Source organism: Martes martes, assembly GCF_963455335.1.
Source record: "Martes martes genome assembly, chromosome: 4".
NCBI lineage: Eukaryota > Metazoa > Chordata > Mammalia > Carnivora > Mustelidae > Martes > Martes martes.
Genome location: NC_137891.1, coordinates 56,359 through 189,030, shown reverse-complemented (window position 1 = coordinate 189,030; position 132,672 = coordinate 56,359). Strand labels below are relative to the sequence as shown.

Below are 132,672 nucleotides of genomic sequence, written 5' to 3'. Positions count from 1 at the left end.
TGGCATGTTTCTGTCAATCAAATCTACCTCTGGAAAGCTTCCGGGGAAACATGATGCCTAATCTGGGCCTTGAGGGCTGAGCAGGGCCTGCTGGTGACAAAGGTGCACACAGGCAAGCACGTAACCCAGGTCCTAGGCCAGGACAGCCCCTGCTGTCCTCGCCTAGGGTAGGGCTAGAAATGCCTGGGGACACATGGTGTTGGTCAGGACCAAATCCTGCACAGGGAGCCATCAGGAGCGGGGGGGGGGGTTCCCCAGGAGGAGACACTGTGGGAAGTTCCTCGTGTCAGTTTAAGGGGTCTTTGAGTCTGCCATGCCCCTTGGGACCCATGGAGCAGGTGATGGCCTGAGGGAGGGGGCTGTGCAGCCTCAGTGTGGTGACCAGGAGGCAGGGGGCCTTGGGCCCAGGGCAGCTCATTCATGCTGCTTTGCCTGCCTCCAGCTTGGGCTGCTCCCCAGGTCCCACCCACCCTAGATTCCCGCACAGACTTCAGGGTCTCCGTGCCCATCCCCAGGCTGTCCCCCTCCTGGCCCACAGAGAGCTGCGAGCTCTGGGTCACTGATAAGCGGCTATCTCTGGGCCTCAGGGCAGAGGGGCAGCTCCCGAGCAGCCAGCCCCAAGCTGACCAGGGTGGGAGGGCTCAGGGAGGCTGTGGTGCATCATCAGTGGGCCATGAGCTCTGCAGGCTGGCTGCGTGTTGGGTCGCTGCCTGGGCCCTACCCGCAGAGGCTGCATTCACGTATGGGGTACAGCCTGGACATCGCATCGAGACTTTTAAAGGGTTCCTGGGTGACCCTAACATGCAGTGAAGTTTGAGAACCGCTGGCCAAAGGAACCACAAAATCACCCGGCCACTTCTGATGCTTCCTCAGCCGCAGGGTGAGACTCCCCATGTCCTGGCTGAGGGTGCTGGGGCCACGAAGGGCCGTCAGCCTGGCGTCCTCCCTCCCAGCACCCTGTCCTTATGGTCTACAGCTCGCAGTCTCTCGGCTGTCGGACAGGAGTTAGGGGAGGGACGGCTGTGAGCCCTCCAGGGCAGGGGCCTGGTTGCCTGGTACAAGGCGGCTCTGCAGACTTCCTACTTGGGCTGCGTCCACAGGTGGGTCCAATGGGAACCAGAGGATTCGGGGATCCAGTGTGGAGGGTTTTATACAGAAATGAAGACTCTGAAGATCCTTCCTGGGGCCGGGCTAGTCCTGGCTGTGCTTTAGGGTGCCGTCCTCAGTGTCCAGTGGGCTCGGGGCCCTCTGGAGGATGGGCTGTGCTGAGGTCAAGGTTGGGGTATGGGCATGGGGGAGGGGGCAGCTCTGCCCACAGCCCTCATCCTGTAGGACCCTGCAGCACAATGTAAAGGGATGGGGGACTACTTTGGACTCTGGGGGACAGTGCTCTCCTGCTGCCAGAGATTTCGATTCCCCAAACCCGTGAGAAGTCACTGTAGGACAGTGCCGTCTGCAGGGGCAGGAGCCCCATCAAATACGAACCGTGAGGCCCGCAGTCACCTGGGGCCCGGACAGATTCTGGTACTGGGCCTGAGAGGGGGCCGTCCTGGGATGGGGTCTTTGCCTGCTGGAAGGGCAGCTCCCCACAGCCCAGAGGGAACAGATCACTCGCACCGGCCAAGCAGGGGGGCAGACAAAGGTACCGGGAAGGGCTGGGCTGGTGGCTTGACTTTGATTACAGATGTGGAAACCGTTCAAAGGGCACCTCTGTGACTCGGTTGGTTGAGCGTCTGACGCCTGATTTCAGCTCAGGTCTTGATCTCAGCCTGAGTCGTCAGATCGAGCCCCAGATTGGGCTCCACGCTGGGCATGGAGCTTACTTTAAAAAAAAATTCAAGAAGAGACAAATTATATGTAGAAACTGTCAACCACGCACTTCCCGCCTGATTCCAGACAGCTCATTGGTCATTAAATGCGCCGTCTAGTTTGTGGTTTGCTGCCTGGGAGGGCTGCCTCCACACTCCCGTGTCACACCATCGCAAGGGGATGCGTTCTCTGGTTTTAGAAGAGGGAGGAGAAAAGACGCCAGTCTCCAAGTGGCCGAACTTCGATTGCCCGAAGTCTGTAAGAGTGAGAGACATGCTCTGCGAGCCCACGGTCACACCTCGGAGCACCTGTACTTAGAAAGGCTCTTTCTGTGACAAGGAACCTGGGTACTGAGTAGAAAGAGGGCGTCTTCTGAGAAGTCGGAGCCTCTCAGACATTTTCCTCCTGCCGTTCTTTGGCTGAAATGAGAGCATTCGTCCCTCCTGCTCCCGAGGCCCGGCGCCGCCTCGGGCAGCCTGCTGAGTCGGCTGGCACGTCCGCACACCACGGCCTCACTGTGACGGGGAAGGCCTCCGCTCTTTCGGTTTCTCCCAGTTTAGTGCTTTGTAAGCAGAAGCTACAAACATTTAGAAAACATGCGTTGACTGTGGGGAAGAGCATGGAGGCTCACCAGCGCTGCCTGAGACTAGAATAGGAAACAGAAAGTCAAAGAGCTGGGGTCACCGGAGAGCACAGAGCAGAGGGAGGGACGTCACACACAACGTCCGTCTCAGCCTTCAGTGCCATCCAGTGAGGGCTTAGCTGGCCTTGCCGAGGGGACTTCAGGTCCCTCCATTCGATACGTGCCAAGTCCCTACAACAGGCAGGCGCTAGGTCCTCCAGGGAGGGTCCAGGCATCTGACGGGGGAGTCGGCCCCACATGCCTCCTTGGGAGCGTCTGACACGGAGACCCAGGTCCTGTGATTGTAGGTTGGTCTAGAGTTGTGGTGGGTTGTGGAGCTGGGGAAGGTGACCTGCACACACGGGGACGGCAGGAAGGGCAAGGTGTCACCCAGGGTGGCGACTTCAGATTCTAGATGTGACAGAGCTCGAGAGACTTCAGCAGGTGGAATGACTGAGCTGGGTTCAGTTGTGTTCTGGCAGCAAGTGCTTCTTCCCAGGACAGCCCGTAGACAGAGTGTCCAGGGCTGAGGAAGAGCAGCAACCCCCAAAGGGAGGCCCCAGCAGGTGACACAGGCTCCTAGGCCCTAGGCCCCAGCAGGTGACACAGGCTCCTAGGCCCTAGGCCCCAGCAGGTGACACAGGCTCCTAGGCCCTAGGCCCCAGCAGGTGACACAGGCTCCTAGGCCCTAGGCCCCAGCAGGTGACACAGGCTCCTAGGCCCTAGGCCCCAGCAGGTGACACAGGCTCCTAGGCCCTAGGCCCCAGCAGGTGACACAGGCTCCTAGGCCCTAGGCCCTAGGCCCCAGCAGGTGACACAGACTCCTAGTCCCTAGGCCCTAGGCCCCAGCAGGTGACACAGGCTCCTAGGCCCTAGGCCCTAGGCCCCAGCAGGTGACACAGGCTCCTAGGCCCCAGGCCCCAGCAGGTGACACAGGCTCCTAGGCCCTAGGCCCCAGCAGGTGACACAGGCTCCTAGGCCCTAGGCCCCAGCAGGTGACACAGGCTCCTAGGCCCTAGGCCCTAGGCCCCAGCAGGTGACACAGACTCCTAGTCCCTAGGCCCTAGGCCCCAGCAGGTGACACAGGCTCCTAGGCCCTAGGCCCTAGGCCCCAGCAGGTGACACAGGCTCCTAGGCCCTAGGCCCCAGCAGGTGACACAGGCTCCTAGGCCCTAGGCCCCAGCAGGTGACACAGGCTCCTAGGCCCTAGGCCCCAGCAGGTGACACAGGCTCCTAGTCCTTCACTGTCTTCTGCAGGAGGTTGGACATGCGTACTGGGGAGGTGGAGTGTGGGAGGCCCAAATGCAGATGCCCCCAGAGGCAGGCACCTAGCCCCTGATGTGCCAGCCCGGCTGTGGTGGGCCAGAGGCAGGTGTGGGATGAGGGGTGAGCACCTGCTGGCTGTCGTTGTTCCCTCGACAGCTGAGAGTAAGGACTACAGGGCAGCAGCTGTGCGGGTGTGTTTCCCACCCCTAGCAGGGGCCACAGGAGCAAACCTGGGCTCAGGGTCCACAGATGGTCTGCGGTAGGGGACGAAAGCTGAGACCTGGGCGTTACAGCACCTGTGCCTTGTGTCCCGCCTGCCGGATGAGGAGACACATGGCCTGGGATGGAAGCGCAGCCCACAGGCTTTGCAGAGCCGGGCTCGTGGCCCTGTTTCTTTTCTTTCCTTCTCAAGATTTTATCTGTCTGTCTATCTATTACTTATCTATTTATTTATGGGAGCGTGGGTGATGCTCATGTAAGCCCGGGGAGGGGCAGAGAGGAAGGGAGGAGAAGGGAGAGAGAATCTCATCCAGACGCCTCGCTGAGTGGGGAGCCTGACCCAGGGCTCGATCTCCCGACCCCGAGATCATGACCTGAGCCCAAACTGAGAGCTGGACTCTCAAGTGACTGAACCACCAGGCACCCCCATTTCTTCTCGGAAAGTGGGGCTGTCCCTCCTGAGCAAACTTGTCTTGGGACGAAGCTGGGTATTTTGGGGGGTGGGCAGGCACAGCACCTCGCTCCCACTGTCCGCCTCGGGGGGCTGTGGTGTGGTCGGGGTACGCCCCGGCCGGACCAGGAACATCAGACCGGTGGAGCAGCAGGACAAGCCAAAGGGCGCGGGGGGGGGGCGGGGGTATGTGCAGACTCGGCCGGCCCTGCCAGACCCCCCAGAACCCCCCAGTGGGGCCTCAAGAGCTTCCGCGGCCTGCACGCGAGACCCGCCAAGAGCTGGTGTCCAGGCAGAGCAGAGGAGGCTCAAACCCAAGGGCTGGCTATGGCCGTGGAGGGGCAGGGCTGGTGGGAGGGTGGGAGGAGTGTCGGGGGACGACAGGGGTGAGGCTGAGCCAGGGCGAGATGGCTTGCCTGTGGTGAGACCCCCTCCATCGGCACCAGCGAGTGAATGCAGGGCATCGCGAGCAGCTGTGCTGGGCCGCAGGGCAGGGTAAGAGGGCTCCCCGTGAACCAGCCTTGGTCAACCCCCAGCCACCTCCAGGGACCTGTGGGCCTCTCTCCATGGGGGGGCATCAAGCCGGCCCCCCCAGACGTGAGGAGCTCATTCTCTGGGCCTGCAGGAGACGCCTCTTCTGAGGTCAGGGCCACAGCCCCGTGGGTGCATTGGCTCTTTGGCTCTTTCTGGTTCCCCACCGTCAGAAGCTTTGTCCCAGCCTTGTGTGGCCCACAGAGTCCCAATGTTTCAGGACCCCATGACCTTCAGGAGGTGGCTGTGTATGTCACCAGCGGGGGGTGGCGGTGTTGGGCTCCATCAGAGGCAGCTTCCTGGGACGTGAGGCTGGAGGGCTGTGGGTATGTGGCCTCACTGGGGGAGGACGGCAGGCAACCCAGGTTTCCAGAAGTCCCAAGGCAGGGAGGGTTGGATGAGTTCCCAAGTTCCTGAGGCTGAGATCTGGGAAGCCCCTTCTTATCCCGTGAGTGTCCTACAGGCAGCCCCGGCTGGGTGTAAGAGTGCAGACTCCCTAGGTCTGCCCCAGTCCTGGCTCTGCTCACGAGGCCGGCCACCCTGGGTGTGCCCAGACCAGCCCTTGTGTCTCTCAAGCAGGACTCCTGGCCGCCGAACCCCAGCCGAACCCCCTGCTGAAGCCAGGGGGTGAAACAGAGCCTCACTTGGCCAGAAACAGGGGAGAGAGTACTTCTGAGAGACACTTGCTGAGGGGACGAGAACAAGCATGCTGACCAGAGTCCCTTCCAGGTCACAGCTTTGAGGACGGGGCGATGTGGGGCAGACAGAGGGCTGGGAGCAGCCGTGCCCCCGCCTCACGGACTGCGGGCTGTAACCCACAGGAGTGACAGAGTGGTCGTGGGGATCCGGGATTGCACGACCATCGTGATGTCCACTGGGCGTGCATCCTGGGCCAGGCGAGGCATGCCGACCACCATGCCGTGCAGGGAGCCCAGCGCTCAGGCTCCGGGCACAAAGTGTGGGCCACACAGCAGTGCCACCTCACCCGAGAGCAGCTCAGCCTCTGGTTTCCAAACAACGGTGTGGTGTTTGGCCTCCGGAGCCACGGCTGGCTTACGGAGGGATCCGCTAATGTGGCCTTGGAGGCTCTTCTCAAGTGGGCATCAGGGAGCCCGAGAAGAGGGCGGCGTGGCTGACAGCAAAACCGTGTCATCCAGGCAGGGCAGCTGCAGCGGGCAGGGGGGCGCCGGCAGGGACAGGGACGGGGACGCTGGGTCTTGCGAGCTGTCCGTGGCACGGGAAGTGGATTTCGTGAGCGGTAGGTCCTTCCCAGGTTTCCAGCGGGGAAGGGCTTAGGTCCATCAACAGCCTGTAACTGGTGAGAGCAGAGACCCTGTCTGTCCTGCTCCTGGGAGCAGCTGCTCTGTGAACACCGACCGACCAAACACAGCAGCCTTGCTGGCTGGGCGCTGGGATGCGAGCACGGAGGGGAGCGGAGCTGTGTGTTCACTGTTGAGGCTGGGGTGACGCCTGACCGGGGATGCAGGATGGCCTGGTGGGAGCCTGGCGGGCCTGCTGAGGCGGCCCGGAAGGGCCAGAAGGGCTCGGCGCAGGAGGACTGAGGGGTGGGGGTGCAGGTTGCCCGTGGAGCTTGTGGGTGAGGACGGCTGAGATTCACCTGCTGTTTCCTGACCCTCTTTGGATTTGGGAGGAGACTGTGGATCCGAGCATGCCCAGGAACGGGTAGTGTTCCGAGGTGTCATGGAAAATGGAATCAGGGCTCACTTGCCAACGTCTGAGCAGAGACCCTCAGCCAGTAGCTCAGACCTCGAGACACATCATGGCTGCTGTCGCTTCAATCAGGGAGGAGAAGCCTGAGGAGGGTCCAGTATTGTCAGTGGAGGTCAGAGCCAGAAGTCGCAGGTCCTGGAGGGGTGCGAGCGGGTGAGAACAGCGGAGAGCGCAGGAGCCGGCCGCCGGAACCAGACGCAAGTCCAGGGCTTCCCACCTATCTCCCGGGTTCATTCGCCTTCACGGAAGCCTCCTCAGCACCTTGTCCTGTTCACGAGGTTGTGAGTACACACGCCAGCCTTGCATGCGAGAGCCCAGGGTCCCCCTCACTGCAGCGTCCTGGGGGCTGCCGCATGAGCCATGTCCCTGGGATGCAGCCAGCCAGGCAGCCGGTGGGGCCCGGGGCTTGGGGGCTCTCTGGCTGTTGTTGATTCCCAACCCTCTCAGGAACTTCTCGAGCATAATCTGAAACCAGCCCTGTGTGCAGAGGACAGGGAGAGACCAAAGAAATAGGGAAGGCCACTCCAGGTGGGGAGGGGCAGTTTTAATAAGCAAAGGGAACTTACCTACGAAACTTGTCTTTGGAGGCAGCAAGATGAATGGATCCCTGCACCCACCCACCCAGTCCTGAAAGCTTATAAAGAGGCCCTAACCACGGGGCGCCGCAGTGGCTCAGTTCCGCATACAACTCTCGGTTCCGGCTCAGGTCATGATCTCAGCTCCACATCGGCTCCATGCTGGGCCAGGAGCCTGCCTGGGATTCTCTCTCTCCCTCTCCTGCTAGCCCCCGGCCCAAAATGAAAAATAAATTGATAAATAAAAATAACAATCTGTAAAAAGAGGCCCTAACTGGGTCCAGTCACACACACCGTGCAGGTGTTTTCAACATCACCCTCTCAAAGGTCTGGCCTTGGGGCAGCCTCTGGGAGCAGGGGAGGCAAGGGGAGCCCACACCCCAAGGACAGGCGAGCAGGGCAGAGCCTTCTGAACGCCCAGGTCCCGCCCAGGGTCCGCTGGTGGTCCCATCATTTTGACGACATTCCCCAGCATCTGTTGGGGTGACTGTTTTGACGCAAACTTGGCTCCAAAGCTTTGAGTTTGGCCTTGACCTCAGGGGCGCAGGGAGAGGGAAACGTGAGGTGTGTGCTTCCCGCAGGTGGGGCGCGGGTGCTGTGTTCTCGGTGGGTGAGGTCAGGGGGGACAAGGCCCATAACCGCAGCGACTCTGGAGCGCGAGTGTCTGTCCTCAGAGAACGTCCCCCCGGCCCCTGCCTCCCGACCGGCTTCCCTCAAAGCAGGCTCGGCCCCCCAGTGAGGAGGCTGGTCACAGACACGGGCAGCCGGTGGCCGGCGGCAGGGTCCAGAGTGCACCTCTCCCTGGCTGTCCTCCGTGACCCCATTCTATCTCCCCAAAGACCCTCTTCCCTCGGGCGGGGAGAGGGATGCCGGTGGTGCAGGGAAGCACGAGGGGCCCGCCGACGCCTCCCCGACTTTCCGGGCAACTGCTCCCTCCACACGCTCCGGCCCCCACCAGGCTGAGCCTCCCGAACTCGAGAGGCCCGGTTCTGCCCGGCTCCGCTCCTTCCTTCCCTGCGTTTCCCCGGGTCGCTCCCGCCTCCGCCCCGACCGGGGAGGGCCGGGCCTCCCCCCAGCAGGCAGCCAGGCGCGCTCTTACCCGCTCTTGGATGTCGGCCGCAGGCACGGAGGAGGAGCGGGCGGTGTGCGCGCCCAGACGCGGGAGGCCCTCAGGGCCCGGCGCAGGGCGGCACGTCCGCCAAGGGCTGGTTCGGGCGCCGAGAGCGGCGCGGCCCTGGGAGGCCGGGTCTGCGAGGAGGGGGCTGCGGGCTGCCGGGGAGACGCCGCGGGGCCGCCGAGCCTCCGCGCGCACCGGGGCGGCCCCCACGGCCCCTAGAGCGCGCGGACCGCCGCCCCCGACCCCCGAGCCCCCCAGGCCCCCGCCGCGCCGAGGGTCTCGGTGCAGACGCGCGGCCCGGCCTCCGGGGAAGCGGTCCTTCGCGTGGCGCGGCCGTGGGAAGGCCTTCGGCCCGAGTCCCTGCTGACCCGGCCCCGCGGACGCGCGGGGGAGAAGCCAGAGCGCCGCTCCGTGTGCGCCGAGGGCCCCGCCGGCGGGGAGGCGGCGGCCGCGGTGTAGGCGGTCACCCAGGGCGCACGGCGTCCCCCTGCGGGCCGGGCAGCGCTGCGCCCCCGAGCCCTGGGCTTCTGCAGGGACCGCGTGTCCAGTTCACTGTGGCTCCTGCAGGGTCCGGAACAGCTCCGGGCCCGTCGCAGCGCGTCCCTGTGCGGGGGCTGTTCGCACGCTTCACCCACATCCCTCAGCTCACCCGGACCACCACCCGGCGACCAGCCGTTGCGGACTCTCTGGGCTGGGTCAGGGTACCGCTGGGGCAGCCTGGCCTGCGCCTCTCACCCGCAGCCCTTCTGCCTCCCATCACGGCGGCTGCGGGTGGGGGCTGGGATGGGGTGTGCTGGGGGGAGTGTATCGGTTCTGGCTGAGCACAGGCCCAGGTGTGACATTGGGGGGGAGGGGAGGATGGGGACAGGCGGTCAGTGTCCCACAGGCTGACAGACTCCTTGTTTTTAAGGCTCAGAGGGAGGGTGAGAGACGCCTGGGAGGCTCCGTGGGCGCAGTGTTGGACTCTCGGTTTTGGCTCAGGTCATGATCTCAGGGCTGCGGCGTCAAGCCCGGCGTCAGGCTCCGCACTCAGTGAGCGGTCTTTCCCTCCCGTGCTCACTCTCTCTCTCAAGTAAATAAATAAAGTCCAGAGTGAGGGAGTAATGCCACGTGATCTGCCACGTGATCTCCCACGACACCGATTTCGGGCCCCAGGTGAGATGTTAACCAGACTCCTCAGCTCACGGCAAGTTTTTTCTTGAACCAGAGCAGGCACCTTAGAAAACTTCCAAAAGGGGCTCGTGCCGCTCTCAATCTCAGGGTTGTAGGCTCAAGGCGCGCACTGGGTGTAGAGACCACTTAAAATCGTAAAAACCTCGAAAAGAATTCAGACTTCAGACAATGAGTGAATCCCTTCCTAGAGCTCTCCAGGATGTGGTCTGGATTCAGGTCTGAGTCCCGCCTGGAAACCTCATCCCCCCGGTGGCCTCAGGAGGCTGCTGTAGGCCCAGCCCGAGGGGCTTCACCACCCTCAACACCGAGGGCCACCCGCACGGTGTCTGGTCCGAGTCAGAGGCAGGGGCTGCCCCCAGAGGGAACCGACACTTTGCCCGTTGTGTGGGAATCCAGGTTAACTGGCACCAGTCGCGCTGAAGTCTCCAGCAGGAGACCTGATGGCCAGAAGCCTGCTGGCTTGCCCTTGATTTAACCCCCGAGGGACGAAGGGTATGCTGGCCCCCTGCCCGCATCAGTCCGGAGCCGAGAGTGGAGGCAGCAGCAGCCCCCAGGGAAGAGGGCTGCGGGGAAGGCTTGTGCCAGGGCCGGGCCGGGGAGGCCTGTAGTCTGATCCACACTGCCCAGCGCTTTGGCCGCGAACCCTGAGCCGCTGTCAAGCGCGTGAACCGGGCCTGGTCCGGACTGAGACGGGCTGTGAGAGCCAAGCGCGCACCGGGTTTCAACGGCCCGAGATGAACAAGCACCGACGATGTCTCCCAAGAAGCGTTATGTCGGTTCCGTGTTCAAACGGTGTTTTAGATGCGTCAGCTTAAATATGTTGCTAAATTTAGTCCCGTTTCTTTTCATTGTTGTGTGTGTGTGACTAGTAAGTTTAAAACGACTGTGGTGGCTGGTGCTCCACTTCTGCCGGACCGTGCGGGTGGGGCCTGGGGCCGCGCGCGCCGCTTGGGAGGCCGTCGGGGAAGAGGCTGATGGCTTGAGAGGAGCAGCGCTGGGAGGCGGCTCCGGAGAGCGGACTGGGCTGTCCAGGGGCCTCAGGGCTTCCCACAAGGAGGACTGTGAAGAGTGACGTGCTGTTGGGACTCTCGGGGGGCAGCGTCACTTTGTTTTAAATTAGGATATCTCCTGGTAGTGATGATTTTCTTTTTCTTCCTTAAATGTCTCATTGCAAAAGGACTGGGTGCCTATTTTTAAAAAGACAACACTTTCAACTAAGAACAGAAGCTATCATCTCTCCTTCTGCAACTCACCCTCCAGGTAAACCAGTGAATGAGTGAGTAGAAGCCTCCCGTGTTTCTTTCCACACGTTATGTGCTACATGCATAAATGTGCAGAGAAAGATGTTTTCCTTCTTGTTTGGGGCTTGCTGTGGGGGTGGAGGAGGTGTTCATTTAAAAAACTTTTAAGTGCCCTATTACCCTTTATACAAAAGTACAGAGAACAGCAGACCCCCTCCCTCGCTCACAGCCTAACCCCAACAGCTGCTACCATGTGGCTACCCTTTGTCAACTATCCCCCCACATTTTTGCTGGAATTTTTTTAAAAAGATTTTTATTTATTTATTTGACAGACAGAGATCACAAGTGGGCAGAGAGGCAGACAGAGAGAGAGAGGAGGAAGCAGGCTCTCCACCGAGCAGAGAGCCCGATGCGGGGCTCGATCCCAGGACGCTGAGACCATGACCCGAGCCGAAGACAGAGGCTTTAACCCACTGAGCCACCCAGGCGCCCCTTTGCTGGAATATTTGAAAGCGGATTGTAGACATCGTGATTCAAGGCAGCAATGTGGAGGGCCACCTTCACGGGCTGTCTCTGCTGTGGTGCTGTGACTTCCCTAAGCTGGTGGCTGACCAGCATTCACCCTCCCCAGGCGATCCCGTGGGTGAGGGCCAGCTCCCGCCCTTGGATAGGGTCCCTGAGCCTGGAACTCAGCACCTCAGACCACGTTCTCCACGTTCCCGCCGGCATGTTATGCAGTGGCCCTGGGTTAGCCTTGGAGGCAGAGTGGGGGATCTGGGGCCCAGTGCTTGGCTCTGCCACCAGGCTGAAGCTCTGTGGAGTCATTCATGTGACGGCTGTGCCAGCACGCGTTTTCCCGAGAAAGGGAGGACAGAATGGTCTCTGCCTGGGAGACTCGGGCCCCCGTGACTCCCCGTGTGGTCTGCACCGGGCAAGGCTGGGCGTTGGAGCTGGGTCTCTAGCTTCTGGGACGGAGGCTGTGGCACACGTCTCCCAGGAGCCTGTGGCCTGGGTGTTGGGTAGAGCCTGCACCGTCGCCCTGAAGTCCTAGAGACCCTGGGCCAGGCCGCGACCCGCCCCTCCTTGATGTTTCTGTTCTGTGAGGCTGCAGAGGCTCCGGGCCCTGAATTGATCCTGCTCTGGGGCTCCAGGTTGCCACAGCGACTTGGCCCTGCTAAGGGCCCGTCCTCTATCAGCTTCGAGATACGCTGCTGGCAGATGCAGAGGTTAGGGTTAGGGTTAGGGTTAGGCTTCGACATCATTCCTGGAAGGGGACATGCCCCAAATACCTCGTTTTCCTAGTATCCGTCGGCATTTTGAATGTATGTTTTAATAGAAATGTTCGAACAAAAAGTAGAATCGGGGCGGCTGGTGGGCTCAGTCATAAGAGCGTCTGATCTTGGAGTTGTGAGTTGAGCCCCACATTGGGTATAGAAGATTACAAAAATAGAAATAAATAAATAAACTTGAAAAAAAAGTAGAGGCGCCTGGGTGGCTCAGTCAGTTGAACGTCTGCCTTCAGCTCCGTTTATGATCCCAGGGTCCTGGGATCGAGCCCTACATCGGGCTCCCTGCTCAGTGGGGAGCCTGCCTCTCCCACTGACCCTCTGCCCCCCCATCCTGGTTGTGTGCGCTTTCTCTCTCAAATAAATAAAATCTTAAAAAAAAATAAAAGAAGACACAGAATGGCATAAGGAATAGCTACTTACTGGCCACTCAGCGTGCACAAGCTTCCACATAGTGGTTTCATGTCCTCGTTGCCTGGGATTCCAAACACTAAGAGAACAAGCAGCATCTTGCTACGTCTCTGTCACATAACCGCTTCCTTTCCTGACAGCAACTCTAGGGTTTAACTCACAGCCTGAAGATCTGCTCACACCTCACTCTGTTTCACCTCATCCCGTCCTGCAGAGCACACGCTTCTGCTCTGTCCCGAAGGAGGACAAATTCCTTCACCCTCCCTGGCCCTCAGTGACCGGAGAAACCACCCTACTCCTCTCCCAGCCTTGGCAGCTCAGTTGCCTCTAGCTTTTTTTTGATCAGTGCAGTTACTCTGCCTTCTTGGAGAATTCTCAAGTTTGAATGGCTTGCTCAAAAGAAAAAAAAATTTTCTTAAGAGAGCGTGCACAAGTACGGGGCGGGGGAGGAGACGGGGAGAGGGAGAACCTTAAGCAGGCTCCCTGCCCAGCACAATGCAAGAGTTGATCCCAAGACTTTGAGGTCATAACCTGAGCTGAAATCAAGAATCAGGGGCTCAACCAACTGAGCCTCCCAGGTGCCCCAGCTTTTTAAAATTTGTAAGCAGCTCTCCTGATCCACAATTCACCTACCATACAATTCACCCACTTCATGTGTACGATTCAATGTTTTTTAATACATTCAGAGAGCAGTGCACCCATCACTGTGACCAATTCTAGAGAATTTTTATTAACCCCAAAAGAGACCCTGTACCCCCTTCCCATCACTTTGCAGTGTTACTATCTGCCCCAACCCTAGGGAAACAACAACCTACTTTCTCTCTGTATGTATTTACCTATTCTGGACAGTCACATTAATGAAATCATATATGATTTTATACATCATTTGTGCCTGGCTTCTTTTTTCAAAAAATATTTAATTTATGTATTTGAGAGTGAGAGAGGGAGAGAGAGAGCGAGTGCGCAGGGGGAGGAGCAGAGGGAGCGGGACCAGCAGACTCTGTGCTGAGTGCAGAGCCCAACTCGGGACTTGAACTCACAACCCTGAGATCGTGACCAGAGCTGAAACCAAGTTGGCGCTCAACCGTCCGCGCCGCAGGTGCCCGTGTGCTTGGCTTCTTTCACTTGGCATAATGTCTTCAAGGCTTATCTATGTGGTCTCACGGATCAGTACGCCGTTTCTTTTCCTTGTTGTCCGAGTCTGGTTGACCCAGGATGTTACGCTGCTGTCAGGGGTACACCATAGTGACTCCACACTGTTACGTGCCACTCACTAGTGCGGCTGCCGTCTGTCACCACACTGTGTGCCTTGTGATGCTGAGCAGTAGTCCACTGTATGACTCACCCACCTTTTTTTTTTTTTAAGATTTTATTTATTTATTTGACAGACAGAGATCACAGGTAGGCAGAGAGGCAGGTAGAGAGAGGAGGAAGCAGGCTCCCCGCCGAGCAGAGAGCCCGACACGGGGCTCGATCCCAGGACCCTGAGACCATGACCTGAGCCAAAGGCAGAGGCTTAACTCACTGAGCCACCCAGGTGCCCCTGACTCACCCACCTTTTCATCCACTCCTGAGAGGTGGAGGACACGGTCTGTGTGTCCCATGAAGTCAGGGCCGTGCTTCCTTCTTCATCATCATACACCGGTGCGCAGCACGCACGAGGACTTCCCGGGTGGATGAAGCCGCGGGGTACAGTGACTGAGGGGTGGGCACATCTGGGAGGGCAGGGAGGGGAGCAGTTGTGGGTCAGGAGCAGAAAGGAAGGAGAGGTGGCTGGTATAATTCAGCTTGGATCCCTCTTTACTGGTATGTTTTCTGTTGATATCTTAGGCTCTTGCAAATGGCTTGTAGTCTTCTGACAATTTCGCTTTTCAGGAGTCCAAACCCCTCTGCCCACCCCCACAGGCTAGGCTCTGGTGCTCACCCCAAATAATGGAAGGTAGCAGAATGTTTAAGTTTCAGTTCCAGAATCAAAGAAGTCTGAAACCAGTAGCTTTAGGTGAGGGATTTGGGTTGAGGCCAGACACTTACGTTCAGTGGGATCCTTTTACTTCTACAAGGTAGACAGCGCGGCCACCTCGGGGCCATCGGTGTCAGAGGTCCTTCTACAGTGGGTTTACAGCTGGGGTCTCTTCTCCAGCCCAGGGTCTCCGTCCCTGTCAGGGAAGTTCATAGTGTCTTCTGTAACGTCCCCAGCGTATTTAACAAATGTATTTGAGGCCTTGCTGTGTGCCCTAGGTAACCGCCACACAACGGGGAACAAGATGTTGGGAGGAGAGGAGCTCGACTTTAAACCCATTCTGAGGCACCAGAGGCGTCCTGTGGGCAGTCGCACAGAGATAAGAAACTGAGGAGATGGGGGTCAGAAGATAATTTAAGCCACTGAAGTGTATGGAAGTGCTCAATGAGAGTGCCAAAGAGAAAGACAGATGCCCCGAGGGCAGAAAATAATATTAATCTTTAAGGAAGAGACAGGGGTAGGCAGAAAACTGGGAGTGTAGTGTGAAGACTGGCTGGTTCTCTCCGCACTGACCGTAAGGGGACCGATCCGGCACTCTAGCGGGAGATGCCCACAGGCTTGCATGTGTCTGGTTAGGGCAGCCCACTCACTTTGGGGTGCCAAGTTATCTGAGCAGCACCCATGGGGGCGGTTGGCAAGCTCAGCATTAAAGACAAAGCACCAACCTGGAAGCAGATTTCGGCAGAGTTCTACGAAGCAGTGTTGTGCTAAGAGCTCAGCCGGAAGATCGCCCTCCACGGTGCCCCTCGCAAGAGCAAGCCGCGAGGAGACGTGCTTTACCAGCCTTGGTTTGGTTTTGACCTTCCCGGGCCACGGGCTGTGTCCCTCTCTAGACTTTCCACTTCCTTTGTCCGGGCTCGTGACCTTGAGTCATTCTTTCATCCAGCATTAACTGAGCCCTGGATATCCATCAGGCTTGTGTGAATGCTTCTCAGAAACTCCGTCATCTGGGGACGCAGACATCCGCTGAACCGGTGGCAATATAGGGACACCTGTGACATCGTCTGCTCTCTTGCCTTCTGTGGGTGTCCCCCTCACTCCAAACCAGCAGCTGCACCTCATCCTTTCCCTCCCACCTCCGCCCTGTTTCTTACCACTGCCTCCTTCCAGACTTTTTAAAACCTACACCCTCTTCATCAGCCTCCCTTCCCCAGCTCCGTAGCAGAAGAACAGCTTTAGTATCGAATTCTTGGCTGTGTGGCACGTTTGTCCTCAACAATGCCGTGAGGTGAGGGTCACATCACCGAGCTGGCAGGATGGGAGGGCTAGGGTCCTTCCGCCTGGGTCTGACCTCAAGTCACTGTGCCCTTACCTGTCCCCCAGGCAATGCTCAGTCTCCAGGTCATTCTTATTCCTTTTGGGAAGGCTGGTTAAAATGCAGAGCCCCTGGGGCGCCTGAGTGGCTCAGCCATTAGGCATCTGCATTTAGCTCAGGTCATGATTCCTGGGGTCCCGAGGTGGAGCCCCGCATCGGGCTCCCTGCTCACCGGGGAGTCTGCTTCTCCCTCTGCCCCTCACCCCATTCATGCTCTCTCTCTTTCTCTCCCGCTCTCAAATAAATAAAATCTTTTTAAAAAAGTGTACTGCCCTTGCGGAGCTCGGCTTTCCTGTGGGTCATATTACCACCATTAATTCCCTAATTTATCTTCTTGCTCCCCACCCCACCATTTCCTCAAATTGAGGACAACCTGAGAACTGTCCAATTCACAGACATCGATGTAAAACTGAATACTCCCTTATTACTTCAGTATTTCCTTTAATTCAGAAGAGAGAGGGGGAAAAACAACAGAGATGGGATCTGCCCTTCCCGGTTCTATTTCGTTTTTCCCAGCGGGGACGGATGTGGAGAAAGCAGCTCCACATGGCCCTGAACCTGGGCGGCTGGGTGGGGCAGGTCTACAGGGAGCAGCTCTGGAGCCTCTGTCCGCTCGAGGGCAGGACAGGTCCGACCCCACGTGTGGAGCCTCCTACGGCCAAGCTGGAGCCCTTCCTGAGGAGGAAGAGGGATGCAGTAGAGACGCGGTGACAGGAAGAAGGTCTGGGACTTGGGACATTGGGGACAGTGGAGATGGGTAAAGTTCTTCGTCACACACTCAGTCAAGCTTCAGGAGACACCTAGGACTATGGTTGGGGGGGCAGCAGTTTCCAGGACCGTCGGACGGAGTGAACCTTAAGAGCGGGACGACTGCGCAGATTCTCTGAGTTTCCAATTTCACGGGTTCCGCGAGGAACAGACGCCCCCGTCCATTCCTGGGACCCTTTCTCTAAGCTTGTGAGCGGCAGCTCCCGACAGGGATCCAGTATTGCGAGCAGCACCAGGCAGGTGGGGTCCAGCCCCAGTGGGAGGACACAGGTCTGGAGGGGACGCGGGGGCTCCACCCAAGGTGAAGGTCCCACTCAGGCTCCCTGGGGAGTGAAGACCTTGGGGGACGCGGGGAAACCTCAGGCTACAGGATCTTTCGTGTGGCACCCTGCAAAACTGGACTTTTCTCTTCTGTCTGTGTCTTAGCCTGAGGACAGCTGCCAGGCCAAGAGCTAGTCGCCAGACGCGTCGTGTGCGAGGAGCACTGTGCAGTGAGTATGGCCTGACGGGTTCCCCATTAATGCACGTGAAACAGAGCAGCGTGAGGAAGAATCCACTGGTTAGACAAGGGAACGCCTCCTGCTCACACCTGTTCCTCCAGGTTCACCCCTCTCCAACCTCTGCACCCTACCGCTGCCCGGGTCACCCGTGTGGGCCATCAGTGGGCTTTCCCGACTGCCAGCTTCCGGTCGGTTTTGCTAATGGGAGCCTCGGGCAGAGATTGGAGGGTGGGAAGAGAGCGAGGCCAGGGTCCTAGAACCACGTGGACATAAGCCACGCAAAACCGCCAGTTCTGTTCACACCAGTGTCTCAACCTTTGGGGAGCCCGCGCTCGAGCTCGTGGGAAACGCCGACAGCCAGGTTTCATGGAAGGGCTCTTGCCACAGTGTTGTGCGCGTTATGGGATGGACAGCAGTGCGGTACCTACTTACAGGCCACGACTGGTCACCAGTGGCTCATCTACTGCACAGGGAACGAAGTCGCTCTGGTCTCGGTGCACAAAACGATGCTGCCAGGTACTTGTGGAAAAGCCAAGTTGCAGAAAATAGTGGACCGGTCAGGGTCCATCCAAGAAGCAGAATCAGTAGGAGAGAAGTGGCCAGCAGTCATGGGAGCTGTGAAGCAAGCGCCAAGTCCGCAGAGCAAAGACTCAGGAGGACGAGATCGCCAGCTGATGCTTTTCCACAGGCTGGAGACCAGGGAAGCCTAAGCTTTTAAAGGCCTTATGACTGATTACGTCAGGCCCACCAGGCTACCTTTGTTTGATTGATTTAAAGTCACTTGATTAGCTGCTTTAACCGCATCTGCAAAATCATTTCACAGCAGCATTGGGGTTAGCATCTAAGCATTAGGTAGGTGTGAGCTACGGTTGGCCACCACTTCCTTCCTTCCTCATAGCCCACCTGTCAGGAATCTACCTGGAAAGTAATTCTGGGAGCAGCTCAGCCCAGCAAGTGGACACATCAAAAGCACTAGTAGGATAATCCTGTTTGTAAAAACACGGACACACACTGAACATTCGAACCGCACAGAAAAGGGTCCGGAATGAGCCCAAACTTAACAGGCGTATGTCCGGGGGTAAGATGGGAGTGTGGGATAAGGGAAGAGAGTGGGCTTTATTTCCCTTTTGTATTGAGATTTTGTTTTACTACAAATATGTATTATTACTTCAGTGATTTAACCATAGCAAACAGTGTCTTAAAGATTTTCTGTCTTTTGAGAGCACGTGAGTGGGGGAGGGGCAGAGGGACAGAGAGCATGCCAAGCCCGAGCACGGAGCCTGACTCCGGGGCTCCCTCTCACTGCCCTGAGATCACGACCTGAGCCAAAATCAAGAGCCGGACATTCAGCCCATTGAGGCACTCCGGTGCCCCTAAAAAAATGTTTTATAAAGTCTTGGAGTGGAGAAGTCCTTTCTAATTACAACAGGATAGTTCTGGCCATAGGGGACATGTATTTCTCATATCAAAAACCTCATAACTAAAGGGAAATAAAGAACTGGAAAAAATATTGGTATTTCACTTTCTCAATTCTAAGAAGCAGTTTCCCTCTCATCTCTCCCATGCTCACCCACCACCAAAAAACCTGTGGTTTGTATTATAATGGAAGAAACAGATAGTAAGGAAAAGGGTTGGAGCTCAACACAGAGGCTTACAAACCCAATAAAAACAGGTATAAGAACTTACAGGGAATTTACTCGCTAAAAGGCCAAGAAATCTAAATGAAAACAAGAGTGATTAATCGAATGATTAAAAACAGTCCCCCCCACTCCCAGTATCCCTGACAGGGAACGTCCACCTCAGCCCCAGCTTTTGTCAGCGGACAAAAGCACATGTGCGCATGTCTGCTGTGCGGTCAGCAGCAACAGCGCAGATGTGGGGAGACAGATGTGCGACAACGGCCGCTGCTACATAAACCGCCCAGGACGGCGGGTGCTCAGGCAGCAATAAGCCACGGGCACACAGCTCCAAGCACACCATACCCCAATCTGTCAAATAAATATTCACACTGTGCACTAAAAAGAGGGTAAGGGGAGCTGCTGGGTGGCTCCGGTCATGACCTTGGAGCCCTGGGTTTGAGCCTCGCCTCGCTCCCTGCTCAGCAGGGAGTCTGCTTGAGAGTCTCTCCCTCAGCCTCTGCCCCTCCCCCTGCTCTCTTTTTAAAATCCTTAAAAAAAAAAAAAAAAAGTCTAAGAAAACACATCAAACACCCCCTGATGGTCTCTGAAGGGTGTGACAAAGGGCAGGTTTTTACATTTCTTTTTTTGTTTTTTTAAAGATTTATTAATTTAGAAAGAAAGCATATGAGTGGAGAGAGGAGCAGAGAGAGACAGAGAAGCTGAATCCACATTGAGCGGGAGCCAGACTTGGGGTTCGATCCCACAACGCCAAGATTATGACCTGAGCTGAAATCAAGAATCAGATGCTTTGACAGACTAAGGCACCCAGGAACCCATATATATATATATATATACACACACACACATATACATATATGTGTGTATATATATGTATATGGGTTCCTGGGTGGCATATATATATATATGTATATATATATATTTTTAAAGATTTTGTCTATTAGTGAGAGAGAGTGTGAGCACACACACAAGTAGTGGGAGCAGCAGGCAGAGGGAGAGACAGAAGCAGACTGCCCGCTGACCAGGGAGCCCGATGTGAGGCTCAATCCCAGGACCCCAAGATCATGACCCCCAAGACCTGAGCCGAAGGCAGACACTTAACCGACTGAGCCACCCAAGCACCCCTCTGCATTTTTTATAAGTTTTTGCATTTCACAAATGCCCTACAAAAAATTTATACTTAGGGAAAAAAATGTTGATTAAAAAATACACATTCAGGGAACCTGGGTGGCTCAGGCGTTAAGCGTCTGCCTTCGGCTCAGGTCATGATCTCGGGGTCCTGGGATCAAGTCGGGCTCCCTGCTCGGCGGGGAGCCTGCTTCTCCCACTCCTACTCCCCCTGCTTGTGTTCCCTCTCTCTCTCTGTCAAATAAATAAATAAAATCTTAAAAAAAAAATACACACTCACTGGTCAGGTCTTCGCTCTGCTTGGGACTGGTGCCTGCCAGCATTCTCAGGGTTTCTGGAGTGTGAGGACTGATGGAGAAGAGGGGTCACTTAGAACCCCCAGGAGGCTCCTCCCCAGCCAGCGCCTTCTGCTGACAGCAGATCCCACTCAGCCCTGCTGGGGCTCCTGAGACCCCGCCCAGGAGCCTTACAGACCCCTTCGTGGGTCCTGGCTTCAGTCACCACTCCCCTCCAGCCCTGCCCTGGCTTGCTGACAAACCCTCGGTCCACCTCGGAACCCCAAATATCCCCAGGCCAGATGCTGTGTGGACTCTAGCCCTGCACCCCACCCGGACTAGGTGGCTGGGGCCCGGCAAACAGGGTCTGATCTTCCTCAGTCCTAATAGCAAATGAACCACCAAAAATAGCCAACATCTTTTTTTTTTTTTTTTTTCCCTGATCACAGGTATTTGGAAAGGAGATGAGTGAAGGAAAAAAACAAAACCCACCCACGATCCCCATGGGACTTATGGAAGCCCGAGTGTCCATCCGGACACAGGCTTGGATGGCTGAGAAACGCTGCTCTCCTGCAGGCACCCAGGCCCGACGGTGGTCCGGAGCCCCCGCTCTGGCTCAGCCACCCCGCCGGTCCCTTCTCCCGCGGACACCGATGTCCCACCGCGCAGGTGAACGGGAGGATCTGCCTCGGCGCCTCCCCCAGGCGGGCTCTCTGCCCTGTTCGTTGCTGCTTAGAGAGGGGGAGAGAGAGGGTCTCCGGCAGACTCCCCGCCCAGCGCGGAGCCTGACGCCGGGCTCGATCTCACGACCCTGAGATCCTGACCGGAGCCGACCTCGAGAGTGCGACCCTCCACCAGCAGAGCCCCCCGGGCGCCCCGGGTTCTGCGACGTTTACCAACTGCGCGGGGAGCTCAGCGGGGGGCCCGTCTGGCCTCGGCGCCGGCCCGGGCACAGTCTGGGCCGCGGACTTCGGGGCGCGGGACGAGGGCGCACAGCCGGCCACAGGCCCGGCCCCTGCACGGCCTGTGCCCGCCGTGCAGCCGGTAGTGCTTGCTGAAGGAAGGCTCGCTCTGCGGAAGGCCTTGCCGCACTCGCTGCAGGCGAACGGCCTCTCCGGGCCGTGCGTCTTCTGGTGCTCCGTGCTCCCTGAGCGTGAACCTGCGGCCGAAGGCCTTCCCGCACTCGCCGCACTCGTAGGGCTTCTCCCGCGCGTGGACCCTGCGGTGGGCCGCGAGCTGCGCGCTCTGCCGGAAGGCCTTGCCGCACTCGCCGCACCGGAAGGGCTTCTCCTCCGTGTGGATCAGCTGGTGTCGCAGGAGGATGGACCTCCGCTTGAAGGCCTTGCCGCACTGGGTGCACTGGTGGGGCTTAGCCTCGGTGACCTGGTGCCGGAGCAGCAGCGACTTGTACTTGAAGGCCTTGCCGCAGGCACAGCCGTGCGCCCTCTCCCCTGCAGCAGCCGCCGGGCCGGGGGCCCCCGCGCTCCCTCCACCCGGCCGTGGGAGATGGTCGAAGGTCCCTGCCAGGGCCGCCTGTCTCAGGGTCGAGGGGTCGTCTCTCGGACCCACCCTCAGGACTGCCACTCTGCTGGGGACGCTTCGGCCTCCCCGTAGGGAGGCGCCCCCAAACCGTGCCCAATAACCCTAACTGCTTAGAAGACACTGTCCTCAGAGAAGATCCCTTGACCACAGCCTCCATCCTAGAATCTGGAAGAACGACCAGAAAATGGAAAAATGACCTGGCCTCTATATTCATGGAAGAAACTCCGTGATTTGAAGACAGAACCTTTATGTCAAAGAAATAGGGACGTTTGGGAACTTCTTCCAAGAATCTGTAAAATTGGGGTTTGTGTCAGAAAGAGGACCTAAAGAAAGGTTAATATTAATAAGGGCTTAAGCACTGTGGGAAGTTGGCTTGGGAGAAGAGCTCGGGAAAGGGGAGGAGGGAAGACACAGGCTTGGTCTAAAGGGCTGCGGGGGGAGCGGGCTTGAGGCAGGAGGGAGGCCTGCAGGGTGTGGCTGCCTTTGCTCCCCTCTTGCTCCGAGGACTCACCCACAGCTCACCCACTCAGCAGACACATCGGCCCCAAGCAGCGCCCATGGACGGCAGGCTGCCTTTCCTGGCTTTCTGCAGCCTCTGCCGTCCCAACCCCAGGCCCTGGCTCAGAAAACCAAAGTAGCCCAAGGGTCTTCCCTGCTGGGTCCTCCTCACACACTCGCTGCCCCCACAGACCCGGCCCGGCACCTCAGACAACCGGGAAGGGCATTTCATGCACCTGGGTTCCTTGCATGGGTTAGTCCTGGGTGACTCTGGATGACAACCAAGGCGTTTGGTAGGAAATCTGGCCCTGCTGTGAGGAGCTAAATGTACAGCCTTCACACCACCCAAGCACCCAGGAGGCTACAGAGAGTTGTGTGAATGCCAGGCCCACTTACCTGGGCACATGCTGGCTGCAGACTCCCGCTCCGGAGTCACCTGCAGAATCAAAGCCCCTGGCTCCTCCCCTTGCTCCAAGAGGGAGATCAGTTCCGGTTTAGCAACAAGAAAGCCTACATGCAGGGAGGAGAGCAGTAGGTGTCAGGGAGCAGAGGGAAGGAAGGATGCCCTGCTGCAGGGCTGGAGGCCTTAGGGGACACATGGCACTTGGAATGGATTGGGAGCACCTACTTTCCCAGAATTGGGGCAGTTGGGTGCCCATGGAGAGATGGAGGCAGCCCTCCAGCTTCCCTAAACATGCTGGACCTTGAATTTGGAAAAGAACCAACTCTCCTAAGAGACCAGTGGAAGAGGCAGGATTGCCCGAGCCCTGCCCGGGGATGGATGGGGAAGCTTCACCCAGGGAGGCCACGTGCCCATAGTTCTCCAGCATCACACCCCTGTATAGCGCCTGCTGGTCGGGGGCCAGGCAACTCCACTCTATCCTTGTGAAGTACACGGCCACGTCCTCAAACACAACGGCCTCCTGCAACCACAAACCCTGCTGTCTGGGGCTATCTGGGCACGGGATGCAGAGACCAGGTCAGGGGTATTCGGGCATCTGTTCAGCTCTGGGAGTCAAGGCCTCTGTCTACATGGTCCCTGCTGCATCCCCAAGGCCTGGCACAGAGAGGACACCTCAACACTCCCCAAGGAAAGCCGAACAGTCCTACTGCCATAAAGCCAGGGTGTGGGTCTCAACCTTGGCCTCATGCCCCCCAACAGGCTACCAGGAATCTGGGGAGGGGCACCCTGGAGATGTTGGTGGTCGAGCCTCTATACTGGTGGGATGTTCCTGTCCTGTTCTCTGCTTCTCTGATCTGAGGAGAGAAGCCAAAGGCTGTGTGCACAAAGAAGAGCTGAGCACTCACACCAGGACGGAGGCGGGTGCTGGGGTGGGGGACAGGGACCCTGACCTTCCTGGCTGACCCTGGAAGCACAAGGGCTGCAGGAGATCCTGGGCAACCCACTTCTGCCCAAAGCCTCAGGAAGGATGTGACAGAGCACTGTGCAGTTTCATAGGGAGGGGGCAGACCCTGCCTTACAGCATCCACCCCGTGACTCACTTGCAGGAATGAGAGCTACGTGAATGTGCCTGGGGCCCCTGGGAAGGTGCTCAGGGCTGAAAAGCTGAGGGCTGGGGATGGAGGCAGCCAAAAGGCTCGGAAGGGGCACTCACCTGGAGTGTGGGCGTCGCAAGTGGCACCGCCATTCCAGGATCCCCGTCAGGGGAAGAGCAGGTTCTGGGGACAGTGAGTGTTAAGTGGAAGGAGGCAGGCCTGAGTCCCATCCACCCCTGTCCCTGTCCCCCAGAAGGACCACCCAGATACAGAAAAGACAGGAAAGGGCAAACACACCTGGTCAGCCCAGATGATACCCTCATACCCCGAGAAGCCCCGCCCTGAGACCTGCTCACCCACACAGCCCACCCCTCACTCCTAATTTTCCCAGCGACATCTTCCTGGACCAGCCTATCTAAAATGCCACCCCCACCGCAGAATTCCTTCCCTACCCTCACTCCCCGTTTTACTTATTTCTTCCTGTTTTCCTTTTCTTCACAGCACCTGTTGACACAACACAGCCAACTTACTTGCTTCTTCTCTGCCTCCCCCCGTGAGCGAAGGCCTGTGGTCTGAACCCCCGAGCCTGGGGGAGGGCCTGACACACACCAGGGGTTCAGCGAGGGTCTGTGGAATGAAGGAGGGTCCCCATGACAGTGGGTGACTCTGCAACCAGCGAGGCCACGTGGTGGAGCATCAGAAAACGTTCCTGCCGCACTACTGTGTGAAACAAGCCGACGGTAAGCAGAAAAACAAGTCTGGCAGCACAACATTAAGAAAGAAACATTAAGTTTCTTTCGGGGTGATTCTTATTTTCCTTCTTTCCATTTTTCTGATTTCTCCAAAACTTACTGCTCATTTACAAATGCATGCTGCAGACGGAGAACAGTTATTTAAAAACCAATAAATACAATCCCGCCTACAAAGTAGGCCCTGATCTTCATGTCCCTTTCTCAATGGATACCTGAGCTCTCCTGGTTAGGTGGAGGTCTCTGGGGTACACTTTTCTGTGGGGCTTGAGCCTCCGAAGTAGCTGCCACTTTGTAAATGATGTCTCTTTCAGGCATGAGTTAACAGAAATCCTGTAGTTACGATGCCGTGAGGTGACAGTTGGCAGGAGAGCTCTTTAAACATGCGACCGTGTAACAGGCTACACACAATGATCTGAGAGGTGTGGCGGGTCCTCTGTGCCTGGACAGCATGGACCGCACATGCAAAGAGCAGAGCCACACCACTACCCTCTGGGCTGCCCGTTCAGGGCAGTCTGTGGGCAGGACCTGCCTGGACCACTGCCACTGCCTCTGCCGCTGCCGCCTGATCTGCCGTCCTCCTCACCCCAGCGAGGCAACCAGAGCATCTCAGGATGAGCAGCTCATGGGAAGACCTGGCCCTCAGCTCGGCACACACCGTTCTGCACAGTTAGGAGGGGACGCTACGGTGCTGGTCTTTGCTTGCCTGTATCTGGGGAATGTACGTCCACAGGGAGCGGCCCTCTGGTTGGAGAGAGAAAACACCTAAGTTCAGTCCTCTCTGTGAACAAGGGAGTAAGTCTTCAATCAGAGAAAAACAGGGCTGAGTTGAAAAAAGTGGAGCAGGGGAACTAACCCCGGGCTCCTGCTCAGGATCCGGGGAGAGAATCCCGGGGGAGGGGAGTGCTGACGTCGACGGGGGAGCAGGGAGGGCTTCCTGGGGGGACCAGCAGAAGTCATTCTTCCCTCGGATTTAGAAGAAAACCTCTGTTCCCCGGGGGCCTGCGGCACCTTGCGCCGCTGCCTCACCCTCCCCCGCTGACTGCACTGCGGCCGGACTGGCGTCCACTGTTACTGGAACCAGCCCAAGCCGCCCCCGCGCGCTCTCCTTCGCCCGCAAGGGATCAGCGCGGCCGCTCGGCCAGCACGTTTACTTCTGGAAGAAACCTCGTCTCCCACAAGCCTGTGCTCTGGGCTCGTTTTCTTCAGGGCCCTTGCACGGATCAACAACCCCGTTCTTACGTGTTCGTTGCCTCCGACACGAACGCCTCACCCCTACGACAGGAAACGCTCCCCGAGGCCAGGGACGTGGTCTGGCTTCACGGCGGTATCCCCGGCACGAGCAGGGTCCTCGGGACACGGGAAGGGCTCCGCGCTGCGGTCGGACCAGCGACGCAGCCCCGGGGAGAGGCCGCGCACGGGGGCGGCCCGCCGGCACCCGCGCATACGCCCCGGCACCGGCGGGCGAGAGGACGAGGGGGACGCAGCCCGGACAGAACTGGTCTCCCAGGTCTCCCACCCCGCAGCCTCAGCTCTGCGCGGACACCCAGGCTCCGGGGACGCAAGGCTCGGGCCCCGGCCCGCACGCCTCCCGCCGCAGTCGGGGGTCCAGCGGGAACCCGGACGCTCCCTAAGGCCCAGAACCGAAGGAAAAGCGAGGGGCGGCGCCGGCTGCGGGTCGGCACCCCCCGCGGCCTCTGTGCGGACCACAGCCTCAGGCAGGCCGGAATCGGAGAACCGCCCTCACTCCGCTCCGACCCCCGCCCCGCGGCCAGGGGCCACTCACCCCGGGCCGCCATCCCGCACCGCTCGAGGAGCGGCACCCGGCCGCGGGCAGCCGCTTCCGGCCCGCGCCCGGAAACGGCCCCCAGGGCCGCTCTAGGAGGCTCGGAGGACCGCGCGCCTCGGTAAACGCCCTCCGGCTCTTGGGGCCGCCGGCAGGCGATGGCCGGGGCTCCGGGAAGGGCGAGGCGCTGTTTTGGAGCGGATCCCGCGGGAGCCCTCAGGTCCGAGGGGCGAGCGCGCTGCCGGAGTCGGGGGTCCAGGCGAAGGGCTGAACCAAACTTGCAAGTTTGGTTCCAGACCACTGCAATAAAGTGAATGAATTTTTGGTTGCTTAGTACATATAAAAGTGATGTTTAGGGAGGCGCCTGGGTGGCCCGGTCAATTAAGTGCCTGATGCTTGATTTTGGCTCAGGTCACAATCTCAGGGTCCTGGGTTTGAGCCCCACGTCGGGCTCTTCGCTCAACACAGTCTGCTGCAGACTATCTCCCCTTCCTCCCTCTGCTCCTCAATCTGCTCTCGTGCTCTGGGGAGCTTGGTGCAGTTGGTTCAGCTCTCGGCTTTGGCTGGTATCATGAGCCTAGGGTGGTGGGATTTAGCCCCCTCTGTATGGAGTGGGCTAGAGACTCTCCCTTTATTGCCCCCCACCCCCTGCACACAGAAACTCTTTCTCAGAAAAATAATCTTTTTTAAAAAAATCTTCTTAAAAAATCTTTTTTAAAAAAAGTTATGTTTTTGCAGCAGTCTCTTAAGTATGCAACAGCATTATATCTATAAAAGGAACATTCACACTTTAATTTCACAATGTTTTATTGCTGGGACACCTGGGGGGCTCAGTCGTTAAGCGTCTGCCTTAGACTCAGGTCACAATCCCAGGGTGCTGGGATTGAGCCCCGCATCAGGCTCCCAGCTCAGTGGGAAGCCGGCTTCTCCCTCTCCCGCTCCCCCTGCTTGTGTTCCCTCTCTTGGTGTCTCTCTGTTAAATAAATTAAAAAAAAAAAAAAAAGAATTATCAAAATGAAGGGAAACTTGGGTGGCTCAGTCGGTTAAGTGTCTGTCTGACTTTGGCTCAGGTCATGACTCCAGAATCCTGGAATCGAGTCCCCCGTTGGGCTGCTTGCTCAGCGGGGAGTCTGCTTCTCCCCTGCCCTCTGCCCCTCCCCCTGCACAATTTTTAAAAAGATTTTATTTATAAATAAACCCCATTTCTGCAAGGATAGATGCACTGAGCATGTCTGCACCTCGAAAGCCCCAGCACTGGCTGCCCTCCCTTAAGTCCATGCCTGTCATCTCCAGGTAGGCCTTCGGGAGCCCGAGGAAGCATGCCCCCTGGAGCAGCACTTCTTCCCTGGTCCTGGCTGTGACAGCCCTTGCAACTCTTGGGCTGGCATTGCTGACCATTTCACCGCAGACTGTGGCCCCAACTGATCTAGGAAAGTTAGGACTCAAAGCCCACAGCTATAAAAGAATTCTTGAGATGTCTTTGGTGCAAAAAGGTATTTTTTTTTTAAAGATTTTATTTATTTATTTGACAGACAGAGATCACAAGTAGGCAGAGAGGCAGGCAGAGAGAGAGGAGAAAGCAGGCTCTCCACGGAGCAGAGAGCCTGATGCGGGGCTCGATCCCAGGACCCTGGGATCATGACCTGAGCCGAAGGTAGAGGCTTTAACCCACTGAGCCACCCAGGCGCCCCTGTTTTTTTTTTTTTTAAACATAAAATGTATTATTTGCTTCAGGGGTACAGGTCTGTTAATCATCAGTCTTGTACAATTCACAGCAGTCACCATAGCACAGACCCTCCCAATGTCCATAACCCCGCCACCCTATCCCTCCCCTCCCACCCCCCAGCAAAAAGGTGGTTTTATTAAAGCATGGGGACAGGACCCATGGGCAGAAAGAGCTGCGCTGGGGTCATGAGGCATGGCCCATTATATACTATCAAACTGGGAGTGGGTCAGGGAAGGCATAAGTCTGTAAGGAATTTTGGAAGCAAGGTTTCCAGGACCCTGAGGGGACTAGCTGTTGTTGGGAAAAAGTCGTTTATTGCCGTCTAGTAAAACCTCACTCATGAGACCCTTCAGATGCGTATTGGTGGGTCATGTGCTTGGGGAGGGGTGATTGCCAACATGTATCTTGTGGGATGGAGATAAAGGAAGTTTCCAAAGGCATTTAAAAAAATATTTTATTTATTTATTTGAGAGAAAACCAAAGAGAGAGCACAAGCAGGGAGAGCAGCAGAGGGAGAGGGAGCAGCCAGACATGGGGCTCAATCCCAGGACCCCAAGATCATGACCTGAGCTGAAGGCAGCAACTGACTGAGCCACCCAGGCGCCCCTCCAAAAACATTTTAATTTTTATTTATTTTATTTATTCTTTTAAAAAATATTTTATTTATTTATTTGACAGAGAGATCACAAGAAGGCAGAGGGGCAGGCAGAGAGAGAGGGGGAAGCAGGCTCCCCGCCAAGCAGAGAGCCCGATGCGGGGCTCGATCCCAGGACCCTGGGATCACGACTTGAGCCGAAGGCAGAGGCTTCAACCCACTGAGCCACCTAGGCGCCCCTAAAGACATTTTTATATGTTAGAGTAGACTTATGGGATCCTGGGGGTCGGGCTAAGATTGCCTTTTGTCTTTAGCAAGGTATTAGCACTGAGGTGGCTGAGCTCCTAGAGGAAGGTCACTCTGCCTGTTTTAAGGACTTGTCAATGGGCTATAGATAATAAGGAAATTTAGTAATTTTTCTTCAGCCTTTGTTTCCCACGTCACTGACCATCTATCAAGGGGAAGACTGAACACACATCCTGCAGTGGGCCTGCTTAGCCACCTTCTGGCTGCATCCACCTCCCGGAGAGGGAGAATGGGGGACCCTGCCCTACCATATCCCATCCCAGAAACCCACGGGACCCTCTCGGGGACCTGAGAGCCTGAATGTCCAAGTACTGTCCCCACCTCCAATCTACTCTCCCTCTGCCTTTCTGATCCTCTGAGCCTATCCTGGGATGACCTCAAAACCCCTCATCTGCCCCAAAGAGGCCCAGGTACCCCTCGGCCTGCCCCCTGATCCCCCATGCCTGCCAACCCACCTGCTGCCTCTCTTGGGGCTTCACCAGTCCCCTCTGCTTCTCTGTAGCTTCAGGAAGTGGCCACATGGACTTCCTTCCTCCCCTCTTCTTACCGTCCCATGATCTCATTCTCGCCACCATCCCTCCAAAGCCTACCTGGCCACACTGGTGCTAGCAAACACCCTAACTCAAAGTCCTGAGTGCAAGCCTCTGTCCACTGGGACCTCTGCCTTTACTCCCTCCCTCCCCCCTCGCTGGCTCTCCCCCTACGGGCCTCACCTGCACACCCACAGCCCTGGTCAAGACCTGCTTGTGGGCAGTTCTCGGACGGGGGTCCCACCTCCAGGCACCCTCCCCTGAAGGCCCCTCCCACTCCTCTGCGCTTCCAGGAAGCCCTCCGCAGCCTATGCCCAGCTAGAGGCCCCCTGCCCTGGCAGACCTGCTCTTCACCTCCGGCTCACATCCCCCTGGGCCCTCCACCTGCTGTTCCCTTTCTCAGCTCCAACCCCGCCCACTCCTCCCCACAGGCTTCTGAACAGAGTCTTCGTGTTCCCTCACCCCAGGGTCATCTATCCAGGCTCCCTTTGCTCACCCCTTTCTTCTCCCCCTCCCAATCCCCAGTTTTGCTCTATTTCCTGGGCTCGCTTCCCCTCCTCTACCAGCCTGAGAGGGTCCCACTATCCCGGCTGCGATTCCCGCAGTCTGCGGTCGCTCAGTCTCTCCGTGGCAACCACTTCGAGGTCCCATGCCCCGCCCCAGCTCTGCACGCAAGCGCCAGGATGCCCCTGTCTCTCTCCCCAACACCCATATCCAGCTACCGCCGCTCTGACCTCTTCGAAAACCCAGCAGCGCACAGAGCCCCAGCGTCCCCGGAGCGGCCGCACTGTCGGTAGTCGGGCACCTGCTTTCTGTCGTCCGGACCCCGGTTTTCTGTGAACCACCACCAACCCCCAAACGGTCCCTCCGTTTCCTTAAAAGGAGGCCTTCCTACGAGGAAGCGCCTCATCCCCGGAAGGGGCGCTCGCCCTACAGGAGAGCCAGTTACCTCGCAAGGAGTCTCCAGCCATGGAAAGGGGTCGTCACCAGGTCAAGAGGGGAGCCCCGCGACCCCACGCCCGGAGCGAGTCGCTCTGTAAAGTCCCTCAACCTCTGCGGGCCTCCTCGGCTGCTCAGGGGCGACGCTCGCCCACCGGGAGACTCCTGTGAGGTTCCGACTCCCCTCCGACCTCCCCTCGGGCGCCGCCCACACAAAGACCACGCGACGGGAGAGTGGGTTCCCGGCCAGAGAGCCGCCAGACGTCGGGCCATCTAGGCTCCGCGGGCCCCGCGTCATCCCAATGCGCCTGCGCAGAGGCCCCTGAGGCCGGAGGGGGCCGCAGGAGGAGTAATCCCGGCGTGCACCGCGCTCACGCCGCGCCGGAAGGTCGAGCGCGTCTCGGCCGCGCCCCGGAAGATAAGGAGGCTTTCCACCGCCCCGTCTCTTTTTCCGGCCGCGCTCGGCAGCAGGTAGGACGTGCGTGTGGCCTGGCGGCCCTGGCGCCATCCGTCGCCATCCGTCGCCATCCGTCGCCATCCGCCGCCCTGAGGCCCGCTAGGGACCCCGCCGGGACTCCCGAGAGAGCTGGGGCGCACGGCCAGGGATGGGGGCGCGGAGGGGTGGGACCTGGAGGGAGGATGCTGGGGAGCGGGGAACCTGAAGCCGGGGCGGCGGGGGTTCCTGGGCCGCTTGGGCGCTAACCGTGAGCCACCTCCAGATCGCCATGGGCCGTGTCATCCGTGGGCAGAGAAAGGGCGCCGGCTCGGTGTTCCGCGCGCACGTGAAGCACCGCAAGGGCGCCGCGCGTCTGCGCGCCGTGGACTTCGCCGAGCGGCACGGCTACATCAAGGGCATCGTGAAGGTGCGGGCAGCCCCTCTCCCCGGGCGGGTGGGGACGCGGGGAGTCTCGCGGGGACCCGCCGCTCACGCGCGCTCGGCCCGCAGGACATCATCCACGACCCGGGCCGCGGCGCACCCCTCGCCAAGGTGGTCTTCCGGGATCCGTACCGGTTTAAGAAGCGGACGGAGCTCTTCATCGCCGCCGAGGGCATCCACACGGGCCAGTTCGTGTACTGCGGCAAGAAGGGTGGGCTTCGCGGCGGCGCGGGGAACGGCGGGGGGCGGCGAGGGGCGCTGCGCCGGCCGCGGGCGCCGCCGGCTGACGCCGACCGGCGGACTCCTTGCAGCCCAGCTCAACATCGGCAACGTGCTCCCGGTGGGCACCATGCCCGAGGGCACCATCGTGTGCTGTCTGGAGGAGAAGCCCGGGGACCGGGGCAAGCTGGCCCGAGCCTCGGGGAACTATGCCACCGTCATCTCCCACAACCCGGAGACCAAGAAGACCCGCGTGAAGCTGCCCTCGGGCTCAAAGAAGGTCATTTCTTCAGCCAACAGAGCTGTGGTCGGTGAGTGCCGGCGGCTGCGGGGTGCTCGGCCGCGCGACGCTCGCGCCCGGCCAACCGCGAGACCCGGCCAGGGTCTGTGCAGTGGGCGCAGCAGTCTCGGTCTCTTCGCCGGCCGGGGCCGGTCGCGCAGGCCCGTCTGTGCCGCGGGGTGACGGGGGCCTGCCGGGTGCTGCTCCCACGTCCGCCGGCTGGTGGTCCCCGTGGGGGTGCGGCGGTCGTGAAGCGACCCAGTAAGTGTCTTAGGAAGGGATGAGACCTGGTTCGTGTTGCTCTTGCAGCAGCGCCTTTGAAGTGTGGCAAAGCAGGAACAACTTTTCTCGGGAAGGTTTTATTTTCTTATAAAGATTCGTTGCAGGGGCGCCTGGGGGGCCAGTTCTGCCTTTGGCTTAGGTGGTGATCCCAGAGTCAAGCTCCCTGCTTAGCGGGAGCTCAGCTTCTTCCTCTGTATCCCGCCCCACCCCCGCGTGCTCAGGCTCTCTGAGTGGAGTCTTATAGGTTGATTTGAGAAAGCGCTTGTGTGAGTTGGGTAGAGGAAGAGAATGTCCAAGCTGGTTCCCCGCTAGAGCCTACAACCCTGAGATCACCAGGGCCAAGAGCTGGATCCTCAGCTAGCGGATACGCCCAGGTACCCCCGCCAAGAAGCGCTCTTGAGCGGATGTTTACAAAACAAGCAGCACTGGTTGAGACCGGTGGCAGACTGAGTCCGCCTTCCTTTTGGTGCTTGGAAGTTAGAGTGATGTGCTTGCCAAGGCTGGGTGCAGTAGGGAGTCTTCCTGGAGAACCATAGGTGGAGGTAGCCATTGCCGATGGCGTGTGCAAGGGCCTGACTAGGCTGCGCAGCAGACTTGGATCTTGGGGTCGTCTGCTAGGCTGCTTGGTGGTGATTGGGAAGATGTTACGGAGATTCTGGGAGCCATGGGATGGTGTGAGTACAGTGAGAGGATGAGTCGTATGGGGGTGGGGGCACAGGTAAGGATGCTCTGCCTGATAGGGTCCGGAAGGTTAGGGAAGGTAGGGTGCACTTTCCTGAGGTGCCTGATCTTCCCAACAGGTGTGGTGGCTGGAGGCGGCCGCATTGACAAGCCCATTCTGAAGGCTGGCCGTGCCTACCACAAGTACAAGGCAAAGAGGAATTGCTGGCCACGTGTGCGGGGTGTGGCCATGAACGTGAGTAATCCAGAAATGGGTGGTTGAGGCAGGGATTGGGGACTGGGAGGCTAGATGGACAAGTCCTTCCTTGGAGCATCTCCCTTCTGTGACAAAGGGTGTGTAGTGTGAGGCTTTGGGTTGTGGTTGGTTGGCACAGGTCACTTGATCCTGCTTTTAACCACGTCCTGAGGTAGGTGGGTCCACACCCCTGTACTAATACCACCTTTCTCTTTGCAGCCTGTGGAGCATCCTTTTGGAGGTGGCAACCACCAGCACATTGGCAAACCTTCCACTATCCGCAGAGATGCCCCTGCTGGCCGCAAAGTGGGTCTTATTGCTGCCCGCCGGACTGGGCGTCTCCGGGGAACCAAGACTGTGCAGGAGAAGGAGAACTAGGGTTGAGGGGCTCAATAAAGCGTGTCCTTCTGCCACTAAATTGTGGTTGTCCATGGTTTCAGAGGGGAAAGAATCCTCAACAGGAGAACTGCCATGGAGCTTATAGTTTAGGAAAGAGAAAGATGCGGTTGGATGAACCAGTGAATAGTGAAAGTTTTGGAGAGAAGAGGTGGGGGTGCTGGGTATCTTCACACCTCGATTCCTGGAAAACACAGACACACACACGCCACCAGTGCAGGGAACAAGATCTCACTCAAATCTGCGTGAACTTGAGCACTTGGGGGATCTCTCTGGGTGAGGGTGTGGATGCTTCAGGATGAGAGTGGTGCTCCTGAAGCCATGGGTTGGAGAGCGGGAAAGCTGTCTTGCAGTGGGAGGACTGGAATAGTCCGGCTCGTTTCTCAACAAATGGACTTCCTGTTTGAGTCCCTGGTACCTTGTCCCAAACTTTGATAGGCTCATCAAAACTGGCAGAACCAGGGCAGATCTGTTGAGCCAGTGAGGCATAGAGATGGTAGTGGAGGTTCATTAGTGCCTCTGGACCAGGACGCTTGCTTCCCAGAGTCCCCTACCCCGGGGGTTCCCCTTGTGAGCCAATGCAGAAGCAGGGACAGCAGGCCACTGCCTAATGGAGACAAGGTTGGGGGACAGAGTAGGAAGCTGGCTGAGGTAGAATGCCCCTTGTACAGACTGCAGGTGGAAAGGTGGTGGACCTGGAGTTCCTGGGGACCACCTCACTGAGGCGGCCTTTCTGTGGCTGCTACAGGGCTCCTTGCTGTCAGGGTCAGCACTTGTCTCCAGCATGAACCTTGCCCCCAACTCTTGGGTTTTTGGTCTCCACTTGACCACCGACTACAGCTTAAGTGGTGAGGAAAAGCAGGAGGGGGAGATTTCCCTGTGAAGGGAAGAGGGCTGGGCTCGGTTCCCTGGACTGTAAGATAACATGCTGTTGTTTCACCCTCCTGGACACAGTGGTCTGGGACCTTGTCCAAGAGGTGGCCATCAGGGAGGGGTTGCTCCAGTAGCAGGCACCCAAGGAAGCCCCACCCCCATCCCGAGTGGACCTGGCTTCAGCGGGGGCTGGGTTGTGTGCCAAAACGTCACCGGTAAGCCTGGTGTCTGTCTCTCCTGGTGGTTGCATGGCTTCTCTACCCAGCTCCAAAGGAAAGGGCCTGGTTCTGTGTTGGCTGTAGGGCCTTCAGCCTCTCGCTACAGCGAGGTTCTCCAAATCACCAAGCCGCGCGCCCCCGTCTCGGTTCTGGAGTTTCGGGCTTATGGTTACAGACTGCCCCCGACTTAGGGCACCGCCTGTCGGTTCCTCCGGGAGGTTAGCTACGGAGACAAGGAGTCGGTTTCCTAGAGCGGCCAGAGTGTGTCTCCGGCTAGGACGCGGGGTGAGGGCGTCACTTCCGGTCGGTAGCGGTCGGCGCGGTGGGTGGGGCTAGTGCGGCCCGGCCGGGCGGCGGCTGGTCTGCGGCGCTGAGGTGAGTGTGGGCCGGGCGAGGGCGGTGGGGACCGCGAGGGCTCCCGGGCGCGGGCGGCCGGCCGTTCCCTGTAACCGCAGAGATGCCCCGGCCCCCGCCCCGCGGTGGGCAGTATCTCCCGCCCCGGCGTCCCTCGGGCGGGCCCCGTCCCCACTCTCGGAGCCCCTCGAAATGCCCCGTTCCCCGCCTCGGGGTTTCCCGATGGGCCGCAAGCCCCGACCCGTGCCGTCCCCCAGCCCGGAGTCTGCTGTCCGCCACTCTGGCCCGCGTTGTTCCTTGCCGCCCCTCCCCCCCCCGCCGCCCGAAGGTCCTCCTCCGCGGTCTGATGGCTCGGGGAACCCTGGGGTCTCTTCCTAGGTCGTCCCAAGGGGCTGCTTCTGGGGCCCTCCTGGCCTGCTGACTCGAGGCCCTTTCCCTTCCCGGCTGCTCTCCGCCGAGCGGACGGTCACCAGCTCTCCGGACTCACCGCAGCCCCCAGCGTGAGCCGGGCCTTGCCCTCGCTTCTGGGTGCAGGTTGTACTCCCCGCTCTTCCGCGGCCGCCGCCCCGCCCGGTTTCCCTCCGCACCTGGTCTCTGGCTTGGAGCGCTTAGTGCCCGGCAACGCCTGTGTCAGTCGTGCCCCCGCCCCGCGCGCCTCGCAGCTTCCGTGCTTCCTCTTGCCTTTAGCAGTTCCCGAAGTGCCAGTCCCACGGCGCCTGCCCCCAGCCCTTTTTCGCTTCTGATGCTCCACGGCCTTTCTCTCAGCAGCCAGACGTTTGTTTCTCTTCTCTAGAGGCCTTTATTCAAGTCTGACACTGAAGACTTTTTAAATAAAAAATGCACCTGTTTCTGTGCTTTGAAAGTACGTTAAACACACACACACACACACACACCAACTTTTAAAAGAAAACTTTAGTGGTGCCTGGGTGGCTCAGTGGGTTAAAGCCTCTGCTTTCGGCTCGGGTCATGATCCCAGGGTCCTGGGATCGAGTCCCAAATCCGGCCGCCTGCTTCCCCCTCTACCGCCCTGTGGTCTCTAGCTCTCTCTCTGTGTCTCGCAAATAAATCTTTAAAAAACCAAAACGGAATAAAAACGTGTGTGTGTGTGTGTTAAGTAATCTCTGTGGCCAGTGTCTGGCTGGAATTTACCATCACAAGGTCCAGAGTGACAGGATGTACCAACTGAGCTAGCCAGCCTCCCCACCCCCCGTCTTTTTTTGTAATGTAGGTTCCAGGCGAAAGTGGGACTTGAACTCACCGCCAGAAGATGGAGACTCATATTCTACTGACTGAACCAGCCCCCCCTCCCCCCCTTTTTAAAGAAAGCTGTTGCAGTGGAATTGCTCTTAGATAGATGCAGGGTCCCCAGTCCCATTTGGTTCCCTAAACAACCCTTACTTTTTTCTTTTTGAGATTTTATTTATTTATTCATTTGAGACAGAGAGAGAGACAGCCAGAGGGAACACAAGCAGGGGGGTGGGAGAGGGAGAAGCAGGCTCCCCGCTGAGCAGAGAGCCCAACTCGGGGCTCGATCCCAGAACCCTCAGATCATGACCTGAGCCAAAGGCAGAGGCTTAACCCACTGAGCCACCCAGGTGCCCTTTTCAGATTTTTAAAAAAGATTTTATTTACTAGAGGGGTGCCTGGGTGGTTCACTCGTGAAGTGTCTGCCTTCGGCTCAGGTCATAATCCTGGGGTCCTGGGATTGAGCCCTGCCTCCTTCTCCCTCTACCACTCCCCCTGCTTGTGTTCCCTCTTGTGTTCCCTGTATCTCTCTCTGTCAGATAAATAAATAAAATCTTTTTAAAAAATTAAAAGATTTTTATTTGAGAGAGAGCACAAGTGGGGGTGGGGCAGAGGGAGAAGCAACCTCCCCTCACTGAGCAGGGATCCCAGTGTGGGACTCGATCTCAGGACCCCAGGATCATGACCCGAGCTGAAGGCAGATGCTTAACTGACTGAGCCACCCAGGTGTCCCTTTGATTTCATTATCTGTGATTTCCCAAGTTGTCATGTGTTCATTTTTTTAAATAAATGGTCTTTTTTTTGTACTTTAAAACATTTTGTAGGTCCTTTTTTTATGTATTAAGTATGTTTGCAAGTATCTTTGATTCTACAGCTTGTCTTTTTAATGTGTCTTGTACAGAAATTTTTGGAGTAAAACAAGTGTTCCTTGACGTACTGTATTTTGCATGTTATTTTCTTATAACAGCCGTACATTTTGTTTTAAACATTTAGGTCTTCAGTGTCCTTAAAATATATTTTTGTGTGCCATAGAAGGCAGCAGTTGAATTTTACTTTCCTATGGAAAATCAGTTGTGTCGATACCATTTTGATTAGCATGCCGTTATGTCCTTGATAGATGCACCAATCTGTTCCTTGTTTTCTTTACCATGCTTAAACCTCACTTTTATTACCGTAGTCTTACGGTAAGTCTTGGTATGTGGTAGGGCATGCGTCTGCCTAACTTTAGTTCTCTTCTGGCCTGGCCTTAGTTAATCTTGGATCATTATTATGATATTGAGTCATTTTGGGCAGATTTCGTGTTTATGTCCTGTTGCAGTTTTGGTTGTACAGAATTAATAGATTTACCTGGGGAGAATTGACATTTTTATGACATTGAGTCTTTCTTTTTATGACCACTCTCTATTTCTCCATAGCTCTTTTAGACATCCTTTGATAAAGTTCTACTGTTTTGCCCCCAGGGTCTTGGACTGCACTCTGACAACTGTTGCTGCGTGTATGGTATGTAGAATTATGTCCCCTTTTTTGTTCTTAATAGTATTTCTTTTTCCATTTCTTTTCTGCCTCCCTCCATTGGACTTGCCAGATGTTTGTGTGTCTTATTAGCAGTTTGAAGATTATGTTTTGTTTCTTTAAATCAAGTATTCTTTATTTTCTTCCATTTTATCTTGAGTTACTTTTATTAGTCTGTGTCTAATTTCTTTATTTTTTTTTAAGATTTTATTTATTTATTTGAGAAGGAGAATTGGAGAGAGAGAGAGAGAGCATGAGGGGGGGAGGGTCAGAGGGAGAAGCAGACTCCCTGCTCAGCGGGGAGCCCGATGGGGGACTCGATCCTGGAACTCCAGGATCATGATCTGAGCTGAAGGCAGTTGCTTAACCAGCTGAGCCACCCAGGCGCCCCGTATCTAATTTCTTATTGAGTGTTTAGCTCACTTATTTTGGTCTCTCTTGTGTGAAGAATGCACATTTGTCCTTCAGTAGCCTCTTTCCATCTCTGTGTTATTCTTGGGGAGGTACTTTTCTTTTTCTTTTTTTTTTTTTTAAGATTTTATTTATTTGAGAGAAAGCACATATGAGCGGGGAGAAGGGCAGAGGCAGAGGGGGAAGCAGGCTCCCTGCTGAGCAGGAGCCCGATGTGGGGCTCAAACCCAGGACTCTGGGATCATGACCTGATCCGAAGGCAGATGCTTACCTGACTGAGCTCCCCAAGGCCCCTGAGGTGGTCCTTTTTAATCATATATTTCCAGCATAACAGCAGTGGTCAGAGAATGTTTTGCCAGATGGTGTCAATCTTTGGAATTGTTGCCTGGTGTGTGGTGTTTTTTAATAGTTTTGAATATATATCTTGAAATCTCTATGTTTCAAGCAACTATTTTGTACTCGTTCACTTGTGTCTGAGGGGGGTGTGCTGGGATCCGTCATCCCAGGGGGGCTTTGCCGGTTGCTCTTTGCTCCTCCCATTAGCATCGGCTTTCCGTGTTCCCAGTGTCTTGGTGGACACACACTTGTCTGCAGTTACAGCTTCTGGGTGGGCTTCCCTTTTACTAATATGTGTTATTCATTTTCTTTTAAGATTTTATTTATTTGACAGAGAGAGAGAGATCACAAGTAGGCAGAGAGGCAGGCAGAGAGAGAGGGGGAAGCAGGCTCCCCGCGGAGCAGAGAGCCCGATGCAGGGCTCGATCCCAGGACTCTGAGATCATGACTTGAGCCGAAGGCAGAGGCTTTAACCCACTGAGCCACCCAGACGCTTGTCTTATATTCAGCCTTTCTGTGTTACTTTATTTTACATTATGCAGGTGCATTTTGTGTGTATCTGTTAGAGAATCTTGTGCTTCTAGTAGGTGAGTTTAATTCTTTTATTTCTAACCATTATTATCAGTCACTTGAACTTGTTTCTACTAATGTATTTTTTACCATCTATACTTTGATTTTGTTTTGTACCTTCTGTTGATTTTTTTTTTAAACTTCCTTTTGTCCTCAACACTTAACCAGTTGTCTTTATTCTTGCATATAAAGTGAATGAGTATTGCCGTTTTCCTCTGGAATGAGACTGCTTGGTGTGTCAGAAAGGTTGAGGGGAACAGATGACCTGAGGATTTATCCCTGCAGGTGTCCCTACAGTGGGGGAGGGTCGGGCAGGGCAGCCCCAGGCAGGGAGCAGAGTCTGCCTAGGAGACCCGCTGTACCCTGATGGGGATGAGTGTGGCTCTGAAGCTGCCCACAGGAGGGGCAGGCTGGGCCACCATGTGTTCCTCTCTCTTCCCTCAGCACCAGTGTGACTCACACTGGGAAGCCCAGGGTACCAGGTGATGGCGGCTTTGCACTTGTCTGCCCTGCCCCAGGTGAGCATCCGATTTCCCTGAGATCTCCACAGAGGGCTTCCCTGCCTGCTCTGTCTTCGCAGACACTGTCAGGCGTCTTGGTCTCGGGTATCGAGCAGAGGATGGGTGACCCTGGGACCCCCTCCGCCAGCCCTCGGAGTTGCTGGCTTAGTGACCAGGGACTCGGGTCGCTCCCCTGGCCTGTACCGGGGGACCATGCCTGTAGTCACCGCTGTCTGCTGTTGCTGGCGTGCTTCTGCTGTTCCGGCCTGGGCCTGCACCTGGGCCTGCAGCAGCCCCTGTCATTCCAGGCTGAGGTGACCTTTGAGGACGTGGCCGTGCTTTTCTCCCGGGAGGAGTGGGGTCGTCTGGGCCCTGCTCAGAGGGGCCTCTATAGGGACGTGATGCTGGAGACCTACAGGAATCTGGTCTCCCTGGGTAAGTCCCCTCGCTAGGCTGCTCCTGGTCAGGGAACAGCTCTGGGTGCTGATGATTCAGCAGGGGCTGGGCTGGGGACGTCATCCTCTGGTCCTAGGCAGACCTGGTTTGTGCAGATGAGAGGCCAAGTGGGGCTGGGTCAGTGCTTCTCTCCTCTTTGCTCCCAGACAAGACTTGCCTCCCTGCCGCAGGCACAAGATGGACTCCTCCATAGAGGGACTGCACATCTCCAGGTGGAGAGAGTCCCCGGGCTCGTGTTCCCTGTGCTTGGATCTCAGATCTCATCTTCATGACCATCCCCAACCCTCCAGAGTGTCCAGACTTCCCGTCACCCCACTTTGCCTGTGCTTCTCCTTGCTGCCCCAGTTGTAGATGAGACACGCTCAGTACAGCCCTGCACCCTCGGCACCAACTCTGGGCCCCGTTTTCTTCCCAGGAGCTGGACCTGCAGGTCCCAAGCCCGGGGTGATCACACAGTTGGAACGAGGGGAGGAGCCGTGGGTCCTGGACGCCCAGGGCGCCGAGGGGAAAGAGCGACCGAGAGTCAGTGTCTCAGGTGCGTGAGGGGGGCCGCTTCCCCAGCAGTTGCTGAACCAGCATTTGTTGGGATCCGAGGTACGTGCTGAGTGACTTAGGTATGTAGAACAAGGTGCGTCAGGGCAGCGTGGCGACCCTGGGGATGGCGCGTGCGGAAGTGCAGGTCCCCTCTGTCAGCTCGGGTGCCTCGGTGTGGAGATTCTCGAGTTGAGTCTTCTGGGAAGGTGAGAGGGGGCCTTGCTGGTCAGAGGAGAAGAGGGACGCCATGGAGCCCTGCCCTTCAGAGCCATGCCCTGTGGGGAGGGTCACACGGGACCGCAGTGAGGCAGACCATTGCTTCATTCTCCTTTTCTAAATGATCCACTTGGCACTTGTGAACCGTTACAAGGAAGAGAGACTGTCTCCTCACGCGCATGCCAGCGTGTCCTGTGGTGTGCCCGCTGTCCCCTCCCTGGTGCTGTCTGTTCCACACCTGTAGACGAAGGTCGCTTCTTGTCAGGAGTGCGGCGGTCCCGTGTGTTCTGCTGTCGCCTCCTTTTCACTCAGCGAGTGTCCGTGTTTATACACGAGTCTCAGTTGCTACTTTGGCTGGAAGTGCCCGTGGGAAGGGTGCTCTCCGGTGTCATTGCTGTGGACAGCCCTGATAAGCTTTATTTTGCACGTCTTGATGATGTCCTAGGAAGCAACCACTGGCTAAAGAACTCTAATTTCTCTTTTGTAAATTTGTTTAGTCGAATATCAATTCTTAGAGAACCAGGATAAATCCTGTTTATGACTCGGTGAATTTTTGTAAAAACCATCTTCCAGATCAAGATGCAGAACACTTCTGTTTGCCTGGGAACCCACTGGACCTCCCTCTGTCATTTCCCGTTGCTCCTCACAGGGTCCTTCTCTCTGACATTGGGAGGCCACTCTGCCCCTTAGCTCTGTGTCTGGTCTCATTCGGGGCGTCTGAAGTTGTGAGGGCTCCCGTGTTGTACAGAGAGTGTTCTGTTTCATTGCTGTACAGTGTTCTATCATGAATGTGCCACGTTACTTTCCGTTCTTGTTAGTATTTGGTTGTCCCCATCTGGGGATAGCCGTACACGTTCCTCTTCCTCACGGAGAACGCTCTTCTGGTGGTACATTCCCGCAGGTGGGGTTGATGTGTGAATGTCTAGTCGGGAAGTAAGAATTGGAGGCTTGAGGGTATCAGGAAGCATTCTGCATGGCATCTTGAGTTTAAGGGGCTGGTGATTAACTGGGTTGCCTCTCAGGCCTCCGACGAAAGCCCAGAGAATGGGTTCAGCCTGCTAGGGAGAGCTGAGGGTCTTGGTGTGTCCCTTGTCCGTGGTTGGCACAACGTTGGTCCTCTGCTGCTGAGGAAACAGCTGGTTTTCCTTCCGTGGACTCTGGGTGGATTAGCGGCTGTTAGTGGCTTTAGGCTCACTTCTTTGTCCGTCACACGTCCTCCATTACTTTCAGGGCCCCTCTGGTCTCGTGGTGGTGCGAAGCTTCCATCTTCTGCCCTTTTCTAGTGAGGACCGGTGTCCTACAGTCCCACTTAAGCAGACAGACTTGGTCAGCTCTGGGTTGAAGTACTTGGACCCCTGCAAGATGGCAGCCTTGGGCAGAGTCCGTAAGCCTCTGAGCTACAGGCTGTCATCTCTGCAAGGTGTTGTGACTTCGGCGGTGACGGAATTGGTACTGTACAGGTAGTCGGCAGCATCTTCGTTTTTTTTCCTTCTCAAGTCCGAACGGGTGGTCCTAAGATGTTTTGTTCATTGTTCCAGGTCAGGGGACCAGGACTGAATACCAGGAGTTGTCTTCAGGGGAGATGCTTGATGGGGAAGAGTTGGATCCACTCCAGAAGGCTCTTCCCCAGGGACCTGATCCTGGAGAGACCCAGGCATGTGTCTGGGAGCCAGAGGAGAGCCTGGACAAGCTTGTAGAGCAGAGAGGCCTGAGGCCAGTCACACTGGCCAACGAGGAGAACATCCAGGAGTCTGGGGGAAGCCTCAGGTTTCAGCCAAGCCCTGTCTCTGATCAGAGACCTCACAAATGTGATATATGTGAACAAAGTTTTGAACAGAGATCATACCTCAATAACCATAAACGTGTACACAGGTCAAAAAAGACAAATATAGTTCATGATTCTGGGGAATTCTTCAGTGCAAATTTAGTTGTTAGAGACGATCAGAAAATTCCTCTTGGGAAAAAATTGCATTATTGCGGTTACTGTGGGAAAGCCTTTAGGTACAGTGCTAACCTTGTCAAACACCAGCGGCTTCATAGTGAAGAGAAGCCCTACAAGTGTGACGAGTGTGGGAAAGCTTTCAGTCAGAGCTGCGAGTTCATCAATCACCGAAGGATGCACTCTGGGGAGATCCCCTACCGATGCGGTGAGTGTGGGAAGACATTCAACCAGAGGCCCAACCTCATGAAACATCAGAGGATTCACACCGGGGAAAAGCCCTATAAGTGTGGTGATTGTGGGAAACACTTCAGCGCTTATTCTTCCCTTATTTATCACCAGAGAATCCACACTGGAGAGAAACCCTATAAGTGTAACGACTGTGGGAAAGCCTTCAGTGACGGCTCAATCCTTATCCGACATCGTCGGACCCACACTGGGGAGAAGCCATTTGAATGTAAAGAATGTGGCAAAGGTTTTACTCAAAGTTCTAACCTTATCCAACATCAAAGAATTCACACTGGGGAGAAACCCTATAAATGCAACGAATGTGAGAAAGCCTTCATCCAAAAAACCAAACTTGTCGAACATCAGAGAAGCCACACTGGCGAGAAGCCCTACGAATGTAATGACTGTGGCAAAGTGTTCAGCCAGAGCACACACCTTATCCAGCACCAGAGGATCCACACAGGAGAGAAGCCGTACAAGTGCAGTGAGTGTGGGAAGGCCTTCCACAACAGTTCCAGACTCATCCACCACCAAAGGTCGCACCACGGAGAGAAGCCGTACAAGTGCAGCGACTGCAAGAAGGCGTTTAGCCAGGGCACGTACCTCGTCCAGCACCGGAGGATCCACACGGGCGAGAAGCCCTACAAGTGCAGCAAGTGTGGGAAGGCCTTCCGGCACAGTTCCAACATGTGCCAGCACCAGAGGATCCACCTCCGCGAGGACTTCGCGCGCTGACCGCGGAGGGGGCCCATGAGTTCCGCCGTGCGTGGCCTCCGTACAGCCCGACCCTTTATTTATTGTCCACACGGTGTTGTTACGGACGAGGGACGTTTCTAATTAAAAACAAACAAACAGTTTTCCTAAACCAAAAGCAGTGCATGTTCATTTTGGAGAAACAGAGAGGTAAGGAAAACATAGTTCTCCCCGCGTAGATAATCTGTCACTGGTGACTTGGTATAAGCTTCCTTGCACACGTTGTTGAGAGCACACAGGCTCTCAGCGTCGCTGCTTCCTCAATCCTGGAGAACTCACGCTGGGAAGAAGTCTGCGCATTCACATATTTTTACATATTATAAGTTTAAAAGATTAACAGTCATACTTTTCTGTGTCTTTATAATACAGTGGATAATTGCCATTTTTACTGTAAAATATATACAACATAAAATTTACTATTTAACCACTTTTAGGTATGTAGTTCAGTGGCGTTAAGTACATTCACAGTGTTGTGTAACCATCACCACTGTCTTATTTGCAACAGAAAGTCTGTGCTCATTAAACGGTAACTTTCCTTTTCCTCTTTTTCTCACAGCCGCTGACAACCTCTATTCTATTTTCTGTCTGTGAATTTGTCTATTTCTCATAAGTGGAGTAATACATTATCTCCCCTTTATAGCTGGCTTCTGTAACTTTGCATAATGTCCTTGGGGTTCATCCGTTTGGTAGCCTGTATCAGAATGTCGTTCTTTTTTAGGGCCGAAAAAAATGACCTTGTTTGTAGACACCGTGTTTTTTTTGTTTTGTTTTGTCATGTTTTGTTTATCCACTCATCTGTTGATGGACACTTGGGTGTTTCTGCCTTTTGGCTCTTGTACTTACTGCTGCTGTGAGTGGGTGTACAAGTATCTTTTTGGATCCTTTCTGGGGTCAAGGGAGAGAGTGCAGGAGCAGTGCTTGGGGGGCTGGGGCAGAGGAAGGAGGAGAGAGAATCTTAAGCAGGGTCCACATCCAGCGCAGCGCCTGATGTGGGGCTCAGTCTCACGACCCCAAGATCATGATCTGAGCTGAATTCAAGAGTTGCTTAACCAGCTGAGCCAGCTAGGTGCCCCTTGGATCCTTTCAGTACTTCTGGGTCTAATTCTGGGAGTGGAATTGCTGGGTCAGGGTAACTCTACATTTAACTTTTTGAGGAACGGGCAGACTTTTCCACAGTAGTTCTACCATTTTACATTCCCACCAGCAATGAATAGAGGGTTCTAATTTCCCTACGTTCTTGGCAACACTTGTTATTTTCCATTTTTTAAAAAATAATACCTGTTCTAATGCGTGTAAAGTGGTATATCGTGGTGGTTTTGGTTTGCGTTTTCCCTGATAACTAATGATGTTGAGCATCTTTTCAGGCATTTATAGACGTTTGTATATCTTCTTTGCAGAAATGTCTGTCCAATTCCTTTGCCCATTTTTGAATTGGGTTTTTTTTTTTTTAAAGTGTTGAGGTGTAGAAGTTCTTTGTATATTTTGCATAGTAATCCCTTATCAGATATATGATTTTTGAATATTTACTCTCAATCTGTGAATTCTGTCTACTCTCTTGTTTATGTCCTTTGATGCACAAAAGTTTTTCATTTTTATGAAGTTGAGTTTATTTTTTCTTTTGTTGCCTGTGCTTTGGGCATCATAGCCAAGAAATCATTGCTAAATCTAAGGTTAGGAAGATTTGTCCCTATGTTTTTTCCTGAGTTTTATAGCTTTAGGTCTTAGGTTTTGGTCGTTGATCCATTTTAAGCTAATGTTTGTGTATTGTATGAGGGTCCAACTTCTTTTGCATCCAATTTTCCCTACAACATTTTTTGAAAAGACTGTTTTCTCCATTGACTAGTATAGGGACACCTCAGAGATATTGTGTGTTTAGTTCCAGATCACTGTGATAAAGCAGATATCTCAGTAAAGCAAGTCATTAATTTCTGGATTCTCCGTTCATATAGAAGTTACATTTACAATACAGTGTATTAAGTGTGCAGTAGCGTTAAGTCTAAGAAAACTGTACAAACCTTAACGTAAACACTTCATTTTTTTGAAGATTTTATTTATTTGAGAGAGAGAAAGCGCACAAGCAGGGGGAGGGGCAGAGGGAGAAGCAGGGTCCCCGCTGAGCAGGGAGCCTAAGTGGGACTTGATCCCTGGGATCATGACCTGAGCCAAAGGCAGCTGATTAACCAACTGAGCCACCCTCGCACCCGCTAAACATTTTATTTCTAAAAAATGCTACCCATCGTCTAAGCTTTCAACAAGTCATAATCACTGATCACACAGACTTATAGCAAATATAATAATGAAAAAGTTTGAAATACTGAGAGAATTACCAAAATGTGACAGACACAAAGTGAGTAAGTGCTGTTGGGAAAATAGTGCCAATAGACTTGCTCAACATAGGGTCACCACCCGTCTTCAGTTTGTAAGAGACACAGTAAAGCAAAGCACAATAAAAGGAGGTATGCCTGTACTGGCCCAGGCTGCCAAAAAATACAGACTGGGTGGCTTAAAAAACAAATATATCAGAACAAATCTGTCTCTCATAGTTTTGGAAGCCAAGTCCGAGATCAAGGGTTAGGCCGATTCAGCCTTAGTGAGGGTTCTCTTCTTAGCAGAAATACAGTTGCCTTCTCACTGTGTCCTCACACGGTAGAGAAGATCTCAGACGACTTTTCCTTTCCCAAGGGCACCAGCCCTATTAGATGAGGCCCCACCTACACGATCTCACTGAACCTTTATCACCTGTTAACAGTCCCTATCTCCAAATACAGGCACACTGGGTTAGACTCTCAGCATAATGAATGGTGGGGTGTGTGTGGGTGGGAAACAGTTCATAAATGGTGTTTACACCTTTTTCTAAAATCACTTGACCATATATATAGGGGTTTCTTTCTGGGTTCTGTTCTGTTCATCTACATGCCTATCCTTATGCCAGCGCCATGCTGTCATTTACTGTAGTTTTATAGGAAGTGTAGGAATCAGGGAGGGAGTCCTTCAACTTTGTTCTTTTTCAAGATTATTTTGGCTATTTGGGTTCCCTGTCTGGGATTCCATATGAATTTTAGGATGGTATTTTTCTATTTCTGCAAAATCACAGCTTTTGTTAGGGATTGCATTGGATCTGTAGATCAGTTAGGGTGGTGGTGTCATATTAATCCTGTCAAGTCTTTGGAAAGCATGGGATGTATTTTCATTTGTTTACATGTTCTTTTTTTTGTTTGTTTGTTTAATAGTGATCATTTCTGGTTTTCAGTGTACAAGTTCTTTGCCTCTTTGATTAAATTTATTCCTAAGTATTGTATTTATTGTAATGCTATTGAGAATGGAATTGTTTTCTTAATCTCTTTTTTTGGATTATTTTTTATTTTTATTTTAAAAAAGCTTTTATTTATTTATTTTGAAGATTTTTATTTATTTATTTGACAGAAATGGTGAGATAGGGAACACAAGCAGGGGGAGCGGGAAAGGGAGAAGCAGGCTCCCTGCTCTGCGATTGATGGGGGGCTCAATCCCAGGATGCTGGGATCATGACCCGAGCCAAAGGCAGACGTTTAACCCACTGAGCCACCCAGTGCCCCTGGATTGTTCATTATCAATGTATAGAAATGCAACTAATTTTTATGTCTTGATTTTGTATATTGCTAGTTTGCTGAATTAGTTTGTTTCTAAGATTTTGTTTTTTTGTTTTTGGTGTGTGCAGTCTTCAGGGTCTCCTCGTAGAATATCATGTCATCTGTGAACAGAGATAGTTTACTTCTTTTCCAACTTGGGTGCCTTGTACTTATTTTCTTTGTCTAATTGCTCTGGCTAGAATTTCGAGTACTTTGTTGAATAGACGTAGCAAAAATGAGCATCCTTTACTTTTTCCTGATCTTAAAGCCTTCAGTCTTTACCATTATCTATTACATTAGGTTTTTCTATATCATTTTCATTATGCTGAGGAAATTTCCTTTTATTTCTGGTTTGTTGAATGCTTTTTTTTTTTTAAAGATTTTATTTATTTATTTATTTGACAGACAGAGATCACAAGTAGGCAAAGAGGCAGGCAGAGAGAGAGGGGGAAGCAGGCTCCTAGCTGAGCAGAGAGCCCAATGTGGGGCTCGATCCCAGGATCCCAGGATCATGACCTGAGCTGAAGGCAGAGGCTTTAACCCACTGAGCCACCCAGGCGCCCCTATTGAGTGCTTTTTTTTTTTTAATTGAGTGCTTTTATCAAGAAACTGAAGTTGTTTTGTTTTTAAAGATTTTATTTATTTATTTGACAGAAAGCACAAGCAGGGGGAGCAACAGGCAAAGGGAGAGGGGGATGCAAGCTTCCCGATGAGCGGGGAGCCCAACATGGGGCTTGATCCCGGCAACCTGGGGTCACGACCTGAGCCAAAGTCAGATGCTTAACTGACTGAGCCACCCAGATGCCCTTTAATGTATGCTTTTAAAGATGTAGGTTCCCTTTTTTGCACTGCTTTCACAACATCCCGTAAGCTTTGGTGTGTTGTTTTTGTTTCCATTTGTCGTTAGGTATTTTCTACATTCCCTTGTAATTTCTTCTTTGGCCCGTTTATTGTTTAAGACCTTGGTTTAATTTTCCAGTTTTTCTTCTGTAATTGATTTCTAGTTTTATTCTATGTGATTGGAAAAGACCATTTATGATTTTAATCTTTTAAAATATATTACAAGGGCACCTGGGTGGCTCAGTTGGTTAAGTGTCTCTGCCTTTTTTTTTTTTTTTTAAGATTTTATTTATTTGAGAGTGAGAGGGAGTATGAGTGGAGAGTGGCAGAGGGAGAGGCAGGCTCCCCACTGAGCAGGGAGTCTGATATGGAGCTCGATCCCAGGACTCTGGGATCATGACTTGAGCTGAAGGCAGAGGCTTAACTGACTGAGCTACTCAGGTGCCACAAGTGTCTGACTCTTTATTTTGGCTCAGGTCATGATCTCAGGGTCATGAGATTAAGCCCTACCCTGGGCTCCACACCGGGCATGGAGCTTGAGATTCTCTTCCTCCCCTCCCTCTGCCCTTTCCCTCCTGCTTGCTCTCTCTAAAAATAAAATAGAATAAAATAAGATACATTATTACTTGCTTTTAGACTATTTAGTATGATCTGGAAAATGCTCCATGTGCATTTGAGAAGAGTATGTATTCTGCTGTTGGGTGGAATGTCCTATACCCGTTAGGCCTAATTGGTTTTAATGTCCTTCAGGCCCTCTTTCCTTGTTGATTTCCTGTCTGGCTCTATCTGTTATTTCAAGCAGAGTGTTGAAGCCTCCTATCCTTACCGTAGAACTTTTTCTTCCCCTTTCAAATCTATCATCTTTGCTTTATTTTGGGATTCTACCGTTCGGTGTGTATGTGTTTATATTTTCTTGCTATATTGAAGCTTTTATCAATCTATAATTTCCTTCTTTCTCTCTAACCTTGTTTTGTTTCAGCTGGTCTCTTGTGTCTGATAATATTGGAGCCACTTCGACTCTCTTCTAGTTACTATGCATGAAATACATTTTTTCATCCTTTCAACCTCTTTGTTCCTTATATCTAAGGTGAGTCTCATAGACTGCATGGAGTTGGATCCTGATTATTTAAAATCCAACCTGCCAGTCTCTACCTTTAATAGGATAGTTTAATCCATTTATATTTTATATGATTACTGATGAAAGATTTACTTCTGTCATCTGTCTTATGTATGTCTTTTTTTTTGTTGTTGTTCCTCAATTTCTCTGTTACTGCCTATTTTTTGTAATTGTGTGTGTGTGTTTGTAGTATACCATTCTAATTCCTTTCTTTCCTTTTCTGTACATCTGTATGTTTTTAGTTATTTTCCTTGTGGTTACTGAGGGGATCATATTAACATCGTAAGCTTATAACAACCTAATTTGAACAATACTGACGTAATTTTGATAGTATAAATATCCTGCTATTGTCACAGAGCACACCTTTATCTGTTTAATGTCTGCTAACACAGACATATGATTATTGTTTTATGCATTTGAATAGTAAATCATGTAGGGAGAATTAGAAACCCTAACAAAAGTAAAGTAATACTACCTATTTAGTTACTTTTATTAGTGTTCTTTATTTTTTCTTATGGCTTTGAATCACTTTCATAACGTCCTTTCATTTCAGCCCGGGGGACTCCCTTCAGCATTTTTTGTAGAGCAGGTCTGCTGATAATGAACTCTGTCAGCTTTTCTTTATATGAAAGGGTCTTAATTTCACTTTCATTCTTGAAGGGTAGTTTTGCTGGATATTGAATTCTTGGTTGACTGTGTTTTTCCTTTCAGACTTACCAATGTGCCCTCCTGCTACCTCGTGGCTTCCATGGTTTGTGAAGAGAAATCAGCCGCTAGTCCCTTTGTGCATGTGGAATTGTTTCTCTGCTGCTGCTTTCATTTTTATTGTCGTTGGGTTTTGACAGTTTGACCACAATCTCAGTGTGAATCTCTCTTTGATCATCCTGTTGGAGTTTAGTGAGTTTCCTGGACGGGCGTATTCACGTCTCTTCAGATTTCAGAAGTCCTAGCCATTATTTCTTCAAATACCTTTTTTGCTCCTTTCTTTCCTTTCCTTCTTGGAATCGTATGATACATATGTTGGTACTTTTTATGGTGTTCCGTAGGTTTATTGCATCTGTTCATTTTTCTTCATTATTTTTTTCCTGCTCCTCATACTGGATAATTTCACTTGTCCTATCTTCAAGTTCATTAATCCTTTCTTCTGCTTGTTCAAATCTTTGAGCTGCTATAGTGAGTGTTTTTCATTTTAGTTATTGTACTTCCAGCTCCAGAATTTCTGTTTGGTTCCCTTTTTTATAAGTTTTGTCTCTTTATTAATATTCTCATTTTGTTTATATGTCATTTTCTTGATTTCCTTTAGTTTTTTGTCCATGGCTTCTTTTTGGTCATTCAACATATTTAAGGCCATTAATGTAACAACTTTGACTAATAAATCCCGTGTCTGGACTTCTCCAGGAATGGTTTCTTTTCCCTTTTTCTTTCTTTCCTCCTTCCTTCCTTCCTTTCAATTTTATTCATTTATTTGGTAGACAGAGCACAGGCAGCGGGAGCAGCAGGCAGAGGAAGAGGGAGAAGCAGACTCTTTGCTGAGCAGGGAGCCCGATGCCAGGCTTGATCCTAGCACCCTGGAATCATGGCCTGAGCCACAGTCAGATTCTTAGGCAGTTGAGCCACCTGGGCACCCCTCCAAGGAATGGTCTCCATCAAGTTATTTTTACCCTGCTAATGGGCCATACTTTCCACTTTCTTTGTATATTTTGTAATATTTTTGGTTGAGAACTAGATGTTTTGAGTGTTGCGTGTGGTGACTCTGGAATTCGAATCCTCCTACTCCTCAGAGATTTGCTGAATCTTACTTGTCGATGGCTGGAGGCATCTGTGACGTTTTTCAGTTTTTCAAAGTTTGTATTCTTCAGTGTGTGTCGTCTTTGCAGTTTGTGTTCCACTGTGTGGTCATCCAGCGCCCTGAAGCAGATTTCGTTGAGTGTCTGTCTCCGACAAAGAGAAGAAACAAGTATCTCTTTAATCCTCTGCCCCTCCCCAGAAACCGTCAGTAGTTAAAATGATGGCAGATAAACCTGGGCTAGCATCACAGTGATCAAAATACATGAGGACAAGGCCTGTATGCGACCTGGCTGCAGCCAGTCGTGCCGGGAATGTAGGCTGCTGTCCACGGGCTGCACGCCATGCGGTAGGGGATGGGCATGTAGGTGCGGTGCTAGACGTGGAAGTTTGCTGACGTTTACTACCTTCTTCATCACACTCACTCCTGGAAGCTGCAAGTAAGTGTTTGACTAGTTACAGTTCCCAAATAGTTCCCTCAGACAGCTCCTCCCGGCCAAGCAGCTGTTCAGCTGGAGGGATGGGTTCCTGCATGACATTACTCTATGACGACTGCCTTTGTGACAGCAACACAATTCTATCTAAGCCTATAAAATGGACATATGTTAGTGACTAAATTTTAGGTGTTAACCTTTCTATTTATTTTTATTTTTTAAAAGATTTTATTTGTTTATTTATTTGACATCACAAGTAGGCAGAGAAGCAGGCAGAGAGAGAGAGAGAGAGAAAGAGAGAGGAGGAAGAAGCAGGCTCCCTGCTGAGCAGAGAGCCGGATGCGGGACTTGATCCCAGGACCCTGGGATCATGACCTGAGCCGAAGGCAGAGGCTTTAACCCACTCAGCGACCCAGGTGCCCTGGTCTTATTCTTTTTAAATGATGTCTTTAGAATACATTCTTAGGACCAGGATAATTTTTTTTAAAAAGGTTTTATTCATTTGAAAGAGACAGAGCATAAGCAGAGGGAGAGGGAGAAGCAGGCTTCCCACTGAGCAGGGAGCTCAACATGGGGCTCGATCCCAGGGCCTGGGATCATGACCTGAGCCGAAGGCAGACGCTTAACCAACTGAGCCACCCAGGTCCCCCAGGAACAGGAAAAAGTTTTTAAAGGACATTGATGTAAATGCTTTCCAGAGTGGTTGTACCCAATATTGTACCCAACAGATGATGTCATCAGCAGTGAATCATTGGAAACATTCACCTTCCATGTCAGGATGCAAAGTTGAGCGGAGCACAGTCTGAGTCCCACACAACCTCCCTGTACTGAGTCTTGTAATTTTCGCCTCTGCTTGCTAATTAAATGGGCATGACTCTGGCTGGTATTGCGTTCGACTGGTTACTCGGGAAACTTGCATTTCTCTGTGTTGGTTTCAGTGGGAGCCGTCCTCCACGTGCTCGGCCTTATCGCTCACTGCTAATGGCCCTGATACTTGCTCGCTGGGTGGTTTGTTAGGGACTGCTGCTCTGGGGGTCCCTTCCTCCTACTGGCATGGGTGTCCCTACAGCCAGTGGCACTCCCGAGGGATTGTGGCCTTGAAAGGAGCCCTAAAGCCCCAGGTGAGAGGGCGAGGGGGCAGGGAGGCGTGGTGGGCAGTGCAGTCGGAAGGAGCATATGTAATGGAAACACCTGGAAAAAAATATGCTGGTGGTTTTCATGGCGCAAAACTAGAGAACATGGTTTTACAAGTTTTCTTGGCTGTTTGGTTTTGGCTGAAGAGGCCTGGCACCATCCATTGGTGACACACTTTCACAGGGGACAAGTGCCGAGCCCATCTAAGGATTGGAGGGAGCACTAGCAAAGGGTTCTCAGCTGGACAGTCTGGGTGTCTGGTGGATTAACTCCTTGCTGCTGTCCTCTTGCCGCCTCGGCTGAGCCGTCAGCCTGCGGTGACAGAGGGCCTTTGGGAGCCATGTCATCTCAGCCCACAGGGGACTGTTAGGAATTGTTAATAGTTGTGGGCAGTAACCAGTCAGGAGATGAACTACTGGTGTCGGAGTATCAGACAGCTGAGGCCTGTTAGGGGAGCCTTGAGTCAGCACCTCTGGGTAAAATAGGACACCGCTTACCCCCAAAGTCATGGTAAGGCCGGGTAAGATCGTGCTCACAGCGGGTGGTACCCATGCCCGCATCCTTGTGGCTGCACAGGACACACCCCTGAAGCAGAGGGACCCAGGCAGAGCCTCCGATCTGAGCCAGAGCGTCCCAGAGCTGGATCTCTCCGTAAGGGCTGTCCCACTCCTGTTCTTAGGGGCTGGGCCAGTCTACACATGCCCCCTGGGGCTGGTGTCCTCTAGGCTGTCCTAGAGTCCCTGCTGGAGGAGCTGTGTGGGCTTTCGTGCCGAGGAGGGAGTGGGTCCTTGCTCAGGGCCAGCTCTGCCCTGCCTAGCCTGTTTCCTGCATGGCTCGTGTGACCGTGGGCTGAGCTGCTCCGGGATCCCTTGGGGCTGGGGAGCATTTCTGTCTCCTTGTGGTGAGCGAGCAGCTCCCCTGGCCTGTTGGTCTCTGCGTGGCCCCTGCCTCCCATGACAGCTGCGCCTGTTCGGAGTCGTACTAACTTCCAGCACACAGACCACACAGAACTGAATGCGGGGCTGGTCTCCCTGTAGGTTTCACTTCATTTTCGCAGCAGCTCTGTGATGTCAATGGTGACATTCTCATCTAGAGATCAGAAGCTGAGGCTGAGGAAGGTGATTGGACCAAGGTCACGGAGCAGTTGGAGCTGGGCCTGGGATCTGACACCCTCTTCACCGCTTGTGCAGAAAGGATTATCCTGACTCCAGGGGAGGGACGGCCTTTGTCCCAGGCTTCGGGGCAGCTGGAGTGTCCTGCCTGAGTGTTTACTCGGCTGGAGCCAGGAGCTCTGCCGGAACAGCAGGCAGGGCCTTCTGGCCGCGTGGGATCTACTGAGCCTGTGCAGAGGCTGGAGACTGGGTCAGCCATGAGGGTGGCCATCTGCGTCCGTGTCACCAAACCCCAAGAACTCTGAGGCTTCCCTTGTTGGCAGTACTCTGTGCACACTGTCACGTATCAGAGGCAGGGCAGTAATGCCGTCCGTGACTTTACGGAAGGCCCCCGTTTTTTGCTTTTCCTGGATTCTGCCCCCATGCAATCCCTTGTCTGAGTTCATCTGTGGTATTCCCTGTAATACACTGTGACCAGGTGTATATCAGGTTTCAAGGCAAGTTCGAGGAGTCCTAGCAGCAAATTATTGAACTTGGGAATCCCCAAATTCGTGACTGGTGTCAGAGGGGAGGGCAGTCTTGGGGCCCCTATACCCCACCTGCTTTCTCAGCTCAGGGACTTTGATGCATGAAAGCATGTGTTCCCCAAACTCACGCAGGTGGGGCAGCGCTACTCCCACCCCCATCCCGGAATTTTCTTCAGCCCTAGAGCAAGCCCGTCTCCTGCAAAGGACCCTTGTGGGCCTGTCCTCTAGGAGTGCTCATGCCTCCCTCAGGGCCGTCTCTGGTCCGCGTGGCACCTCAGTCTGGGTCCTGCTCTGCAGGTGTCTTTCTCCAGAGAAGTGATGGGTCCTCACGTGTCCCGTGCTTGGCGCAGCTGGGCTGGACCGTACTAGCAGCGACACACGAAGGCACCTTCGTAGCTCTGTGTTGCTGGGTACCCTTTGCTAATGGATCGGGAGGTGGAATGTTTTTGTTTGAAACGGGCACACTGCAGCCGTTTGCAGGCTCTCCTCACTGTGCTTCCCTTTACTGGGAACCGCCGGCGCATGTCCTCTGGCCACTGCTTTGTCGTAGATCCTTACGGCAGAGTTCCTGATCTCCCTTCGCCCACCAATAGGTGTTCTAGTCATTCCTTTTTTATTGGACAATGTCAGATCATACATAGTACACAGAAATAAAACTCTGGGTGTTTTCTAACTTACAGAAAATTTGAGAACTAAGTGTCAAATTCTTGGTAGCAGTAAGGAAAAATAAGAGAAGGATTGAAATGCATACAATGTAAAGACTTCTAAATAAAAATTAAAAGGTCCAAAATAAGCATGGAATGTTGCTGCCCAGTCAGAGGTGGGCAGTAACGGCTGAGAAGGCTATTAACAGAGTGAAGGGAGGGGGACCTGGGTGGCTCAGTGGGTTAAAGCCTCTGCCTTCCGCTCAGGTCATGATCTCAGGGTCCTGGGATCGAGCCCCGCATCGGGCTCTCTGCTCAGCGGGGAGCCTGCTTCCCCCTCTCTCTCTGCCTGCCTCTCTGCCTGCTTGTGATCTCTGTCTGTCAAATAAATAAATACAATCTTTAAAACAAAACAACAACAAAAACAGGGTGAAAGGATCCCAAAGGTCATTTTAGTGCCTGATGCCACTTCCAAAAATGCAGACTGCCCATACGTTCCAGCAGTTTCTGTGCTACGTCCTGATCCTTGGAGGGGTGAGTGACAAAAATGCATGGCCCAGGGATCCTCCCCAGGGAGAAGGGCACTGAAGCTCACCTCCCAGCTCCATGGACACCTGAGCCTGTACACTCAGCGACGAATGGGTCAGGGTCAGTCAGCAGGAAGAAAAGGCGGAGTGGTAGTAGGTACACTTCTTTTAAGAAGGTCGAAAAGCGAACTATGCATTTTGCAGATTTCCCCGGAAACCCTATATTTGGTGCATTTAGCAATCCAGAATGACTTGTACCGTATCACGTACTTTGTCCTGTGGCACATGTGGCGTTTTTCCAAACAAGTGTTTCTGTACATTGTGTTTACCTGAACTCTTACTCCCATGTTGACTAGAACGTGACTATTTCTTACTGTGACTCTCCGCAGGGTTAGGAATTGCGCCCCGAGTAGTGGTGGGCTCTGAGGGGCAGCCGCTGAGCCAGACGCCAGCTACAGACTCCGCCGGCCAGGGGTGGCAGCTTGCCCGTGGGCCAGTGACTTCGGCTACTGCCTACACCTAACACCTGAGGACCTGAGGGACGTAGCCCCTCTGCCTCGCCCCAGCCTGGACAGCATCTCCTTGGAGGCTCAGCCGTCTCGGGAGGAGCGTCTCCGCGAGTTCATCTCCCCTCTAGCATCTCCTTAGTGATCCCAAGTCCTGTCTGCTTGTTGCTTTAGCGCCAATGTCGTCGACTCCCTTCAGCAGGAGCCCGTCTCCTCTCTGCAGTACACCTGCTGCCTCGGCTCCCAGAGCTTCTCCTGTGACGATGGCGCCTCCCACCTGCATCACGGAGAGGGGAGAACGAGTGTCTACGTGCGTCAGTGTGCCGCCGCGGCCCTAAGGGTCACAGTCCTTCATTTCTCCCGAGAAGCTGTTTTCAAGAGAGAGGAAAAAAGTTAAAAATTATGAATAAACTAGAGATGTCTGGGTGGCTCAGTCCTTAGGCATCTGCCTTTGGCTCGGGTCATGATCCCCGGGTCCCAGGATCAAGCCCCGCATCAGGCTCCCTGCTCAGCGGGGAGCCTGTTTCTCCCTGTCCCCCTGCTTGTGTTCCCTCTCTCGCTGCCTCTGTCAAATAAATAAAATGTTTTTTAGAAATTATGAAGGGACGTCTGGGTGGCTCAGTGGGTTAAAGCCTCTGCCTTCGGCTCAGGTCATGATCCCAGAGTCCTGGGATTGAGCCCCGCATCAGGCTCTCTGCTCAGCGGGGGGCCTGCTTCTCCCCCTCTCTCTGCCTGCCTCTCTGCCTGCTTGTGATCTCTGTCAAATAAATAAAATCTTTAAAAAAATTATGAAAAAAATTATGAATGAGGGTGTCTGGGTGGCTCAGTGGGTTAAGCCTCTGCTTTCAGCTCAGGTCATGATCTCAGGGTCCTGGGATCAAGCCCTGCATCGGTCTCTCTGCTCAGTGGGGAGCCTGCTTCCCTCTCTCTCTCTCTGCCTACTTGTGATCTGTCAAATAAATAAAATCCTTAAAAAATTATGAATAAACCAGATGCATTACAGTATATGAAAATGGATACTAGACACTTTTGCAATCAGGAGTAAAAAATAAAAAACCCTCAAATATAGGAATGGAAATTTCAGATAATAAAAAAGCAATCTGAATTTGATAATTTTAGGTTTTAAAAATATGTACCAAAGAACTGTCTTTTGAGTAACACAGTGGCTATGAGGTCTGGGCTCTGAGTGCAGAGCTCCCCTCCAACCCACACAGGGAGGGTCCGGAGGCCCCAGACATCCCACGATCTCCGGGGCATAAGGTCTGTAAGTCATAAGGCTAGGTTTTGAGGCAAAGATCCATTTCTGAGTTGAATTTTCACTTAGGACATTCCTTCTGATCTGGAATAAAGTTCAGACGCCAGCTGAAGCATTTTCTGAGTTCACATCATTGCTCCCCAACTCATCCTTAGGCTGTTTCCTTTGTTCGCACACAAGTGGCTGCACACACGTAGGGTTTCCAGCCGTATCGCGGTGATACTTGGCAGCAATCTCTTCCTCCACACAACACCGCAGTGGTCTCACAATAGTGCAAATAACCCAAACTTACGTGCAGTAGTTAGAGCAACTGTTGTCTTTAGACAAGGCATGTCCTGTTGGAAGAGCGAACTTGACTCGGGAGGCGGGGACGAGCTGCTGCGGCCCCGAGCCCCCCGCGAGGGCCGCGCCACAGGCTCCCTCCGGCCGCCGCGCCCCGGGCCGCTCTTCGGGGCTCCCCGGGGCGGAGCGGCCGGCAGCCTCTGGCGCGCGGGGTCCGGGGGCTCACAGCTTCGCGTGCACCTTCTGGTGCTGGATCAGGTGGCCGTGCTGGTTGAAGGCGCGGCCGCACTCGGCGCACTCGTAGGGCCGCTCGCCCGTGTGGATGCGCTGGTGCTGGATGAGCACCGAGTACTGGCTGAAGGCCTTGCCGCAGCGGCTGCACTCGTAGGGCCGCTCGCCCGTGTGCGTCCGCAGGTGCACGATCAGCGTGGCCTTGAGGCTGAAGGCCTTGCCGCACTGCGCGCAGCGGAACGGCCGCTCGCCCGTGTGGATGCGCTCGTGCTGCACCAGCGAGCGGCGCGCGCTGAACGCGTGCCCGCACTCGCCGCACACGTACGGCTTCTCGCCCGTGTGCACGCGCTGGTGCTGCGTCAGGTGCGAGTGCTGCACGAAGGCCTTGCCGCACGCGTAGCAGCCGTACGGCTTCTCCTCCGTGTGGATGCGCTCGTGGTTCATGAGCGTGGAGCGGTGGCTGAAGGCCTTGCCGCACTCGCCGCACTCGTACGGCTTCTCGCCCGTGTGCACGTTGTGGTGCTGGATGAGCACCGAGCGGTCGCTGAAGGCGCGGCCGCACTCGCTGCACGTGTAGGGCTTCTCGCCCGTGTGCACGCGCTGGTGCTGCAGGAGCGTGCGCTTGACGCTGAAGGCGCGGCCGCACTGCGCGCACTCGTGCGGCTTCTCGCCCGTGTGCACGCGCTGGTGGCTGCGCAGCACCGTGCTGTGGTTGAAGGCCTTGCCGCACAGCGGGCACACGTACGGCCGCTCGCCCGTGTGGATGCGCTGGTGCTGGATGAGGTGCGAGAGCTGCGTGAACGCCTTCCTGCACTCCAGACACTCGTGCGGCTTCTCGCCCGTGTGGATCTTGTGGTGCTGCGCCAGGTCCGAGCTCACGCGGAAGGCCTTCCCGCACTCGTTGCACTCGTAGGGCTTCTCGCCCGTGTGGATTCTCCGGTGCTTGCTGAGCACGGAGCTCTGGCTGAAGGCCTTCCCGCACACGCCGCACACGTAGGGCTTCTCCCCGGTGTGGGTGCGCTGGTGCTGCAGCAGATGGGAGCTGCGGCCGAAGCATTTCCCGCACTCGGTGCACTTGTAGGGCCTCTCCCCGCTGGGGACACCCTGCTGCGGAGGGGCAGGCACACTCCGGCTGGGGACCTGAGCTCCAGGCGGGCCGCCGGGGCTTGGGCTCACAGGGCAGCTCTGCTCGGCTTTGTAAGGTCTGTGATCGGGCTGGCCCGAGGGTGTCGCCCCCAGAACCGCGGACACTTCCTCTGAAAGAAACGGCTTCAGACTCAAATCCCTCTTCGGGTTCTCTCCCTTGTTCTCATGCTCTGAAACAACAAACCCAAAGTAAAAGTTAACTGCTCACCGACTCAGAACAGCAGAGCACGTGTCCCCAGAGGTGGCCCCCAGGCTGTGGTCCCTGAATGCACACGGCCCCGAGAGCTGCCGTCGGGGAGAAAACTCACAACTGTGTCCAGTAACTAGAAACGTGCCCAGGCAGACAGGGCAGTTGGAGATAGGTGTGGAAGGCCATGAGGCACACAGCGGCAGGTGACAGGCCATTACTGCCCGAGTCCCACTCTCCCCGTGGTCTCTGCTTTCTAAGATTTTATTTGAGAGAGAACAAGCGGGGAGAGGGACAGAGGCAGACTCCCTGCTGAGCAGGGAGCCCGACGCGGGACTCACGACTGCAGCAGAAGGCAAATGCTTAGCCCACTGAGCCACTCAGGAGCCCCACCCTGGAGTCTTGATGCACAGAGCTTCCAGAAGCCATCATCAAACCGCAACCCCACCCGGGACTGCAGGAACTCCTGCTGGGCAGACAGCGACACAAGGGCAGCTGGAGCTGGTAGACGTGTGAGTCACACACACACACACACACACACACACACACACACACGGCCCTAGGACCCATGCATGGGGAAGTGTGACCTCCTGCAGAGAATGCACACAATGGGGGTCTTGCCACACCTAGGCTGGGATGCGGCCTGCGGAGCAGCAGTGGGCACTGCAGAGAAGGCTCCGGTAGATGTTTTTAGTGTCAGGCTGGGGACTCTCTGCAGTGTGAGTGGGGGAGGACAGGGTGGCTTGGGGAGCTCTACGCCCAGTATGGGACTTGAACTCATGACCTTGAGATCAAAACCTGTGTACTCTAGCGTCTGAGCCAGCCGGCACTCCTGAGAACAAGTGTTTCACATCTTGGAGACCAAGCCATTGAGATGACAAGATGCCGGTCGGGGAAGGACAAGACTTCACAAGGGACCTCAGGGCTGTCGTGGGAGGACGAGACTGTGCTCCTGGAGTGATCCTTACCAAGGACCCCCAACAGGTGGCGCCGACACCACGTCAGGGCCAGAAGCGAGAGCCTGACTGCAGACCCGCGGCGAGGCCTCCCGTGGGCCCTCCAGTGACCAATCTCCGCCCTGCAGACTAGGACGCCACCTGCAAACACGGAGCCGCCACCCCCAGCTTCCCAAAGACCTCGGCCAGGAACAGCATTAAAAATGGGTGCACCTGAGGGTCATCTGGAATGAGAAGCCTCCGGGCAGAGGGCGGCTGAGAACTCTCGCAGACGCACTCAGGGTCTATGGCAGGTGTCCAGGGGCCTGTGGCCCTGAGGGGAATGTAGATGCTGACCCAGCCACCTCGAGACCACGAGCTAAGACGGCGCCCAAATGGGCACATGCGTAGGGTGCTCCTTCGCTCCCCCTTCTCTCCAGAACTTACTCCCCTGGTTCATGGGGCAAGAACTGGGCATTCCCAGCTCAGAGAGCCGGACTGTGCTCTGCTCCCTCGCGCTCAGAGGCCGTTCCCAGGATGGGGGCCTGTGGTGGTCCTTCGCCTCCATCTGGTGGCAAGTATGTCTCGTTCTGTGGTTCTTCATTAGAAAGCTGAACAGCACCCAGTCGTTTTCCACCTGTGTCCTACCTAGACTAGGATACCGTCGAGTTCCCCACACCTTGCTGGTAACAGCATATTGAGATGCAAGCTTCCCGCTTTAATTAGCTCATGACTTGGTCCGGGAAGACAAATGCTACATAACGGGCCGTAATGGAGTTCTGACTGGGCCTCGGAGGAAGATCTGGGCCAAGGTGGTCAATAAATAAAATATGCTTGTTTTACTCTGTGTTGCCTCTTGGCAGCTGGGTTACCTTGGCGGGGGCGGGGGGCGGGGCAAGACCTACCAAATGCTAATGTTTCTTGCAGAAGTCGGTGGCAGCCAGATGGAAGCAGACCCTCAGCAGAGGGTCATCTAAGAAGAGGCAGGAGTGGGAAGTTGGGAGACTCCCCTGAGTGAGGGGCTCCCGTAGAGGCTGGGACCCCACTCCGGGCTCTCCGCACCCACCCCGAGACTCAGCTGCACTCGAGACACGGACACTCTCTCCAGGCTCGGGTGGGGGATCTGCTAACCTTGCCATCTTAGACGGCCCACTCGCACATCCGCGTCAGGAGTCCAGCAGAGAACTTGGCTCCTTCCTCCCAGAATAAGCCCCTACTTCTCCCGGCCGGTGGGCTTCAGGATCCACATCTCTTTTTTGATTCCTTATCTTTCTCTTTCCCCAACAGTGTCCAAACCCCTAGTTCCTACTGTCAGACCAGCATGTGACAGCTTACCGTTGTTGTTTTTTTTTTTTAATCTTTTAATTTTTGAGAGAGAGGGAGAGAGAGGACGAGGAGCAAAGGGAGAGGGAGAGAGAGTCACCAGCAGACTCCATGCTGAGCCCAGAGCCTGATGCAGGGCTCGGTCCCAAGACCCATGAGATTGCGACCTGAGCTGAAACCAAGAGTCAGATGCTTAACCGACTGCAGCACCCAGGCGCCCTGGGACAGCTTATTGTCCCATGTCCGTCTCGCCCAGCCCTGCCTGCTCATCAGTGACACGGGATGACTCCTCACCATGACCAACAGAAGCGCACAGTCCGACACAGAAAGTCAAGTGGACACACTGACCAATCCAGTTACATTTCCCATGTCCCTTTTACTGTTAATATCACTACTATTATCCATTATGTAAAGCAACGTTACTATACTACTTATGATGAACTACGTGTTAACTGGAATGCCCCAGGAGGAAGAAAGCTGGAAGGAGTATCACTGCCTCCCTAACAGCAAGGAAAGGTGAGGTGATCTACAAAATCGTAACTTTCTTGAATCTATCACAGAGCCGAGGTCATGATGGCAACCAAGTGACCTGAACCCAAGGAGAGACAGGTGCCTGCACGGGCAGACAACTGCGCTGAGGTGCCCGGATGAGAGGCAGGAGCAAGACGGAAGACGGGCCACCACTCAAGCAAGGAAGAAGCCCCTGGCTAAAACAACGGATTTCCAAAGAACCGCAGATGCAGGGTTCCTGATCACGGGCTTCTCCCCTGGGGGCAGGTCCAGAGGGTGCCTCCCGGGGACCCACCTGAACCCTTCTCCTCCACAAAGCAAACGCTGCCAAGTCCCTGCGTGAGAGAAAACAAACTTCTCATTTTAGGGCACAGATAAAAATTCCAATGGCTGGAAGGGGAATGAAAATGATCACGAGCTCAGCAGGGAGAAGTCCGCTTCAACTAAGGGAAGGGCTGCGGCCCAGGGACACAACAGTGGTACGCCCTCTCGTTTCCCCCAGCCCCTGGCCCGAAGGCCAGCAAGCCCCGAGGAACCAGCCACTGCGTACTACTGCTTGGGTGGGGGCAAGAGCACAGAAGAAAACCCCCTCTCGGGGGCACACCTGGGAGACGGAGAGTCTCCCAGGAATCTCAGTGGTGCGCTGAAGGCCACTCTGGGAAGAACAGAGCCCAGCCCGAGCCCTGACCAGACTCAGACTGTCACACGATCAGCCCAGCAGGTCAGGCTCTGTCTGCAGACAGACTACTCACCTCTATCTCTACTGTCCTAATTGATAGCTGACATTCGATAAAAGTTACGAGACACCCAAGAGAAAGAAGACACACACACAGAATCAAGAGACCAAGTGATCACCGGAACTAGAATTAGAGATGACCCGTATCTTGGAAGGATGTGAATGATCAGATGGGGGATTTCAGCAGACAGACACTGTGAGAGTCCAACTGGAAATGCTAAATGTAAAAAAACACAGCCACACAAGAATGCCTCTACTATGCTCATCAGTGGACCCAACCCAGTGAGCTTGAAAATGGGCCAACAGAAATTATCCAAGAAGAAACTCAGGGCTGTTTTAATGGATTAAATGTTGTGTCCCCCACCCCCAATTTACACGTTGATGCCCTAAGACCCCATGTGATATTTGGTTGGGCCTTTGGGAGGTGATCAGGGTTAGACAAGGTCACGAGAATGGGACCCCCATGATGGGGTTAGTGCCCAAAAAGAGACACCGGGGAGCTTACTCACTTCCCACCTCCCCCGCCCCAGGCATGCACAGGCACAGAAAGGGGTCATGTGAGCACCAGAAAGCTGCTGTCTGCAAGCCAGGAAGAAAGCCCTCAGCAAAACCCAACTGCGGTTTTGTCTCAGACTTCCAGCCTCCAGAGCTGTGAGAATAAAATTTCTGATGTTTAGTCACTCTGTCAATGACCTTTTGTTACGGCGGCCCGAGCAGACCCATCCAGTGCACTGTGAAATGGTGTTAACGTCGTCTGAAGGTACTCGACGGCTAGAGACGTGTATTGTAAGCCCTAGAGCAGCCACTAAACATCGCGGTTACCTCTTCTTTCTCCTTTAAAAAAAATTGTTACTTTTCATGATTCTATTTTATCTCCTTTCTTGGCTTCTTAGTTATAATACTTCTTTTGATTATGATGTAGTTCAGTGTAATTTTATCGTGTAGAGGCATAGTTTCTTAGATCTGTGAGTTTATACTTTTCATCAAATTTGGAAAAATTTCAACCATCATTTCTTAGAATATTTTTTCTAACCCCCCATCCCTGCTTTGTTGGCTTCAGCTATACATTAGGCCATTTCAGACTGTCCCCCAGCTCACAGATATCCTGTCGTCTTTTTTTTCTTCTGTTGCAGGACTTTCTAAATGACTTTGTTTTCACTAACCTTTTTAGGATTTTATTTATTTGTCAGAGAGTGAGTGAGTGAGCATGGGAAGGGGGAGGGGATAGGGAGAAGCAGATTCCCCAGTGAGCAGGGAGCCTGATGCGGGACTCGATTCCAGGACCCTGGGATCATGATGTGAGCCGAAGGCAGAGGCTTAACCCACTGAGCCACCCAGGCGCCCATGGTTGTGTTTTCTTACTTCTTTGGATGTCTGGTAACTTTTTATTTGATATCAGATGTTACAAATTTTACCTTGTTTGATGCTGGATATATTTTTTTAAATGATTTTATTTATTTATTTGGCAGAGAAGAGTGAGAGAGCACAAGTAGGACTGGCAGAGGGAGAGGGAGAAGCAGGCTCCCCGCTGAGCAGAGAGCCCGATATGGGGCTCTATCCCAGGACCCTGAGATCAGGACCTGAGCCAAAAGCAGACACTTAATTGACTGAGCCATGCAGGTGCCCTGGTGCTGGATATATATATATATATTCTTGAACAGAGAGAGCGATCACAAGCAGGCAGAGAGAGGGGGGCAGAGGAAGCAGGCTCCCCACCAAGCAGAGAGCCTGACATGGGGCTCGATCCCAGGACCCTGAGACCATGACCCAAGCCGAAGGCAGAGGCTCAACCCAACGAGCCACCCAGGCACCCCTATTTTTTGAGCTTAGGGAGCCTGGGTGGGGCTGTTGGTTAAGCATCTGATTCTTGGTTTTGGCTGAGGTCATGATCTCTGGGTTGTGAGATCGAGTCCCATGTCGAGCTCTCTGCTCAGTATGGAGTCTGCTTCAGTTTCTCTCTCCCTGCTCCTCCTCTAATAATTATTTTTAAAAAAGATTTTATTTATTTACTTCACAGAGAGACACAGAGAGAGAGAACACAAGCAGGGGCAGCGGGAGAGGGAGAAGCAGGCATCCTGCTGAGCAGGGAGCCCGATGTGGGGCTCGATCCCAGGACCCTGGATCATGACCTGAGCCGAAGGCAGACGCTTAACGACTGAGCCACCCAGGTGCCCCTAAAGTAAATAAATATTAAAAAAAAAAAAAAGAAAAAGAAAAAGAAAAAATATACCAGAGCTCAAGTATCCTTGGTTAAGTTACTTCAAAGCAGCATGTCTGGTCCTTGCCTTTCACCTGTGTCGGATCAGACCAGAGTAGTGCTCAGGGCGCTTTTCCCTGCTAGTTAGCTCGCTGTTGGGAGCAGACAGCATTCCCAGCCTTGTGTGAGTGCTGGACACTCTAAGTACTAGCCTATAGTTCTCTAGTCCTATAGCACAGGGAGTTCTCTGCTCAGTGTATCACAAGGCTGAATTCTTGTGTGGAGACTCAGGCAATAAATGTACTTGAAAGCTCATTCTTACTGTTGTCAACAGTTAGCCCCTTGTAGCTATGGGACTAAGGTGACTGCTTCTTTGCCACTCTCGGCTCCTAACTGCTAACTGCATTCCCTGCCATGTGGCCGTTTCGCCTTCAAGGCAGTGATGGTGCATCAAATCCTTCCCATTCCTGAATCTGACTTCTGTCTCTGACCTCCAGACCCATATTTAAAGGGCTCTCCATTACTTAAAAGCAAAAGCTTAATATAACATAATCATAGGAGTAAAACCCACGTTCACAATCCTGGGGATTATGCAGGTAGGGCACGGACCCCATGGGGCAGGGATCTGGGAGGCTGTGTGCTAAGAAAGAGAGCTCTGGTCTCTCTTCCTCTTCTTATGAAGACACCAACCCTAACAAATCAAGGCCCTAGCCGTGTGATCTCACTTAACCTTAATTACTTCTATCAAGGGTCTGTCACCAATACATTCACACTGGGGTTGAGAGCTCCAACAGATGAATGGGAGAGGGGCACAAACGTTCATTCTATTATGAAAACCATCTTAAATCCTGACCGCTGTAGCTGCTGCTCCTTCTAAAGAGGCGGCTCTTTCTGGGCACTGGACTGTTTCCTTGCTAGTGCTAATACTCAAGGGGTCCTCCTGCAGAGCTCCAGAGTTCTCTTTGTCAGATGCACGCTTCCATGGGACTTCTAGCCTCCCTGGTGTCTCTGGTCCCCTGGCTATGTGTTCTCAAGTCTGGGAGACCACTGGGCTCTCCCAGTCTTCCTCGCCCCACACTGTGATCTTCTCCAAGCTTTAAGCTGAGAGCAATTGTTGGGATCAACCCTTTGTTTCTTGTCTCTCGGGGATTAATTTCCTTCACTGACTGACATCCACTGAGAGAAAGATGCCCAACACCTTGAGAGCTGTGGTTTCATAGATCTTGTTGTTTTAAGGTTGTTTCAATTGAGGGGGTAACTCCCATCTCTGTTTACTCCCATCTTGGCTGAAGTAGAAGCCTTTGTGTTTTTGTTTTTTTAAAAAATAGCTTTATTTTAGAAATTTGTATCTCTAACCAATAACTTAGTACCTGGTCTTCTTCAATTTGCTTTCCTCTCCCAACACTACGTTCCTGATTCATCACATTGTTCCAAAGTAGTTATTAAACCATTTTCACTATGATTTTTTTTTTATTAAAACACCAGGACAAGGGTAGATGGAGAGGAGAAGGGAGTTGAGGGAAATTGGAAGGGGAGGTGAACCATGAGAGACTATGGACTCTGAAAAACAACCTGAGGGTTTTGAAGGGGCGGGGTGGGAGGGTGGGGGAACCAGGTGGTGGGTATTAGGGAGGGCACAGATTGCATGGAGCACTGGGTGTGGTGAAAAAACAATGAATACTGTTACGCTGAACATAAATAAAAAATTTAAAAAAAAAAAAAAAAAAAAAACACCAAAGTTTATTCACCTATCTATTTTACTGCTGGTGGACATTTGGGTCATTCCCAATTTTGCATGCCTCTATGAAGACTCTTATGTATGTTTCTCAGTGCTTACACACGAACAGCCTCATTGTGCACACCAGAGCGGAGCACTGACATAGGGACCTGTATTTTCACCTTCATTACAGAATGCCAAATGGGTTTCTAAAGGGAGTGTGCACATTTATACCCTCATTAGCTGCCTTACGGCTTCACCCAAACTCGACAGTCCATTTTTCCCCCACTTTTTTCATTCTGAAGGTATAACATGGTGAATCAGAATGGTTTTGATTTCCATTTTATTGATGAATAATGAGGCCGAGCATGTTCTCACATTTACTGGCCCTTTGGTTTTCCTCCTCTATCAGAACCTGTTCAAGTTGTGTACCCACTTTTATTACCAGATTATTTCTGTATTTTTTATTCTCTTCAGAACAATTATTGGGTGTAGATAGTTACAAAACGGTAACGCTAATAGGTTCTTCATTTAAAAAAATCTGAGTTTACTGTCCTCTATCTGATAACATTTTTTATACATCTTATTTTTTTTAACTTATTGTTATTTATTTATTTAAAAGATTTTACTTATTTATTTGACAAAGAGAGAGAGACACAGTGAGAGAGGGAACACAGCAGGGGGAGTGGGAGAGGGAGAAGCAGGCCTCCTGTGGAGCAGGGAGCCTGATGTGGGGTTTGATCCCAGGACCCTGGGATCATGACCTGCACTGAAGGCAGAGGCTTAATGACTGAGCCACCCAAGCGCCCCAATATACATCTTACTTTTAAAAGGTTATACTATGTGGTTTTTAAACAGGAAAACACAGTTTAGTGCTTTTTGACTTCTAAAGCCTCATCATCATAGCATAAAGCCAGTAAGCCAAAGAAATAATTACCCATTTGCACTGAAAAGTACCATTTCTACTGTTTGAAGTTTCCTGAATAGGTAGTTTCTTCCCTGATGCCAAAGTACCAAGATGAGGAAGATGACCTTAAAAAGTTAAAAAATAACTGTACGGGAGGTTAATCACTCACTCTTCCGTGTCATCACATCCACGCATGACCAAACTTTCCTGTTCACAGACAGACTCAGGCTGCTGTCAGTGCCAGGCCACCCTGTGCCCACGTGGTACAGGAGCCTAAGCAGAGCCCTCACTTTCAGAATGGTGGCTTCAGATTCAAGCACAGACTAGGGAGGAGTGTTTTACATGTGACAAGACAAAGGGAGAAAAACAATTCCACTGAAACAGATTTTTAATTTAGAAAACCCCTCCCCAAAGTCAGAACATACTCTGGTGAATCCTGAGCATTAATACCTGCAGGGACCGTATGGGTTAGAACGATGAGACACACACCTACCCCATGGACAGGGAGAACTGTCTTGTCGCATACAAGCTGCTGTGTGGTCACGCCTGTAGCTGTCTGCAAAAGGAAAAGAGAGCTGAAGGGAAACAAAACACTTCTCGAGAGGAGGAACTTTCCACCTGCCGTTACGACATAAGTGCAATTCACTGCATTAAGCCTCTGCCAGAAGAGGCTGGACGTTACTCCTGCTGTCTATCACCTGTCAGTGCCCACAGCCACTGGGAACTGATTAACCCCAAGGGAAGGAGGGCCAGCTCATTTCACTCACCTGACCGGCCACTCCCCAGGCCCCTAGTCTCCTCAGCCCCTTGCCCGTCCAGGACCCATGGCTCTTCGCCTCGCTCCAGCTGAGAGATCACATTGGGCTTTGATCCTGGAAGTCCTGCTCATGGGAGGGAAGGCCTTTTGTCAACACAGTATCTGTGAACACCCACACCCCACCCCACCCGAGTGACCTGCAAGCATGACAGACAGGACTGACATTCCTCTAGAGCCCCCACCACAGGGCCCCCACCACAGGGCCCCCACCCCTGGCCGAGCACAGACACGGAAGAGGCCTGCTGAGGGGCCATACCTAGAGACACCACGTTCCCATAGGTCTCCATCATCACGTGTCGGTAGAGGCCCCGCTGAGCAGGGCCCAGGCGGTCCCATTCCTCCTGGGAGAGGAGCACGGCCACATCCTCAAAGGTCACCTTGGCCTGGAATGACAGGGGCTGCTGCAGGTTGGACGAAGTCTCCACATCTGAGATGGAGTGGATGCAAGTGGAGATACCCTTGGGAGGGGAAACGCATGTGAACAGCTTGGCGGGGGAAGGGGGGGGTGGGGGAGCGTGACGGGAAGAGGCCACAGGGGTCGGAGGCAGTGACACTTAGGCGACCACCTGGAGCCCTGGGCTTGGAGGGCTGTGAGGGAACGCAGAGGGGCTGCACAGGCCTCGAGGGCAGCTCACCTGGGGTCCTGCTGGTGGAGGCAGGAGCCTGGCCGCTGCCATGGCTGATCGCCTGAGGTTTCCGAGGAAGATGGAAGTCAGAGGAGCCTGTGGGGCTGAGGAAGAGGGAGTACATGAGAGGCCCAGCCTCGCCCTCACAGACCCCAGTTCTGGGAGTCCAACCCCACCCCCGCCAATTCTTGCTCCACAATTCAGGAACCATGGTCCCTGGACTCTGACTGTGAGCCCAGAAACAATCCCACCTCGGATGCCTGGGGACACCTGTGTACCCCAAGGCTCCAGCCAGAAGGTTTTGTTCTCCAGACCCCGGGGTCCTCATGGTCAGCTGGGGAGCTAACAAGGACTCGGCGCCATCTGCTCGGGCCCACAGTCCGCACAGAAGGGCTGGTGCCAGGCCAGGCTGCCTCCAGAGATAACCTCCAGGGAAGACAGGCTGAGAACGCGTGGTGTTGCTTGAGGCCCGAACTCTTGGGGCAGCCCACCCCAGGTCCTTTGTGAGTCACTCGACTGCGACTCCTGTGGGCTTGTTGGTGCCTCAGGCTGCCCTGGTTGTGCCCTGGCTCTGCAGTGAGGCTGGCGCCGTCAGCCTGGTGGTGGCTCCACCAGGGACTGGCACTGGAGGCATGACACGTGGTTGATTCTGGTAGATTAAGTCCAGAGTCACTGAGGGATTTGCTCTGAGCACCTTGGGGAGGCCTGTGGGTGGGCAGGTTCTGGGGACATAAAAGGACTAGCTTAGCTGAGGTGTCTGTCATATTCAAATTACTGGAAAAAATGGGGGGGGGACGACCAAGAGCTCTCCTGATGGGGGGATGGGGTTCGCATTATTTGGAGTGTCAAACGGAGTCTCCAAGAGGGACACGGCCACCAAGATCACCTTGACAAACAGGATGCCCCACACTGTGGGCTGCCTAAAGGGACGACTTGGGGGCAGAAAGTCAGGAAGCATCACAACCCATTTTCTTCGTAGAATATAAAACGTATGTGTATGTTCGCACAGACAACTTCTGGGAATAGACACACGGAATCCCTAACTGCAGCTGCCTCTGCGGGACAGCAGAGTAGACTCAGGTGGAGAGCGGCTGGCCTCTCTCCACCCCTCTGTTCACCAAGAATGCCTATTCTCACCAAATCCGTGTGTCTGTGTCAATGCAACAGAACTCTAATTAGGATCCCAACAGGGGTCTTAAAACAGTGACACTAGGGACGCCTGGGTGGCTCAGTTGGTTGGGCAGCTGCCTTCGGCTCGGGTCATGATCCCAGCGTCCTGGGATCGAGTCCCACATCGGGCTCTTTGCTCCGCGGGGAGCCTGCTTCTCCCTCTGCCACTCTGTCTGCCTGTGCTCACTCTCTCTTTCTCTGACAAATAAATAAAATCTTTAAAAAAAAAAAAAAACAGTGACACTAACCTTAAAATTCATATGAACAATAAATGCTGGAGAACAGGTAAGAATAAAATCTGAAAGAATGGGGGGGGCCTCACCAGGTCTCAGAACAACGATGAGAAAGTCACTGCCACCACCTGCTCTGCCCCCTGCCCTCTTGATGGTGTATCCGACATCCACACCCTCTCAAGCAGCCCACAAACCTGCCACTGTTCATGGCCAGTCATCTTCCCCATGGCTTTGTCCAGCTGCCTCCCCGTGAGTGGTCTCCACCCTCCCCACCAAGGCGGCCCTGGTCAGGGGCTTCCATCACCTCCATGTGGCCAGCTCCTCGCCCACTGTCGGCAGTGGTGAGAGTCAGTCACCCTGTCCTCCTGCAAGTCAGTCCCCACCAGGTGTCCTGGACATTGGTCCCTCAATCCTCACCTGCATGAGAATCTGACCTTCCTGGATAATTCAGCCCTGGTCCGCTGGGAACCAGGTACAAGTAGGCCCCACTGCAACTGGGTCAGGATTCAACAGGAAACACTCATGGGAACACCATTCAGGACCTCCCCAGTGAGTGCTGGAGACAGGTACAGCTGACCCGAGGAAGCATTTGGCTTTTTTTTTTTTTAAAGACTTATTTATTTGAGAAAGAGAGAGTGAGAGTGCGCGCAGAAGCAGGGGGAAGGGCAGAGCAAAAAGAATCTTCAAGGAGACTCCCCACTGACTGTGAAGCCCAACACCAGGCTTGATCTCCTGACCTGAGTCAACACCAAGAGTCAGACACTCAACAGAATGAGCCACCCGAGCACTCCTCCTCCTCCGCCTTCACACCCACTCCTCCTCCACCCTCCAAGCACATCCAGAACTCGGCCCTGCTGGAGCAGGGCTGTTCCCCTATGCACCCCCAACCCCACTGTGGGAACAGTGACTGTGGCTGGCTTGAACCCCTTCCTGGCTCCTTCACGGCTGCTTCGAGGTTGGTCAGAACCCCTGCCTGGGCTTCCCTTCCGCTAGGGAGGCTCCTGACCTTTGGCTGGTTCTTGGCACATAATCCTCTCATCGAGGGCCTTCCTGACCCCCCCAACCTTGAAGGCCTGTCTCCCATTCCTGATTCTCCCTTTGTGTCCCAGAGCAGCCAGCAACCCAATGTTTGCTGATTAAGTGAATGAAATAAGAGCTATGAGCCCATACTTCACACTCTTTCTCAGGAAAGCCACTTGGCAGTATGTAGATGAATCAGACCATTTCAGAGTGGGCACTCCCCTGGAATGGACACAGGCCCAAGGATGGTGCCACTGCCAAGCCACAGTCCTTCCACACACAGGTCACACACCCCGAGAAAGATTTAAGCTGGGGGAGACAGCCAGTAGATAAATGAGACCATGGGACGTAGAGAGCATGTCCATAATGTCCTCTTTCAGAAAGAATGCCTCCAGGGTCAAGAAGCGTGAGTGCTTTGTCCTCACCTATAAAACGGGGAGACCACACCCCTCCTCTGCAGGCCTCAAGAGGCAGCAAGGTGCAAAGTCAGATGCTGCTGGGCTCATTCAATTAGATTAACTCAAAAAACCAGGCTGTCAGTATGAGTGAGGTGTGGAGGCAGGTGTACAAGGCAAAGGGCAAGATTCCCAGGGGTGAGTGGAGGGAAGGGGACGGTCCTAGAAAAGCACTGAAACAAAGGCTCTCTACCCAGGATGACCTTCACACGTTACCAAGCAAAAGCATACACACCAGGATACTTGTTACTTTGGTTGAAGGTTTGTGTCCTTCCAATATGCATATGGTGAAATCCTAACGCCCAGCGGGATAGTGTTAGGAGGTGAGGCCACCGGGAAATGCTTAGGTCATGAGGCCGGAGCCCTCACAATGGGATCAGTACAAGAACCTCACAGAGCTTCCTCACGCCTTCCGCCATGTGAGGACGCAGCAAGAAGTCTGCAACCCGAAAAGGTCCTCCCCTGACCACAGAGGCACCCTGCAGCCTCCAGCACTTGAGAACCGTCTGTTTTATAGGTTACCTAGTCTATAGTATTTTACCATAGCAGCCCAAAGGAACTAAGACATATTCCTGTATTCTGATAAAGAAAAAGAACAAATACAAGAAGTGGTACTAACTAGTTTTGAACAAGTCTGTGGCTGCACACAAAGATACAAGAAGTGGTACTAACTAGTTTTGAACAAGTCTGTGGCTGCACACAAAGATGCGCAAGACACCGTGGCCCCCAAAGCTGACAGCTGTTGGGCAGGTGAACAGAGCCATCCAGGGCCATCCAGGGCCGAGAACTGGCACTTCCTGAGCCGCCCTCTCCTCCACCCTGACCCCCGTGATTCTGACGCCCACCTCCAGGCTTTGCTCTGTGAAACAACACAGAAGTTGTTTGTTTGTTTTTTAAACACGGGGATGGAGGGGCGGGGTGGGGGGGAGCAGGGGGAATCTTGGGCAGGCTCCACACTCAGCACGGAGCCCAATGTGAGGCTCGATCTCACAACCCCGAGGTCATGCTCTCAAGAGTCAGAAACTTAATGGATGGAGCCACCCAGGCGCCCCAACACAGGAGTCGAGACAGGAAGGGACATTAGGTGGGCATGCCCAGTTCTGTTCAGATGGCCATGCCACCCCCAACACAGGGCCAAGTACAAACTGCACCCCCCTGGTGCACCAGTGCCCACCCGTCCATCAGCCAGCCATTCCTCAGATGCAGGAATTTCATTTTTGGAAATCTCCTCAGGGAGCAGGGAGTAACCCAAACAAAACCAGAACAGATCAGTGTTCTCAGCAGCACCGGACGCTTCACGGGAAAGAAGCCGCGCTGCAGAGAGAGATTCTGTGCCAAGCAGGCCCCGGCTCTCGTGACGGCTGAGCAGCCAGCAACTAAGGAAGGGACGACGGAGGCGCAAAGAGCTTAGAACTTAATATTTTATTATTTATGATCACTTTGTTTTGTCAGCTAAGTTTTAGGAACTTATTGCCCTTATTGAATTCCTCCTGGGCCTGATGGAAAAGAACAAGCATGCCTATCTTCCAAAGACCTTGCCCACAGTGAGAGGCCAGGACAGGCACACCCCCAGTCCCTGGTCTGGGCTGGGCAGCTCCCAAGATCTTCCTCCTCTGTCCTCACCATCCTCACCTACGGGCTTTCTTGCTGGAGTGAGTACCGTGCCTTCCATGGGGGAAGCATCTTCAGGAGAGGCCTCTCTGAGCCACGTGCGAACACAGAGCAGAACCCTGCAATCCTCCACAGCCAACGATCACGCGCCCAGACCCATAGCTTCCTACACACCAGCAAGACCTGGTCAGAAAATACACAGGGAAAAAGATCCAGTTCACAAATGACCCAAGAAACAAGCTTAAAATAAACTTATCTCTATAGAAATGAGATGTAAATTCTCACTGTATCCACAAAACCAAGGTGCCCCAAGAGCCAAGTGGGCCTGGATGAAAAGGGGTGACACAGGAACCCGGCAGAGCAGGGCCAAATCCGTATACACAAACGGAGAACAGATGAGGCAATTCAAACTACTGAGGAAACAGGGTTCAGTAAATGGGGCCAGGACCAGCTAGATGCTTTAGGAAAAGTAGAATTAGGCCTGTACACGGAAGTTCAGCAGATCTCCCAGAAAGTAGAGGAAGGCAAAAAAATTAAAAAAAAAGGCTAGAAAAAAATTAGATCATCTCACATCAAATACTACACGTCTAATGAATCCTGGGCAGGCTAATGAATGAATGAAGAGCTGAAATTTTACGTCACATTTTATAGAAAGAACTTCAACGCAAATAAGTTTTTATTATTTCAGGTGGGAAGGGCCTCTTAAGCAAATACCCAAAGCAGAACTATGGGGGCAGAGACTTCCAGATCTGCTGCATGAAAATCAAGACCTCATGCACACCAAAGCCACCAAATTCCAGAATGGACCCAAAATCACGCACGAGTTTAATGCACGACCAAGGTGGTTTTCCAAATCAATGGAAAGATGAATTATTCAGTAGGTGGTGTTAGAAACAGCACAGAGAAAAAAACGACGCTGGATTCCTCTCACCCCACACCAAAATAAATTCCAGATGGATCCAACATTGCACAAGTACCAGAGAAAAACAAGGGTTTGTTTTAAAAATAACCTTGGCAAGGAGAAAGCCCTTTAAAACAACAAAGCTCAAAAGCCTTAGGAGTAAATACTCTACCATGAAAAAGTTGAAATCTCTTCCAAAAACCCCAAACCAGAACAAAACGCAGTAACTGGAGTCAAACGTCAGTTTGCGGAGGGTTTTCAGCGCACCCAGAGCGGAGTAGGAACCGGCCGACCCGGGGGGCCACGAAGGCACAGGAAGTTTCAACCTCACGCAGCACCGGGGACGGAAACTCGAACACTCACGCGACAACGGTGCGGGGCGCGCGACCCAAGGCGCCATCCCTCCCCGCAGCCGCGGACGGCGGGTGCCACAGCCGGGGGGAGCGCGGCCGCCCCTCGGCGGGTCCCCACGGCCGCGCTCGCCGACGCTCTCCCGCACGCTCGCGCTTCCCCAAACGCGCATCGTTTCGCATCAAGACGTGGAAAACCGATAACCCACCGGGGAAGCATCTGCAAAGAGGCCGAAGAGGCGGTCCCGGTCACTGAAAAGGGCTCCTCCGGAGTCCCAGGGAAAGCCAAGAACCCGGAGGAAAGACGGAAAATCACCAAGTGCTTTTGGGCCCAGAGACCCCGACGCCGCTCGGACGTGGAGCCACGGCTGACCGCGAGGCGCGGAGGCGCTGCGGGCGCTGCGGGCGCCGCGGGGCGGGGCGGGGCGGGCTTCTCACCCGGCCCTGGACTCCGGGAGCCCGCGACACGCGGGTCGCTGACCGCCCTCCCCGCCGAATCCCTGCACCTCCCGCGGGGCCCGGGGCCCGCGGTCCGCGGGGGAGGGGCCCGGGAGCGCGGCGTGGGGGGGGGGCGGGGGAGTCTGAAGAGTCCCGCGGCCTGCGGGGGGAGCTCGGGGCGCGGCGGGGGCCGAGCCGTGAGAGGGAAGGGCCGCGGGGGAGCGGGGAGGGCCGCGGCGGGGGCCCAGGGCGGAGGGTCGGGGCCGCGAGGGAGGGGCCCGGAAGCGGGCGGGGGGCGGGGGGTTCTGAGGTGTCCCGCGGCCTGGGGGGGGCGGTGCTCGGGGCGCGGCGGGGGCCGAGGGCTGGGGGTCAGGGGAGGCCCGCGTGCGAGGCGCAGGCGGCCGGGGTGTGGCGGAAGGCTGGGGGCTGGGGGCGCGCAGCGGGGTCCGCGGAGGCAGAGGAGGCCGCTGGGCGTCCGCCGCCGAAGGAGCCGGCGCCCGCAGGGAAGTGCCCAGTCCGCGAGGACGACCCGGCTCCGGCCTCCGTGCGGGCATGGGGTTCCCGACCTGCCAGTGCCCACGCGAACCCCCCACTCACCTTCCACGCCGCAGCCTCACGCGCGAAGGGACGGTCGCCCGCAACGCACTCAGACAAAGGGGACGCCCCGCCTCGTCTGCGCGTCCGCCAATCCCGGGGGGCCCCGCCTCCTCAGTCCCCGCCCACGCCCCCGGGCCACCAGTCCTGGCGTGCGACAGCCCCCAGCGCGGCCCTCGGCCCCGCCTTCCCCGCCGGCGCCATTTTCCTGACGGACAGCTCTGCGGCGCGCGCCAGAGCCACCGAGAGCGGAGACCTCCCGCGCGCCTAGAGAGGCCACACCGCGCCCGGGCCTTGCGCGCACCGCACTTCCGGCGGCCCTGCTGCGGCCCGGCTTGCGCCGCTGCTGCTGTGGGTTTCGGGTGTCTGTCCCCAGCGGCCCCCCGACCGCCTCGAGCGGGTGGCATTTCCCCCTCTGAAAGAGCCTTCTCGTTGCTGTGGCCCGGGACCCGGCGAGGGCCTGGCGGCGGTCGCGTGTGGCACTGAGGGCCCGCTCCGCCGCCTGCACTGGCCGTGACGGCCCTTGGGGGGGGTTGGAAGCCCGCGCCGCGGAGGGCGGTGAGCGGCCCCGCGGGGGCGCCCCCGGAGAGGAGCCTCAGGCGGCGCGGGCTGGAACGCGCGAGGGGCGCGGGCGGGCGGGAGAGTTGGTCGCGTCGCCTCTCCTGATGCGCGAACCCCGGGATTGGGCGCCCCGTGACCTCGGGCAGACGGGGTGCGGGGCGTGCGGGGGACGCCCCTCGCGTACTGCGGCTTTCCAGCTGCTCAGGGTGGACGCTTCCGGCGTACGCGACGCTAGAGGAGGTAGTTTAGCTCGTGTCCCTCCAGCCGCCGAAGCCGTACTGACCCCGGCGCTTCGCCTGCGTCCCTGCCGGGCTCCCTCCTTCCCCAGCCCCACGCAGCAGCTCGTTCGTTGGACTTCCAGGTCTGCGGAGCTGCCAAAGCGTGGTCACACCTCAGTGTTCCCCGTCACCCTTCACTGTCAGCGGGTAGCCGGTGCCCGTCAGTGTGTGTGAGTCCCGACTCAGACTGACGAGGGAGCAGGAGACAAGCTGAGGACAGGCGGGAGCTGACCACCCCCCCCCCGGCTGCCCGCGCCCGTGGGATGCATGTGGCGTTCCCCAGGCTCTCCCGGCTGCCCTGAAGGAAAAGCAGATGGCCGGCTTGTGGCGATCACAACCGGCAAGGCTTAGCGACCCGCGAGCACAAAGCCTTCCCATCCACAACCTAGTTTCCAGATACAATCAAATGTCCTCACAATCTACAGCCCATTGGCACATACTCGAGGCCGAGTGTCATGTTCCTCCAGGAAGCTCCCGACTACCTTACCGCCGGTGCTTCCCTAGGGGGGAAAACACCCTTAACTTGGCAGTGGCCAGGACTCTGGCATCCTGTGGGTCTTCTTTAACATACAAAAATCCTTTTGAAAGCTCCCTCTTCCATACCTCCCCCAAATTCCCAAGTATGTAATCAGCCACACCTCACAACCCCAGAGCGGATTTTTCTGCCCACAGGTCCTACAACTACCCTTTTGCACCAGAGACGTCTCAAGGGTTCTTTCTTGGTGTTGGCTCTGGACTTCACCCCACCAAACTTCACCTATATTCCAAAACCCCATCAAAACTAGCAATGCATAATGCATTTGGTTGACAGACTTACATTTTCTTTAATTTTTTAAAACTAGAATCTTACTTATTTTAAAATTTAAAATTTACTGTAGTTAGCATATGTTATATTGGTTTCAGGTGTATGGTAGAGTATGGTAGTGAACATTCCTAAGCTACGCATGGTAGCGGCGAGCCAACAATTCTTACCTTACTCAGGCCTCAAGATACTTGTACTCTCAATCCCCTTCGCCTGTTTCACCAAACCCCCCTCCTCCCACCTACCAGTTTGTTTGCTGTAGTCAGTCAGCCTTTTGATTTGGCTTTTCTTTCTTTTTCTTTGTTTTGTTTCTTAAATTTCACATGCGTGAAATCACATGGGACCTTCTCTGATTGACCTATCCCCACTCAGCGTTAGACTGTCCAGATCCATCCATGTTGTAGCAAATGGCAAGATTTCATTCTTTTTCATGGTTGAGTAGTATCCCATTGTAGATATTCTTTATTCGTCAGTAGGTGGACACTTGGATGGCCTCCATATTTTAGCTATTGTAAAAAGTGCTGCAATGAGTATAAGGGTTGAATATTGTAATCAATAGCTTCCTCCCGCTTTTTTTTTTTTAAACCTCTTTGAAATTTATCAAATTCTGGTCATGCATCCTGTGGAGTTTCTCATTTTTGGGATTTTGGCCTTTGCATTCTTGTGGTGTCTTTCTGTCACTAGGAGTTCCTGTAAACTTAGAGGTGGAGACTAATTAGATTTTGCATTGGCACGTGACACTTCCTAAGTGTGCATCATGCATTTCCTCTAACAGTCCTGCCTGCCTGTGTTTCATTAGGAGTTTGCAAGATGGCAGCATTCTGGTATTGGTATCCCTGCTGCATTTGTGGAAACAGTTCCAGAAAGACAAACTTACCCTGGTTAATGAAGTTTCAGAATATAAGTGAGGTTCAGTGGGGTGAGGTCCGGAGCCGATGACCAAGAAAGAATTCTTGAGACATCTTTGGTGCAAAATGGTGGTTTATTAAAGCAGGGGGACAGGACACGTGGGTAGAAAAAGCTGCTGCCCTAGGGTTGTGAGGGGTGGCTGACTATATACTATGGGGTTGGGGGAGGTAAGAAAAAGGGAGGTTTCAAAAGAACTTTCATATACTAAAGAGGACCTACAAGATAGCAGAGGCCTTGTGGCCTTGCCATTGTCAGGCTAACGTTGTTTTTCCCCTTTAGCAAGGTATTAACGTAGGATGGGAGATTCCTGCAAGAAGGTCATGTGTGTGCCCCCCAAACTACCAGTTGTTTGGGATCCATACAGGACAGCAAGTTGAATGCTTAATCATTGCCTTTATTTATGAGCTTTCAGAGTAATAAACTGGTTTTCTGTCATTCTTCAGAGGTGACCAGGTAGGTATGTTTCTTTCTATTATCATTTGAACTCAAAGACTTCAACATATTTGATATATTTTAATCCATTACAGTTTTAAAAATTAACAATCATTCCATCTTTGGCCAGTGGAAACCTCTTTAGGTTTAACCTGAGTCTTTTTAATACATTGTCATCATTGATCACTTACTTGATTTCTAATAAGAAAAGATATTCCAAGTTCATCTCCCATAATACCTGGAACCCTAGAATCAGCATATTTTTTTCAAGAAACCCTAGTCTATCCCATTGGGAAATAGCATTTGGAACACACAACTGGGGCTCTAGGAGTGCTTGTTGCCATCAGGTTGGTCATTATGTCTATGTCTTTTCAGAGGACAAAGCTAGGAAAAAAAAATTTTAATGTAAAAACATGAATTCACACTGATATTTCAAATTCAAATTTAGGGCTAGGTGATTATTAACTTCTTTATATTTGCATCTCTTTTTCTCTTGTGTTAAAAATCTTGGATCCTGAGGTGCCTGGGTGGCTCACTTGGTTAAGTGGCTGGCTTCAGCTTAGGTCATGATCCCAGGATCCTGGGATTGAGCCCCCCATCCGGCTCCCTGCATGGCGGGAAGACTGCTTCTCCCTCTCCCACTTCCCCTGCTGTGTTCCTTCTCTCACTGTGTCTCTCTGTCAAATAAATAAATAAAATCTTTTAAAAAAAAATCTTGGATCCTGATGAAACCAGAGAGGGACAAACCATAAGACAGTCCTTTTTTTTTTTTTTTTTGTAAAGATTTTATTTACTTATTTGACAGAGAGAGAAAGAGATCACAAGTAGGCAGAGAGGCAGGCAGAGAGAGAGGAGGAAGAAGGCTCCCCGCTGAGCAGAGAACCCGATGCGGGGCTCGATCCCAGGACCCTGAGACCACGACCTGAGCTGAAGGCAGAAGCTTAACCCACTGAGCCACCCAGGTGCCCCAAGAGAGTCCTTTTAAAAAAAATATTTTATTTATTTATTTTACAGAGAGAGAGAGAGCGCACAAGGAGAAGCAGACTCTTCGTGGAGCGAGTGGGTCTCGATCCCAGCACTCTGGGACCATGACCGGAGGTGAAGGCAGATGCTTAACGACTGAGCCACACAGGTGCCCCAAGAGAGTCTTAGTCATAGGAAATGAACTGGGGTTGCTGGAGGGATGGGGTAATTGGGTGATGGACGTTAAGGAAGGCATGTGATATGATGAGCACTGGGAATTGTGTAAGACTGATGAATCATAGGCCTGTACCTCTGAAACCAATAATACATTATAAGTTAATTAATTGAATTTAAATAAAAATGTTTAATAAAAATAAAAATCTTGGATCCTGATTTTCTTAGCACAGTCATTAACTTTATTATTTATATATAATTATGTCAGAATAACAATGCCATTTTTACTAACAGTATGATTATTGAAAACAGTCTAACATTCTTCTGTGGTTCTTTGTTGTTGGGCTATACCTTCTTTAGGGTATCGCTCTGCTTTAGAGGAAAGTACTTTGTTTCTGTGAAGTCAAGACTCTATATTGGTTCCTTCATTCCGTTTTGCTTTTGCTCTTTAGGGTGAAATTTTTCGTTTTTCTTTAAAGATTTTATTTTTAAGCAATCTCTACATCCAACTTGAGGCCGAAACCCACAACTCAGAGATCCTACGATCCACTGACGGAGCCACCCAGGTGCCCCAGTTTTCAGGTTTTCTTGTAACTTTGTTTTAGGATTACTACAAAGGAAAGTCCATCCAGAGAAGTCCAGCTCCTCTCCCTGTCCCCACCAACCTGTTACCTTCCTCTCCCTATTGGTAACCATTTATTTAAAAATCTGAGTAAATTTCAATGAACAGTAGCATCCTGTGCCTACTGTTCTGCATTTTGGCTTTTTTCACTTAACAGTATGCTGGAGACCTCTCACTAGCAGCGTCTAGGAATACTCCTTACTCTTTTTGCAGGGGTATACTCACTCCCCTGCTTGTGTGTGGATTCGACAAGTTGCAATTACTGGACATGTGGGTTGTTTCCCGTCTTTTGCTATGAAAAATAGTCCTATAGGGCACCTGGCTGGCTCAGTCAGTGAAGCGTCTATCTTTGGCTCAGGTCATGATCCTGGAGTCCCGGGCTCGAGTTCAGCATGGGCGGGGGGCGGGGTGGGGGCCCGCTCAGCAGGGAGCCTACTTCTCCCTCTGACCCTCCCCCCTCAAGTGTTATCTCTCTCAAATAAATAAATAAATAAATAAATAAGATCTTTAAAAAATAGTGCTACAGTGAATATTTTTGTGCAGGTCTCCACATAGTTTTGCCAGTTTAATTTTGAGATAGATTCCTACAAATTGTCTGGTGAGTGAGCATTTGTTTTGTTTTGTTTTAAATATTTTATTTATTATTTGAGAGGGAGAGAGTGTGTGTGCACACAAGCAGGGGGGAGTGGCAGAGGGAGGGGGAGAAGTAGAGTCTCCACTAAGCCAGGAGCCTGCTGTGGGGCTCAGTCCCAGGACCCCAGGGATCATGACCTGAGCCGAAGACAGAGCTTAACTGACTGAGGCCCCAGGCGCCCCTTCAGTAGGCATTTGTAATTCATTTTTGCGGGGTGTTGCCTAGTTCCCTCCCATAGGGTTGCACCATCTTACATTCCCACTGGTGATGTTTCCTTACAAACTCGTAAACAAATATTTTGTTAAATATTTGGAATTTTGCCAATCTGAGAAGAAATGGCATTTCAGTGTGGTTTCCTTTTGCATCTTTGTGGGTGAAGTCAAGCATCTTTTCATATATTTAAGCACCATTTCACTTATTTGTCTGTGATTGGCTTCTTTTCCTAGTTGGTGGTCTCTTCTCTCTGGTTTTAGAAGTTCTATTATGTTAACCCTTTGTGATATACACTGCAGATATATGTTTTATTTTATTTATTTATTTTTAAAAAAGATTTTATTTATTTATTTGGCGCAGAGAGAGAGAGAGAGAGAGAGAGGTAGATATCACAAGCAGGCAGAGAGGCAGGCAGAGAGAGAGGGGGAAGCAGGCTCCCTTATGAGCAGAGAGCCCAATGCAGGGCTTGATCCCAGGACCCTGAGATCGTGACCTGAGCCAAAGGCAGAAGCTTAACACACTGAGCCACCCAGGTGTCCCTAAATTTTAAACATTTATTTATTTATTCAAGAAAGAGAGAGAGCATGAGTGGGAGGGGCAGAGGGAGAGGGAGAGAGAGTCTCAAGCAGATTCTGTGCTGAGCCCAGAGCCTGGCATGGGACTTGATACCACTACCCTAAGATCATGGCCTGAGCTGAAACCAAGAGCTGGACACTCAACTGACTGGGCTACCCAGGTCCTCCAAGCTGCAGATATTTTTAACGCACCAATTTACCAATTGTTTAAGATTTTAAAAATTACAAAGTAAGCCCTGTATAGTCTCTTTTGATGCAAATGTACAAGTTATGATAAGCAGTTGGATTACAGAGAAATGGTTACAAAGAATAGACTTAGGACATCTGGGTGGCTCATCAGTTAATTGTCTACCTTTGGCTCCTGTCATGATCCTAGGGTTCTGGGATCGAGCCCTGCATTGGACTCTTTGCTAAGCAGGGCATCTATTTCTCCCTCTCCCTCTGCCTCATGCTCCCTTTAAAAAAAAAGGTTTATTTATTTGAGAGAGAGAGAACACACACACACACAAGTCACAGAGGGGCAGATGGAGAGAATATCCCGGTAGACTTCCACTAAGCATGGAGCCGTGTGTGGGCCTTGATTCCATGACCCATGAGATCAGGACCTGAGCTGAAACCAGTCACTCAACCGACTGAGCCACCCAGGTACCCCACATTTTTCTAATGCTTAATGATAGAGTGTTATTTCTTGTATTTATTTGCCATATATTCTTTGGTGAAGTGCCCATTCAAATCGTAAGCCCATTTTCATTTGGGTCATTTGTCTTCTAATTGAGATGTAGGACTTCTTTGTAGGATGGGGTACAGGTCATTTGTTGGGTATATGTTTTGTAAATATTTTCCCTCAGGTTGTGATTTGCCTTTTCATTTTATTTCATTTTGGGGAGCAAAAATTTCAAGTTTTGATGAAGTTTTTTCACTGATTTCATTCCTTGAAATGTCATGCTCTTCTGTATCCTATTTAATAAATCTTGGCCAAAGTCAAGGTCACTAAGGTTTTTACTATGTTCTTCTAGAAGCTTCTACTTTACATTTTGGTTGATGATATATATATTTCAGTCCTTCCTACTCCCCCCTTTTTAGTTGGCTGATGATATCTTTTAACTTTTATATATGGTATGGTGTAAGGGTTGAGGTTCATTTTGTTGGTATAAGGTTATTCAATAATAGTCCAAGCATTGTTTGTTGAAAATACAGCCCTAATTTTTTAAAATTTTAATTTATTTTTTAAATTTCTTTTCAGTGTCCCAGAATTCATTGTTTATGCACCACAACCAGTACTCCATGTAATACGTGCCCTCCATAATACCCACCACCAGGCTCACCCAACCTCCCACCCCCTTCCCCTCCAAAACTCTTAGTTTGTATCTCAGAGTCCACAGTCTCTCATGGTTTGTCTCCCTCTCCAATTTCACCCAACTCCCTTCTCTTCTCCACCTCTCCATGTCCTCCGTGTTATTCCTTATGCTCCATAAATAAGCAAAACCATATGATAATTGACCCTCTCTGCTTGACTTATTTCACTCAGCATAATCTCCTCCAGTCCCATCCATGTTGATACAAAAGTTGGGTATTCATCCTTTCTGATGGAGACACAATACTCCATAGTATATGTGGACCATATTTTCTTTATCCATTTGTCCATTGAAGGGCATCTTGGTTCTTTCCAGAGTTTGGCGACTGTGGCCATTGCTGCTATGAACACTGAGGTACATACACATGGCCCTTCTTTTCACTCCATCTGTATCTTTGGGGTAAATACCCAGTAGCGCAATTGCAGGGTCATAGGGTAGCTCTATATTTAATTTTTTAAGGAATCTCCACAGTTTTCCAAAGCGGCTGCACCAACTGGCATTCCCACCAACAGTATAAGAGGGTTCCCCTTTGTTCACATCCTCTCCAGCACATGTTGTTTACTCTCTTGTTAATTTTGGCCATTCTAACTGGTATAAGGTGGTATCTCAATGTGGTTTTGATTTGAATCTCCCTGATGGCTAGTGATGATGGACATTTTTTCATGTGTCTGTTAGCCATTTGTATGCCTTCTTTGGAGAAGTGTCTGTTCACGTCTTCTGCCCATTTTTTGATGTGATTATCTGTTTTGTGAGTGTTGAGTTTGAGGAGTTCTTTATAGATCTTGGATATCAGCCCTTTGTATTTTTTAAAAAAGATTTTATTCATTTATTTCACAGAGAGAGAGAGAGAGAGAGAGAGATCACAAGTAGGCGGAGAGGCAGGCAGAGAGAGAGAGAAGCAGGCTCCATTGAGCAGAGAGCCCGATGCGGGGCTCAATCCCAGGACCCTGGGATCATGACCCGAGCCGAAGGCAGAGGCTTTAACCCACTGAGCCACCCAGGCGCCCCAGCCCTTTGTCTGTATTGTCATTTGTGAATATCTTCTCCCATTCCGTGGGTTGCCTCTTTGTTTTGTTGACTGTTTCCTTTGCTGTGCAGAAATAAAGCCCTAATTTTAAAATAACCTTTTATACATTAACTTTATAAATGCTATCTGTAATATGAGTTGTAAATATTTCCCCCAGTTTGTCTTTTTACTTTGATTGTGTTTAATCATGCAAATATTGATATCTGTGTAGTCAAGTTTATCACTGTTTTCTCTTATTGTTTCTTGATTCTGAGTCCTAGTACAATTTCCCTAACTTTTAGGTTCCTAGGTTCTAGGTTTCTAGGTTCCCTAACTTCTAGGAATTCACATTTTCATCTACTACTTGTTTGGTTTTGTTTCTTTACATTTGAATCTCTTCATTCAGAATTTATTTTGCTATATGATATGAAGAATGGATCTATTTTTTTCCCTAAATGGCTATCTGGTTATCCCAATCCACATATTTTGAAGTTTATCCTTTCCCCCATAGTCTTTTTTTTTTTTTTAGATTTTATTAATTTATTTGATAGAGAGAGAGAGAGCGAGCGCAAGCACGAGGGAGAGGGAGAAGTAGACTCACTGCTGAGCAGGGAACCTGATGTGGGGCTCAGTTCCAGAACTTCTGGGACCATGACCTGATCTGAAGGCAGACACTTAACCAACTAAGCCACCTACGCGGCCCTCCCTCATAGTCTAGATTAGAGGATTGGAGATGCCAACCTTTTCTTATATCAGATTTCCATATGGGAGTGGTCTTCTCAACAGATGTTCTAACACGTGGGAAGGCTCAGAGCCTAGCCCATAGGCACAGAAGACATGCAGAATAAGCCACATGGGGTACCTGGGAGCCAGGCTGCCCTCATCCCTTCACGTTACTTCCAGGGAAGCCCAGTAGCTAGTAATGACTGTCTGGTTCTTGCCTGCCAAGCCACAGAAGAATGGTCCAGTTAAGACTTTGATGCTGTCATAGCTGCCCTGGCATGGCCTGCACTGTACTCAGCCATCAGGGTCCTATTCTCCCTTCAGACTCAGGAGTTCCCTCCAAGCCATGGAGGTTTTAGGATTGGCACGTATCCTGGCCTTTCTCTGCACATACCATGCTCCAGAGTTTCCCAGCTTCACCTTATGTGGAGGAGTGCCTGTGGACACTGGGGGAAACTCGTTCTCCCCCCTCATCAGTCTTTGGCCCCAGAAGTTTCAGGACCCACTTGCAGGCATGAACCATGGGGTTGTGTGAGGTAGATGTCCTAGGACTCTACCAAGCACACGAATCTTTTGGCACAGTTTGTACCAGGCCAGCTACCAGCTGTTAGGGCTGCTTGTCTGTTGTTCTTAAAGGAACTGGGGTTGTTGGTTGAAGATAGGAATAATGTCTGGGAGTGCAAATAAAGAGCAAGGAGAACGTCCTCCCAATCTCCAGTTCCAGTGGTACATGGGGGAGGCAGAAGGTTTCAGATAACCTGTGTGATCGGGGGCAACCAGGTTTTCGTTTAGGAAGTTGAGGGGAACCCCTGGCTGGCTCAGTCAGTTAGGCATCTGTCTTCAACTCAGGTCACAATTCCAGGGTCCTGGGATGCAGTCCCTCATGAGACTCCCTGCTCAGTGGGGAGTCTGCTTCTTACTCTCCTTCTGCCTCTCCCCTTGCTTGTGTGCTCTCTCTCAAATAAATAAATAAATAAAATCTTGAAAAAACCCAGGAAATTGAAGGGAACTTTCAGAGAAGTCACAACACACACGAATTTGGTGATGTCCATAGACCAAAGAGCAGATTGGAAGGTATGGGGGCCAAAGAGTGCTTAATGTTTGTTTGTTTGTTTTTCTTTCTTTCTTTCTGAAGGCATGGAAAGTTTTGTTACTTACCTAATGGAAGTCTCTGAGGAGAGTAGGGAAGGCCTCTCACTGGTCTGAAACGGCTTGAGAGGAGAGCCCAGAAAGGGCTACTGATTTAAGGGCTTTATGTGGTCAGTGGGTATGGTGGGTGGGAGGATTGCCAAGCATAGGTGAAGTCTTGTGTGGTTTGAATCTTCTGCTGGTGTCAAAGGAGAGAGCACCCAGCTTTCTTATCAGCTTGTCCAGATGTGGGCATGGAGAATAATGGGGATGAGGTTCCAAAGCTATCAGCAAGCATCATAAAATGGAACCAGACCACTCATTATAACTCATCTCTGGTATTTGATGACTGAAACACACCATATTTAAGTTAATCAGTGCTTGTTTAAATAAGCTCTCCAGCACTCTTGCAACCTGCAGCCTGAAGCTAGCAAGGAAGATGAAAATCCCACCAAATCCTTCAAGAGCTCAGCATTGTGTTTCTGAGAAGTGACAAGAGTGCCTCAGCTACTAGAGGGGATGAGGGGGTCCTGGTGAGACCCTTGTACTGTGGTCTATGTATGGGTAGGGAGAACTATGACCTTGATTGGTATTTGGGGGACATCTATCTGTGAGGCAAGAGATTCTGAGAGTTCTTTGCCCTAAAGGGGGCAACTCTTAGGCAATGGCACAAGAGTTCGTAAAGATGTGCAGATGGGGCCATTCATTAGCCAGACCATCCGGGGCTAAGATAATTGCCTGGAATGTGGCCAATTGTGCTGATGTTTGGATCTGGTTCTTTATTAGGGATGTCCTGATTAAGAAATGAGGAACAGAAGCTCCCCACTGAGCCCCATCACCTGTGATGATTGGCAGTGCTGCTTGTATAGTCTGTGAATCCCCACTGCTTTTCACTTAGTTCATACCAAGAGGCTCCTCTGGTAGTCAAAGGGTCCGAGGAGGGCTGCCTTCCAATATCCTGGCATCTGGTAGGGACTGGGGACAGGGAGGCTGCCCCTTCTGCAGGCGGAATATGCCAGAGAGCCCAGGTTTGGCTTTATACTGTACCAAGGTGGCCTTAGCAGTTGGAAGGCCTTCCAATAGCAGTGGTTGCTTTACAGGCTTAATTTGGGTTTGAATTAATCTCTTGGGGAATTAATCTCTTAGGGAAGAACACCAGTGTTCTGGGTGTTCTTCCCTAAGAGGGGGTGTTCTTCCCTAGAACCCAGAGGGTCAGGATCCTTGTTGTGATGGTGGCCGTATTCAAGGGTTCTAGTGAGCATCTGCTCTCTGGAGTGTGGGCCTGACTTGGCATGTCACCTAACGCCTCCTTGCAAATGTGCTCCTTCTGAGTGGCCACCTAATGGACACAGATCTCACATAGGGTATGGTCTCTCCCCTGAGCTAGAATCAGCCACAGCCTTGGTCTCAAGTGTACAGGTAGGTCTGGGATCAGACACACAACTCCGGGCCACTTTAAGCAGGGCTCCAATCTCACACTGCTGTCTCTAAACATCAAGTAGTTATCAAGTGATTTAAGACAGCTACATCTGTAACAAAGTCTCTGTTTGCAGTGTAGCATGCAGCACGTGTGGCACGGCGGAGTGCACGCGGGTTTGCAGATGGTGGCCAGGATAGTGAACCAAAGCAAGAGCAGGTAGAACCCTGGGGTGCCATCTTCTAGACATCCTGCTCACAGCACCAACTCCAATCCTTACCATTCGTTACCTGCAGGGGGATGCCCCACCACCCCAATTTGGTTCAGAGGTCAAGACTGACAATGCCACACACGCCACAAAGGCATGAGGTTTATTACTTGGATACTGAGGTCAGCAGGGGAGGGATCCCAGGGCAGAGCCAAAGTGGCTTGAGGGGCAATGGAAGGGCATTGGCCTGGATGTTTGTTTGTGGCTGGAAATGAGGTAGCAACACACCCATCACACCCCCTATCCGGCAGGGTTTGAATGGTTTGAAATCTGCTGGCACCAAGGCTTCTGAGACCTTGTTCCCCAAGAACCTTTCCAAGGACATCATGAAAGTGAGAAGAAATTGGAGTTGACAATTTGCTTTCCAGACATTCTCTTTGGAAACATGATATTCTAAAATTAAAATTCCTCAGGCTGCAGAGAGCAGGCCCCTAAATTTTGGTCAATTTTGCCCAGTCACTGGGTAGGGACAAGGGTCCCATGGAGTTTTGACACTCACTCCTCCTTCCTGTGTCTAGACTCTGGCCTTCCACATCTATGCCTCAGTCCCAGGGGGTGTGCCAACAGTGTGGAGGCCAGGAAAAGGGGCAAAAGGAGTCGTGGAGGGAGCAACACAGAGGACATGCTTGCCACTAGAGCCTCTTCACACAGCAATGACCTTGTTAAAAATGTCGCCAAAAGCCTTCAGCATCTCCCATTTCACCCAGCATAAAAGCCGAAGTCCTTGTCATGGCCATAAGGCCTTTCATGATATGGCCCATTACACCTCTCACCCTATCTGCTTCACCCTCTGCTCACCCAGCTCCTAGCCATACTGACCTGTTTCGATTCTTGAACACTCTAGGCTTGCTTCTACTCAGGGCCTCTGTACAGGCATGATGAGGAAAACTTTTGTTTTTCCCAGGTACTGCCCATTTTACTGTATGCTAACCCTACACACACCCAGAGTGTGGACACTGGGATTGCAACTTGAGTTTAGTTAGTGATCTCCACCCTAAGCACCTTCATGACCTGGGATTGTGGACTGCATGTCTCCTGGGTCATTGTGCCCCCTTGCTTCTGGAATCTGTGTATTAAATTTTGTGAATTTAATTTCTTCATGTGAGTGTACTGAAACTGTGTCTTCAATGAAAAAGACCCCAGGGTTTTAATTTTCCCAAAGTGGGAGCTTGGATGCTGAGGGAGCTACCTGGTGACCTGTGTGGGTGGCTTGTGCCTCCTCCTTCAGCAGGTCACATCTGTGAATTCCTAATTTACCACCCCATTCTGGCTTCCCAACAAAATCAGCTATTCTTGCTGTCATACCCCACCCACCATCTTCACTGGCCCTTCTCTCATTTGCTTCAAGTTCTCACTCAAAGGACATCTTGGTCAGCTATTTAAAGCAGAACCCCTCAAAACACCCGGACCCCATTACCTGCCTTCCTTTTGCCTCATGATAATCCAGGCATTTTCTCTACCCACTGGAATGTGAAGTCTTCAAGGACAGGCATTTTTCTGTCTGGTTTCCTGTGTCCCCAGCAAATGGCATGTAGTAAGCATCCCCCACGTATTTACTGGAAAAAAGGGTGGAATCCAGGCTGGACAAGGGGGAAAGTGAAGCCAGAGAGGGTTGCCTGAGCGTGGGGAAGCATGAGGGTGAACAGATGGAGGTCTCCATGGGGTGGAAAGATGAGCAAGTGACTTGGCGGGTTAGCAGAGGAACGGTTCAGTAAAACTGCAGACGTGGCTTCTTCTCGTCTAGGGTGTTTCCTTAGGAAGGTGGGGCTGAAGTGGAGGGGAGGTGATGAGCAGTGATGCAATCCTCTGATGGCCTCTTAAGAGAAGGGTAGGCAGCCCACTGTAGCCCAAGCCTGACCTGTGCACCCTTGAACCAACTCTCCCACACTTCCCTCTTCAAATCTCTCCCTCATTTGCAACTGATGGCTCTGCCTCTACTTTCTTGAAAGCACAAAAGCCAAGGCCCTACCTTTCTACCCTAACTTCAAACCTGACTACATCTGCCTGTTATGTCTTTCCTCCTGGAAAAACGCAGGAGGTGCCTCTCTGTCCACCTACCCTTGGATACCCCCAAGTTGGGATGGGCTGGCTGGCATCAAGGTCCTCTCTGGTGGCAGATGTGTTGCTTCTGGGACAACTCCCACTGCTGAGAAGGGCACAGCACTGGGGACTGTGGAGAGGACAGTCCGTACCTACCAGGGGCAGTCACAGGTGCTCCATAACTGGAGATGAGTGGGTGTGGGAGAAAACTGAGCCTGGGAGCTTGTGAGAACAGGAGGGACACGGAGAGGGCAGGCCTCTGTGGGTCCAATGGCCAGGATCATAAGGCACAGGGCCAAAAGGTGGGAAACAGCTGCTTGCATAACTGCACAGCAGCCCTGAGTGCGACTGTAAGAAAGCATGACCTCAGATCCTGCACAAAGGAAAGGCAGAAGGAATCTTGCATCTAGTGACTGCACAGGAGGGACAAGAAAGGGTGAGGAATGCACACAGGATGACTGTAATCAGACCAGAAAAACTCTTGACCTGATTTTATGTAAGCAGAATATCAATTATAACCAGAGACAAAGAATTCACTCTAATTACCAAAGAAAAGCATTCCTATGGTTATTTTAAACCAAATGTCAGTTTACTTTTTTGGTTCTGTTTGATTATAGTAATAAACTCTATTTGTGAATATGAAGCTTCTATCATCTTTCCCCTCCTAACAATTATGGCGGTCTGATAACAAAATGTACAAGCAAAACAAACAAGAAACAAGAGGTCACAGCAAGCAGGAGTGCTGGCAGGGGAAGGAGGGTCTGGGCTTTGTGGACAGTGGGATGTCGGGGTAGAGGACAGCAAGTGTACCTGGCTTCAAGTCTGGGGGGAGGGAGAGTGAAGCTGGGACACGGGCAGAGGAGTTGGGAATGGAGCTGTTTCACTCCCTGGTGTGGATCAGCTGGTGTTTGACCAACTTGGACCGCTGGCTGAATGCTTTCCCACAAGCAGAGCAGTCATAGGGCTTCACACCAGTGTGGATCCTCTGGTGCTGGATGAGGACTGAACGCTGACTGAAGGCCTTCCCACACTCACTGCACTTATACGGCCTTTCACCAGTGTGGATTATCTGATGCTGAATAAGGTGTGAACTCTGGCTGAAGCCCTTACCACATTCGACACACGTGTATGGCTTCTCTCCAGTGTGAACTTTCTGGTGGTGTATGAGGTTTGAGCTTCGGTTGAAGGCTTTACCACACTGGTTACATTCATGGGGTTTCAATCCATTATGGATTCTCTGATGCTGAATCAGAGTTGAACTCTGGCTGAAGGTTTTTCCACATTCGGTACACTCGTAGGGTTTCTCTCCAGTGTGAACTCGCTGGTGAAGGATAAGGTTGGAGCTCCGACCAAATGTTTTTCCACATTCGCGACACTCATAGGGCTTGTCACCCGTGTGTACACCCTGATGCTGAATAAGGGCTGAGCTGTGACTGAAGGCCTTCCCACAGATGCTACATTCGTACGGCTTCTCTCCTGTGTGGATTATCTGGTGCTTTCTGAGCACCGAGCTGTAACTAAAGGCTTTTCCACACACATTACATACATGAGGCTTTTCTCCAGTGTGAATTCTCCGATGCTGAATGAGGCTTGAACTCTGACTAAAGGCCTTCCCGCAGTCACTGCACTTATAAGGTTTCTCTCCAGTGTGAACCCTGTGATGCTTAATGAGGTTGGAAACCCGGCTGAATGGTTTGCCACACTCATTACACTCGTAAGGTCTCTCTCCAGTGTGAACCCTCTGATGCTTCCTCAGGTGAGAGCTCTGGCTGAATGCTTTCCCACACTCATTACACTGAAAAGGTTTCTCACCTGTGTGAATCCTGTGGTGTTTAATGAGATTCGAGCTCCGCCTAAAGGCCTTCCCACATTCGTTGCACACATACGGCTTCTCTCCAGAATGAATTCTTTGATGTTGGATGAGGTTTGAGCTCCGCCTAAAAGCCTTCCCACATTCACTGCATTCATAGGGCTTCTCACTCATGTGAGACTTCTGGTGCTTCTTAAGGCTTGAGTTCTGGCTGAAGCCTTTTCCACAATCATTGCATACATAAGGCTTCTCTCCGCTGTGGTTAATCTGATGCCTAATGAGGTTTGAGTGCACACTGAAGGTTTTCCTGCACTCACTGCACTGGTAGGGTTTTTCACTCACATGAGACCTTTGATGATTTTTAAGAAATGAGTTCTGGCTGAAGGACTTTCCACATTCACTGCATATGAAGGATTTCTGTCCAGTATGGGTTATTTGATGCTGAATTAGATCAGGGTTTCCCCTGAAGGTTTTCCCACAATCATTGCAAATGAGTGGGCTTTCAGCTATGTGAAGGCCCACATGGCTACTTAAGTCCATACTGTGCTGGAAGCTGTGGCCACACATGTCATACAGACGTGGCCTCTCTTCTGTAGGAATTCCCTGAGACACTGTTGGGTTTGGGCTCAGACTGAGGCTTCTTACAAAGTCATCACAGCCCAGCTCTTTTTCTAAGGGGTTCCTAAGGAGCACTGCCACTGGTGTGAAGCCTCCCTCCTGGTAGAGTGACTGCACCCGTCTCTCACTGTCAGGAATTCCCCAATCTCCCTCCAGTACATCATCACAGAACTCTCCAAGCTCAGGTGCCTGGGAAAAATCACTGGTATAGTTTTCTGATATTTCCGCTTGTGATTCCAAATCCTCAGGAACTTCTTTCTTCTGAAGAAATTCCTTGCCCTTAGTGCTGGTGTCCCAATCTGAAATGACAAGAAAAGTCACTTGGAAGGGAACAGGAAAATACAGATGACACATCAGGGAACGTGTGACCCACTGGGAGTGGTAGTCCCAAATCTCTCAAGGGGACGAGAGAGGGGGCTGGGAGGGCTCTGAGGGGATGAGGCAGCAGGGCCCTTCAACCTACAAGACTGACCCTCACGCCCATGACCCACATCTCAGGAAATCACCTGCAGCTCCCTAATGCTTTAAGTAAAAATCCAGACACCCCTCAACGGCTCCTCCCTCTCTCACTGCAGGTCATCAGCAAGTTTACACCTCATGCTATACTGTTATTCATTGTAACTCTTTTGTCTTTCCCACAGTGTTTCTTGGGCTGGTATTTTATTTTAGCACCAACTAACGGCATTCAGACCTTGCTTCAGGAGTCACCAGTAGGGATAGGGGGGCTCTCTGCTGGCAGGTGCAGAAAGGGACTGTTCCTTTCAGAGAAGCAGGGTACTTCTGATTGCATGGCAGTGGGGACTTGCCTAAAACACCAGATTTTGTCCTGTTCAACAGAGGCGGCTTCAGAGACTGTGCACTGTCCTACCAAAGCAATCCTTACCCCCTAAAACCTGCAATTCTGACAGGTGGTAGCTGGACAACTTTGTGCCCTGGTACAATTCGTAAAGCTGCCGTGCCCATCATTCTGGAGGCAGAAATGTGCACAAAGTTCCTCATCCATCAGAAGGGCTCTGTCACCTCCCCCTCTTTTCTCCTCACATCTGAAGGAACAAGAAAACCCTCACTCCCCTGGATCACCCAGCTGAACGCAGATCTTAAGTCTCTGTTTCAATCAAACACCCGGACCACTCTGTGGCTGTCTTTTCCTGCCTGGATGTTGACTAGTTTACCTGGCCTTCCACGCTCCCCTGCTGCCCACAGACAGCCTCGTGACACCAGAGCACTCCAACATTCTCCCAGGCCCTTTTGAGCTCACCCTCACCACTGCTCTTGTTCCCGGAGCAGGATGGATACATTCACCTTAGGATCTGCCTTGCTTGGAGCACTTCCCAGATGGTTCTCATGCTCCTTCACTTTTTTTTTTTTTTTTTTAAGATTTACTTATTTTAAAGAGAAAGAGAGAGAATGAGCATGAGGGAGAAACTTAAGCAGACTCTGCATGCAGCCGGACCATGATCGAGCCAGTTAAGAGTCAGATGCTTAAGTGACTGTACCACTCTTCTTCCTTCACTTCTGCCTGGTGTCTGTTCAAACGTAATTCACTGGAGACAATCTCTGATCACTGCCCCTCCATTGCTCCTCCTGTACAGCCCTGATCGCTCCCTGACAGGGCCCCATATCCTGGGACTGGAGCGACCCCTCACTTGGCCACAGTCAGTGGTGCTGAGTAGGTGGGTGGACCCCCTTCCCCAAACTTCGTTGGGCTCACTGCCCTCCGAATGGCGCCTCAGTTCAGGCTGATACTGCCTCGCCCCATCTGGAAGTTCTAGGATCTAACAGCATTTTGTCTCCTTGCCTCATCTGGACACTTCTATTCCCTCTGGAGCCAGCAGAATGACCTCAATGCAGACCTGGCCTGGTTACACACTCAGCCTGTCTGCTGCCATGCCCACACAGCTGGAAGCCCCTGCACACTCCTTGCCCCCTGCATGGAGTTTGTGTCAGACTCTCCTAGGAACTCAGCCACACAGGTGCTGTGCTTTACCCTTCTGCTGACCCTCAGGCCCATCATCACGTGCTGCACACGGGTTGACCATGTTCTTCTGAGTCTCAGAGCTCCCCAGGTCAGAAGCCCTGGACCTGGGGGTGTCTAGGCAATGTCCACATAAGGCTAGGCTCCTAGGAGTAATGGGGGGAGGGCTCACTGAGGGCTGGAGGGACAGGGAAGTTGCTAAGGGAAACAAGGGTCTGCACAGGTTGGTCCAAAGCCCCCTATGCCCCCCAAAGCCCACAGCAACTGACCCAGGGAGCCTCCCACCCTCCTCTGGCTGGATATGGAGTAAGGACCAGAAGGGAATAACCCATAGGAGTCAATGGAGCTTTCCTATAAATGGTCACAGGGTACCCATTTTAGGCTTTGTGGCTGTATGGTATTGATTATACGGTCTGCTTTGTTACAACCCTGGAAAAACCTCAAACCATTCTTTGCTTGCAGGCCGTTAAACAAAAAAAAAACAACAAAACCCCCCAAACAATCCCTGGTTAGCTGGATCTGGCCTGTGGGCCACAGTCTGCTGACCCTAAGATAAGATCACTAGTGTGGCTCAGGAGATGGTGGAAATGACTGGTTTTCAGCCCCATGCCACTGCTGACCACTGGAACCTTTTTATTGAGACAGGAGATAAAACAGTCCTGTGGGTGAGGATGGTGAGAGGTCACTTTAGATTTATTAAATCTGATGTAGTTCTCTGCAACTTTAGAACTGTTGGAACAATGATGAAAGTTTCTCTTTTGAAAGGAAATGTAAAATTGGAAATGTGGTTTCCCTTATCTCTCTCTCTCTCTCTCTCACACACACACACACACACACACACACACACACACACACACACAAAGTTGGGTTTAAGGGGAGGCGCCTGGCTGGCTCGGTCAGTGGAGCATGAGACTCTTGATCTTGGGGTTGTAGATTTGGGCCCCATGTTGCCCATGTTGGTGCAGAGATTACTTAAAAATAAAATCTTTTAAAACAGCAAAAACTGGGTTTAAGGGCACAGAACAATTTGAAAACAAATGGAGTTGCTTGCACCATCCTTACTGCCCCCATGACTGATTCCCACTGGAGAAAAGAGAGAGGATTCTGAGCCCATCTAGAACACAACAAATCCCTTAGTATTTCCTGAGAGAAAGCAGTCATTACAGACCTTTATGGTTAATGGCTTCTGGGTTTGTGGAAAACAGTTTAGGTAAGAACCCAGGTCAAAGCCATGCTCACGAGAGTGCCACGTGGGCCTGTGGTGCACTGGCTGCTGCAGGTGGCACAGCAGTCATCTGACCTGGCACCTAACCCAGCCACCCGCAGCACAGACTCCCAAGTGTCAGCACAAACTCAGGTGGAGGCCCCACTAGTCTTCTGTCTCCTGAGTGGGTTTTCTTTTCATTTACTTTATTTACAGAGGCAAGATTTACAAACATAAAATTGTTTAAAACATTTAAGTGGCATTTAGTACATTCACAACGTTGTGCCATCACACCTCCATCTAGTTCCAAAACAGGGCCATCACTGCAAACCAGAACCTCTTAACCCATCAGTTTACATCTCTCCTCCCCGACTCTTGGCAATCTGCACTCTGCATTTATCTATTCCTGATATCTCATATAAACGGAATCATATCCCATGGAACTTTCAGGTGTGGTTCTTTCACTTTCACTAATGTTTTTCCAAGTTCAGCCACACTGTAGCATCTATCACTGCTTCTTGCCCCCCCCCCTTTTTTTTTTGGTCTGAGTAATATTCTATTGTACGGATATACTGTATTTTCCACTGATGGACATCTAGGCTGTTTTCTTTTGGGCACTGCGAATAGTGCTTCTATGATCACGATGTATAGGTCCACGTTTGAGTATCTGTCTTCAACTCTTCGTGTATTTATCTAGCATTGCTGGGTCCTATGGCAATGGTATGTTTAAACTTTTGAGGAACTGCCAAATTTTATTACAGTGGCTGGACCACTTCACATTCCCACCAGCAATGTATGAGAGTTTCAATTTGTCTACACCCTTGAAAACACTTGTTACACATTGAAGCATTTCAGCCACTTTAGTGGGTGTGAAGTGGTTATCTCCTTGTGATTTTGATTTGCATTTCTCAAATGACTAATGAATTTAAGCATCTTTTCATGTACTTGTTGGCCATTTGCATATTTTCTTTCAAAAAGCATTTATTTAAGTCCTTTGGCCATCTTAAATTGGGTTGTCTTTTTATTGTTGGGTTGTAAGAGTTCTTTATATATTCCGAATGCTAGACTCTTAACAGAAATACAATTTGCTAAGATTTTTTCCCATTCTATAGGATGTCTTTTTACTTTCTTGATAATGTCCTTTGATACCCAAAAGTTTTTAACTGTGATAAAGTCCATCTTACCTATTTTTTCCTCTTATTCCTAACGCTTTTGGTGTCAGGACTAAGAACCCACTGCCAAACCCAATGTTATGAAAATTTATCCCTGTTTTAAGAGTTTTATGATTTTAGCTCTTTATTTAGGTTGTTGGGCCATTCTGAATTATTTTTTGTATATGGTGTGAAGTAGGGGTCCCAGTTTATTCTTTTGCATGTGGATATCCACTTGTCCCAGCATCACCTGTTGAAGAATTATCTTTTCTTGCTGAATAGTCTTGACTTCAATTTGCAGATCAATTTGTCACAGATGTCTGGGTTTATTTCTAGACTCTCAATTCTATTCCATTGATCTGTATGTATAGCTTTATGTACCAAATTGTTTTGATTATTAAAACTTTGTAGTAATTTCTGAAACTGGTGAGTATGAGTTCTCTTGTTTTTCCTTTTCAAGCTTGTTTTAACTGTTTGGGGCCTTTTATAATTCTGTATGAATCTGAGGGCTTTTCAATTCCTGCAAAAAAAGCTGTTGGAATTTTGATATGGTTTGTACTGAATTTGCAGATTGCTCTGGATAGCACAGACATTGTAACACAATTCAGTTCAGTCCACGGACTCAATGTCTTTCTAACTATTTATGTATTTGTTAATTTCTTTTATCAAGGCTTTGGAATTCTCAGGAAGCAAGTGTTTCACTTCCTTGGTTAAATTTATTTGTAGGTTTTTTCTTTTTTAAGATTTTATTTTATTTTTTATTTTTATTTTTATTTTTTATTTTTTTAAAACCATACATCTATGGCCATTTGATTTTCTTTTTTTTTTTTTTTAAAGATTTTATTTATTTATTTGACAGAGACAGAGATCACAAGTAGGCAGAGAGGCAGGCAGAGAGAGAGGAGGAAGCAGGCTCCCCGCTGAGCAGAGAGCCCGATGCGGGGCTCGATCCCAGGACCCTGGAATCATGACCTGAGCCGAAGGCAGAGGCTTTAACCCACTGAGCCACCCAGGCGCCCCAGATTTTATTTTATTTTTTAAAAAATATTTTATTTATTTATTTGACAGAGAGAGATCACAAGTAGGCAGAGAGGCAGGCAGAGAGGGAGGAAGCAGTCTCCCTGCTGAGCAGAGAGCCCGATGTGGGGCTCAATCCCAGGACCCTGGGATCATGACCTGAGCCGAAAGCAGAGGCTTTAACCCACTGAGCCACCCAGGCGCCCCTTAAAAGATTTTATTTATTTGAGAGAGAATGAGAGGGGAGAGGGGGGTGGGGCAGATGGAAAGGGAGAAGCAGACATCCCACTGATGAGGGAGCCTGACTTGGGGCTTGGTCCTAGGACCCTGAGATCATGACCTGAGCCCAAGGCAGACGCCTAACCAACTGAACCACTCGGGTGCCCCTATTTTTCCCTTTGATGCTATTTAAATGAAGTTTTCTTAATTTCCTTTTCAGATTGGTCATTGTGGTATATAGAAACAATTGATTTTGTGTCTTGACTTGTACCCTGAAACTTGGCTGAATTCATTTATTACCTCTTATACCTTTTTAGTGGATTCTACGGGATATTCTATACATGGGATCATGTCTTATGCAAACAGAGATAGTTTTCCATCTTCCTTCTCACTTTGAATGTCTTATTTCTTCTTTCCTGAGTGCTCTGGTTAAACTTCCAGTACAATGTTGGATAGCAGCGGTAAGACGGGCATAATTTCCTCATCACTAGGGGAAAAGACTTTAATCTTTCACTACTGTGTATAATGCTAGCTGTGGGTTCTTCATGAATGCCCTTCATTATGTTAAGGAGGTTCCCTTATATTGAGTTTTCCCAGTGTTTTTCTTTCTCTCTTTTTTTAAATCACAAAGGGTGTTTGATTTTGTCAAATATTTTTCTGCATCAATTGAGACGATTATCATTTTCCTCCTTCATTCTATTATGTGGTAAATGACACGGATTGGTTGATATGCTGAACTACCTTTGTATTCCTGGGTTACATCCATGGGGTACAATACTTCGTCCTTTTTTTTTTTTTTAAGATTTTATTTATTCATTTGACAGCTAGAGATCACAAGCAGGCAGAGAGGCAGGCAGAGAGAGAGGGTGAAGCAGGCTCCCTGCTGAGCAGAGAGCCCGATGTGGGGCTCAATCCCAGGACCCAAGATCATGGCCTGAGCTGAAAGCAGAGGCTTAACCCACTGAGCCACCCAGGCGCCCCATAATACATTCTTGAGTCACTTTGGTAATTTTTTTGTCTTTAGGAATTCTCTTTCATGTAGTTTTTCTAATCTGTCAGTACACAACTGTGAACAGTCTTCTCTTACACTCCTGTTCACTTTTTTTTAAGATAGGTAGCGATGTCCACTTCTGATTTTTGTTATTTGTGTCTTCAAAGGTTTGTCAATTTTTAAAAAATATTTTATTTATTTATTTGACACAATAAGAGATCACAAGCAGACAGAGCAGTAGGCAGAGAGAGAGGGAGAAGCAGGGCCCAATGCTGGGCTTGATCCCAGGATCCTGAGACCAAGACCTGAGCCGAGGGCAGAGGCTTAACCCACTGAGCCACCCAGGCACGCCAAAGGTTTGTCAATTTTAATCTTTTCAAAAAACCAACTTTTGATTTTGTTAATTCTCTAATGTTTTCTATTTAAATCTCCTCTAATGTTTATTATTTCCTTCCTTCTGGTAGCTTTGGGTTTAGTTGACTCTTCTTTTCATACTTCCCTAAGATGTAAAGTTAGGTTACTGACTTAAGATCTTTCTTCCTTTTATTTTTTAAAAATATTTTATTTATTTATTTGACAGAGAGAGAGAGAGAGAGAGAGAGAGAGAGAGAGATATCACAAGTAGGCAGAGAGGCAGGCAGAGAGAGAGGGGGAAGCAGGCTCCCCGCTGAGCAGAAAGCCCGATGCAGGGCTCGATCCCAGGACCCTGAGATCATGACCTGAGCCGAAGGCAGAGGCTTAACCTACTGAGCCACCCAGGCACCCTGCTTTTTTTTTTTTTTTTTAAAGATTTTATTTATTTAACAGAGAGAGACACAGCAAGAGAGGGAACACAATCAGGGCGAGTGGGAGAGGGAGAAGCAAGCTTCCCGGTGAGCAGGGAGCCCGATGCAGGACTCGATCCCAGGACCCTGGGATCCTGACCTGAGCTGAAGGCAGAAGCCTAACAACTGAGCCACCTGAGCACCCCAGATCTTTCTTCCTTTTTAATGTCTCCATTACAGCTATAAATTTACCTTCTGGCACTGCCCTCCTTGCGTATTTTGTCATTTGTCTGCAGGTGTTTTCTAATTACCCTTGTAATTTTTTCCTGACTCACGGATTAAGAATATATTGTTTTATTTCTAGGTATTTGTAAAATTTTCAATTTTCCTGCTGTTATTGATTAGAGATAAGTTACATGATTTCAGCTGTTTTTATTATGAAGATTTGTTTTGTGGCTTAACATAAGGTCTATTTTGGAGAATGACTAGGTATACCAGAAAAGACTATGTGCTTCTTTGAGGAAGTGTATGTATGTACACACCTATGAGGTCTAATTGATTATTTACTGTTGTTCAAGTTCTCAATTTCATTACTGATCTTCTGTTGAGATGTTCTATCTGTTTTTAGAAGTGAGGTACTCAAGTCTCCAAGTATTACTGTATAACTATTTACTCCTCCCTTCAAATGTATATGTGTTCCATATATTTTGGGGTTCTCTTTAGGCATGTAGGTGTTTGTAACTTATATCCTCCTGCTGAATTCTTTTACCCACACATAATGAACTTCTTATCTCGTTACAGTTTTTACCTCGTTTATTTTTTCTGGTGTTACAGTATAGTCTCCCCAGCTCTTTTGGATCTAAAGTAAGCCTCTGTAGATGGTATATAGTTGATTGTGCTTTTTTACCCACTGTGTTAATGTCTGCCTTTGGAGAGTTTAAACCTTTATAATTAATTATTGGTAAGGAAGGATTTACTTCATTTTGCTACTAGTTTTTGGTATCTTTTACCATTTTTGTCCCTCATTTACTTTAGTACTGTCTTCTTTTATGTTATTTTTTTGTAGTGTACCATCTTAATTTTCTTCTTTCTTCCTTTCATGGATATTTTAAAGATATTTTCTTACAATATAATGGGGATTACAATTAACATTCTAATACCGTAAAACAATGTAGTCTCATCCCTCCCATCTCATCTATTTTAGTTTTTATTCCCTCAGCTTTACTGAAATAGAATTGACATACATCATCGTGTAAGTTTAAGGTGTACAATGTAATGATTTGTACACTGATACATGTACACTGTGAAATGATTACCATAATAAGGTTAGTTAACACATTCATCACCTTATATAGTCTTTTCTTTTTTTTTCAGTAATGTCTACATCCAACATGGAGCTCAAACTCGTGACCCCAAGACCAAGAGTGGTATGTTCTACCAACTCAATCAGCGAGGCACCCCCTTTTTTTGTGGTAAGAACTTTTAAGGTCTGCTTTCTTAGCAATTTTCAAACATATAATATAGTATTGTTAACTCCAGTCACCAAGCTATACGTTAGAACCCCAGAATGAAACCATCGAGTTTGAACTGATAACAACTTAGCCAGAACAGCATAAAAAACTCTGCTCTTACACACCTCTGTTCCCCACCTTCATGCTGTGACAAATGTATCTTCCTATGTTGTTTATAACATAGATTTTTTTTTTTTAAGATTTTATTTATTTCTTTGACAGAGAGAGCAATCCCAAGTAGGCAGAGAGGCAGCAGAGAGAGAGGAGGAAGCAGGCTCCATGCTGAGCAGAGAGCCCGATGCGGGGCTTGATCCCAGGACCCTGGGATCATGACCTGAGCTGAGAGCAGAGGCTTTAACCCACTGAGCCACCCAGGCGCCCCTATAACAAAGATTTTTAATTATTTTTATGAATTTGTCTTTTAAATCATTTAAGAAATAAAAAGTGGAGTTATAAACCAAAAACAACTGTATTACTAGCTTTCATAGTTAACAATGCAGTTACCATTACTAGAGATTTTTATTTGTTTATATGGCTTTCAGTTCCTACCTAGTGTCCTTTCATCTTAACCCATAGGACTTCCTTTAGCATTTCTAATACGGCAGGTCTATTGGTAATAAATGTCCTTAGGGGCACCTGGGTGGATCAGTTAATCATCTGCCTTTGCCTACGGTCATGATCTCAGGCTCCCTGTTCAGCAGGGAGTCTGCTTCTCCCTCTCCCTCTGCCCCCACCCTGCTTGTGCACATGTTCTCCCTCTCTCTCAAATAAACAAAATCTTAAAAAAAAAAAAAAAATCCTGAGCTTTTATTTATCTCAAAATATCTGGGAATATCATTTTGATGGGTAATTTTGCCAGATAAAGAATTCTTGGCTGACAGTTTTTTCTCTCTCAGCACTCTGTCATCCCACTGCCTTCTGGACTCCATGGGTTCTGATGAGAAACTGGCTGCTAATCTAATTCAGGACCGCTTAGATGAGATGGGTTGCTTCTCTTTGTTTTCAAGAGTCTGTCTTTGACAATTTGATTATAATGAGTCTTGATGTGAATCTCTTTGAATTTATCCTAGTTGGAGTTGAGCTTTTTGTGTAGAGTATAGATTCATGTCTTTCATCAAATTTAAGATGTTTGGGCCATTGTTTCTTCAAATATTCTTTCTGCCTCTTTCTTTCTCTCTCTCTTCTGTGTATCTTGGTTTGAGTGATGCTATCCTACAGGTTTGTTAAATCCTGTTCACTTTTCTTTAACCTTTATTCTTCCTGCTTCTGAGACAGAATAGTTTCAATTGTTCTATCTTCAAATATGCTTGCTCAAAGCTGCTGTTGAATCCCTCTAGTGAATTCATTTCAATTATTACACCTTTTAACTCTAGAATTTGCATTCTAGTTCTTTAAAAAAAAAAAAGATTTTATTAACTGAGAAAGAAAGAAAGCACAAGTGGGGGGTGAGGAAGGGAGAGGGAGAAAGACACCCCCCCACCCCCCCACTGAGCAGGGAGCCTGATGTGGGACTCGATCCCAGGACTCCAAGATCATGACCTGAGCTGAAGGCAGACAGTTAGTCAACTGAGCCACCCAGGAGCCCTTGTTCTAGTTCATTTCTGTAATTATATAGTATAAATTATAATTGTTTAAGTTTAAAATCTCTTAATATGGGACGCCTGGGTGGCTCAGTTGGTTAAGCAGCTGCCTTCAGCTCAGGTCATGATCTCAGCGTCCTGGGATTGAGTCCCACATCGGGCTCCTTGCTCGGCGGGGAGCCTGCTTCTCCCTCCGCCTCTGCCTACCACTCTGTCTGCCTGTGCTCACTCGCTCTCTCTCTAAAAAAATAAATAAATAAATAAATAAATAAATAAATAAAATTACTATAAAAAATAAAATAAAATCTCTTAATATTCTCCTTTTGTTTGTACAATGTTTTCCTGGTTTCTTTTAGCTCTTTGAGCATATTTAAGAAAGTTGGTTTACAGTCTGTCAAATATCTCTGCTTTTTCAGGGACACTTTCTGCCAATTAATTTCTTCCCTTTGAATGGGCCAGCCCTTATTTTCCTTTTTCTTTGTATTCTTGGTAATTTTTTGTTAAAAACTGGACATTTAAATATTTATTGCGGTAACTCTGTAAATCAGTCTCTCCTCCTCCAGGCTTTGCTGTTATTGATTGTTGAAGGCTACAGTCATTTGTTCATTTAGTGAGTTTCCAATTAAGTTTTGCAAACTAAAGCTACTCTGTCACGTGTGGTCACTGAGGTCTCTTTCTTTAGCTCGTATTCAGCTAGTGTTTTGACAGAGATTTCCTTGAATACTAACAGTAAAAGAAAAGTAATACACCTCTCCCAGTGTATGTGCTGGGGTACTCCTTTAACACTATATGTACCTATTGTAGCTTCCTGCTTTTACTGGCTGAGATGAGCCACACAGGAAGCTATGATCTTCAGAAGTCTTTTCCGAGCATATACCCTGTCTGGGGCACGGATGCAGTTTTCTAAATCCCCCGATGTACAAGGATGCTTTGGAATGTCCTCACTTCCCCAGCTTTCCGTCCTAGGCTTTAGGTGGCTGACTGTACTATTAACTGATGTCCCAGGTAGCTGTGGAGTTTTAGTTCCCCTACAATGTTTTTGAAACCAGGGCTTTTGTGCCCCAAGTTCTGAGTATGGCAAAACAGACAAGCACTTTGCATCAATCCTTTATCCAATCCCACACAGGTCAGGACAAACGATAATTTTTGAGTAAGAACGTCTTTGCTGCCTTTGGAACCAGGGGCCATGATCCCACACTGGGAACAGAGGCCGCTCCCTTTAAGCCTGCTATTGAGCCAGGGAGTGTTTGGGGCAAGAGCAGGGGAAAACACCACTGAGCTTTCCTGCCATTTTTAAGTGGCCTTTTCCTGATTTACTATTTACCTGGTTGTTGTAAACTTCTTTTCTAGATTTAGATTCTTGACAAAGTTGGTGCTGGTACTTTCTGCTTGATTTTTGTTTTGTTTTCTTTTGATGTTTTTGTGGAGGACTGGGTATTTGGAGCTATGTGCTCCACCATTTTGTTCCACAGTGGCTTTTTAAATATGAGTTACCATCAGCCTGGTGGGGTTTTTTTTTGTTTTTTCCTTTTTAATGGAATAGGGCCAGTCCTCCCTCACCATTCTCAGCCCAGCATACTATTAACCATTTGGTTCACATTCTGCCTCTGCCTGGGGGCAGTCAGCAGGCCTCTCTCTCATGGCCCCTTCTTAGGACTTCACCACATCTCTCTTCTCCTAACACTCTCCTGCTCCAACATACCCAGGATTGCCTTGTACTACCTCTGCCTGTTGGGGGAGGTCATCAAGAGAACGTGACCAGTGGTTGACTCATGAACTGGATCCAGGTGACCGGAGGCGCCTCATCCTTTTCCCCGTCCTTGAATGTACATTCTGCTTGCCTTCCCTGCTCCCAGCAGCTGCCCAAGGACACAGCGCCGAGACGGTGATGTGATGCTGTGACCCTCTAGACAGCACATGTGACTAACCCTGGGTAAGGCCACACACCAACTTTTATGATGTGGCAGGTGGGTGCTGGGATCTGTCACAGCCGCCTAAGACGAGCCTCTTCAATAAGTCCCCCTGCCTATTAAACTGTCCCGCACCAGCCTGGGTGGCCTGCCTTGTTCTCCAGTCTCTTTCCCTTCCGTATACAGAGGCCAGTTTAAGTTACACCTGGGAAGTTCGTGAGGTTTGCAAACCAACATTGCCATCAGCCCAACCTTCCCTGGACACAGAGTCTGACTGGGGTATTCTGCCCAGATGTCCTGAGGATGACCATAGGTCCCATGTAGTGAAGAGTGTCCCCTTGTAAAATAGCCCCATCAAATCCCAGCAAGGAAAACTAACACTGAATCACTATCCTCATCACTGCTGAGGGGTCCACAGAAAAGGCAGGTTAGTTGGGGGGTCTTCAGGAAAGGCCTCTCTGCAGTTCCGAAGTGGATGGGACTGGCAAGGCAGTGTGAATGCAGCCAGAAGGCAGTAGGATCAAGGCCTGAATTAGGGCTGTACCCTAAATGCAGGGGACTACCACCAGCCTGGTAGTTGGGCTGCAGGGCTCAGCTGGCAACCATCGTATCACACCCCTCTATGCCAGGTGGGGGAACATAGTGTCCTGCCCATGCACCAAGAGAGCCTGGGGCCAGGCCAAATTCCTCTCTGATCTCTAGCCTTGGCCCTCAAGTCCATGGGACACCCCATCCCTAATGATGACATGGATGCCTCCTGGGGGCAAACAGAGGGTGACATGGCCAAAGTCCCTCCAGAATGAGGGCAACCAGTGGGGAACTTGCTCCCAGTACCTGGCTGCTGATGGTGAGGGGGGGTGGTTCCTGGCTCAGTGTAGCCAAAGCAGTGGGGATCACAGAGTGCCGATCCAGCGTGGGTCACAACAGGTGCATCACTCACACAGGCCTGGGCTGCGGGGATCCAAGGGGATGGTCCAGGAACAGAGGGCTCCATTTCTGCCTTTTCAGATCGAGCTCTGAGGCTGGGCATGGCTGGGACCTGGAGACCAGCAAGGATACAGGTGAGTATACAGAGGAGCTAGCTCCAGGGATCCATACTCCCACCAGGCAGGGGTCTCTTCCAACCCTATAGCCTCAGACCTGATGTAGACCTGGTGCTAGGTCTCAGGGAAGGCGTAAGATGCTGACCTCAGGGCAGGGTGCGCACAGTGTCCTACGGGCACCCCTAGAAGGGCCCCAGGCTGCCAGGATAGGAGAACAGCCCTATAGAGCCTGCACCCACGGTGGGCCCACCCCTCATTCCTGACACTCCTGAAGGTGGACCATCAGATCCATTCGAGGCAGAGCAGCAGCTCCAGGAGCTGGGCAGCGAGGGGCAGCCTGTGCTTCAGATGTGCACGTGGCGTCACCATTGTGTCTGAGCTGTGCCCTCCTGGCAGCAACACAGTGAGGTCTCCACCATCCTAAGCTGTCTTCCCACTGCATCAGTGGCTCCCTCCCAGGCTCCTCCTTATATCTCTCTTCACGGTGGTACACGAGGGCTCACTTTGAACCTACACCAGCTTCCTCAGTTAAGGAAGGCATCAACACCCTTGTCCTGTGAAGATTCCCAGGCTTGGGCTCATTTCCAGCTCTAAATGCTCCTTCTGAGGGGATACATGATACATGACAGCATCCCCATATGGACCAAATTAGTGATTTCCCCCACCCCTCCCACTGCCTTGTCTCTGCAAATGCCCTGCTCAGTGGCCCACCCCTACTGCGGCAATGCCCTGTGGCTCCTTACTCACACTGCACCACTGACGGGTTCTCATCACCCTTCCGTCTTGCCAGGGTGGAGAAGACAAGTGAGGAAATGCTGGCAGAAGCGCACAGTGGACACTGCCTGCCTACTGGGTAAGATGTAGCACAAGCCCAGACAGTTGTTCTGTTTTTTGTAATGCAAGTGCCTGAATTAAGCTCTGATGTTTCAGCATCTGCTGCAAACAGGCATCCATTTCAAAGATGGAATAAGTGCCAGCCACTGGCCTAGATAAAGAGCCAGGCTGCCTCCCCTGACTGCGCCTCCTTTGTTTTTGAAATCTTGGTTGATTCTGATTACTGGCCACTTGTTATTTTTCTCCTCCTGTGCTTTAAATTTCCACTCTTACCAAAAAAATATCTTACTTATTCATTTGAGAGAAAGAGGGTAAGTGCATCAGTGTGAGGAGGGGCAGAGGGAGAGGGAGAAGCAAACTCCCCGCTGAGCGGGGAGCTTGACTTAGGGCTCAATCCGAGGACCCTGAGATCATGAACTGGGTCTGAAGTCAGATATTTCAGCAACTGCCAGATGCTGCTCCACTCTCAGGTTTTAAATTCATCAATAAAGAAGGAGCCTACGAAACCCCAGGTCTCCGCCCTTGACCTCAATAAAAGCAGAAATCCAGGCCAGTGCACCTCTCTCTCATTACCAGCAACCTCACTGTGTGGCCCCAGGTGTGTTAATTTGCAGGTCCTGTAAGTACTAAACCTTTATTTTTTGGAAAATTTCCTAATGGTTGTGGCTGAAGGGCATTTTGCAATCACAGTAAGAGCCACGCGGGTTGGTCCAACCAAATCACTGGTCTTTGACAGGCTGAGCCAGGAGCGGCACCCTGGGGCAGGCGGGCATTTAACCAGGCCCAGGGAAGGGGGCTTAGGCAATGCCTGGTTAAAAAGGTGGGACATGGGGCAAAGGTATGGACAGAACTCAGAGGCAGGGTCACTGGGGTACAGACTATCAGAGGCCACGGCCGCCTGACAGTGAGGCACCGGCCACGTTTCTGTATGAGGACAGACGCAGGTGCTCAGAGGAACAGTACAGACAAGATTCATAGCAGGGAGAGCACTGACTTAAGGTGCCGTCCACGTAGCAGCGGAACGAAGCAGATGTTGCTTCTGTGGGGGGGACCCTCTCCCAAGCGGAGAGTCTGTCATTTACAATATTCATTCACTTTATTTTAAAATTCGTGAAATTATTATCCCTGTCACTGAATGGGGTGACATGGCTCAAAATTCAAAGGCGAAAAAGGACTTACGGTGAAACGCTCCCAGCCAGCTTCTCTGCTCCCCCTCCCAGTTGCTGACGTAGCCTTCCAGAACAATCTACGCTCATTTTACATCTTGTTTTCCTCACCAGGTGTATGCGGGATCTTGCCCAGGGAGGGCACAGGCTGAATCTGTGGGAAACCGAACGCCCGCCAACACCCCTGTGCACATCCCGATCCCTGGAACCCGGGGGTGCGGTCCGCTGCCCAGCAAAGAGCCTTGCCGAGGGGATGGTCTCATCACAGGGACCCTCGCTGACTCCGGGACGCAAGGTCCCTGCGCGGGGGCTGGGGCCGCAGGGACTCAGCACAGTCAGCGCGGAAGCGTGCACTTCAGTACGACGACCTCAAAGACCGGACTCCGCCAGCGGGCCTGGGAGCAAGTTCTCCGGCCAAGAGCTCCCCAGGGCGCTCCGCAGAGACGAGCGGCAGCCCCAGCCGGCCCGGCACCCGCGGAAGTACTACGCGCGGCTCATCTCTCAGCTCCACTCGCAGGGGCAAGAACGCATCCCTCCCTGGCCCGCGAGCCTCTTCGCCACCCGGACGCGACTGGACCACCCGGGGCCTCCAGGCAGGGCGCCGGGCGGCAAGCTCGCTTCTCACGAGCCCGGTTCAGTCTCTCGTTCGCACCCAAGTCCCGGGGCCCCTCCTCCACCCCAGCCCCCGGCGCCAGGCAGCACTCACCGCACACCTGCCCCGCCGCCACGCGGTCCCGCGGCCGGGCTCGAGGGCGAGTCAGGCTCCGCCGTCCCGGGCGCGCTCCCGACGGTGCCCCCCGCGCCCGCTCCGGAGGCGCCCTCCGGGGCCCCCTCCCCCGCCCAGGCCGAGCAGCCCCCGCCCCTCTGCCCACGACGCCCCGCCTAGACCGCCGGAGGCCGGCACCCGCCACGGGGGCATCGGCGTCCCGCCGCAGCGCCGTACGCAACGTGCAGGCTTCACCTCCGCGAACTCCGCCCCTCCCGGGGATCGCTCCGCGCCGCGCGCAACGCCCAGGACCCCCGCGGCCCTGCCCCGAGACGGGCCCCGGAAATCCCTCCCCCGACTTCCGGGCCAGCGTCGCCGCTCTAGGCGGCGGAGGCCCGGCGACTTGGTGCTCTAGCGCCGCTCTAGCGGCGGCCAGAGCGCGCTGCCGACGGGGCGTGAAAACGCGGGCGTGAGAAGCGGCGGAAGACGAGGTCGGCGGCTGTCGTGGGCCTTGGGGCCGAGTTCCTGGAGCCGGAACACACGGCAGCTCGATGGAGGCGGGGGGCGCACGGGGGACCGAGCCCCCCAGTCAGTAAGGGATCCGGCGGACAGATGGACAGACTCAGGTCCCCTCCCAGAAGACACGCGTTTCGTGGGCGGCTCACGGCACGGGCGCGAGGCGGGTCCGGCGCTTGGACGCGAAGGACACGAGCGTCTGGGGCGCCTGCGGGGCTCAGTGGCTTAGGCCTCCGCCCGCCTCTCTGCCTGCTTGTGATCTCTGTCCGTCAAATAAATACATCAAAAATCTTAAAAAGAAGATTCTCTTAAAAAAAAGAATAAGACTGTTTTAAGATGCATTTGACAGGAAGATTATCAGAGTTAGAAATATGTAACAAAAATCGGCAAAAACCCCTTAGTATTGGAATTAGGAAATGCTGTCTGCATAACCTTTTTTTTTTTTTTTTTTAAAGATTTTGTTTATTTATTTGACAGACAGAGATCACAAGTAGGCAGAGAGGCGGGCGGGGAGAGGGGGAAGCAGGCTCCCCGCTGAGCAGAGACCCCGATGCGGGGCTCGATCCCAGGACCCCGAGACCATGACCCGAGCCGAAGGCAGAGGCTTTAACCCACTGAGCCACCCGGGCCCCCTGCATAACCTTTTAATAAAAACTGATAGTAGCTGGAAGATGACAGACTACTTATAAAGCAGTGGAAAGCAAAACACTTCATGCTCACACCTATGGAGCCTCGTAGAAAGTGTGAAATATATAAAATTCACTGAATATTTTTCAGAGAAAAATATATGGTGTATTCATAAAATAAAGGAAATTTTCAACTTTTACTCTTTGCGGGCCCTGCATGGGCTCTCAGGGCAGCTGTCCTTTAACATTGATCGGAGTCATCAAAACGTCAAAGCATGGGCTCAATTTCTGCTCCAAACACGTTAGGTGTCTGTGAGCAAGGGGCAGGCGGGGCTAGGTGGGGAGAAATAGGGAGGGGGCTGTGTGCTCAGGCTTACCAAAAGTCCCAGAAATGCTGAGGCACAAAGACAGCAGAGGGGAGGGGTATAATCAGACCACCTGGCTTGTCTTAATCATCGGAGAAGAGATATTTGAAGAAGTAATCCTAGTGCTATCATGGTGACATCAAGAAGATTTAAGCTCCCTGGCCAGTTTTCTATAAAAGACCATAAAAGCCCCCAGTGACAACCCATTCGGGACCCCTCTCACTCTAGGGAGCTTGCTTTCTGTTCTCACCTTCACTTAATAAACCGTGACTTCACCCCTCTGTGCAGAATTCATCCTTGACTCTCTGAGACAAGAACCCTGCAACCCGGTAATACCTGCTTCATTCATAAATAAGGTAAAAGGGAGCATTCCAAACATAGAAGAGCAAAACAAAAACGGAAACATCCCTGGTTCCCTTGAGGTTAAGATCCTACAGGTCTGCATTTACTAAAAGCTTAAAATAACACTGTAACTCTCTGAAATGTCTTCCAATTTGTAAGTTCTTATGTAAAAATAAAAGGTATATAACCCTGCACCAAATTTTCCTCTCCCATCCAGCACTCTCTTCATTGTTTTTTGTTGTCATTTCATTTCTATTTTTTTATTTTTAAAGAATTTTATTTGAGAGAGAGAGAGAGAATGAGAGAGAGAGAGCATGAGCAGGGGGAGGGTCAGAGGGAGAAGCAGACTCCCTGCCAAGCAGGGAGCCGATGCAGGATCCCAGGACTCCAGGATCATGATCTGAGCCGAAGGCAGTCGCCCAACCAACTAAGCCGCCCAGGTGCCCCTGTTGTCATTGTTTTAAGTAGACCCCATGCCCGGTGTGGAAGAGAGTGTTCTCTTCTTTTTGAATATTTTCTTTTGGGGCGGCTGTCCGAACTTGGGCCCAAACAAAACTCTCTTTAAGAGACTCTAAAAGGTGTATTAATATTGCATCAACAGCATAAATATATTGCCTTAAATGCTTTTTCATTATTGAAGAAGACAAAAGGGTGATCTTCAGAAGTTAAGAAAAGGAAAAATACATTTCTTTGTACCAGCAATAATCAATAAGATAATGTAAGAAAAATGAAATGTACTCCATGACAGCAACAAAAACTAAAAAACACTGGGTCATTAATTAAGAGCACTCAAGACTTCTGTGGAGAAGACTCTGAAACTCTAGTAAAGGACACAGAAGATGATCTTAGTAAATGGGCAGATATTTCTTGCTTTTGGATTAGGCAACTTAATGTTTCTTTTTTAAAAAAAATTATTTATTTATTTATTTATTTGACAGAAACACGCCAAGAGAGGGAACACAAGCAGGGGGAGTGGGAGAGGGAGAAGCAGACTCCCCACTTAGCAGGGAGCCTGATGTGGGGCTCGATCCCAGGACTCCGGAATCATGACCTGAGCCGAAGGCAGAAGCTTAATGGATTGAGCCACGCAGGCACCCCACAGCTTAATATTTCAAAGATGTAATCCCCCCCCCCCCAATCAACCTAAAAAGGGAAGGAGAAGATGTCCTATTACTATGGAGAGTAGAACTGACCGACAGCAGAAGAGATTGGTGTCAGACTTTTGTGGAGGTGGAAATCCAACAGATGATAAATGTGGCACAACAATCAACAGCAAAAGAGTAGATTCTTTAGTAGAAGCATTGAGAACGTGAGCTCCCTTGAAGAGAAAAAAAGAACAGATCTTTACTTAACAACGCACACAATGGCAGCCTCTAAATGAACCGAAGACCTGAAAGGAACAGAAATGAGACCAGCAGGAAAAATACACAGGACAGCTTGTTGAGCGCCTGGGTGGGAGAGATGCTCTGCTGACCAGCTATCAGAGAAAGGCAAACTGCAGTCAGTGAGACGCTCACACTTCACACTGGGGGGCCAGGGTATCCAGAAGCCTGGATATCACTAGTGTTAGCATTTGAGGTTCAAATTTTTTTCTTTCATGTGAAATCACAAATTTGTATGGCTGGTACCCCAGGCAGTGATCAGGGACCTGAGTCCCCCCCAACTGAGGATGTTCTGCCTCGTGACTTGAAGAAGAGGAGAACGGATAAGAGGGGTAATGAGCTGTGTCTGCCACAGTCTTTACATATGGTTACCTGCTGTACCACGATGCAGCCCGCGGTCAAGAGGAAAACCCCAAAGTCTTGTCCAGTCCTGAATGCAGCTCAGTCCAGTCACTCTGGACATGGTGCAGCCTCTGCATCAGGTCCTATCACTGCGGGGCAGCTCATGTGCCCATACACACTCAACCCACAGTGTGGAGAAGGAGGAGAATGGGAAACAGTAGTAGCATTCAACTCTGCTTGGCAGTGCCCAACGGTAAGTCTGACCTGGGGTTATTTAAATAAACTGTGTGGTATTTGAATGCAAAGTTTTCACACACCTGTAAGCAAGGTTTGCTGTCATCTCTGTGCAGGGTCTGCAGAATCCTCCCATGGGCACTTCTGCATGAATGCTGGAGACCCTCTCCTTGGCAGGGAAGGGAGCTCTGGAACAGCACCCTGGTACCCAGACTCAGCCCTGGGAGGAGCTCTCTAGGTCTCATCAGGTCTGACTTGACTCTCTGGAGGAGTGGGGTGTCCTTGTTCATAATCTGGATGCCCATCTGCAAAGGAATGTGAGAGGCTGCCCTAGCTGCTGCCGCCTGACCTTGCAGGGGCTTCCTGATTGATAGCTAGGTCCCTGGGTCAGCTTTTTACGTACACACTTCCACTCAGCTCCACATGCTGACACGACAGAAACACAGCCCCATCTAGTGATGGGTTTACGTCTGAGGACTCTTTTTTATTTGTTGGCCTCTATGTGGTCACCATCCTTCTCTCTCTCTCTCTCTCTACAGCTCAGGGTGACTACCTTGAGGCCACCGGCACTGCCATATATCCCTCAAGTATTTATAGAATGACCTTCCACAAGTGAGACACAGGGCCACTCTCTAGGGGGTGGGTTGTCTTCATGTCTGTTGGATCTGGGCGGTCACAAGGGCTCTGTGCTTAGAAGGGCTAGCACTTGGTTTAATGCTGGACTGACTCCTGTCATATGGCTGAGAACTCTGGGTATTTGAGAGGAATGTGGGGCCCAGACTTGGCTGTCTCTTCAGACCCTTTCTTTCTCAAAGCTTCATGTGGGGTTCAGAAGAGGTTGGCATTTTCAGCCTTGTGGGGCCTTCTTATCAGATTCATAGATCACAGGCCACAGGCAGAGGGAAACCCCCTTGTCCAGCTGTCGTCTCCTCCATCTGCCTTCCTCTAGTCCAAGTCTCTCTAGGTGGGCTTTGCTTAAAGTGGCAAGAAATAACCAACACTTGCCAACGTTCTGAACTATTTTCAACCACTTCCTCTAGGGCTATAGTTTTAGTCACATGCAATCTACTCCTAACACATCACAAGCAAGAACCACACCAAACGCTTTTTTCATGCATAGCAAGCGTCACCAGGTTTCCACCTCTAAAATCTCTGTCCTGACTGGCTGATCATTAAGCCAACTCCACATGTATTAGTTCTGTTTTGGCCCCAGCCTGCTCCCAGGTATCGAGTTCTGAATTAGTTAGAATAAAGCTCAGTTGATGTAAAGACCAAAACCAACACTGGCTTCAGCAAGGCACAGGGCTGTTTCTGTCTCCTGTGACAGTCCACATGAGTGTACTGGCCGTCCTCCTGAAGCTGGAGCGACACAGGCCACTTCAACCTGAGGATCCCACCCTCCTCAGCACACCTTCATGGCTAAAGATGAGGCACTACTATGTTCCATTTCAGCCAGCAGAAAAGGTGTTTTTGAGGACACACCAAGAAGATGTGCACTTTCCTTCTGCCCATGGCCCACATGTCACACGTCACTGCAGCACACCTCAGAAACATCATTATCTGCGTGGGCGGGCAAATGCTCAGCTAAACTTTCATCTCTATAAGGGACAGACAGAAGGGACGGTAAGGGACAGACAGCAGGCTGTGTGCATCTACTGTGAAAGAAAATAACACAAACCATGAAGCAACATCAGAAAACATTGGAGGGAAACATTGGAGGGAAACATCGTTATAGATGCCCAACACAAGGTCTTATGAAAACACAGTAAAACCCCACCATAATGTGCCCAAGGGAAAGAACATTTGTATAGAATATGGTAGATCACGGGTCCCATGTTTTGCCCAGCGTTCTTCTCAAATGGGCCTCAAGTTCTTGTTGGGAGCTGGAGGTGTAGGTTGGGTCAGGAAGTCGGTATCTTGTGGCCTCGGGAGTTTCTCAGTTCAGCAGCTGACTATCTTGTATAGTGTCAGCACAGTTATCTTTGTGCTTTTGTGTGTGTGTGTGACTGTTTAGATTGATTGAAAAATTATGTTTTTCATCAACCTTGTAATAAAAATATTTTACTCTAGACAAATTCATGAGATAGTGGCATTTTTACTATAATAAATTCATTAGAGGTCTGCCTATTAGCACATAATAGACATCTAATCAATTTATTGAGAATAAATTAACTAATAAATTTAGAAAGAAAAGAAAGGGGAAAAAACTGAAACTAAGAATGGACCATAAGAACTTTTATAAATTGTTGTTCACATGACAAACTACATGCTGAAGCCTGAAATTTTATTTTATTTTTTTTAAATTTATTTTTAAAAAATATTTTGTTTATTTATTTGACAGAGAGAGGAAGCGAGATAATAAGTAGGCAGAGAGGCAGGCAGAGAGAGGGGGAGAAGCAGGTTTCCCACTGAGCAGAGAGCCTGATGCGGGCTCGATCCCAGGACCCTGAGATCATGACCTGAGCGGAAGGCAGATGCTTAACCCACTGAGCCACCGAGGCGCCCATGAAGCCTGAAATTTTAAAAAATAATTTATTTATTTGAGAGAGGGAGATAGCAAGAGAAAACACAAGCAGGGGTGGGGGAGAGGGAGAAGCAGACTCCCCACTGAGCAGGGAGCCGGATGTGGGCCAATCCCAGGACCCTGGGACCATGACTTGAGCCAAAAGAAGATGCTTAATAGACCAAGCCACCCAGGTGCCCCCGAAGCCTGAAAATTTCTGTTAATGGTTGATTGCAACAAAGAAAACAAAAAGCCGTAAAACCAGATAAAAGCAAAAATGAGGAAGAAATCAAGGAGAGTATAGCTAAAACTTGTTATGGATTGAATGTTTGTGTCCCTGCCCTCTAGATTCACATGTTGAAGCCCTAAACTTCAATGTGATAGTATTTGGAGGTGGGACCTTTGGGAGGTGATTTGGGTTAGATGAGGTCATGAGGATGGGACCCTTATGATGGGATTAGTGCCTAAGAAGAGGAGAGAGACCACAGTGCATTCTTTCTCTCTCTTTCTCTCTCTCCCTCCCTCTCTCCCTTTCCCCCTCTCTCTCCCCCAGTCTTCCCCTCTCCTCTTCCCTCCCTGCCACCCATGAGAAGACAATGAGAGGTTGTCAGACTGCAAGCCAGGAAGAAAGCCCTTACCAGGGAACCAAATTAGCCAGCACCTTGACCTTGAACTTTCCAGCATCCAGACTGTGGGAAATAAATTCTGTTTTTTAAGCCAATCAGTCAATGGTGTCAAGTTATGGCAATTCAAGCTGACCAATAATGATTTTGGTACTGAATAGTGGGGTGATGAGTAACAAAAACTTAAAAATGTGGAATTGGGTTTAGAACTTAAGGTGGAAAGAGTTTTGCTAGAAATGTGGATGTTGAGGGTGATTCTGGTGAGAACTCAGAAAGAAAATGGGAGAGATATAGAGAAAGATTCCATCTTCTTGGAGAATATATAAATAATCATGAATAGAATGTGAGTAGAAATGTGAATGGTAGAGGCCATTGTGATGAGGCCTCACATGGAAAAGAGGAACATGTTATTGGAAACTGCAGGAAGGGTGATTCTGGTCATAAAGTGGCAAAGAACTTGGCTGAATTGTGTTCATGATCTAGTCTTTGTGGAAGGTGGACTTGTGAACAATTAAATTGGTTGTTTATTTAGCTGAGGAGATTTCTAAGCAAACTGTTGAAAGAGTGGCTTGATTTCTCCCGACGTCTTATAATAAAATGCAAAAAGAGAGAGATGAATTGAAGGAGGCATTGTTAAGCAAAAAGGAACCAGAACATAAAAAATTGGAAAACTCCCAGCCTGTCCATACTGCACACAATTAGAAAGTGTGTTCAAAGGAGAACACCAGGAATGTGACTTGATAAAGAGATTATGAGGGGAGCCTGGGTGGCTCAGTGGGTTAAAGCCTCTGCCTTCGGCTCAGGTCATGATCCCAGGGTCCTGGGATCAAGCCCCGCATCGGGCTCTCTGCTCAGCGGGGAGCCTGCTTCCTCCTCTCTCTTTCTGCCTGCCTCTCTGCCTACTTGTGGTCTCTGTCTGTCAAATAAATAAATAAAATCTGAAAAAAAAGAGATTATGAGACACGAGAAAAACATTGCCAATTTGCATTGAATGGGACAGAGATTGGACAAAATGAAGGAAGGCTGTCAGACTTCTAAGATTCTACAGGACTGAACCACAGAGCTATTTGGCTACAAATGTGCACTATTCTGCAAGGCAAGGGAAGAATGAACCTAAAGGTGGTACGGAGATCATCACGGCTGCCTTCTCAATTTTAAAGGGGGTGCTCATTGCCTCAGTTTCAGCAGCCCTAACAGTGGCTGCCTGGAGCCTTGGGAAGTGCTCTGCAGAGCTTTCTGGAGCCTTCAGGATGCCACTCTGCCTGGCAGAACCACAGAGGGGAGACTGTTGCCCTGGTGGATCTGGAAGGCAGAGCCTAAACCCCCAAGTGTTATTCTTGAGCTTTAGATCTAATGATATTTTTCCTGCTAGGTTTTCAATTTGCCTGGAACTTATCACCCCCTTCTCCCTTCCAATTCTCCTTTTTGGGATGGGAATGTCTATTCTATGCCTTTCCCACCATTGTCTTTTGGAAGTACATAGCTTATGTGATTATATAGGTTTCAGCTGTAGAAGAATTTTGCCTCAGAATAAGTCATATCTCAGGTCTCACCTGTTTCTGACACAGATGATATTTAGTTGAGACTTTGGAATTAGTCTTCAGAGTTGATGCTGGAATGAGTTAAGACTTTTGGGACTGTAAGGATGGAATGACTGTATTTTGCATGGAAGAAGGATAAGAATTTTGTCGGGCCATGGGGGGGTGCTATGGATTGAATGTTTGTGTCCCCCAAGTTCATATGTTGAAGCTCTGGCCCCATATGTGATAGTATTTGGAAGTGGGAACTTTGGAAGATGATTTGGTAACATGAGGTCATGAGAATGGGACTCCCATGATGGGACTAGTATTCTTATAAGAAGAAGAGGAGTACGCTCTGCTCTCTCTCTCTCTCTCTCTCTCTCTCTCTCTCTCTGTCATGTGAGGACATGGTGAGAAGGCAGCCATCTTCAAGTCAGGAAGAGGCCCTTCATCAAGAATCTGATCATGATGGCACCCTGATCTTGGACTTCCCAGCCTCTAGAACTGTGAGAGATAAGTGTCTGTTGTAAGTCACATAATCCATGGTATTTTGTTATGGCAGCCAAGCTGACTAAGACACTAGTCAATTTTGCTTCAAATCTGGGTCTTATAGATTTGCCACATTTAACTACCTTTCACAGACTAGAACATTTCATATGGCATAAGAGTCAGCACATCTGAGTTCACCAGATATCCTTTCCATATAAAGGATAAGTCAGTCTTCTCAAGTTGGGAGAGCCAATAAAATGACGAATATGTTTGGAAATGAACATCAAAATTGATAAACATTTAGCTATATTGACTAAGAAAAGAAGAAAAGACTCAAAGTATTAAAATTAGAAACAGAAATGGGGATATTACTTCCAATTTGACAGAAATAAAAAGGATTATAAGAGAGTGCTGTGAACAGTTGTATGTCACCAAACTGGATAACCTAGAGGAAATGGAAAAATTCTTAGAAACACACAACCTACTAAGACTGAATCATGAAGAAATAGAAAATGTGAATAGACATAAAATAGGAGATGAAAACACTAACAACAACAACAACAACAACAACAACAACAACAGCAAAAAGCCCTGGACCTAATAGCTTTATTGGTGAATTCTGCCAAACATTTAAGGGATCATCAACACCAATTCTTCTTAGACCTTCCAATACATTGAAGAGGAGGGATCACATCTTAACTCATTCCATTAGGCCAGCATAGTCAATCTGGAAAGACTACATATAGCACGATTCCAACTATAGGTCATTCTGAAAAAGGCAAAACTATGTAAATAGTAAAAAGTCAGTGGTTTCCAGGGATAGAAGGGGGAGGGGTAAATAGGTAGAGAACAGATTTTTAGGGCAATTAAATACTCTGTATGGTACCATAATGATGGATACATGTCATTATATGGTTGTCCACATCCAAAGACTGTACGACAGCAAGAGTGAATCGAAATGTGAACTATGGCCTTTGCGTGAGTATGATGTGTTCCTGTAGGTCCATCAGTTGTAACAAATGTTCCAGTCTGGTGGGGATATTGGTACGGGAGGAGGCTGTGATGCGTGGGAGTTTGAGGATATATGGGAACTCTCTGTACCTTCACCTCAACTATTCTATGAACCTAAAACTGCCCTAAAAAAAACACAAACATCACTCAGGGAAAGGAAAACCAAGGCCCAACCCACAAAAGACATGTACTCTTGTCTTTGTCCATCATTCTGTCCGTCCCTTCCTTCCTTCCTTCCTTCCTTCCTTCTTTCCTTTCCCTCTTTCTTTCTAGTACACTCTACTCCCAGCATGGAGACCATCACAGGGCTTGAACTCATGACCCTGAGAGCAAGACCTGAGTTGAGATCAAGAGTCAGATGTTTAACTTACTGAGCCACCCAGGCACCCTCCATTCTCACTTTTCTAAAGCAATTGCTGGTGCAGAGGATCATTCCCGTCAGGGATTCTCTGACGAAATGGGAACATTATCAACCTGTGAGAATGGGTTCACCACAGGGCACAGGGTCAGGTGAAGCCTAGGGCTTCTATCCAAAACTCACAGCCCATGTTCTTAGTGTGGTGGAGAGGTTCTTAGTGTGGTGAATTGTGGGTGGACTCCTTAAGAGAGTTCAGGACCCCTAGTGGACAGGCTTCACATTGGTTCACCTGCCATCTCAGGTGTCTGTGGGCCAAGCTTCTTCCTGAGTCAGGGCTACCTGGAGGCCAGTACTGAGCCGGAAAGACTGGCCACAAGTGATTCCATCTGTCCCCAGAAAGCAGAATTCATAGACTGCAGCTCAGATGTTGCCCCAGTTCTGACATCTGGGCCTCTTTTCAGCAGGGGACAGGGAAATGTCAAGTGAGGACTAACGCACAAAATGCTCCCTCATCTGGGCTGGACAGAAAAGGATCAGTAGAAAGTGTTTCCATCACCTTTAAAATGAGTAACATGGAAACATAGAGATCTTAACTAGGTTAATGTAGATAACCTCATGCTTGCTGCTTGTTTAGAACGAGGTCAGCAAGAAACAGGCTCCAAACTCTCTCCTTGTTTTTTGTTTTTGTTTTTGTTTTTGTTTTGTTTTCCTTTTGGTCTTTCAGCATGAACTCAGAGGCAGACAGAAGTGAGTAGGGGCTTTTAAAGGTGAGACTTGGCTGGCCAACCCTGGGGTCCCACAGGTTTGACCTTTGTCTCCCTCTCCACCAGGCCCAGGTCCCTCAAAATGGAGGATGCCAGTTCCTAGAGCCAGTCCTTCTCAGAAATCAGAGTTCCCTAAGGAGCTCTTTGGGGGCAGAGAGACCTAGCACTCTGCTTGCTCTGCGCTACCCTCTGTGGGGGTAACACAGTGATGGAGCTGGGAAGGGGTCTTACCCTCTAGGGACAGTGACACATAGTGGAAGAATTCTTGGATGTTTCAGAGGCAACATTTGGGGAACCTGGCTTTGGATGAGTTGTTAAGGCCTTTAATTTTTCAGATTCCTCCTTTGAGAGGGCACTTAGCCCTACATGACCACTTGGGATATGCGTGTGGAATGACCCATCAGTCACAGACCAAGCCTTACTGCTGTGGCTATTGACCCTTTGACCTTGTAAACTAATTCCTGGGGGCACTCAGGGTTGGATTTTGAAGTACCCTATGCCCAAGAAGACATTCTGTTCAGGCTCCCGCAGGGTCCTTTTGTTCCTCCCTTCAACACTACAATCTGTTCTCTTATTTCCCAGCTGTAAGGCTCACTGGAGAGACCCTAAAGTGGCAGTGGATGGCCCTCCCCCTCGGAAGAGTCATTTGTTACTCTGTTACTCCAGGGCTCTTCTCTCTAGCTTCCCCACGGATTACCAGGGCCTGTGCAGCATGTGGTTGGCCTGGGAGCCAGAAGCACAAGGAAAGGAGGTGCCAGGAGCCATGAGGTGAGGGAGAGAAGGACTATCAGAAATCAGGGATGTGGGGAAAGGGGATACCTGCCAGCCCTGTCTGGCCTGTCTGCCACCTTCTCTCCAAGATGCTCTTCTCGCCTCTTGTCTCTCACAGGTAACTGTGCATGCACCACTCTGAGAGTCAGAAGGTGGGAAGGTCTATTGGGTGGGGTCACTGCACACTCCTCATGGCTCCATTCTGAGGAGCCCCTCGCCCTTTAGCACCAGGAGTTTGGCTCCCTCATAGTGCCTGCAACATCACCACAGTCCCTCTCAAGGGCACCCCATTCTCAGTGTGGGGCCCTCAGTGTTCCTAGTTGCAACATCACACTCTCCTCAAGCAGTTCCTCCTTTTGAGGGTTAGACTCCATCACTCCAGTGTCCCCACTGTGCCTCTGAGACTTCACTGCAGATGCATGCACTCTACCTATTAGACCTCAGAGCCTGAGCTCTGTGATCTCATGCCTTCCTGTGGACTCTGCTTAGCTCGCTTTCTTCTGCACCCTTCCTCTTGCCCCTTACATAGTCTTGCTCCTGAATTGGCCCTAGTCCTTTCAGCTTGGGGTGTTTGCAGAAGCTTGTCTGTGCTCGCCACACGTATGTGGTCATGCCCAGTGAAGCCCGGCTCCTGCCTCCGTTCCTCCTCCCCACAGGGCTTGGCATGCAGTTCCAGTGGATATCCTGGGTTTTAAATCCTGGGACACTTTTAGTCCTTATAAAGGACTTCTGTTGAATTTGATGCAGTTATCACCCCAGCCTTTAAATTTCTCTTTTACTTCAATGTTACCAGGATCCTAATTTTAGTCTGATTCCACTAACGAGTTCCATCTCTCATTGATGGACTCCATTTCCTCTCTCTGCCCTCAATGATGCTTTTGCCCAGGCCCCAAACTTCTGCCAATCTAGTGACTCCAACATGGCCCAGAGCACCATCACTTCCTCACCTCCTTTCACATCTATCCCCATACAAGAAAACACCAACTTTATCTTGGCTGATGTACTCAGACACTTAAATAAGAAATGAGGGGTCGTCCTTGATCTTATTTCTTCCTCACTGTCTAAATCTGTCCAGTCACCTAGTCCTTCTAATTTTACCCCTTAAACATTTCTGGCATTTGTGCCTTCTCTTGCATGCTTATCATGAATTCAGTCCCGTATCACCTTTATCTTGGTTAATTCCTAACCCTTTCAATCTTAAGTGACTTTATCTGCATTACCCCTTCACCTTGCTTATCCATTTCTCTACCATAGGTTCAGTTCCATATCACCTTCACCAAAATCGACACATTCTTCTTGTCCACTCCCACCAGTTAAATCCCATAAACCTTTAAGTGCATCATCCCTACAACCTCCTCATTCTTTTCCCCACCAGCAGGCTCATAACAGCCACTTCCCTGCCTCTTCCCTTGGCTGGTTAAAACAACTCCATCCTGACATCCTGACTTGATACAGCTTAAATACTCTCAAAGCTTTCAGTGCCCCCCCCCCTTTTTTTAAAGGAGGGACGGGACGTCTCTTCCCTTATTTTTTTTTTTAAGATTTTTTTAATTTTTATTTTATTTGACAGAGAGAGAGAGAGAGAGAGAACACAAGTAGGCAGAGAAACAGGCAGAGATAGAGGGGGAAGCAGGCTCCCTGCCGAGCAGAGAGCCCAACGCGGGGCTCGATCCCAGGACCCTGGGATCATGACCTGAGCCAAAGGCAGAGGCTTAACCAACTGAGCCACCCAGGCGCCCCTCAGTGCCCCTTTTTATAGCTGGTGCCCGGTCCTGTTCCCTAGGGTCATGCATGGTGGGGAGTCTCAGCCTCAGCCTCTGTCTCTGCTTGCCTGGGACTCTGCACCCAGCATGAGAACTGCCCCTGTGCCCACACTCACTTGTGCTCATGACTGTCCTGGCCCCTTTCTCTCCCTTCCTTCTCACTGTTGACCAGTGCCCTAGGCCCACTGAGACTGGGTCCTCCCTCTCTTGCTCTTTACTTGGGGATGGAGGAGAGGGGAGATGACCTTACTGCTCCAACAGCCACAGATGGTATTCTCCTCGAGAAATAAGGGAATTGGAGCTGTACATTCCCATGTGGGTCCTGAGGGAGGGCTGTGTTCTCAGAATGTTTTTTTTTGAGGAGTGGAAGGGGGTTGTTTTTAGCTATGAATTTGTCCACTGAAGTGGTGTTCCCTTCATCTTGGTGGTTTGTAGGGACTTTTTGTGGATGTGTTCTTTCAATTTAAAAAAAAATTATTTATTTATTTGTCAGAGAGAGAGAGGGAGAGGGAGGGAGCGCACAGGCAGGGGAAGTGGCAGGCAGAGGGAGAAGCAGGTTCCCTGCTGAGCAAGGACCCTGGGGTTATGACCTGAGCAAAGGCACATGCTTCACTGACTGAGCCCCCCAGGTGCCCTGTGTGTTCTGTTGAAGAAATTTGGAACAGATGATCAGGACCAGAGAAACTGTGTTGGGGGAAACAGAGAGATCTTGGTCAAAGGGCATAACCTTGTAGTTACAAAATGAGTAAGTTCTGGGCATCTAATGCACAGCATGGCGATTATACTTAATAGCACTGCACGCTGTACTTGAAATTTGCTGACAATAGATGTTAAGTGTTCTTATCATACAAAGAAAGGCATGGAAAAACTGTGTGAGGTGATGGACTTGTTAATTAGCTTTATTGTGGTAACCATTTAGCAATGTATAAGTGTATTCAATCATCACATTGTATACCTTAAATATATACTATTTTTGTTAATTTACCCCAATAAACATGCAAGAAAAAAAGATCAGAGAAACTACCCTGGAAATGCAGGGAGGGCTTTGGGTGCAGTGCCCTAGGCAGACCTTTCTGCTGGGGAACTGGACAGTATCACGGATGTTTCCATGTGGCAGGGAATCACCATTCCCAGAAAAAAGGATTCTTACCACAGCTAGCGGTCTCTTTTTTAAAAAAATATTTTAATTTATTTTTTATTTGAGAGAGAGATCACAAGTAGGCAGAGAGGCAGGCGGTGCGGGGGGGAATCAGGTCCCTGCTGAGCAGAGAACCCGACACAGGGCTCAATCCCAGGACCCTGGGATCATGACCTGAGCTGAAAGCAGAGGCTTAACCCACTGAGCCACCCAGGTGCCCCTAGCTAGGGGTCTCTTAAGGCCCCTTTTGTTCTAGGTTTCTGGAAAAATGGGATTGTGACTAATACAGAGAACTCTCCTGATCTCATTCCACAGTTAGAATGACAACCTTGAAGCCCAGGCAGGTGAGAAGAGGAAGTGGACTCAGGAGAAGCAAATGGGATAAACGAGCATCTGAAAGTGTGAGAATGGGAACTCCATGAGGCTCTCTGTTGTTTCCTGGGTCTTGGGGCTACTACAGCCAGGTTCTCTCTGGTTTGGCTCATCATGCATGTCCATAATGAGGACCAGCCAGCCTGCTGTGTTGGTGAGGAAGTCAGGGCAGGTGGTCTCTGAGCAGCTTGCATGGCCTCCAGTTGTTTTCTCCTCTTTCAGCTGCTGGGACTCAGGTAAGTTGCCAGTCCTTGGAGCCTGGTGCTGTGGCCTGAAACCTGACCCCTAAACTCTTTGCAAGGGCATGGGCTGGGTGTAAGGGGTGAGAAATGAGTGACTTGAGATGTTTCCATGGTTAGTGTTTGCAACATGCAGTGACCACTGTTCTACTTGGACTTCTTAGGACACAGAAGCAGATAAAGTTCAGTCCCCACCCTCAAGCAGGCCCCATAGCTTTGAGGGGAAGACAGTTGCTTCCATATAGGCACCCCAGCCTACAGGGCTTGGGGACCCAGGCCCTGCAGCTATTTGTCAAATTCTTCTGAGATAAGAGCTTCTAGGTATTTTTCTTTGGCCATAGGACGGAAAGGACACCTTACTTCTGTTCCATAACAAGCTACTGTATTTCATTTTTCCTCAGAGCATTCACCAGCCCAAATAACTTCTCTGCTTATCATCCCTCTGTGCTAGGATATATGCTCCATGAGGCCAGGAATTTCATTTTATTCACTTCTCTGTCCCTAGCATCTAGAACCATTCCCAGAATAGGTACTTACCAAATACATTTGTTGATTAAATGAATCCGTGAATCAACTGTACTAGATCTCTTTAAGAAAGGAGAGAGTGCTATTTGGGAAAACATTATGTCACATTATACAGGTTATTAAATGTTGGGGTTCTGGGGCCGGTAGGCACAGTGTAGTTTTTAATTAGTGCCTATGGCCTTGGCCAATGTCTGTGAGACCAAACTCACAAATTCAGGGCCATTGTCTGACCCAATCATGAGAGGCAATCCAAACCTAGGAATTAGTTCTTTTAGTAGTTTTTTGGCTACCATTTCTGCCATTTCACGTTTGGTGGAAAAAGCCTCTACCCAGTCTGAAAAGGTATCCACAAAAATTAACATATACTTGTGTCTAATGGGTTCTGTTATTATTTCTACAGAATATTAGGCAAGATCATTTAAACGAGCTATTGTGTAACTTTTCTGAAGTTTACCTCAAGTTGTCTAGCTTAGGTAAACAAACATTTAAAGACAACAAAATCTAGAACTTCATATCCACAAAGGTGTGTTACTGAAACATAATTAAAAAAAAATAACCCTCATTTTCAGAGATAGTCAAATCAGGACTAATTTATTTGAAAAACAAGTCCAGTTTTAACAAACTTGGCCTAATTATTTACATAAGCTCAGCAAGAACAGTGAGTGATTATACAGATCTTTTAGAATATGCTTTGCTGGAACTTTTTATAAGGAATCTCTAGGTTGAACTTTTTAGTGGCCTCTCCAGGCCAGAAGCCAAGCCACATACTTGCCATCAGACATGCCTGCCGTACCTGCCGATTTGGGCAAATTTCTCTTCCTGAGGTCCCCAATGTATCCTGAGGTTCTGGCACCTGCCAGGAAGTGATGTTCTTTACTCACCTGGTGAGGCTGCTGGGAACTCTGTAAACAAGGTATCAGGCCAACAGTTTCAATGGGCTTTATGGCTCTAGGTTTTATAAAGTCAACCTTAGTTCCTTAAAGCTGTCTGGTCATATCTGAGTCTTTTTAAAATATGACATTCCAGTCCAAGTCTTGGTAAAATAATCAGTATTTTCAATGGTGTCCTGCTACAAGAACAGAATCTTATCGAACTTATGCAAATGACTGGTTGCCATGGAAGAAAGACACTTACTGAGGCCTTTTGAGTTTCAGAGGGTTTAGATAGAGAGAAAAGCTGAATGTCTTGATTTGTTTACAAATGAATATTTTTACATTTTTTTAAAAGATTTTATTTTTATTTATTTCACAGACAGAGATCACAAGCCAGACAGAGATTACAAGTAGGCAGAGAGGCAGGCAGAGAGAGAGGGGGGAAGCAGGCTCCCTGCTGAGCAGAGAGCCCGATGTGGGGCTCGATCCCAGGACCCTGGGATCATGACCTGAGCCGAAGGCAGAGGCTTAACCCACTGAGCCACCCAGGCGCCCCTAGTTTTACATTTCTGTAAGTCACAGACATCTCAAGAAAAAGTTTCCTTAGTCTGGAAGAGCAAACATTAGAGAACCAGCAATGTTTGAAATGAGAAAAAACATTAAGAGACATAACATTATAATTTTTTAGTTCATTTAGTCCCATGTTACTAATTCTGGTTTAGTTTGAATGCAGTTTTTTTTTTTTTTTTAAAGATTTATTTATTTATTTATTTGTCAGAGACAGCGAGAGCGAGCACAGGCAGACAGAGTGGCAGGCAGAGACAGAGAGAGAAGCAGGCTCCCTGCCGAGCAAGGAGCCCGATGTGGGACTCGATCCCAAGACGCTGGGATCATGACCTGAGCCGAAGGCAGCTGCTTAACCAACTGAGCCACCCAGGCGTCCCTTGAATGCAGTTTTTATGTCTGGAAATTCTTACCCATTTCAGTTTTAGGATTTTTAACATATCAAGTACCTGTATTTGTCCTGAAAGTTTTCTATATGAATTTTCTTTAAGATAAATTCATTTTACAAGAGAATTAATTAAATATCAAGTGATGATCTTATCAAAACATTAAAACTTTAGGAAGTGTATAGAACCTCTAGAGTAGTTACAGCTGTTAGGGCCAATTTAATGTTAAAACCTGTTTAACTATTAGGGCCTGCTTAGCCAAAGTGACTCCATATTGCCTAGGTAGCCATATTGTTGTTTACATCCATGGACTTCATTCCGGGAATAAATGCCCCCATAGTTCCTGGTATGGTTCCGGGTATTGATTCCGGGAGTAAACGCCTTAACAATAGAAGCCACATACCTTGGGTCTGCAGTTATGCCCTATAAAACCAGCCTGTGAGATCGGGAGGGGGTCGCTCTCTTCGGAGGCAGCCCTGGCCAGTCAGTCTGACTGCTAATGCTTGGCATAGAATAAAGCTTCACATAACTTTCACTTTGTCTCAGTCTTGTTCCTTTGATAACGGACCCCAACAACAGCATTTACCCAAATGTAACCCAAGGTTTATAATTGACTTAGCAGTACTTTCTGAATAACTTAGCATGCCAAGGAAAAGCCTATGAGTCAAAGAGATCTCATTTACAATTTAAATCTTGTCGACAATTGCTAAAATCTTAGAAAGTTTTAAAGTTCATGCCTAAATATAATTAGGGATGTTTAAGATCGGAAAAAATGAAACATAGAAACTGGTTTTTCTGGGCAGGCAAAGAGAAAACCATTTACATTTTTTTTAAACAGCAGATCAATTAATTTAAGAAAACTCTGCCCTTTTTTGAACAGAGAGAAAGGAGACTTTTTATACCAGAGTCTTTTTAGTTTACATAATAGTTAACATTTACTTGAGTGGATCACCAATATAGATTTGCCATGACACAGGGCTTTAGTCTTTTTTCCTTAAATACTGTGCCTCATTTGAACAGAAACATTTTACAGGAAAAGATTTATTAGTCTTTTTTCCCCTCTTGTGAGTAAATCCACCAAAACTGATCTAATATGGTCAAATTTAACATATTTTATTGTTTTCTTTTAAACCTATAAACCAAGGCAAATAAAGTCACTTCCCCCAAGTCTTTTACAACTTACTACATACCCTCAAGTTTAGCTTTTACTATCTCCTTTTATGTTTTGGTGCAACCAGACATTTTTACTTTAAGACAAAACTACTCACTCTCTTAGGCCCTTTTTTTTTGGTGTGTGTACAGTTAATCTTAGTCCGTCCTGACCATACCTAAAATTTCTTTTCTGAAGATTTCCCTTCACAAACCTTTTACAACTTTCTTTTGCATTCAGGTTTTGTCCCAAGCCATTTTCTTCCAAACAACAACCTCATTTGGGACAAAATTACCTTTTATCTTTTACCTTCAACAAAATGCATTTTCATTCTTTAGATCTTTTTTTATATATCTCCTACTTTCCTACATACAAGGTTGTTTTTCTTACTTCCATCAGCCTTAGTTACAGTTAGCAGAATTTTGTACTCTTAGAAACATCTCAGTCTTTAGTGATGGCTAAATATAAACCAATTGTGAACTGTTACAACAGAATTTTTTAGATGGCAAACTTATGAATCAGTTAAGCACAAAACATGTTTACCAACAGAGTTAAATATTTTTAGTTTCTTTGCAGTAGGAAGTCAAAGGCACAAACCTACATCAAGTACTCAATGCTTTAGCATTTTATCCCATTTGGTTAAGACCTCGATGTTCAACAAATTTCATTTGTCATCCAACCAAAACTTTAAACTTTCAGGTTACCAAAGACTTTGAAATCTACTTTAACAATTACCCATTAAAACTTTGAGACAGACAATTAACCATCAGTTCAGTCACCTCTTTGCTAACAGATTTTAACAAGTAACATGAGCTTATTTGACCTTCAGTAAACTTTGATTGAAGTTTCATGTTTAGTGCTGTAACTTAAAAGACATGTCTATCTTAATTAAACTAACAAGCTTAGCTTAGTTCAAATACTGATTTACATTCCATCTGGGCCCACTCCACTTTGAATGTTTACCTGAGACACGGGTGGGAAGATGTGGAGTGGGGGGTGTTAGGTCCAGGGGCTGCTCTTCTTGTTCCTTGACAGTGAAGAGAGAAGGAGCCGTGGTGCAGGAAGCACCGAGGATGGTCTAGAGGCCAGTTATGCAGGCTGCACCCAAGTTGGTGCAGAAACAGAAGGGGGAGACAGAAGAACAAAGTGCTGCCAGAAGGCAGAGAAAGGGTTCCCAGTTTTAGAGAGTTTTCCTGGGTAAACCTTGTCACCCGGCTGGGTGGTTTTACCTTGAAAATCCTTGAAATGCCGGAAAACAAGACTTAGGGGTGTCACAGGTCCCTTACTCCCCGCTTGTCTCATTTCTTCAAACACAACAAACAATACAACAGACAACAAAAAGACAAGACAAAGACAACCGCAGACCCAGCAGCCCTTCCTTCACCAGATATCAAGTCTAAGGGTGCGCAAGATATAATCCCAACTCAAAAACACAACCTGCCGCTGGTGGGGATTTTCTCAGTACCCTGACTGCCTAGGGGGACTTGAACCCCCTGGCGATTTGCCAGTGGAGGGATGGGGCATCCCCACATCTACTCCAGCCCTGGGGAGCAATACTGTGTCCAGTTTCTCCCGGGTGGGCCATACCCCTGGAGCTCCGCAAACATACAGACAGAACAGGATCTCGTAGAACGGGATCTCGAGATCTTACCTCCGGAGGCTTTTCCCAGAAATTCTGATGCTGGCTCAGTTCTCATCGTTTGATCCTGGACAAGCCCCCAAAACGTTGGGGCCCGTTATCAAAGGAACGAGACTGAGACAAAGTGAAAGTTATGCAAAGCTTTATTCCATGCCAAGCATCAGAAGTCAGGCTGACTGGCCAGGGCCGCTTCCGAAGAGAGCAACGACTCCCAATTTTACAGGCTTAAGAATTGACTGACCGGTCAGGGTTTTCTCTAAAGAGAGTGACCCCTCCCAGCCTCACAGAATAACTCTTATAGAGCAAAGGCCATGTGGTTAAGCCTGGCCACATACAGGTGGCCAATGAGATTGTAACATACACAGAAAGTTGCATAGTCATGTTAGGCCACACGCAGGTGGCTAATTGAATTACAATTTACCCTATAGTAGCTGTTTGAACTAGCCTATCACTCTGGTAAGAATTGGTGCCCAAGTTTGGCGCCCAAAAGGCAGGGTTTACATTCTTTGGTGGTTAGGGAGATAGTATGTGTGCTTTTTACTGGTTGGATGTCTTCATCTGGCCTGACTCACCCTTGTATTCTGGGCTCTGTTATCAGGAACTGGCCGACTATATTTTACTGGTTTCCTGGACTTGCTTCTAAGTAAGTTTTTCTGGGGGGAGGGTTAATTTAAGTTTGCTGCACAAACAACAAAATGGCCGTTTAACCGAGATGGAGTTGCTCTGGCTAAGTAGGCCCTTACATTACACATAAATCTCTCTGTAGTAGGAGTTCTATTATGCCCTCTTTTACAATGAAAACCAGGCCAGTGAGAAGAAACCCAGATTGTAACTCAATCCATCCCTCTCCAAAGGCAACGTGCTCTTTCTGTTCTTGTTACCCCAACCAGAGTGGGCCTGCAGTGTGCCCACTGAGCAGCACACTGGTCATTCTGCATACTTGGTTCTAACTAATCCCCAAATAGCCCCACATGGATTGGTATTTTTTTTTTTAAGATTTTATTTATTTGACAGAGATCATAAGTAGGCAGAGAGAGACAGGAAGGGAAGCAGGATCCCTGCTGAGCAGAGAGCCCGACACGGGACTCGATCCCAGGACCCTGAGATCATGACCTGAGCTGAAGGCAGAGGCTTTAACCCACTGAGCCACCCAGGCGCCCCTGGATTGGTATTTCTTTTCCCATTTTGCATATAAGCAAACTCACTCAGAGAAGTTAGTCTGCCCAGAGTAATATACCTACAGGTAGGGAGGTGGGGTCATCTCTGGGCCTCTTTAGTCCAAGGATTCCTATTGTAACACCCTGAGAACTCTTATGGGGATTCTGTCAAGTGCAGTGTGTCTACTCTGTGTATACATTCTTGATGGGGTGGATTCTGGGTCCCAGTGATCTCACTGTGATGGTCCTGAGTTAAAAATCCATTTGCCACTTGACTCCATAAGCTCCTACTCTGGTAAACAACAGCAATATCTTGAACGAATGTCAATTCAGAGTCAGAACCCAGTAACCCCTACCCTAGGCTAATCAGCCTCAGACTACCGGGACAAGCCTGTACTCCAACCAAGTCAGGGTCACAGACCCATTACCAAGAAAGTGGCAAACATGAGATCTGTGGGGTGTTCCAATAAACAACGGAAAATGGAGTTGTTATAGGACTTCAGGGAAGGGTGGATTTTGGGTGAAATCCATGTGGAGCAGTGCTTGGATGGGTGGGCAGCAAAGCTGGGCTGCGAGTAGCGGGTCAGCCTTACGTCTGGACTGTGAAGTCAACCCAGGTTCCTATTTCCTTGAAAACCGCAAAATTTAGGTGTGGAATGCAGTGTCCAAAACACCTTATCTGGGACACCTGGGTGGCTCAGTTGGTTAAGCAGCTGCCTTCGGCTCAGGTCATGATCCCAGGGTCTTGGGATCGAGTCCCACATCGGGCTCCTTGCTCAGCAGGGAGCCTGCTTCTCCCTCTGCCTCTGCCTGTGCTCACTCTCTCTGACAAATGAATAAATAAAAATCTTAAAAAAAAAAAACAAAAAAACCCAAAACACCTTATCTGGTTCTAGTTAAAATCAATGTTGCATCTCTGTATCAAGGTGACTTATATCTGCCAGGAAAGAGTGCCTATTTCATTTTTGATAATTTATAACACATTTCTGTTAGTCTGTGATGTTGGGGAGTGAAGTTTCTCAGTAAGAAAACAGAATACATTTTTTGGAAAGTATTTTCTCCTTTAACCTTTGAAGCTGGTTTTATCCGTGATTCCAGCCCAGTGAATAGTTTCGTAGATTTTTTTCCTTTGCCGGTCTAAGCTAATTTTTACTTTCTCTTCTCTGTAAGTGTGGGTATTTCCTGTCTTTCAACGTGGTTACCCCATAATTGGCCACATTCCCTTTGGGGAAGGAAACAAGATATAGTATAAAATTGGGGGAGAGCATCAGGGTCTTTCTTTCCTCAAGGGAATCTAGCCTTTTCTCCTTTCATGAGGCTCAGGTCTTTTCACCAAATTTGTGGTGTGTGTGTGTGTGTGTTTGTTTTCTTTTTTGTTTTTTTTACTTATACAGACTTCAGTAGGCTATTTCGGTCTCAGAGACACCATTATTCAGGATAACTGCTGTGATTACTGCTCTGGCCCTGGGCCTGCTAAGGTGACACACTTCCATGTCTTTGTAAGGGTCATGAGCTACCGTCTGGTATCCATTCAACCCCAGTGAGTTGTGGAACCCATTTACATGACAGTCCTCCCACTGCCATTCCTAACCTATAGGAAGTAGCCCTGCAGCATCTCTCAGGGAGGTTGGTGCACCCTTGCCAATGCATTTCTCAAGCTTGGGTGACCCTCTTGGGGTGAGGGAAAGTAGCCTGGGGTAGATGAACAGGGCATCAGTCAGCACTGTCAGTCACTACAGAATGAATCTCTCTTCCATAAAGCTTTTTCCCACCTACTGAAGAAACCGAAATGTCCTTCTCTTCTCAATTGTAGCTAATTTACTTGGTATAGCAGCTGGGGGTCCCAAGTGGATGACCGCTCTGTGCTAACCCGCAAGTGTAGCACAGAGCGGGTCTGCACCATCATGGGACAGTGTGGCTCCCAACCAGTATTAATGTCATCCCCAAGCTAAAGAAGAAATTGGGTAACAGAGAAACTTATGACTGGAATCGAGAACATTAACAACTATGTAAATAAAATGGAATACGATTTGGATGAAGTACTTAACTGAAAACTAAAACAATGAAGAACTCATCACAGGAATTAGAATGATACATACAAGCTGAAATAGAGGATTGGATAAATGTTGGGATTCTTAGTTAAGTAAACACCTCCACTGTATGTAAAGATGAAATTAAAAAGAAAAAAACCCAGGGCACCTGGGTGACTCAGTTGGTTAAGTGACTGCTTTCGTTCAGCTCAGGTCATGATCCCGGACTCCTGGGATCGAGTCCCGCATCGAGTACCCAGCTCCACAGGGAGTCTGCTTCTCCCTCTGACCTTCTCCCCTCTCAAATAAATAAATATATCTCAAGAAAAAAGAGACCCAAATATTTTTCCTGATTTGGCATTCTAAGATTGCATGCAGTCCTGAGGAAGACACTGCTACGGCTTCCTAGTCCTTCTGTCTCTCTTTTTTTTTTTTTATTTTTTTAAAAGATTTTATTCATTTATTTGACAGATAGAGGTCACAAGTAGGCAGAGAGACAGGCAGAGAGAGAGAGGGGGGAGGAAGCAGGCTCCCTGCTGAGCAGAGAGCCCGATGTGGGGTTTGATCCCAGGACCCTGAGATCATGACCTGAGCCGAAGGCAGAGGCTTAACCCGCTGAGCCACCCAGGTGCCCCACTCTCTTTTTTTTAAAAAGATTTTATTTATTTATTTGTCAGAGAGAGTGAGCACAGGCAGACAGAGAGGCAGGCAGAGGCAGAGGGAGAAGCAGGCTCCCTGCTGAGCAAGGAGCCTGATGTGGGACTTGATCCCAGGACTCTGGGATCATGACCTGAGCCGAAGGCAGCCGCTTAACCAACTGAGCCACCCAGGCGTCCCCCCCCCCCCCCTTTTTAAAAGATTTTATTTATTTGTCAGAGAGAGTGAGCACAGGAGTCCTTCTGTCTCTTAAAAGGATACCAGAGATCCTTGGAGCAAACACAGTTTAATTTTCTTTTCTCCCTTCTTAAAGGTCCCTTTTCTAGAAGTTGTAACGTCCCTGAGAGGCCTGGAGAACCAGGTAAGGAGGAGCTTCTGACAAAACTGAAACTAAAGTTTTGGTCACCTCAGGAAAAGACGCACATTCCCTGTCTTTCATGTGGGACAAGCTGTTGAGTGATGATTAGTGAAGCCATAAGCCAGAGGCTCCTACCTTTGGACT

The 132,672-nt window shown here is 50.5% G+C and overlaps 5 protein-coding genes across 9 annotated transcripts; 2 read left to right on the top strand and 3 right to left on the bottom strand.

Annotated features, from left to right (window-relative positions):
* Positions 1–18,710: 18,710 nt before the first annotated feature.
* On the bottom strand, positions 18,711–23,764 carry ZNF517 (zinc finger protein 517; the record flags this gene model as incomplete). The annotated part of the gene is made up of 7 exons (XM_080800160.1): positions 18,711–19,440; positions 20,081–20,148; positions 20,568–21,719; positions 22,288–22,385; positions 22,512–22,625; positions 22,912–23,038; positions 23,732–23,764. 5 exons carry the CDS (start codon positions 23,762–23,764, stop codon positions 20,988–20,990), a joined length of 1,104 nt encoding a protein of 367 aa, XP_080656286.1. The 3' UTR covers positions 18,711–19,440; positions 20,081–20,148; positions 20,568–20,987.
* A 6,744-nt stretch (positions 23,765–30,508) lies between these two features.
* Positions 30,509–33,233, top strand: RPL8 (ribosomal protein L8). The gene is made up of 6 exons (XM_080802080.1): positions 30,509–30,714; positions 30,963–31,106; positions 31,190–31,331; positions 31,432–31,650; positions 32,702–32,817; positions 33,037–33,233. Exons 2-6 carry the CDS (start codon positions 30,969–30,971, stop codon positions 33,193–33,195), a joined length of 774 nt encoding a protein of 257 aa, XP_080658206.1. The 5' UTR covers positions 30,509–30,714; positions 30,963–30,968; the 3' UTR covers positions 33,196–33,233.
* Positions 33,234–34,623: 1,390 nt separating this feature from the next.
* Positions 34,624–56,371, top strand: ZNF34 (zinc finger protein 34). 3 transcript variants are annotated; one of them, XM_080801078.1, is made up of 8 exons: positions 34,624–34,679; positions 35,037–35,195; positions 36,494–36,629; positions 37,364–37,403; positions 39,177–39,250; positions 39,541–39,667; positions 40,104–40,223; positions 41,977–44,096. In XM_080801078.1, exons 5-8 carry the CDS (start codon positions 39,218–39,220, stop codon positions 43,338–43,340), a joined length of 1,644 nt encoding a protein of 547 aa, XP_080657204.1. In that variant the 5' UTR covers positions 34,624–34,679; positions 35,037–35,195; positions 36,494–36,629; positions 37,364–37,403; positions 39,177–39,217; the 3' UTR covers positions 43,341–44,096. The 3 variants fall into 3 exon arrangements, 1 of the variants encoding a protein (XP_080657204.1); XR_013966694.1 differs by lacking the exons at positions 34,624–34,679; positions 35,037–35,195; positions 36,494–36,629 and adding an exon at positions 55,476–56,371 and having other exon boundaries at positions 37,359–37,403; positions 40,107–40,223; positions 41,977–43,508; XR_013966695.1 differs by lacking the exons at positions 34,624–34,679; positions 35,037–35,195; positions 36,494–36,629; positions 37,364–37,403 and adding an exon at positions 55,476–56,371 and having other exon boundaries at positions 38,794–39,250; positions 41,977–43,508.
* A 940-nt stretch (positions 56,372–57,311) lies between these two features.
* Positions 57,312–75,314, bottom strand: ZNF250 (zinc finger protein 250). Of its 2 annotated transcripts, none has more exons than XM_080801077.1 (6): positions 75,237–75,314; positions 68,471–68,565; positions 68,092–68,218; positions 67,786–67,899; positions 67,512–67,574; positions 57,312–58,676 (listed from the first exon to the last, which is right to left on the bottom strand). In XM_080801077.1, the coding sequence occupies exons 2-6, from the start codon at positions 68,510–68,512 to the stop codon at positions 57,352–57,354; spliced, it is 1,671 nt and encodes a 556-aa protein (XP_080657203.1). In that variant the 5' UTR covers positions 68,513–68,565; positions 75,237–75,314; the 3' UTR covers positions 57,312–57,351. The 2 variants fall into 2 exon arrangements, with proteins under 2 accessions (XP_080657203.1, XP_080657202.1); XM_080801076.1 differs by having other exon boundaries at positions 68,092–68,293; positions 75,237–75,310.
* A 14,500-nt stretch (positions 75,315–89,814) lies between these two features.
* ZNF16 (zinc finger protein 16) lies at positions 89,815–107,948 on the bottom strand. 2 transcript variants are annotated; one of them, XM_080801096.1, is made up of 3 exons: positions 107,833–107,948; positions 104,918–105,122; positions 89,815–92,060 (listed from the first exon to the last, which is right to left on the bottom strand). In XM_080801096.1, exons 2-3 carry the CDS (start codon positions 105,111–105,113, stop codon positions 90,214–90,216), a joined length of 2,043 nt encoding a protein of 680 aa, XP_080657222.1. In that variant the 5' UTR covers positions 105,114–105,122; positions 107,833–107,948; the 3' UTR covers positions 89,815–90,213. The 2 variants fall into 2 exon arrangements, with proteins under 2 accessions (XP_080657222.1, XP_080657223.1); XM_080801097.1 differs by lacking the exon at positions 107,833–107,948 and having other exon boundaries at positions 104,918–105,154.
* Between the last annotated feature and the right edge of the window lie 24,724 nt (positions 107,949–132,672).

Bases quoted from the DNA above. Each gene is read 5' to 3' on its own strand.
- RPL8 (XM_080802080.1), top strand. From the start codon at position 30,969: ATGGGCCGTGTCATCCGTGGGCAGAGAAAGGGCGCCGGCTCGGTGTTC. The intron at 31,332-31,431 runs GTGGGCTTCGCG...GACTCCTTGCAG, and splicing joins CGTGTACTGCGGCAAGAAGG to CCCAGCTCAACATCGGCAAC. The intron at 32,818-33,036 runs GTGAGTAATCCA...TTCTCTTTGCAG, and splicing joins TGCGGGGTGTGGCCATGAAC to CCTGTGGAGCATCCTTTTGG.
- ZNF34 (XM_080801078.1), top strand. From the start codon at position 39,218: ATGGCGGCTTTGCACTTGTCTGCCCTGCCCCAG. The intron at 39,251-39,540 runs GTGAGCATCCGA...CTGTCATTCCAG, and splicing joins ACTTGTCTGCCCTGCCCCAG to GCTGAGGTGACCTTTGAGGA. The intron at 39,668-40,103 runs GTAAGTCCCCTC...TTTTCTTCCCAG, and splicing joins CAGGAATCTGGTCTCCCTGG to GAGCTGGACCTGCAGGTCCC.
- ZNF250 (XM_080801076.1), bottom strand. From the start codon at position 68,512: ATGGCAGCGGCCAGGCTCCTGCCTCCACCAGCAGGACCCCAG. The intron at 68,294-68,470 runs GTGAGCTGCCCT...TCCCCTCCCAAG, and splicing joins CTCCACCAGCAGGACCCCAG to GGTATCTCCACTTGCATCCA. The intron at 67,575-67,785 runs GTGAGTGAAATG...TTCCTTTTGCAG, and splicing joins CCTGGGGAGTGGCCGGTCAG to ACAGCTACAGGCGTGACCAC.
- ZNF16 (XM_080801096.1), bottom strand. From the start codon at position 105,113: ATGCCCAGCCTCAGAGCTCGATCTGAAAAGGCAGAAATGGAGCCCTCT. The intron at 92,061-104,917 runs GTACTGGGAGCA...TTGTCATTTCAG, and splicing joins CCCTCACCATCAGCAGCCAG to ATTGGGACACCAGCACTAAG.